The sequence below is a fragment of the Dryobates pubescens genome, chromosome 31 (assembly GCF_014839835.1).
Source record: "Dryobates pubescens isolate bDryPub1 chromosome 31, bDryPub1.pri, whole genome shotgun sequence".
NCBI classification, from domain to species: Eukaryota; Metazoa; Chordata; class Aves; order Piciformes; family Picidae; genus Dryobates; species Dryobates pubescens.
In genome coordinates, this window is record NC_071642.1 from 1,474,147 (window position 1) to 1,579,147 (window position 105,001).

A 105,001-nucleotide genomic window follows, 5' to 3' on the forward strand; every position below is an offset into this window, starting at 1 on the left:
CCCCACCGCAGCACTGCCAAACCTCTCTTCCCCAAGAGCTGGAGACAAAGGGAAGACCTCCCAGGGCCATGGCTCTGCCCTTGCAATCCAAATTCCTGCCCTCCTGATGGAGAAACCAAGTGACAGAAGCACATCTGCCCTGGGGCTGCCCTTGCTGGCAGGTTAGGGCTCTGACCTCAGCAGAGAGCCTTGGTTCAGAGAGCCACAGGACCTGCAGGGCTGTGGAGCAAGAGAACATGAGGAAAGAGCAGACCCTGTTCAGGGACCTTCTCCCCAGGTGCCACAGCTCTGGTGTACTGCATCACGTTCCAGACAGGCCATGGCACAGGGAACAGCCTCCCAGGTACCTGCTGGCTGGCTAAGGGCAGTAGTCTGCTGGCAAACCCATCAGAGGGATGAGGACACCAGTGCTGAGGTGGACAAAAGGGTCCCTGCACAGCTGGGGCTGGAGCATGAGCCCTTGGGGCACCAAGCCAAGCCTGGTTTGCATGGAGGATGAAGAGAGAGAGAAGATGGAGGGGTGGGCATGCTGGAGGCACCACACAATACCAGGTTGGAAAGGAGAGCTCCTGAGCTGGGACAGGCAGACAAGCATGAGAGGCCATGGAGAGGAGGAGGATGCAGGGTCCAAAGCCTCTGTGGAGGGGGTGGGGGCCAGTGGAGGCATCCAGGAGACCCCTCACAGCCCCAGCTGTGGACACACCTTGGGACCAGCACAGCACAGCCCAGAGTGGGCACCAGCAACTGAACCTACAGGCTGCCCATGCTGGGCAGGGGCCAGATCCTGAGTCACACCAGGGCAGGTCCTCAGCCATTCCCCAGAGATGCTCTGCCCCAAGCCAGTCCATCCTGAGAGACAAAGCCCTTTCTGCTTCTCCTGGGGGTCAGGAGCAGAGCCAAGGGGCAGAGCCCAGAGGGAAGCTGGGCACCAGCCCTTGCCATGAGGTGCTGAGCAGAGAAGGAGCCCACAGCCACCCCTGGAGCAGCTTCATCTGAGTCCTCACAACCATGCTGGGGCTGAGATGCTCCAGACACTGAGTGTGCAGCCCTGGGCAAGGGGTGCAGAGCCTGGCACACCACAGACCTCCCCCCTAGAGTCACTGGTGGTACCCTGGGGGGGGCCAGCTGGGGCTGAGGGTGCCAAGGTGGGTGCCAGGAGCCGGCAGGGCTGTGGGGCCAGGGGTGGGAGCACAGGGAGGCTCTGGGCAAGCCTGAGGAGAAACGGATGGTGAAGGAATGTGCTCCACAGGCTGTGCCCCCTTCTCCTGCTCCCTCCTCTGCCTCCCTCCAGCCCCTTCATCTCCCCCTTCCCTCACGGCTCTCCTCTCTGCCTGGCAAAAGGGGGCTGGGGAAGCCCTTTGCAGGGTCAGAAGGCAGCAGCTCTCCCCTCAACACCCCAAAAGTGGATTCCTGCAGGGAGGACTCCTCTCAGGTCTCCCCTTCCCACCTCCAGAGTGGAAATCATCTGCAGCTTCTGGGCTGAGCCTCCCCTAACTGTCCCCCACAGCTTTCCCACAGCAGCACTTTCCAGTCCCAGCCTGGCCCCAGAGCAGGCAGGAAAAAAAAAGAGGGGAGGGTGGGGGGGAAGATAAAAATCAGCCCAGACAAGGAAATATCTGAAAGGGGAGGGGGGGGAAAGAGCTAAACAAATACACTGTGAAATAAACTCAAAAAGAAATAGGGGCTCAGTGAAACAAAAAAAGGTGAATCGATTAAAATGAAATCAATTGAAAGTCAATGAAAGAGTTAAATCAATCAGAGAGTTAAGGAAGAAGAAGTTAACTCGATGTGAAAAGTAAATCACTTTAAAGTTCAATGGGGAAAAGCATGTAAAAATAAATGAATTAAGTACAAATGTGACCAAAAAATGACCAAAATGCTACCAACAAATTTAAAAGTCCATTTCAAAAGGAAATAAATGAGAAAGAAATGTGAGAAAGAAAGAAATGCATTAAAGGAAAGGCATTAAAGGAAAGGCATTGAAAGTACATTAAAATAAATAACATACACTAAAATAAATACATTAAAAATAAATAAACGAAAATAAATGCATTAAATAAATGCAAAGAAATGAAAAGAAATAAAATAAAAGAAATAAAATCAATTTTAAAACTAAAATTAAAAATAAATGCATTAAAGTACCTAAAAATAAATACACTAAAAATAAGAAATCCATTAAAAAGAAGAAATACTTTAAAAAGAAGAAATACATTAAAAAGAAGAAATACATTAAAAATAATAAATACATTAAAAAGAAGAAATACATTAAAAATAAGAAATACTTAAAAAGAAGAAATACTTAAAAATAAGAAATACTTAAAAATAAGAAATACATTAAAAATAAGAAATACTTAAAAAGAAGAAATACATTAAAAATAAGAAATACTTTAAAATAATACTTAAAAATAAGAAATACCTTCCAAAAAATAAATACCTTCAAAATAAAACTGAAAATCAATAAATTCGAATTGAAAGAAATTTAAAAGTTAAAGAAATGTGCAAAAAAAAGGAAATAAATAAAGAGCTGAAAAGTTGACCTGAATGAAACAGTGACATTAAAAAAAAAACCCACCCTTAAATACAAGCCCCAAACTCCCTCCCAGTGCTCTCAGGGTCCCAGCTGGGAGGCTCGGCAGGGCAGAGATTTTTTTTTTCCAGGCTCTACCATTCCAGCTGCAGAGAATGAGAGAGAGAAGAGAAGAGAGGGAAGGGGAAAAGGCAGAGGGCTGGGAGCAGAGACAAAGAAAGTGCCCTGCCGGCAGCCCTGGAGCTGGGCTCCGCTCGCACGCCGCGGGCTGGGGTAAGGTTATCCTCAGGCAGACAAAAGGGAGACAGGGAAGAGATGAAGGTGAGGGGGGGGGAGGGGGAGGTGGAAAAAAAGTCCAAAAGTAGTGAAATGCGCAAAGGTTGGGGTTGGTTTTTTTTTTGCACTTGAGGAGATCCGCAGCCCGGGTGCCGCGGAGGGGAATCCAGATGCATTCCTTCCCCTTTCGGAGGAGCCTGACAAATGATCGATACCCAGGCACGGACCCTGGGAAGCCTTCACACGAGAGCGTGGAAAAAGTCATTTACGGCGGGGGGGGGGGTGGGGGTTGGAAAGACTTCCCAAAAGTGTTTAAAAAATTAAAAACTAAAAAAAAAAAAAAAGCAAGAGAGAAAGGCTCAGAAATCTTTTTGCAGCTCTGAGAAATCAAACCCCACACCCACCCCCCCTGCCCCCCCACCCCCAGCAAAGAGACACAGAGAGAGAGAGAGAGAGAGGATCGATCGCTCCCCTTCCAATCCCGTTTGAAAGAGATTTTCTTCAGCGGAAAAAAAAAAGTTTGGAAGGCAAAGAGGTTTCCAAACGAACTCAGGGCTTGGAGTGGGCGAGTTGGAAAGGGGAAATAAATAAATAAATGAAATGATAAAAGGAAATCGGTTCAGGCAAGAAAGATAGATAGATAAATAAATAAATAAATACATAAAACCAAACCACGAACCGGGCAAGAGAGAAACAAAATCAGGCAGAGGAGAATAAAAGAGAGAAATCAGCTCGCAGCTATCTGCAGCTCTGCAGGGCAGTCGCCGGGGTTGTTTAGGTTTGTTTGTTTGCTTTTAAATACCTTCAGGTCCTGGAGCTGGTGATGTGCCCCAGAGCTCCTTTGTTTAGTGGAGAGCTGGGTCAGAAAAGAAGGGAATAAACCCCCTCACTCCTGAAGGAGGGAAGAAAAGGTACAGCCTCATCCAAATTGGACAGGGGGAGGGCCTGAAAAGGGGTGCAAGGAGGAGTGGGAGCAGAGAGGACAACCCTACCGCATTCTTCAGCCAAGAGTTTTCCAACTCCGAGGAGGGGCTGGGGGGGAGAGGTTGGGTTTAGCCAGAGCCCGGCTGGCTGCAGACACCATTATCACCTTCCCAGCCCTGGGCTCGCTGGGGTGGCTTCATTAGGGACCTAATGTGGGGGGGGGGGGCTGCTTGTCCCAAAGGCAGGCTGGAGCCGCAGGAGGACATTAGGAACAGTCACTGCACATCAAAGGGGCTGGGGGCGAGGGGGGGAGAGGGGGGGTGGAAATAATGAAATAATTCAGTTTCAATTTGGGACTTAATTTCCTTTTTCTGGGGTGGGTGGGTGTGGGGTTTGGGGCTTTTTTTTAATGCTGGTGTGCTAGCAGCAAAAAAAAAAAGGGGGGGGGGGAGGAATCAAGCAAAAAGGGACAGATTTTAAGTTAAAAAAAAATAGAGTTCAAGTAAAAAGGATTTCAAGTGAAAAGAAAAGAGTTCAAGTGAAAAGAAAAAATATTTTGAGGCAAAAAAAGAAGGATTTTGAGGCAAAAAATGGAGGATTTTGAAGCAAAAAAATTGAGGGTTTTAAGGCAAAAAAATGAGGATTTTGAGGCAAAAAATAGAGGATTTTGGGGCAAAAAAAGAGAAGGATTTTGAGGCAAAAAATAGAGGATTTCGAGGCAAAAAAAGAAGGATTTCAGGTAAAAATCACTTTTCTTGCTGATCATTTCCTCCACCTAAACGATTAAGGAAAGAGATGGCTTGAGGGAAAGGTGACCCAGCTCAGGACTTTCATCCTCAGGAGTTACCTCAGCTGCAGCCAAGGATAAAATCCTGGCAGTTTCAAGCATTTGCTCCTAAAAAAAGTAAGGAAAAAAGAAACAAAAGAGCAACTGTTGATGATGTTGAAGTCTTTTTCCCAAGGCAGAAGTTGAACTCTCAGCTCCCAATCCCATCCCACTCTGGCTCCATGCAAAAAAAAAACCACCCACCCTTCATATTTCTTCTGTCTCTTGCTTTAGGACTCATTGCTGAGGGCTTTACTTTAAATAGCAGACAATAAAACACACATGGCCTCCTCCTCCTCTTCTTCCTCCTCCTCCCCCCTGAGCTCCCTCTGCTCTGTGCCACCACACAGCCACCACTTTCCCAGCAGATGAAGTCCTCCAGCTCCCACAGATGGCTGAAGTCTGCTGGAATCCTCCCCAGCCAGCCCAAGCCCAGCTGCTTTTCCAGGTCATGGAGGTTCAGAGATGTTTCTGCCCCACATGCCCAGCACCTCCTCCCCGTCCCACCGCCCTGCTGCTCAGCTCCCACTTTACCACCCCCAGGGATGAGGGTTCAAATGCGCCGTGGGATCGGTTCACAGAGGTGCAGGAATTCCAGGGCAAGCCCCAAGCTGACAGGGAGGCTCATCCCTGCTCCTCCTGCCTCCCTTTGAAACCTCCTGGCTGCCTTCTTTGTTCTTTTCCCTCTTGCTCATCAGCCCCCTGCCAGCTTTAGAGGAGTCAGGATGATGCTCAGCCTAATTAACAGCCAATTTGTGAGGACTAACGGGGAAAAGGCAGAGCTGGCTCCCATGGGCAGCCAGTGATGGAGCACTGCAAGGAATGCAGCTCTGTCAACACTCTGCAGGGCTCTGCAGAGCTCAACCAGCTCCTCCCCAGGCCTGATCCTGCAAGGACCCATTGCAGTTTAACAGTCGATGTGAGCTGCACCTGGGTGAGAAGCACAGAACGGTTCAGGTAGGAAGGGAGCTCAGAGCTCAGCTGCTCCAACCCCCCAGCCATGGGCAGGGACAGCTCTCAGCTTGGCTGCTCAAGGTCTCGTCCAGCCTGGCTTTCAACACCCCCAGAGAGGAGGCAGCCACAGCCTCCCTGGGCAGCCTGTGCCAGACTCTCACCACCCTCACACTGCAGAACTCAGCTCCACTCTAACCCTGCTCTGCCTCAGCTTCAAACTATTCAAACCTTGTCCTGTCTCCAGACCCCCTCAGCAAAAGTCTCTCTGCAGCCTTCCTGCAGGATCCCTTCAGGTCCTGGCAGGCAGCTCTGAGGTCCCCCTGGAACCTTCTCCAGGCTGCACAGCCCCAGCTCCCTCAGCCTGTGCTCAGGGCAGAGCTGCTCCAGCGCTTGGAGCATCTTTGTGACCTCCTCTGGCCTCACTCCAACAGCTCTGTGTCCCTCTCACGCTGGGAACACCAGAGCTGGAGGCAGGATGGGAGGTGAGGTCCCTTCCAACCCAAACCATTCCATGAACCTATGAATCTTTCTTCAGGGACAACCTCAGCTCTCCGTGCTTCAGCTTCTCTGCCCCAAGCCAGGGCCCTGGTGCCACCTTCCTTCCAGACAAGGCTTCTGCAGGGAACAGGAGGCAAAACCAGACACGGGGAATTTCCAGAACCTTCTCCTCCAATTTCACAACTTTATTGAAGCTCAGAAGTGGAAGCCAAGCAGCACCACGTGAAGCCTTTAAAGAGAGTCAGGAACAAATTCAGACAAAGGTTTCCTCAGGGAGATTGTTCTACAACATTAACTCCTTCCCTTGCTCTCCAGCCTGGCCTGACCAGAAGGTTTTTAACATCAAACCAGACTTTTATCACCTCCTCTGACACTCTAAAGAACACAGCCCAGACTCTTTTTTGCTGCCTCACCTTCAGCTGAGCCCAGCAACATCTCTTTGCCTAAAACACAGAGTGAGAACCATCCTGAGTGGACACCAAGGCACTGGGGATGATTAGAGCCAGGGAAGGGAAGGGATGAGGACCTGGCAGTGGTGGGGTGGACTTGATGATCTGAAAGGCCTTCTCCAACCTAAATAATGCCAATTCTCTACAGTTCCTTGTAAGGAGGTTGCAGTGAGGTGAGGGTTGGTCTCCTCTCCCTCCTCTCCCTCCTCTCCCTCCTCTCCCTCCTCTCCCTCCTCTCCCTCCTCTCCCTCCTCTCCCTCCTCTCCCTCCTCTCCCTCCTCTCCCTCCTCTCCTTCCTCTCCTTCCTCTCCTTCCTCTCCTTCCTCTCCTTCCTCTCCTTCCTCTCCTTCCTCTCCCTCCCCCATCAGGTGATAGGAGAAGAAACGCCCTGAAATTGTACCAGGGGAGAGTTAGGTTGGAGATGAGGAACAATTTCCTTGCTGCCAGAGTGGTCAGGGCTTGGCACAGGCTGCCCAGGGAGGTGGTGGAGTCCCCAGCCCTGGAGGTGTGCAAGAAACCTGTGGCCATGGCACTTGGGGCCAGGGTTTGGTCACCCATGGCAGGGGGTTGAAGTGGATGATCTTTAAGATCCCTTCCAACCCAAACTATTCCACGATTCCTATGGGAAGTGGGATCCACAGTGAGCCCAACAGCCCCTGCTGCTTGGCTGGAGCCAACGGCAAGGACCAAGCTCCAGGTGCCCTCCCCCTGAGGTGCTGTCAGTGTCCTGCTGAAGCCGCAGCTCCTGGCTGTGTGTGAGCTCTGCAGCCTCCAGCCTGCGCCCACAGTTGCAACATTCCTTTTGTTTTCTAGGAATTTGACTCCACCAAGGAGGGAAACCACAGGGAAATTGTTTCAGTGTGAGCTGGGGCTGCTGGGGCCGAGGCATGGTGTAGAACACAGAGCCCAGCAGCCAGGCTGCTTAAAAAAACCACACTGCAGTCAAACCTAAGCAAAGTCACTGCCTCATGGCCTCTCCTTTAGTTCTTTTCTCTTTCTCTTTCTCCTTTTTCTTTTATTTTTATTTTTTATCTTTTCTCCTTTTCCTTTTCCCCTCTTTTTCTTCTTTTATCCCCTCCTTTTTTTTTCCTCTCCCCTCCTTTTCTTTTCCTCTCCCCTCCTTTTCTTTTCCTCTCCCCTCTTTTTCTTTTTCTCTCCCCTCTTTTTCTTTCTCTCATTCCTCTTTTTCTTTTTCTTTTTTATTCTTTTTCTTTTTATCTCTTTCTTCCCTCCTTTCCTTCTTTGTGTTTTTCCCTCTTTTTCTTCTTTTTTCTCTTTCTCTCTTTTTACCCTCTTTTTCTTGTCTTTTTCTCTCTTTTCCCTCTTTTTCTTCTCTTTTTCTTTTTTTTTCTTATCACCCCTTTTCTTTTCTCTTTCCCCTCTTTCCCCTCTTTATTCCTCTTTTTTCCTCTTTTTCCCCCCTTTTTCCCCTTTTTTCTCCTTTTTTCCTCTTTCCCCCTCTTTTATCCTCTTTTTTCCTCTTTCCCCCCTCTTTCCCCCCTCTTTCCCCCCTCTTTCCCCCCTCTTTCCCCCTCCTTCCCCCCTCCTTCCCCCCTCTTTTTTCCCCTTTTTCCCTCTTTTCCCCTTTTTCCCTCTTTTTTCCTCTTTTACTTTTTTCCCCCTTCTTTTCCTCTCCTCTCTTTATTTTTTGTCTCTCTTTTTCTTTTCCTTTTCTTTTTTCTCTCTTTAGCTTGGCAGGCAGCAGCAGCCGTGCTGAGCCCAGGCAAATGGAGATCAAAGCCAGGCAAAGTCTGCTGCAAGAACTCCAGGGCTGGCCATTTATGAAGATTTTTATTCATAAAAAGCCCTGCAGTGAGTGCAGTTGGGAATTCAGGGTGGAACTTCTGACATGGGAGCTGCCTTCTTTAGAGTGAAAATTGCCTCTCTCTGCTGCCAGGGGTAAGGTGATCCTCCCCCTCCTCCTCCCTTTCCTGTGCAGTTCCAACCAGGGGTACAAACACCTTTCTGCTTGCCCTCAGGTGGGGCTGGGGTCTGCATCCAGCCCTTGCTGCTGGAGGCAGGGAGTCTCACAGCCATGGAGTGGTCATCTTCAGGCTCCCCCACTTCAGCTGTCAGCTCCAGCCCCAAAGAGGTCCACGCTGCTGTCTCTTCCCTTGGTTGAATTCAAAGCCCCCCCCCCCCAACTTCCTAACCTTTTTTCAGTCGTTTTTGGGTTGGGGTTTGTTGGGGTCTGGTTGTTGTTTTTTTCTTCTTCATTTGTAGCTCTTTTCTTCCCTTTGTGCAATCTGCAGCGCAGAAGTTTAACTTGGCAGTGGTGCTGGAACAGATGGAGAACACTGGAGCAGCTCCCCAGATCCCAGGAACTTCTGCTCGATGCTGTGTGCAGGATTTCCAGCCACTTACTGCTTGGATCTGCCAAGGCAAAGCCTAGAAACAGTTTTCAGATCGAGAGGAGCTGGAATTTTCTTCAGGACATCAGCAATCCACGAGTCACCACAGGAGCATGCTTCCTGCTGGGCAAGGTCCAGGCTGCAGATTCCATGTGAGCTGATTTGGAGTGCAAACAAGAGGACAGTTTTAGGGCAAGCTGCACTGTCCCCTCCTGCAGCTCACTTGGGACAAGTGCTGCTGTGGAGAAATCCAGAGGAGTGTGGGCAGCAGGGCAGCAGAGGGGATTCTGCCCCTTGGCTCTGCTCAGACCTCACCTCCAATCCTGCCTCCAGCTCTGGTGTCCCCAGCAGGAGAAGGACACAGAGCTGCTGGAGTGAGCCCAGAGGAGGCCACAAAGATGCTCCAAGGGCTGGGGCAGCTCTGCTGTGAGCACAGGCTGAGGGAGCTGGGGCTGTGCAGCCTGGAGAAGACTCCAGACCTCAGCTGCTCCTTGTAAGCTTTTGCACTTGAGACCTTTCCCCACCTTGGTGACTCTCCTCTGATGCCAGATGTCCACAGAGAATGCTGTAGTGGGATGGAAGATGTGCTGGGAAGGTTTCACACAGGGCTTCCCAGATGCTCACATGTGGAGGAGATCCTTCATGTGCCTCTGCTCTGCCTTGGCTTGTCTGCAGCCCTGCTCTAGGAGAGAAGACAGGAAATCCTCCTGTGTGTTTTCATTCAACCCTTCCCATCTCCCAGCAAATTATTGGTACCAGAGACTTCAGCTCCCTGCCTGTGGCAAGCTAAATAAAACCCCCCACTCCCAAACTTCTGCTGCACATGTGGCCAGCAGGCTGCCACATTCCACTGAGGCTGTCAAAACATCTCAGCAGTCTTTCTCCTGCACCCAACGAGCTGTTGGTCTTCAGCAGCAGAAGGGAGAGAAGAGACCAACCCCCACCAGGCTCCAACCTCCTCTCAGGGAGCTGCAGAGAGCAATGAGGTCTCCCTCAGCCTCCTCTTCTCCAGGCTGAACACCCCCAGCTCCCTCAGCTGCTCCTCACCAGCCTTGCTGTTCAAGGCCCTTTCACTTTGCTGCTCTTCTTTGGGCAGACTCCAGCACCTCCATGGCCATCTCAGTGGCTACCAGCTTGTGAGGGGTCTGGAGCACAGCCCTGTGAGGAGAGGCTGAGGGAGCTGGGGTTGCTTAGCCTGGAGAAGAGGAGGCTCAAAGGAGACCTTCCTCTCTACAACTACCTGAAGGGAGGTTGTGGCCAGGTGGGGATTGGTCTCTTCTCCTGGGCAACCAGCACCAGAACAAGAGGACACAGTCTCAAGCTGTGCCAGGGGAGGTTTAGGTTGGATGTTAGGAAGAAGTTCTTCCCAGAAAGAGAGATTGGCCATGGGAATGTGCTGCCCAGGGAGGTGGTGGAGTCACCATGCCTGGAGGTGTTTAGGAAGAGCCTGGATGGGGTGCTTGGGGCCATGGTTTAGTTGATTAGATGGTGTTGGGTGATAGGTTGGACTTGATGATCTCAAAGGTCTCTTCCAACTTGGTTAATTCTATTCTATTCTATTCTATTCTATTCTATTCTATTCTATTCTATTCTACTCTACTCTACTCTACTCTTTGGCCCCAGGGCTGTGGTGTGGCACTGCTGGCTTGGGTTGAGAACTCTGGTGCCAAAACCTGTGTGGCTGCAGCCCAGGGGCCTGCTGGGAAGGCTGATGGACAACCATGATGGACAGTCATGGCAGGGGGGTTGGAACTAGATGATCCTTGAGGTCCCTTCCAACCCTAACAATTCTGTGTTTCTGTGATGTGTTCCTTCAGGTGGAGCCCAAAGGGTCACTTGGCTTCCTGTATCTAGCCAGGGCCAGGACAAGGGGAGATGGTTTGAAACTCAAAGAGGGAGATTCAGACTGGAGAGAAGGGAGAAATGTTTGACACTGAGGATAGGGAGAGCCTGGCCCAGGCTGCCCCATCCCTGGAAGCATCCCAGGTCAGGCTGTTCGGGGCTCTCAGCAACCTGCTCTGGTTGGGGATGTCCCTGCTGGACTGGACTGGGCTGGATGAGCTTTCTAAAGGTCCCTTGAACCCAAAGCATTCCATGAGCCTAAGGCAGAGCAGCTCATCCATGGCCCTGGATGGATCCTCTTCAGTCTCCAGTGCCATGTGGTTGCTTTGTGCTGTTCAAAGGAGGTCCACAGGACTGGATCCATTTGCCTCTTCAGAACCACTTGGGAACTGCAAACTCCTTCAGGTTTCACCCTGCCTGGATCTTCTTTTCTTCATTTCTTGTCCCAGGCTTTGCCTCCACAGAAGGTGCTGCACAAAACCTCCTCTGCATGGTGAACCTTGCCAGACCACACAGGCAAGGCTGGAGCTGGAACAGTACAGCCTGTGCTGGAACAGCCTCCCCAGCGTGGAACTGGAGTCCAGTGCCACAGACAACAAAACCACCCCAGGCAGCAGCTCCAGCTCTGCCTTCCCCCTGCACCAAGCTTTCAGGGCCTGAGCAAAGCTCCTCTCTGCCACCCACACACCAGGTTACACCAGGAGAGGGGGGAAGCAGCTCCCCTCAGGTGAGTATAGCAGGGACAGCTCTGCCCTGAACACAACCAGAGCACAGCATGGACCACAGCCAGACCCCGAGACTCTCCTCCTGCCCCACAACAAAGCAGTGGCAAGGCCAAGCTGGATGAGGTCTTGAGCAGCCTGGGCTAGTGGAAGGTGTCCCTGGCCACGGCAGGGGGTTGGAACTGGATGATCTTGAAGGTCCCTTCCAACCCAAACCATTCCATGATTCTGTGAGACCTAAACTGGACCATGGCCTCTCTCACCCCCTGAGCAGCACGTGGCAGCTGGCTGGAAGACTGCAGCAGCTTGCTCCAAATGGTAATGGTGGTTTACCAGCTTGGAGTACCTCAGGCCACTGGCCAGCCCCACACAAGGGTATCTTTGGTTCCTGATCTACCTCTGCTGTCTAAGAAGAATCCAAAATCTTCAGGATACATTCTTCACCCCCATCAGGGTGGTGAGACACTGGAAGGGGTTGCCCAGGGAAGTTATGGAGGTTCCAAGCCTAGAAGTGTTCAAAGCCAGGCTGGAAGGAGCCTTGAGCAGCCTGGGCTAGGTAGGAGATGTCCCTGCCCGCGGCAGAGGGGCTGCAAGTAAGGTTCCTTCCATCTTTAAGGTTCCTTCCAACCCAAACCATTCTGTGTTTCTGGGATACATTTGAAATGAATCCCTGAAAGGCAGAGACAGCCCCAGAGTGGTGGTGCACAAGAGAAATGGGGCTCTGCTCCAAAGGCCCTTCCCAAAGGGCCAGAGGATCCCTGCCTCACACCATGAGCTCACTGCAGCCTGCAGCATCCTCGTGTGAAACACACTGCAGACGTCTCTGTGTCTTGGGCTGTCTGGCAGAAGATCCTTCTGGGCCTCCTGGGACTTGCATCATTATTTTGTCCTCTTGTGAGCATTAGTTAACATTTTCAGGCTCTGTGGAAATAGATTTCCCTTTTTCTTCTCTTGGCTCAGCACCAGGCTGTGCTTGTCAGGGTCGTGTGCGAGTCACCAGCACCCTCTGTTCCGAGTTAGGCTATCAGCTGATGTCATTCTTTGGCCACAGGAACCTGAATGTCTTCAGCCCATTGCCTGCAGGCTCTCTCTTCCAGCTCAGTGTAATGAGAGAATGAACCAAGAGCCAGCAGCAAATCTGTTTCCTTTTAACACAGAGAGCTCTGAGCTCTCACTTCTCTGCCTTCCCTGGGAGGTGCAAAACACCCTGGGTCCTGGTCCTGCTCGGCCCTCCCTGCCTGCTGCCAGCTGGGAACTAACAGCAGAAGCAAATTTCCCTCAGTGCCAACACCTCCAGGAGCTCCTCCCTTGCAGAAGGCTGTTGGTGGCTGATGTCTGACATGATGCAGGTGGTGGATGTTGGCCTCAGAGGGCCAGGGATGCCGCCAGGAGAGGTGCTGGGGTGTGCTGACACCACCCCCACCAGCCCTCCTTGCTGGGGCATGGGCAAGACTTCACTGAGAGGTGGAATGAAAAGCCTGAAGGAAAAGAATGATGCTCAGATGTGACTTCCTGGGTAACAAAGGGTTAAGTGCATGCCAGGTGCTGCTGGGAAGGACACTGAGGAGCTGGAGCAGGTCCAGAGAAGGGCAACCAAGCTGGGGAAGGGTCTGGGGAAGAGGGCTGGGGAGGAGCAGCTGAGGCAGCTAGGGGTGTTCAACCTGGAGGGGAGGAGGCTGAGGGAGACCTCATTGCTCTCTGCAGCTCCCTGGAAGGAGGCTGGAGCCAGGTTGGGACACCTCCAACTAGATCAGGTTGCTCAGGACCACATCAAGTTTGACCTCAACCACCCCTCTGGGCAACCTGTTCCAGTGTCTCCTCACCCTCCCAGTGCAGAACTTCCTCCTGATGTCCAGCCTGAGCCTCCCCTGCTCCAGTTCCAAACCATTGCCTCTCACCCTACCACCACAGTCCCTTCTCAGCAGGTCCTCCCCAGCCTTCCTGCCATGGGATGAGCCCACACTGGCCAGGCCTTCACAGGAGCCTTAGGGGACGTCTCCAGGGGAGAATCTCAGCCCAGAACTGAAGTCACACTTTCTGCAAGGAGCCACAGGACAAATTTGTCCTCTCTTTTTTCACCCTGGGATCTTCTGTTTCCTTGCTCCCTCCCAGCCCAGCCTCTGGTGTTTCCATGGCTGTTCCTGCAGGGACACAAGCAAGGGCACTCAGCAGGAAGCTCCATATCACCCAGCATGTGCAGGCTTTCCTGGTCCTGCTCACAGGAGACATGAGTTCATTCAGGCTCCCTTTGGCTAATCACTACCAGGCATGGAAAAAAAACCCTCACACACCAGAGGAGAACATAAACATCACTGTGATGTGCACCAGCTTATGGAGACAGGACTCTGGGAAACACATGGTTCCAGTTTAATGAATTCTCTGACATTTCCAGCCCTTTTTACATTATTATTATTTAGTATCTTTTTTCCCCTCTCCTCTCCTCTCTTCCTCTCCTCTCCTCTCTTCCTCTCCTCTCCTCTCTTCCTCTCCTCTCCTCTCTTCCTCTCCTCTCCTCCTCCCCTCTCCTCTCCTCTCTTCCTCTCCTCTCTTCCTCTCCTCTCCTCTCTTCCTCTCCTCTCCTCTCTTCCTCTCCTCTCCTCCTCTCCTCTCCTCCTCTCCTCTCCTCTCCTCTCTTCCTCTCCTCTCCTTTCCTGGCTGGTTCCTGAGCTGTGAATCCTGGGGGCTTGTTTGGTTGTTATTGTTGTGTTTTATGAGGACAATACCACTGGGCAGAGCTGTAGACATCAGATCTCTTCTTGCTGGAGAAGATAAGCTTCCTGCAAGAGCTCTTGGCTCCTGCCCAGCTCTCTGTTAACTCCTTCTGGGATTGCTCAGGCTCTGACAGCTGGGGATGGGTAACAATGGAGCCAGTGGTCAAGAAGCCTCCAGATGCTCTGAACTATTTTATCTAATCTTCTGGGCTAAAACAATCTCAGCCCCTGCACTTGGACTCTTCAAAGGCCTTCATGCCTGCTTTGTGCTCACAAGCAATTTCCTGGTGGGGAGCAGGGAGGAGCTGCGCTGCCCGGCGGCACAGCAGGAGCTGGACGTGTGCAGCATTCAGAGCCTCAGCCAGCCTGCAGGCAGCACCAAAGGGAGGCTCTGCAGAGGGACAGGCTGCATCCATGGGCTGAGGTCACAGGGATGAGCTCCAACAAGGCCAAGGGCTGAGTCCTGCACCTGGGTCACAGGATCGGAGGATGTTAGGGGTTGGAAGGGACCTCTGGAGCTCATCGAGTCCAACCACCCTGCAAGAGCAGGGCCATGGGATCCAGCACAGGGCACACAGGAACACATCCAGATGGGGCTTGAAAGTCTCCAGAGAAGGAGGCTCCACAACCTCTCTGGGCAGCCTGCTCCAGGGCTCTGTGACCCTCCCAGTGAAGAAGTTCCTCCTCCTGTTGAGGTGGAGCCTCCTGTGCTGGAGTTTATATCCATTGCACCTTGTCCTGCCACAGGGTGCAGCTGAGCAGAGCCTGTCCCTGTCCCCTCTCTCTTGACACCCAGCCCCAACAACAACCCCATGAAGGTTCCAGGCTTGGGGCAGAGTGGCTGGAAACTGCCTGGTGGGAAAGGACCTGGGGGTGCTGGTCAGCAGTGGCTGCAGATGAGCCAGCCCAGAAAGCCACCAGCACCCTGGCCTGGATCAGCAATGGTGTGGCCAGCAGGAGTGGGGGAGTGATGGTGCCCCTGTGCTGGGCACTGCTGAGGCCACACCTTGAGTGCTGGATTAATTTGGGGGGCCCTCGCTCCAAGGAGGACATTGAGAGGCTGCAGCAGGTCCAGAGAAGGGCAACAGAGCTGGGGAAGGGTCTGGAGAACAGGGCTGGGGAGGAGCAGCTGCGGGAGCTGGAGAAAAGATGATGACATAGACCTAGGGGTTGCTGTTTGGGGGAGAGGAGCTCAACACCCTGCAGCTCAGGGTGGCTGTCTGGGCACACAGCCATGGGACTGGGCTGCTCCTCCTGCCACACCTCTGCCCACTCTATGTTTGCAGCCTCCTCCACCACAGCATCATCGTTTCCACTTCACAAGCCCCACCAAGCACCCCCAGCCTGCCTGGGCCCTGCTCTGCAGCAGGGCAGGAGAGGCAGATCCAGGGTGCAGAGAGCCTCACATATGCCTGAGCAGAGATTCCTGAGCATCCCTCCTTGCCATTTCTTCCTCAGCAACCAACCTCCTGCTGTGCACCCTGGATTCCAGCTGCTTGCTGAAGTGGATGAGCATGGGGCAAGCAACAGGAAGAAAGAAGGAAGGAAGGAAGGTAAAATTCAGGCTAAGACCTAATCCCACCACCCAGGGCTGACTGCACCAGCCCTCAGCCAGGGGCTTGTGGATGACCCTGGGTTGCCTCTTTGTAGGCAGAGGCTGAATCCACTTTCAAAACATTTCTTCATGTGCCTGTACTGCCTGGGGAAAGGAATCAAAGCAGGCACAGAGCAAACAGAGCAGCAGGCTCTGCTTCTTCACACTTCTTCAGATCCTCAGTAGATGCAGCAGGACCAAGATGTGTCCTCCTCCTGTGGATTCTTTATATATATATATGGGTTGGAAGGGACCTCAGAGGTCATCTACTGCAACCTCCCCACCATGCCCAGGGACAGCTCTCACCTAGACTCAGCTGCCCAAGGACTCATCCAGCCTGGCCTGGAACACCCCCAGAGAGGAGGCAGCCACAGCCTCCCTGGGCAGCCTGTGCCAGACTCTCACCACCCTCACACTGAAGAACTTCTTCCTCAGCTCCACTCTAACCCTGCTCCACCTCAGCTTCAAACCATTCAAACCTTGTCCTGTCTCCAGACCCCCTCAGCAAAAGTCTCTCTGCTGCCTTCCTGCAGGATCCCTTCAGGCCCTGGCAGCAGCTCTGAGGTCCCCCTGGAGCCTTCTCCAGGCTGCACAGCCCCAGCTCCCTCAGCCTGTGCTCACAGCAGAGCTGCTCCAGCCCTTGGAGCATCTTTGACCTGGCAATGTTGGCTCTAAGGTTGGACTTGATGATCTCCAAGGTCTGTTCCATGCAAAACACTTCTCTGTGTAGCAGCAATACCTGCAGCTGCTGCTCCTTCTGCCCCCGCAGGCTGCTCTCCACCTGAGCTGAGCAGGGACTTGCAGCTTGCCGTGGAGAAAGAGCAGCCCTGGTGAGTTCCCTCCCTAGCACCGAGGGAGAGGCGCCCAGGCTGGCTCCAGCAGCTCCAAATGTGTGGAGTGGGGCAGTGGCCAAGAGCTTGGAAGCAGTCCTGGGCTGTGAGTGGAGCTGAGCCCTGAGCTCAGCACCGTGGCAGCTCTCCACGTGGAACGTGAGGGCTTTGGAGAGCTGCACCTCTGCAAGCCTCTCTTCCAGGAATGTTCTAGGAAGTGGGCAGAAAACTCCTGGTGTTGGTGGAAGCTGGAGCAGCCTGGTGTCCCCCTGGGGGTGCCAGCAGCCTCTCAGGATGCCAGAGGCCCGGGATGGCTGGGTGGTGGTGAGGGCTGGGGCTCCCAGCGCCCCCCGCCTCACCTGTCTGCTTGCCTCTCGTCCTCCCCTTCCCTCTCATTCAACCAAAGCTTTTTCCCCGCAGCCGGCAGAAAACGAGATCTGGAGCTGCTACCAAAATAAACAGAGGGCTGTCCAGGATGGGAGGGAAGAGGGAAGGGAGAGAGCCTGGGGCTGGGTTGTGAGAGGAGCACGGTAGGAGAGGGTTGGATCTCCCAGCCCAGCCGGCGCTGGAGGAGATGCAGCACCGTGAAACACCAAAGGAGTCAGCAGAGTCGGGGGGGACCCCAGGCCTGTTGTAGCTCCTGCAGCTTCAGGGCTGCTTATTGAGGGAGTTCTCTGCCTTTTCCCTTGGGCACACAGAGCTGGGCATGTGGGGTTGGTTCTTTCCAGCGATGGGGAAAGCAGAAGGAATGAGAGCAGCTTCATTGCCCTCCCTGCAAACAAGACACCCAACCAAGAGGCAGTGGAAGGTCTTGCAGAAGAGGCAGGCAGCCTGCAGAGCTCTCCCAGAGACCTGCAAGGTTCCAGCACAGCCTGAAGCAGTCTGTGATGCTGTGACGTTTGGAAGAGCTCTGATGACTTTAACAAACCTCCTCCAGCAGCTGCTGTGTCCTCAGGTGCAAGCAACCACTTCCATCCCCTGTCCCTGGGCTGCCGGGCTGGCGGTGCCTCTCTACCCATTGCCTTTCCTGACCTCCAGCCCCGCTCGGAGTTGCTTCTAATTAAGCCGAGTCGTGTTTAATTCAGCAATTGCTCAGCACCTGACAGAGCTGCTCCCTTCCCCAGCTCTGCTCCAGCTCATCTTCATCACGTTTCATGGGTCACTTCCCCCCCTAACGACCTGCTCCCGGCCGGCCGGGCGGCTCCTGCTCTCCCCCACGGCCAGCTGCGAGGCTGGGAGGCTGCAGGGCTCCTGCCCGGCCGGCCCGGCAAGATGAGGAAATGGTGCTCCCAAGAGGCTCGGCTGAGACCTTCAGACCTGTGCATGAGCAAGAGGAAGGTCCCCAGGGGTCGCCCAGCTCGGCCAGAGGCTGGGGAAGGGAATTCTTGGCTCACACTGAGGGCACTTTTTCCACCGCGTTTGTCACTGGCACTGCCCTCAGCTCGGGGTGGAAAAAAATCTGCCCAGCATCTAAACCCAGCACTGCAACCCCAGGCTGGGCTGGGCTGGGCTGGGCTGGGCTGCTGGGGGCTAAGCCTTAGGTAATCTCCTCCAGTGGGAGCAGCTTTTCTGTAGCTTCTCTTACAGAGGCAGACCTCTGCTCCGAGTGCAGTCCAGACCTTGCAGGAGGGAGGATTTGCATCTTGACTACCTTGTGCTGCACAAAAAGACTCAAAGGAAGGGACCTTGAAGATCCTCCAGTTCCAGACAGCATCACAGAATGGGAGGGGTTGGAAGGGACCTCCAGAGATCATCCAGTCCAAGCCCCCTGCCAGAGAGGGTCACCCAGGACAGGTCACACAGCAGCACCTCCAGGAGGGTTTGGATGTCTCCAGAGCAGGAGACTCCACAACCTCTCTGGGCAGCCTGCTCCAGGCTCTGCCACCCTCACAGGGACAAAGTTTTCCCTCCTCTTCCCCTGGCCCCTCCTCTGCTCCAGCTTGCCCCCAGTGCCCCTTGAGCTGTCCTTGGCCATCCCTGAGCAGAGCCTGGCTCCAGCCCTGCACATCTTTATCAAGAGGAATGAGGGCAGCCCTCAGGCTGCTCTGCTCCAAGATAGAGCCCCAGCTCCCTCAGCCTGTGCTCACAGGCAGATGTTCCACTGCCTGCCACGGGCAGGGACACCTCCACCAGCCCAGGCTGCTCCAGGCCTCATCCAGCCTGGCCTTGAACACCTCCAGGGTGGAGGCAGCCACAGCCTCCCTGGGCAACCTGTCCCTAAGTGCCTCCCCACCCTCACAGTCAAGAATTTCCCTCCAGCTTCAATCTCCCCTCAAGATGCCCACCCCCCCACACCCCTGGGCACCTCCACCTCATGCTTCCATCTGCAGGCTCGAATTCCACAAGGAAAATATCTGCTCAAGCCCCCACAGCCCTTTGGCTCCTTTTGGGATTTGAAACCTCCTCCCCCCCCCCAAAAAAGAAAAGTGTCCCTCCCTTCCTCCCCTTTGCATTTCCCTACTCCCCCCCCTCCCCAAGCACACCTTTCCTTCCCCTGGAACAGAACCCCAAAGATGTTGGCCTGAGATGAAAGCAAAATGTATAAATATTTTCGACAGGAGAAGAATTCCACCAGTTTGCTCCAGCTAATAGGTTTCAGATGTCTCACATACTTCATTCATTCAGCCCCATTCAGTCTCCTAGGAGCCCCTGCTCTATTTATTAAACACAGCAATTGTGGAATGTTCAGCACTTACAGGATAAAACACACCAGGCTGGGCTGGGTTTGGGCCTTTTTCTCCTTTCCCTAGTTTTCAGGGGGTTGGTTTGGTTGGGGTTTGGTTGGGGTTTGGTTGGGGTTTGGTTGGGCCCCCCCCCCCCCAAGCATAATTAGAAAGCTTGGTGATTTGCCCCAAAAGTGCCACCCTGCTGCCAGGCTCAGTGCCTGCTCCAGCATCCTGCAGCTGGCCCAAAGTGCTGGGCCACAGCTTAAGCCTTTGGGGGTTGTGCAAGCCTCCCCCCCCCCCCCCCCAGAATGAGAGCATCACAGAATGGTTGGGGTTGGAAAGGACCTCCAGAGGTCATCCAGTCCAAGCTCCCTGCCAGGGCAGATCCACCTAAAGAAGGTCAAACAGGAAGGCATCCAGGGAGGGTTGGAAGCTCCCCAGGGAAAGAGAACTCCACAACCTCTCTGGGCAGCCTGCTCCAGGCTCTGCCACCCTCACAGGGACAAAGTTTTCCCTCCTGTTCCCATGGCTCCTCCTCTGCTCCAGCTGGCACCCAGTGCCCTTTGTGCTGTGTTTGGACATCCCTGAGCAGAGCCTGGCTCCAGCCCTGCACATCTTTATCAAGAGGAATGAGGGCAGCCCTCAGGCTGCTCTGCTCCAAGCTCCAAGCCCCAGCTCCTTCTGCCTGTGCTCACAGGGAGATGTTGCACTGCCTGCAGCAGCTCTGTGCCTCTGGGCTGGACTCTCTCAAGCAGTTCCCTGAGGTCCTTCTTGAACTGAGGGCCCCAGATCTGGACACAGGATTGCAGATCTGGCCTCACCAGGGCAGAGCAGAGGGGGAGGAAAGCCTCTCTCACCAACCCCTTTCTGGTAGCCCCCAGGATGCCCTTGGCCGCCGGGGCCGCAGGGGCACCTTGGCCATGGGTTGGGTTGGGGTTTTCTTGACCTTTACTGGGAGCATTTTGCTGCCTCCCCAGCACAGCTCCTCTCTCTGGGTCGTTGCTGAGCTGTGCTGTTGGACACTTGGCTCTCACTCAGGTCTTGTCTCTGCAGCCTCAGGAACTCTTCCCAGCACCAGACGAGAGTCAAGCCCTCGAGTGCTGCAGGATGCCAGTGCTAATTTCAGCAGCAAGGCGCTGGAGAACACGAGATCTTTCCTAGAGGGATTCAGATGGAAGCAGACATAATAGAGGAGCCATTTCTCATCCCAGTGCTGGCAGCGAGAGCAGAGGAGGATGTCTGGACTAGGAGCACTGGAGAGAGGCAAGAGAAGGAGGAGTTTGTTCCAGCAAAAAGGAACCTGCCAGCACTGGGTGACTGGTCAGAATGGTTCATTGGAGCCTGGCACTGGCCCAGCCCTTCTGTGGGGAGAGAAGGATGAAAAGCAGATTTTAAAGGGGATGTGAGGCCCTGAGGCTGGGCTGGGAAGAGCTGCTGGGAGCCAGCAGCTGAGAAGTGTCCTTTTTGCTTCAGGCCACCTCCAGTCTGTGTGACCAAGGAGCTTCTGTCGGGGTCCTGAGTGAACTAAGAGGACTTAATGGCCCCCAGCCAGCCTGGCCTGGGAGCCCTGAGTTATGTCCACAGTGAGCCCACCCCCAGCTCTGCCACTGGGGGTCTGGACTCTGGTGACCATCCACATCTGGGCCCTGGTGGCTGCAGACCCTACCTGGAGAGCTTTGTTGCCCCTCTCAGCCAGCAGCTCTCTGTACCTCAGGGAGCAGCCAAGCCTCTCCCAGGCAGCCTGGAGGTGCAGAGCTCACAGCCTGAGCAGGCTCTGCAAGAACCAGGGGATGGGAAAGCTGCTGCCTAGGAGTGAGCAGAGCCTCAGGTTGCCCCAGGGGAGGTTTAGGTTGGACATTAGAAGAAACTTCTTCACTGGAAGGGTTCTCAAAGCCTGGCCCAGGCTGCCCAGGGAGGTGGCTGAATCCCCAGCCCTGGAGGGGTTTCAGAGCTGCAGAGCAGTGGTGCTGAGGGCCATGGTTCAGCCCCAGCCTGGGCAGAGTCAGAGACTGGTTGGGCTGGAGGGTCTGAAAGGGCTTTTCCAACCCAAACCATTCTGAGCAAGACCTGGGGAAGGCAACAGCTACAGAAGGCTTCAGGAGAGCTGTGATCTGCAAGCACTGCCTATGGATGTCCTCTCAGATCTGTGGGCAGTGCCTCTGTGCTGTCCTTTGTGTGGCTGGAGCAGACTTCTCCAGCCCCTCCAGCCCCGCTTTGCCGAGCTCTGGTGACCACATTCTGTGTCCCTCCTCTGGGCTTTGTCTTCCCGCAGTGGCAGAGGGTTTGCAGGAAGAGCCAAGCCCTAACCAAAGACATCATGGCAAGAGTGACCTCCCCCCAGGGTGGGATGAGTCATCTGGGGCCCTTCCTTGGCTGAGCAGCTCCACAGCCATACCCACAGGGGAAGACCCCCCAGGGAACTGCCCTGCTGTCACTCTTTCCACACCACCTCCCACCTCAAAGCCTGCTCCCAGACAGGTTCCCAAGGGAGTCTCTGCTTCAGGCAGGATCCCTGCCCATGAATCCCAGTGCAGGAGGTTTTACAGGAAGGGCTGAGTGCTGCTGTGCCTTGGAATGCACCAAGAGTGCTGGGACTCACTCAGAGCAACCTCAGCACAGCTGGGACAGCTTTCTGCTGGGGCACAAGGGCAGCCCTGCTGCCACTGCAGAGCCTAAGCACAGAGGGACAGCACTGGGGAGGCCACTCCTCAACCCTGGAGCCCCTTGCTCCAAGAAGGACATTGGGAGGCTGGAGTGGATCCAGAGAAAGGCAACCAAGCTGGGGAAGGGGCTGGAGAACAGGGCTGGGGAGGAGCAGCTGAGGGAGCTGGGGGGGTTCAGTTTGGAGAAGAAGAGGCTGAGGGAGAGCTCATTGCTCCCTGCAGCTCCCTGAGAGGAGGCTGGAGCCAGGTGGGGGTTGGGCTCTTCTCCCAAGGAACAAGCAATAGAACAAAAGGCCTCAAGTTGCCCCAGAGAAGGTTTAGGTTGAACATGAGGAACACTTTCTTCCCCTTGAGGGCTGCCAAGCACTGGCCCAAGCTGCCCAGGGAAGTGGTGCAGTCCCCATCCCTTGAGGGGTTTCAAAGCTGTGATGTGCTGCTGCCTTCCCCACAGAGAGAGGATGGAAACATGAAGCTTGTGACCTGTTGCATGCTGCTGGGAAGAAGCAGCAGGAGTCAGGGGGGAGAGAGGTGGCCTGAAGATCCACCAGAGTCATGGGGCTCAGAAATATTTGCCTCTGGAGAGCAGATGAGGCAAGAGAGGTTGAAGGTTTTGCTCTTAGCAGCTCAAGCCAGAGCAGAAAGGATGCTGCAGGCAGGATCCTGTTTTGAAGTCACCTCTCCAAGGGCCCTTCAGCAGTCTCTCCTCCATGCTGACAACGGTGTGTGGCAAGAGGGTGGTGGAGTTCCTCAGGCACTTGGTTCACAGATGGCTGAGATGCACAGGCAGGAGTGGGAGCAGCTCCCAGCCTCCTGCAGCCTTGCATTTTCCCTTCCCCGCTGCCCCTCAGCTCTGCCTCGCTGCCACCAGGACTTGGGAGTCCAGCCCTGGCCACCACAAAGGGCTGGAAAACAGCAAATCCCTCCAGCCAAAGGCTCCCACGTTCAGTTCACACAACACAGCTCCCCAGGGACCTCCTGGGCTTGCCACTGAAATCAGGGCCTCCTCAGCTTCCCAGAAGTGCACTTGGCAGGCAGCTCTGAGGCTGGGTTGCCACAGAGGCATCCCTCAGAGCCTCCACCCCTGCAGCTCCAGAGCTTTCAGGGAACTGCAGAGCAGCTCAGGGCTCTGAGAGCCTAGATTCAAGGAGCTGGGGCAGGAACCTGTGGAGCAAGCCCACCTTCCAGCTCCCCATTTCACAGCTGTGCCGTGCAGTGTCCCTCAGCGTGCTCACTGCCTGCAGCTCTGCTGGGGAGGTGCCCACCCCGGGAGCCTCAGCCGGCCCCAGCCCAAGCAGCTGACCCTGTATTGGAAAAAGCCCTGGAGAGGATTCCTGCCCATTCCTGACACTTGGTGCCTCAGGGCCACTCCCCAGCCCGTGGTGGCTTTCCAGCCTTTCTTGTGAGGCTGGCTGAGCATCTGCTGGCCATTAAGCTTTCTGTCGTTAGGAAAATGCTGACAATTGCCCCTGATCATTCCAATTAGGTCAAGCTCCTCGGCACAAGCTCCTGCCACGGCTCCTGCCTGGGAATTTGCCCTTCCTGACTGCCCAGGCTCTGCACCACCTGCCCAGGTGCTGAGAGCAAGGCTGCTCTTTGGTCCTCCCTTGGGTCCTGCTGCCTGGGCTCTCTTCTCGGCAGTCACTCCACAGGAAACCCCAAAACATCTGCACCGAAGGCTGGTTGGTAACTCAGCTCAGGAGGTCAGGGACACACAGAGGTGGCAGAACCAGAGAATCACAGAAGAAAATCGGTTGGACAAGACCTTGGTTGGACAACTCTGCCAAGGCTGGGGCTAAACCACGGCCCCCAGCACCACAGCTCTGCCTCTTTGAAACCCCTCTGAGGATGGGGCCTCAACTACCTCCCTGGGCAGCCCTTTGCAGTGTTCCACCCCCCTCATGGTGCAGAACTTGTTCCTAACACCCAACCTGAATGTCCTTTTCTAATTCCAAGCCATTGCCCCTCGTGCTGTCACTGCAGGCCTTTGGGAGCAGTCCCTCTGCAGCCCTCCTGTAGCCCCTTTCAGGTACTGCCCTGTCCCTTGTTCCTAGGGAGAAGAGACCAACCCCCAGCTGGCCCCAACCTCCTTCCAGGGAGCTGTAGAGTGCCAGAAGGTCTTCCCTAATCCTCCTCTTCTCCAGGCTGAACAACCCCAGTTCCTTCAGCCACTCCTCAGCAGAGCCTCTTCTCCAGACCCTTCCCCAGGAGCAAGCCCCAGGCAGCCCAGCCCAGAGCTCCAGCCCAGTTCCTGAGCTGCAAACTGGTACCAGCACAACTGGAAAGTATGCAGCACTGGAGGGCCCTGGGATCCCAACCCCTTCTCCCTAATTCCAACTGATTGCTTCTTGGCAGGCTGCTGGCCTGCCCCAGAGTGAGGTTGGACAAACATTCACACAGGCATTAGGTCATTGTTTGAGTGAGTTCCTGGCAGCCCAAGCCTGAAGTAAAAACACAGTTGAAAGAAGACCACATTGGACAGGGTGAAGTTGGCTGCTTTCAGGTCTCCTGATGGGCTCTGGACACCTCCTGCTAGCTGCAAGTCACTCACATCCTGACAGCTCTCGTGGCAGGGCTGTCCTGACCTAGAGCTGTCACTCAGGAAGCAGCTCAGAAGTGGATTCCTCTGCCTGGCTGTGGAGTGCAAATGGCAGGTCTGAAATGCCTGTGGTGCTGAGGGTGGACACTGAGCACCCAGCTCCCGGGAGGTCTCCACAGCTACCTGAAAGGAGCCAGGTGGGGGTTGGTCTCTTCTCCCAAGGAACAAGAGATAGGACAAGAGGAAATGGCTTCCAGTTGCCCCAGGGGAGGTTTAGGTTGGACATGAGGAACAATTTCTACCCCAAAAGGTTTGTCAAGGCCTGGCCCAGGCTGCCCAGGGCAGTGGTGGAGTCTCCGTCCCTGGAGACATTGAAGAACTCTGTAGATGTAGTGCTGGGGTCATGGTTTGGTGTGACCTGCTCCTCCCCAGCCCTGCTCTCCAGACCCTTCAGCACCTTCACTGCCCTGCTCTGGGCATGCCCCAGCCCCTCAATGTCCTTCTAGGAGTGAGGAGTCCACTAGTGAGGTTCTTCTGCCTAATCACGAGGGGCAAAGCAAGGGCTAAGCTGAGCCTGGCACCAGCAGAGCTTTGCAGCACAAGGCTTGGGCTCCAGCCTCTCTGTTTGCAGTGCCCACCCTGCCCCACTGCCTGCTGCCCTCAGGGAGTCCCTGCAGCACTCAGGAAGGCTGCTGAGGAGGAGAGGTCGCCCTCCACAGCACTCAGGTGCTGAGGAGCTTGAGGAGAGCCCCTGCCAGCCTGGGCAGTGCATAAAACTGCTCTGAGCTCTGGCATCCAACCAGCCTGGAGCGCTCCACGGTGTGGCTTCCACCTCAGAGGCCCTTGCAGGACACCTTTGCCTTCCATGTGCTTCCTAAATGAGATCTCCTGGGACCGCCGCTGCCTTTTTAAGAGGGAGGTGAGCTTGTTAGTGACCAACATTATCCATGACATGGGAATCAGCAGCTTTTATTAGCCTTGGAGGTGCTGTAAAAGGCAGAGAGGGAGGGTACAGCATGGTGAAGCTGCTCCCCACCCTGCTGGAGCCCCTTGGGCTGGCACAGAGGGGTTGTGCTCAGGCATTCCTGCAGGTTACTGTAATTGGTGCCTTACCTAACGCTGCTAAGCTACACCAAGCCCCAGACTAAACACAGCAGCCTTGTGGAGGTGCAAGGAGGTAGAGGAGAAGGTTTGTAAAGGGCAGCTCCCCCGTGGGCCCCCTTCTCCTGAGGCCAAAGAGAAAAAGCCAAGCTGGAAAGGAATGACCTGAGATCTGCCAGTGCCTCCACCCAGGGCAGCCCAGGTGTGCAGGCTCTGCTCTCACCAAACCACAGCTCCATTTGCAAGCTCCCTGCCTCTCACCACCTGGGCTGCTGGCTGCCAAAACCCAGCTGAAGCATGACAAAAAAAGGCCCAGGACTTGTCACAGTGCTTCCCTACACACAGGCCCCTTCCACAAGGGCAATTCCAATCCTGTTGGAAAAGGATCTTGTGACAATTTGCTCCCTGGTTTCACTGAGGGCTCTGCAGCTCTCCTGTCTCCAGAGAGCTCCCAGCCCAGCTATGGAGATTCAACAACTGAGCACACAACCAACTGCAGCTGGGCAGGAACAACCCCCTGCATCTGCACAGGGTTGGAAGGGACCTTCAAGATCATCCAGTTCCAACCCTCCCTGCCATGGGCAGGGACACCTCCACCAGCCCAGGATGCTCAAGGCCTCATCCAGCCTGGCCTTGAACACCTCCAGGCTTGGAGCCTCCACAGCTTCTCTGGGCAGCCTGTCCCAGTGCCTCACCACCCTCATGGGGAAGAATTTCTTCCTCAAGTCTCATCTCAGTCCAACTTCTTCCAGCTCACAGCCATTGCCCCTTGTCCTGTCACTCCCAGCCCTTGTCACAAGTCCCTCCCCAGCTCTCCTGCAGCCCCCTTCAGGCACTGGAAGGCTGCTCTAAGGTCTCCCTGGAGCCTTCTCTTCTCCAGGCTGAACAGCACCAACTCCCTCACCCTGTCCTCACAGCAGAGCTGCTCCAGCCCTCTGACCACCTCCACGGCCTCCTCTAGACCTGCACTGACAGGTCCAGGTCCTCCTTGTGATGGGGGCTCCAGAGCTGGCAGAGCACTGCAGGTAAGGGTCTCTGAATCAGCAAAACGAAAAAAAGCAAGTTCCACCCCAGGATCCTGAGAGGTTTGAAGTTCTGCTAAAGGCAAGGAAGCTCTGCAGCAGAGCTGCTGTCCTTCCTAAGGTCACACTCTGGTGCAAGTGACAGAGCCAGGAAGACAAATAATTGGTCCTGGCTTTTAAGTAATAGGGAACACTGCCTCCTGAACTAAGTCAGGGAAATCATTCCTTTTCTTGCTCAAACAGCAAAATGCAAATCAAATCAGGAGGTGGACTTCTGTACCCCATATGTTCAATCAATTTTTGCCACTGCAAGTCCTTGCAAAGGCACATTCCTAACCTCCACACTTCCCTGAGCCATCAGCTGCTCTGAGCTGCACAGAATTCCCATCCCACCGCCCTGACTTCACTCTGCACACCACAGCCCTGGCTCCAAGGCTCTTTGGCTTCTAGCACTCACTGACTGCATCAAGTTGGAAGGGACCCTCAAAGGGACCTTTAAAGGGCATCTTGTCCAACCCACCCCCTGCAGGCAGCAGGGACACTTCCAATCTGATCAGGCTGCCCAGGGCCACATCAAGTCTGGTCTTAAATGTTTCCAGGGTTGGAGCCTCGACCACCTCTCTGGGCCAGCCTCTTCCAGGGTCTCACCACCCTCACTGCAGAACTTCCTCCTGATGTCCAACCTACTTCTGCCCTGCTCCAGTTCCAAACCATTGCCCCTGGTCCTATCCCCACAGACCCTTCTGAATAGTCCCTGCCCAGCATCCCTGTAGGCTCCCTTCAGATATTGAAATGCAGCTCTAAGGTCTCCCTGGAGCCTTCTCTTCTCCAGTATGAACACCCCCAGCTCTCCCAGCCTGGCCCTATGGCAGAGGTGCTCCATCCCTCCAATCATCTCTGTGGCCCTGGACCATCTCCAGCGTGTCCATGTCTTTGTGTTGGCTGTCCCAGAGCTGGACACCGAGCTGGACTGCCCCAGCAGAGCCCAGGTGTTCAGCCCCAGCCAGCCTGGAGCCCCTTCCAGCACGCTCTGGGTCGCCGAATGGCCACACAATGGCCGATTGTCAGCGTGAGGCCGAAGGGAGCTGACACTTTCCCAGGGAAAAATGCCTTTGCTGTGTGTTTGGAAGGTTACACAGCTGTAAGTGAGACACAGAAGGAGCTGAAACCCTGGAGGGCTTATTGCCTCAAACACACATGTGCTCTGGGAGGAAGCTCTCCTGTGGACTGCCACGCCATTAACTCCTGCCGGTGGGAGTCCATCCCGACGGCTGGGAGCCCCTTTACAACCACAAACTGCTGGTTGCTCGTCCTGCAGATAGCTCTTTGTCTCATCTCTGACCTGAGGACTTGGCCTGGCTGCTATTTATTTTCTCATTTGATCAGAAACAGGCTCTTCTCTGAGCCCTTTCTTGCTGGGAACACTGGCGTGGTGCGAGGCTGAGACCCACGCTGGACACCAGCAAACGCTCAGAGCAGGAGAGCTGGGACCTTGCCCAGCAGCCTGTCTGGGGCAGATCTGGGCTCCACAGGCTCCCAATCGTGCCATCAGCTGGAGCAAGATGGAATTTCACTGAAGTCCTCCTCCCAAATGCTCTTCATGGGCAGCAAGAACTACCTGGGGGAAAGTAAAGCCTGGCAAAGACCCTGGGGGCTCTCTGGAGTGCAGCATGGTCATGTCCCTGGTTTGGCAAAGCCTGGCAAAAGCCCTGTGGAACACTGGAGGTCAGCAGGGTCTCTAGAGGACCCTGTTCCAGGGCTTGACAATTCTCAAGAGGAAGAAATTGTTCCTCATGCTCAACCTGAACTTCCCCTGGCAGAGTTTCAGGCCATGACCTGATACTGGGGAGAAGAGACCAACCCCACCTGGCTGCAGCCTCCTCTCAGGGAGCTGCAGAGAGCAATGAGGTCTCCCTCAGCCTCCTCTTCTCCAGGCTGCACACCCCCAGCTCCCTCAGCTGCTCCTCCCCAGCCCTGTTCTCCAGACCCTTCCCCAGCTTTCTTGCACACACTCCAGCCCCTCAGTGTCCTTCTTGGAGTGAGGGTGCAGCCTCCCCAGGGGCACAGTCCCTGCCCCGCTCCTGCTGCCCACACCACTGCTGCTCCAGGCCAGGATGCTGGGCACGCACTGGCTCCTATTTAGCTGGCTGATAACCAACACCCCCAGGTCTTTCTGGCCGCGGGCTGCCAGCAGTGCCCCGCAGCCCAGCGCAGCACTTCGGGAGCTGCAGTCCTTGGACTCTCCGAGCTCCTCTGGTTCTCAGATTCCCTCTCCAGGTCTTCACTGGGACCGCCTGGACAAGAGTTGAGATGCGGTGCTGAGGACCACGGCTTAGCCCCAGCCCTGGCAGCGTTAGAGAATGGTTGGAGGTGTTGGATCTGAAAGTTCTTTTCCAACCCAAGCGATTCCTTGGCTCCCTGACCCCAGCTCCTCCCTTGCCAAGTCCATCCCCGTCCCGGTCCGCGCCCGGCGGCTCATTGCGCAGGCGCCGTGCAGGACACTGCGGTGCCAACCGACACCGCGCGGGGGCGACACGCCGCAGGCATGGCTCAGCCCCAACACTTCCTGGGCCCGCCCCGCTCGGCTGCTCATTGGTGAGGAGAGCCGCAGCCTGGCACGCCCTTGCCTGCTACTGGCTGTCTCTGCTGCCCGTCAGCGGACTGCACCGCCCGCCGGAGCCCGCCCGCCCTCCCCAGCCCGAAACGATGTTCCGGGGCTGGGGGCCGCGTGTCGGGAGGTCGCCGTGGGGCCTGTCCGGGTCCTGGAGACCACCTCAGATGATGGAGAGGGGTCACGGGGACCATGAAGGCCAGGAGGAGAGAGCAGGCTGGGCCGTGGCAGGGTCACAAGGACCAGCTGAAGCCGCAGAGAATAGCCAAGGCCTTGGGAGGGGGCAAAGAGATCAGTCTGGGACCTCGGCAGGGACCATTCCGGGCCGGACGGAGCAGCTGAAGTGTTGGCGTCCGGTTGTAGCCTGTGCCCTCCCCTCTGCCCATCGCCATGGCCCTGTCCGGCCTCGCAGCCAGCCCCAGGGCAGCTCAGCAGCATGGTGAACGCCAGCAGAGCAGGACAGGGATCGGAGCCTCACAGTGCTTTATTGCCCTCCAGCACTGGTGGCTGCACGCTGCTGGGGGACATGGGGACAGGCAGGGGTTGGGGCATTGTGGGGGTCCCGGGTGGGACAAGGGAGAGGAGCAGGATGGGGTAGGGGACGCCGGTGCTGCTCTGCCCATCAGGGCTCCATCCAGGGCGTCCCCGAGGTCGGCAGGCTCCAGGCGCTGAGCTCCCCGGAGTCTGTGAAGGCCTTGGAGGCCACCTGGATGTGGTGCAGGGTCCCAGGTCGCAGCCCCGTCAGGGTGTAAGATGTCTGCTCGTTTGCCTCCAGCTGCGGGTAGAGCAGGGTTAGGGGCACCCATGGGCAGGGGGCTAGGACACAGCCTTGCCTGGGGGTGCTACCCTCTGCTGTGCCTCAGCTCACCCCGCCTGGGGGTGCAGGGGGTGCAGTACCATGGTGACAGAGCCATCCTCCCCGGCACAGCGGATGTGGTACTTCAGTGGGAAGTAATCTGGGAAGGGCCAGGACCCTGGTGGGCTCCACTCCAGCAGCAGCTTCTTGGTCTCCCCGGGGATGGGTGAGACCCTCAGGTCCTCAGGGGGGTCTGGCTTTACTGATGAAGCAGGGAGACAGTGACGGTGTGAGGTGCTGGCTGGGGGACGCAGCACAGGGACAGTGCAATCCAGGCTGCAGAGGTGGCCTGAGACCCAGCCAATCATTGCACTGATGCTTCCTCTTCCCAAGTAAGGAAGTAAACAAGAGGGGAAAGGCCCAAAGGATGCCCCAGGGATGGATTATAGAGTTGTTTTGGATGGAAAAGCCCTTTGAGATCATCAAGTCTAACCACTGACCCAACACCACCATGGCCACTGAACCACTTCCCCAAGTGCCATAGCCACACATTTCTTGGTCACCTCCAGGGATGGTGACTCCACCACCGCCCTGGATGACCCAGAGAGGTGCTGAGACCCAGGCACACTGCTTGGGGTGTGGGGGCTAAGTGTGGGGGGTCTGCAGGGCACCCTGGCACTCACTGATGTTCTCCAGGAGGAAGGGCAGGAGTGTGGAGGCAGTGCCCAGGGGGTTCGTGGCCGTCACATTCACCACGTAGGGGGTGAGGGAGAACATCTGCACGTCCCCAAAGGAGCAGCTCCGTGGCCCCGTGAGGATGCACTCACCCACCTCTGTGCCATGCCTGGGGGGCAGAGGCAGAGCTGGGCAAGGGGCCAGCTGCCCTGCCCTGCCTGCAGCTCCATGTGGATGCAGGCAGACAGTAGAGGGGCTCAGTCAGGGCTCGGGGCCCCCCCACTGACCTGTACGTGGCCACGAATTGGGTGTCCAGCAGCGGCTCGGGGGCCAGGACCCAGGAGCAGTTCACAGCCTGCGGGTAGCTGATGGCCCAGCACTCGATGTCAGGCAGTGCAGGGGGGTCTGGGGCAGGGGACAGTCATCACCCTACTGCCAGCCTGCCCAGGGGGACCCCCGGCCGGCAGCGGGGGCCATGGAGGGGGCCAGGGTCACTCACAGCCCAGCCGCAGGCAGATGGTGGCCCAGGTCTCACCGGTGCCAGGCTGGTGGCAGCTGTAGTGGCCCTCGTGGGCCAGGCTGGCATTGGGGAGGGCCAGCCCCGGTGCAGGATGTGTGCCCAGGACAGCGTCACCCCGGCGCCACTCAGCTGCCCCCCCTGCTGCCGCCGGGCACTGCAGCAGCACCTGGGTGCCCAGGGCGCCGTGCTGCAGGGTGCAGAGCCCTGGGGGACATGGCCGTGGGGGACAAGGGCACACACCATGGCAGGGACAAGGAAAGGTAGGGGGTGACAGGGTCAGGAAGAGTCTGTGACTCCCTCAAGCCCCCCAACTCCACTCCCAGCCCAGTGGTGCCCCTCCCTCCCCAGTGCCTCCAGCCCCCATGTCCCCAGACCCTCATGTTCCCTCATGTCCCCAGACCCTCACTGTCTCTGTTCCTCCAGCACCAGTCCCACCCCAGCTCTGTCCTCAGTCCCCCCATGTCCCCAGTCCCTCCAGTGTCCCTTTACCTCTGTCCTTACATGCCCTGTCCTTCTGTCCTTGATCCCCTCAGTGTCCCCAGTGCCCTCACTGCCCCTGTACCTCCATCCCTGCTCCCTCCATCTCCATCCCCAGTCTGTCCCCAGCCCCACCAGATGCTCCCAGACCTCATTCCAGACCTCTGGTCTGTCACCAGTCTTCCAGTTCCCCACCTCTGCCCACAGCCCTCCTGTCCCCCTAGGCCCCCTCACACCTCCATCCCATCTGACCCAGTCCCTTCATCCCCTCTGTGCCCCTACCTCTGTCCCCACTGTCCCCCTCCTTGGTGCCATTGCAGGGAGCAGTGCAGGCAGGTGCCACAAAAGCCACCACCCAGAGCCACTTCATGTCCTGGGGACTCAGCAGAGCTGCCCAGTTCCAGGGACCTGTGGAGACAGGGAGGGTGCTCAAACCCCAGGGCAGGGGACATCAGGGACACCACAGCCACAGGTCCCCAGGAGCTGCAGGGGCATCACTAAAGGCAGGGGTTCAGACCCACCCACAGGCTACCCCCCAGAGCTGTGCCTCAGTTTCCCCTTTGGCCTTGCCACACGCCCTGGGGCCGGGGACCAGTTTCTGGCTGCAGTGGGCAGATCCTGCTCCCAGGAAGGAGGAGAGGGCAGAGGTGGGAGAGAAAGTCCCTGTGGCTGGGGACCTACTGCCACCTCTGCCTGGCGCCAGGCGTCCAGGTCACTGTGGGCCTGGAGCAGGGAAGGGATCAGCGCACTCAGCTGGCCCCCACCTCCCCGGGCATCTAGGGAGGGACTGCCCCTCACAGAGACCCCCCAGAACCCAGCTAGCCCCGCTGGGACCAAGCCCAGCACCACAGGGACAGATCCTGCCCTCGGTGCCCACCCTGGCTGCGGGGCTCAGCCCCACGGCAGGACATTCCCAACTTGCCCCTCAGCCTGGGCTCCCCGCAGCGTCCCCCCAGCCCCGCGCTGTGCCCCCAGCCCCGCGGGCAGCGCAGTCCCCGCTTCTCGCTCACCGCCGCAGGGCCGGACCGGTGGGACCCGAGGCTGTGTCACCGGGAAGCGGCGGCCCCGGCCGGCCTCAGCCCAACTTCCTCGCTCAGGAAGCGCCGTCCCGGGGGGGATCCGCGCCCAGCCGCGCTCCGCACGGAGCTCCGCACCCGCCCGCGGGGAAGCGGCGCCGGCTCCGGCCAGGCGGGTCCCAGCCCTTCCCACGCCGCCAGCCCACTGCCTTGCGCCCAGCTGGGGACGCCAGGGCTGGAGGAAGCCCAGAATCTGCTGTGCCCTGCTGAGACCCCACCTGCAGCACTGCACCCAGCCCTGGTGCCACCAGCACAAGAAGGACCTGGAACCTCCTTCCCTCCCCTGCCCCCCAGCTCTCTGTGCCCACCCCGGTGCCCCCCAGAGATGAACCACCCCGCTGGCATGAGTATAAATACTTTATTGCTGCTGTGCTGGGGTGTGGGGGGCAGCAGGGCTGGGGGGTGGGGGAGTGCATATGTGCCAGTGCCGGGGTGCAGCCCGGAGAAGCAGAGGGGCACAGAGGTAGCTGTCACGGGCCTGGCCCCTCAGGCGTGTCGCCCAGCTGTGCCACCACCTCTGTGCTGGCAGGGGCTCACCGGCCCTGCTCCTGCAGCCGCTGCATCTTCAGGATCTGGCACAGGAGCCTCTGCACATCCTCATCCATGTGGCCCTGGGGTGGAAGGGACGTTGGTGTGGACAGCAGAGGGGACGCAGGCTCACAGAGCACTTTGGGTTGGAAGGGACCTTCAAGATCACCCAGTTCCAAACCCCCTCAGCACTGAGCACCCCGGGGCTGGGAGGAGGATCCAGCCCCCTGCTGCCCCCCACATGCATGCAGGCAGCAACATGTGGCTGGCTGCTGCCCCAGTGTCTCCTGCTGGTGTCCCCCAGTTCCCCCACGCTCACATCCCCATCTCACCTGCACTGCATAGAGCAGGTGGCTCCTGTACAGCGTCACCACCTTGCTGTGCCGCTTCTCTGTCTCCTGCAAGAGAGCCCATCAGGTTTGGGCATGGGGCTGGGGGCTTGTGGAGGTCCAGAACCCATCAGGCAATAGCCACAAGCCCCCACCCCCCCAGTACCCACCACCAGCTTCTCCTCCAGTGCCTGGATCCTGGCCTGGAGTGCAGCACTGTCTGAGGGTGACTGCGGCGGTCCCCGGGACTCAGGGAGGGTGTTCAGGGCTTCCTTCAGCCTGAAGACCTCCTTGGAGAGCTCAGTGATCTGCACAGCACCCAGAGCTTACAGGAGCCCCTCAGCCTCAGCTCCCCAAGGGTGCCCCATGGCCATGCCCACTGCGATACCAGGGAGGCCCCTGTGCCCGGGCAGGGGCAGAGCTGGAGCTTTCCCACCCCACTCCCTTTGCCCCTGTGTTGGAGCTCAGCTTGGGGAAGGAAAAAGAGGGAAGGATGCAGGAGATCAGCAAAGCCTCACCCAGCCTGGCCTTGAACACCTCCAGGGCCTCCCTGGGCACCCTGTGCCAGTGCCTCCCCACCCTCACCGCCCAGAATTCCTCCCTCCTCTCCCGCCTCCATCTCCTCCCTTCCTCCGCTCCCCAGCACCCCTTTTTCCCCGGCCCCCTACCTTCCTGTCCCTCTCCCTGACCAGCCGTGCCGAGTCCTCGGCGTGGCCGTGGAGCTCCCGCAGCCTGCGCGCCTCCGCCTGCGCCTGCGCCAGCTGCTGCTGGGCGTCCGCCAGCCGCTGCTCGGCCGCCTGCCGCTCGCTCTTCATGAAGAGCGCCTGGCGCTGGACGCGGAACACCTCCTCGCAGGTCTTCTCGTGGCGCCTCGACAGCTCGCTCAGCCTCTGGGCCAGCGCCGCCGCCTCGGCGCGCAGCCCTTCCTGCGCCGCCTCGTGCTGCGCCCGCGGCACGGCCGACGCCAGCTCGGCCTCCAGCCGGGCGGCCTCGCGCCCCTTGGCCTCCGCCGCCGCCTCCAGCCTGGCCGCCCGCTCCCGCAGCTCCCGCGCCTGCTCCTCCAGCGCCGCCGTGGCCCTGGCGTGCTCCGCCCGCGGCACTCTGCCCTCCGCCTCCGCCCGCGCCAGCCGCAGCCGCTCCAGGGCCTCCTCGTGCTGCTGCCGCGCCACCGGCCGCGCCGCCAGCTGCTCCCGCAGCCCGCCCAGCTCGGCCTCCCTGCGGCGCAGCGCCTCCCGCAGCTGCGCCAGCTGGGCCGTCGCCTCCTCGTGCTGCCGTGCCAGCTCCGCCACCCTCCGCTCCAGCGCCCCTGGCTCCGGCTGGGTGCCGACGGCCGCTCGACGCTCCCTGGCCGTGGCCTCCGCCTCCCGCCGCAGCGCCTCGGCCTCGGCCTCGGCCCGGCTGCAGCGCTCCAGCAAAGCCTCCTTCTCCCTTGACGCCTCTTCCGGGGAGGCCGTCGGCTCCACAGCCTCCAAACGGGCCTGCAGCTCCTTCACCTGCTGCTCCCTCTCCTTCAGCGCTGCCTGCGCCTGCTGCAGGGCTGCCCGGGCCTCTGCCAGCTCGGCACCAGCCTCCCGCTCACAGGAGGAGGAGGAGGTCTTGGGCACCCGCAGCTCGCCCGGTGCCGCCTTGCCCTCGCCCCTGGCTGGCTCCTTGGCCGCGCTCCCCTCCGCGGTTTGCTGCGGGGCTTGCTCGGAGGCTCGGCTCTGCCCCTCCCGCTGCCCCCCGGCCTCCTCCCTGGCCCCTGTGCCCCGCAGCGGCTCCGAGCGCTGCGCCCGCAGCTGCTCCAGCTCCTGCTGCAGAGCCTTGTAGAGGCTGGCTGGCACCACGTCCCCCGGCGCCGCCAGGTTGCTCTCGTCCCGCTCGAAGTTCTCCAGCACCTGCCGAGGCGAGGGTGAGGACAGCAGAGGGGCCAGGGGCCGGCGGCAGCAGGCAGGGACGGACAGACGGACGCTCACCTGGATCTTCTCCCGCAGCTCCTGGTTCTGCACGGTGAGGGACTGCACCTGCCCCTGCAGCGTGGCCAGCAGCTCCTCGGCCGAGGGGCTCAGCGTCTTCTTGGACAGCAGCAGCTCTGCCCCTGTGGGGTGCAGGGACTCCAGCGCCGTGCCCACCCCTGCCCCTGCGCCCTGCCCTGCAGTGCCACCTCCCCGGGGGCCGCTCTAACCTCCTGGGGACCTTGGGCTCTACCTGCAAACTCGAGCGGGTCTCCCTCCTCGTCCTGCAGCGTCTCGATGTCGTAGCTTGTGTTCTCCTTCTCGTTCTGGGGGTGCAGAGTCAGGGTCAGCCCCCCCTCCACACACACCCCCACCATCCCCTGGCACTGCCAGCTGCTACCCACACCTAGCCTACCTCCAGGGAGGACAAGCGGCTCCGCAGAGCCTTCACCTCCTTGCCCAGCCTCTCCTTCTCACCATCCCTCGCTGCCAGCCGCTCCTTCAGCTCCTTGATCTGTGGGGCAGGACGCAGCCGTGGGGGTCCTTTGGCTCCCCCCAGAGAGACCAGGTGACACCCCCCAGCAGCAGGACCCCTCAGGGAGCCCAGGCCACCCCTGAGCTCTTCCCCGGCCTCACCTGCTTCTCCATGGAGCGCAGGGAGCCCTCATCCAGCTCTGCTCGCTAGCAGGACACGGAGGGAGAACAGGGAGAGATAAATGCTGGCCCCATCCCTCCTGTGCCCTGCACTGCCAAGGGCCATGGTGGCATCTCCCTGGCACCTCAGGTACCTCTCGTCTCTGCTTCTCCTGCTGCTCCAGGCCCCGGATCTTCTGCAGGAACTGGGCTCGCTCCTGCCGCAGCCGCACGATCTCCTCATAGGCATCCCGGTCCTCCTGCAATGAGTGCCCCCTCTCCAATCTCTGCCCCCTCCCCAGTCTCTGCCCCCTCCCCACTCTCAGCCCCCTCCTGCCCATCCTCCCCCTGGGGGCTACAACAGCTCTCCAGCACCATGTGCCCCCCGCGGGCCAGCCGTGCTCTGGGGTGCCCAGGGTGATTTTTGACAGCAGAGACAGAAGGAAAGGCTCAGGCAGGGCATGGACCCCACCAGTGCCAGCACAGCTCCCACAGACAAGGGTGTTTGGGGCCCACAGGGTGGAAACAAAGAGGCTGACAGGCAGGGACTCGGGGCCCAGGGTGCTGTGTGCCCCCCAGGAGTGAGGACAAAGCTTCTGCCACAGCTCAGGCCAGCCCAGGAGCATCACCTCCACTGCAGGGAGGGTGAAGGTTGCCTGAGCCAGCCATGGTTTGGCTACCCCACACCTGCCAGGTGGGGTGGGGTTGTGGGGACCCCCTCTCACCTGGCTGGAGGTGCCCATGGGAGGCAGAGGAGCCTTCCTCTTCCTCGGGGTGCTGCTCTGCTTGTCCCTGACAGATGACTGGCTGGGAGAAGATGCCTGCAGGCACACCAGGCCAGAAGGGACATCACACACAGTGACCTTCCTCCTCTTTGGCCACCCTGGAGAGTCCCCTTGCCCAGGGGCTGAGGCCAGGCCAGCCCTGAGGAGAGGTGGATGGCCAGGCAGGCCCTTACCTGGGATGTCTGCCCAACTGACTCCTCTTCTGTGGGGCACAGAGCAGGGAAAGAGAAATTGGGGAGGTTTAGGGGGTCCTGGGGTGGGCAAAGCAGGCAGAGCCTGCAGGATTACCTCTGAACATGCCTGTAAACATGCATGGACACACGTGTGCAAAGCACATGCAGCCACTGAGCAGCACCACCTCCCTGGCACCCCCAGCACCCAGGAAAAGGAGACTCGTGTCCCCCAGCCTGGCTCACCCCCTCCAGCCTCGGGTTAGAGACAGCCCTGCCCCACAGCACCCTGAAAACCTCCCTGTGGATCCCTCCCTGGGGCAGGGGGTGGCTCAGCTGCCTCACCAGTGGCCCAGGAGCGGCGCTGGGCAGCCTCCTGCAGGAAGTGCTGGATGAGAGCATTGCCTGTGGCCAGGCTGTAGTGAGCAGCATCGTGGCCTGTGGAGTCCACCAAGGCCACCCTGGCACCGGCGCTGACCAGCACCTCCACGGTCTCCACACTGCCATTCTCACAGGCCAGCATCAAGGCTGTCCTGAGCAGAGAGGGGAGAGCAGAGGTGAGGGAGCCCATTCCCTCCACCTCCCCATAATCCCAGTCCCCACCGCTGCAGACACAGCTCCCCTCCTGCTCCCAGTCCCCACCTGGGCAGCCTCTCCTCCGCTCCTGCTCCCAGTCCCCACCGGGGCAGCCTCTCCTCCCCTCCTGCTCCCAGTCCCCACCGGGGCAGCCTCTCCTCCGCTGCTGCTCCCAGTCCCCACCGGGGCAGCCTCTCCTCCCCTCCTGCTCCCAGTCCCCACCGGGGCAGCCTCTCCTCCCCTGCTGCTCCCAGTCCCCACCGGTGCAGACACAGCTCCCCTGCTGCTCCCAGTCCCCACCGGGGCAGCCTCACCTCCCCTGCTGGTCGCGGCTGTTGACGGCGGCTCCGCGGTGCAGCAGGTACCGGCACAGCTCCGGGTGGTTCATCTTGGCAGCAAGGATCAGCGGCGTGAAGCCATCCTGGGCAGGGGCAGTTCGGGTGAGGAGGCTCAGATCTCCCCACGGGGCACCTCACTCCTGTTACCTCCCAGACTCCCACCTCCCACCCTCTGTTCCACCTCCCCCCAGCCTGCTCCACCGCAGAAGCTGCTGCATGCTAGAGGCAGCCCCAGGCTGGCCCCCGGCAGGGCGAGGAGCAGAGGGGCCTCACCTTGTCCTTGATGTTCAGAGGAGCCTTGAAGTCGCAGAGGATCTCCGAGCAGGAGATGCAGCCGCTGGCCGCTGAGGAGGGGCACAGAGTGGCAGGGGTTGGAAGGCACCACCAAAGGTCATGCAGCCCAACCCCCCTGCCCGAGCAGGGTCACCTCGAGAAGGACAGAGGCTGAGCACTCTGCTTCCCACGGCTTCACCAGCAGGACAGGGCTGGCACTGTCCCCTCTCACCTGCGTGGTGCAGAGCTGTTTTGCCACTGCTGTCAGCCAGGTCCACAGGGCAGGAGGCCTGAGGGAGAGGGCAGGGTTACAGGAGAACAGCAGACAGACAGACAGACTGCTCCAGTGGATGTGGCTCTTGGGCATGGTGGAGGGCTGGGCAGAGCTGAGAACCACCGTGGCAGGCTACAGCACTGCTGAGGGAAGGGAATCAGAATCCCAGCATGGGCTGGGAAGGGACCTTTGGAGGTCATCCAGACCCAGCCCCTGCAGTCAGCAGGGACAGCTGCAACCAGAGCAGGCTGCTCAGAGCTCCAAACACCTGACCTGGAATGGTTCCAGGGCTGGGGCAGCTCCCAGCTCTCTGGGCAACCTGGGCCAGGGTCTCACCATGCTCAGTGTAAAGAGTCCTGAAGGATAGAGGGGACCCCTGGCTGGCTCAGCACCCTCCCTGCTGGTACCTGCAGCAGTTTGCTGACACACTGTGGGTGGCCATGCTTGGATGCCAGGTGCAGGGCAGTGTAACCTGGGGAGAGGGACAGACAGACAGGTCAGAGAGCAGGCAGTGGGGCAGTGGCAGAGGGGACTGCTTGGCATGGGCACAGGAGCTGCTGGGCTGGGGCTGAATAGAATCACAGAATGGGTTGGGTTGGAAGGGATCTTTTTTAAAGCTCATCTGGAAGGGACATCCCCAACCAGAGCAGGTTGCTCACAGCCCCAAACAACCTGAGCTGGGATGGTGCCAGGGATGGGGCAGCTCCCAGCCTCTCTGGGCAACCTGGGACAGGTTTTCACCACCCCCAGCATCAACAATTCCTTCTTCTCTCCAGTCTGAATCTCCCTCTTTGAGTTTCTAACCATCCCATCTCATCCTGTCCCAGCAGGCCCTGCTCAAAAGCCTCTTCCCAGCTTTCTTATTGGTCCCTGTAAGTACTGAAAGGCCACCAGAAGGTCTCCCCCAGGGACATCCCCAGGAGCATCACCAGCCAGGGTTCAGGTCCCCCCAGGAAGCTGGGACAATTTACAGCCCAGCGAGGTATGGCTGTGCCCTCAGCCTCAACACCTGTCCAGCAGGGTAGGAACAAGCAGGGAGTGCCAGTAGCCCCATGGCATCAGCTGGGCACGTGTGGTGGCCGTGCCCTCACCCGAGCTGTCCTTGGTCATGGCATCCACGCCGTGGGCCAGCATAGCTTCCAGGCAGTCCACGTTCCCCCGCATGGCAGCCAGGTGGAACCTGCAGGGAGAGCAGGGCCTGGGGCCTCCTGTCCCTTTGTCCCAGCCTTGTCCCCAGCCCCGTGACCCTGCTGTGCCAGGGATGTGGGTCAGGCACTTACGCAGATTTGCCCTCTGAGTCCAGCTTGGTGGCCACCAGGCCCTTGCGGAGCAGCAGCGACGTCACCCTCCCAGCGTCGTTGTAGTCCACAGCTTGCAGGAGCTTCTCATCGTTCTTGGTCCAGTCCTGGCTCTGCAACGAAGCCAAGAGGAGGCTGTGATGGCTGTGCCATCCCTGGGGACATGTGGGGTGCCAGGCTGGGCTCAAGGACCTCTCCTCATCCCCATCCCTGCGATCTTCCACCCATCTCTGTCCCTCGGGGTGACCACCTCTAGGACAACCCCTGTCAGGGTGCTGTGGTGTGTGGCTCCCAGGCATGGGAGGTTTAGCTGGGACAGCTGAGTGGGCTGAGGATCTGCTTCAGCCTCTCCCCAGCTCACAGACCAGGAGATTTACACAGCTGGTCCAGTTTGGCTGGGGAGGGGCCAGGCTGTGAGCAGCTAGGATCTGGGGGTGAGCCAACACTGCTCTCCCAGTGCCCCCAGTGCTAGCACAGCCAGCACCCAGGAGGTGCCTGAGCCCCATCCCTGCCGTGGGCTCCCCAGGGAGCCCATTCCCAGCCCTTCTCCCTGTCGAGGAAGGGACTAAGCCAGGACGAGAGCAGCTGGCAGTGGGAGCGGATCCCCTGGGATGTCTCCAGCACCCCCCAGGATTAGGGGGCACAAGGCTGTCCCCACGCTGTGCAGGATTTGGGCTGGGTGGGGACTTGCTGCCCCGGTGGTGCCACTTGTCCCCATCCCGAGACAGGAGCGGCTGGAGAAGTCCTGGGCTCACCCCGCAGCCGGTGACGACAAAGGCGAGCTCGCTGCGGTGGCAGCGGCAGGAAATGGATGTCACCTTTTGGGAGCTGCTGGCATCCTGCCCCTCGCCAGCCTGCTGCCCAGCGCCGGGCACAGGACCCGTGCCGCTCTGCCCGCCCGGTGCCCTTGCCAACCCCTCCAGCCCTGCCAGGCTAGGGGACCCCATCCCTCCACCAGCCTCGCAGGGCTCCTGGGCAAACAGAGGGTGGAGCCCGCTCCCCCCCACCCCCTTGGTCATGCAAGTACAAAGCAGGTTGGAGAGGATGCAGCCGAGCCCCGGCGCGGGGCTGGAGGGGGTCCGGGGGGTAGGGGGGGACACGGCTTAGCCCGGAGGACGTGACCGGAGGGGACAGGAGATGGAGGGCAGGGACGTACCGCGAAGGAGGCAGCGGCACAGAGGCAGATCTGCTTCATGGTGCTGAGCAGGAGGCGGCGGGCAGCCATGCACCCCTCGTCCCCCGCCTGGCCGAGGGCAAACTGGGGCTCCAGGCCGTGGACCCCAGACCCCAGCTCGGTCCAGCATCGCTGCCGGGGCGGGGGCCAGGTCCTGCCGCAGTGGGAGCCAGGATCCGCCTCCATCCCTCCCGTCCCTCCTTCTTTCTCTTCTTCCCTCCCTCCTCCGCATCCAGAGCTCCAGCCGTCCCCACACCCCTGCCACGGAGCGGCTGCCACGGTCCCAGTCCGGGACCAGCACCCAGCCTGGTCCCAGTTAAACTGGGAGGCGTTGAGGAGGGGGCAGCTTTCCCACCCCATGCTCCAGGCGAGGCAGAATGCACCCCAAAAACCAAGGGGTCGAGCATCCTCCTGGCAGCCAGAGGAGGGACAGGTGGGAGCCCTGTGCCCTGGGGGGCACAAACTTGCCTCCCACCTCAGCCCCGGAGCCCATCTCGGGGTCTTGGCAAACCCAAGATGGGAACCCCAAAACGCAAAGTGTCCCCAGACAGCTGTCCTTGAAGCACCCCAGGGCTGCAGGAGCCTCTCTCCCCACTCCCCACTCACAGAAGTGCCCAGGGCAGTGTGGGGAAACTGAGGCACGGAGCACCTTGAGCAGGGCAGACCTGCAGCCTCCCCATGGGGGCCATCAACCTGTGTCCCCAGCAGTGTGTCCCCCGTGCCTGTGTGGTGCCCAGTGCTGCCATGGGCACCGGGGACAGCACCCTCACCCTCTGCCCCCCGTGCAGGACGGTGAGAGCCTGCGGCCCCGTGCCAGCCTGCTGCTGAATAATTGAGCAGTATCAGCATGCTGGTTCCACTGGCTGTAGCAGCTGGAAAGCTGGCAGCCACCCCCAGGAAGGGGACAGGGAGGGGACCTGGGGTCCGCTTCCCTCTCCCTGCTGCTGTCCTTTTTGCCTTTGCTCTGCCCCGCTCCCGGTGATGGCCCTGGGACCCCCCTTGGGGGCACTGGCAGCCAGGGTGGCAATGACAACCTCCAGGGGGCTGCTGCCCCCATGGTGAGCAGCCACCCCATGTCCCAGGGCACATTGCCACGTCCCTGTGACACTGGGGACGTCCTGTGGAAGATTCCCATGTCCTCAAGTTCCTGTGAAGCTTGGGTCACCCCCGGGCAAGTTCCCACGTCTCTGGGAAGCGTGGGTCATGCCAGGGCAGGTCCCTATGTCCCTATGAAGCTTGGGTCACCCCAGGCCAGAGCCCCCATGCCCCCTTGGACATCCTGAGGCATGTCCCCATGGACATCCTGGGAGCAGTCCCCATGTCCCCAAGTCCCTGGGGGTGGCACTCACGTCTGCCTTCTTGAACCTGGCCTTCAGGCTCTTCATGGTGGCTCCAGCCTCAGCCCCGTAGCACCCAGACAGGGCACAGCCACACTCGAGGGTCTCTCTGCCACCAGTATTGGCTCTGCCACCCCCGGCCCTGCTGCTCCCAGGGCCCTGTCCTCGCCTGTCGTGTCCCCACAGCCCTGGCACCTGCAGAGGGGGGGACCCGAGGCGAGGGAGTTGGGTTACAGCCCGGCTGCGGTTACAGCTGGCAGCACTGGGCAGCCGCGGGGGCTGCGAGGGGACGGACCCTGTGTGGGCAGGGGGTGCTGCTTGCACCCCTGAAATGCCCAGGGACAGGGAGGTGAGGGGACATGGCAGAGCATGACCTGGAGAGAGAGCTGGGGTGGGGGGCAGACCCAGTTCCCTCTCCGCAGTGTGGGGCTGCAGGTGGTGTGGGGCATGGCTGGCCCCTGACCAGCTGGCATCCACAGACCTTGCCTGGCACCTCCTGCCCTGGCTGGCAGCCCCCCGCCCTTCCCTGGCACATCCTAACCTTTCCCTGCACCTCTTGCCATTGCTTGTCCTTCCCTGGCACCCGCAGCCCTTCCCTGCCCCCTCATGCCACTGGCTCATATCCCTGCTCTTACCCGTGCCCCTTGCCCTCCCCTGGCACCCTCTGCCCTTGCCTGGCACCGACAGTCCTTCCCCGGCACCCTTTGCCCTTTCCAGCACCCACTGATCTTCCCTGGCGCCCCCTGCCCTTGTCTGCACCCCCTGCCCTTCCCTGGTACCCCCGGCCCCTATGCCATCCCGGGGGGGATGCCGCCGCGCCCCGGCAGGGTGAGGGCAGCCGGCTCTGCCCGAGCCCTCTCTTGCCCGGCACAAAGATGGCGGCTGCGGCGTCCCGCCCCGGCAGGGTGAGGGCAGCTGGCTCCCTCCCAGCCCTTTCTCTCCCGGCACAAAGATGGCGGCTGCGGCGTCCCGCCCCGGCAGGGTGAGGGCAGCTGGCTCCCTCCCAACCCTTTCCTGCCCGGCACAAAGATGGCGGCTCCGGCGTCCCGCCCCGGCCGCGGCCGCCCCGCCCCGCCGCGGCCTCCCCTCGGCTTCCGGCCGCCGGGGGCCGGTAACAATGCGCGGGCCGGCGGCCGGGACCGGCCATGGCGGTGAATTACGCGGCCGGGCTCTCCCCCTACTCAGACAAGGGCAAGTGCGGCCTCCCCGAGGTGAGAGCGGCGCAGGGCCCGGCGGGCGGGGCGGGGGGAGGCGGCGGCGGGGAGCCAGGCACCGGGGAGCCCTTTGTGTGGCCCCGGCTACAGCCCGTGGCTCCTTCATGGACCCCCAGCCCCATGGCTTCCTTTCCTGTCCTTCGAGACCCACCCTCTGGCTCCTTCCATGGCACCCCCATCCGAGTGCCTCCCTCCAGGAGCCTCCAGCCCCGCGGGCTCTCTCCATGGTCCCCCCCAGGCCTATCCTATGGCTCCCTGCATGTTCCCCCCAGCTCCACGGCCCCCTCCACGGCCCCCCAGCACCATGGGCTCTCTCCATGTCACCCCCAGGCCCTGCCCCAGCCTCATGCCTCCCTCCTGGGTGGCCCCTAGGCCTACCCCATAACTCCTTTGCTGCAGGAGGGGTCAGGGACTGGCACAGGCTGCCCAGGGAGGTGGTGGAGTCCCCAGCCCTGGAAGTGTTCAAGAAACTTGTGGCCGTGGCACTTGGGTCCACAGTTTGATGGCCATGGTGGTGCTGGGTTGCTGGTTGGACTGGATGATCTCAGAGGGCTTTCCCAACCTTTCTGATCCTGTGCTCTATCCATGCATCTCTTCTGCTCAGATTTTTGACCCCCCCGAGGAGCTGGAGCGGAAGGTGCAGGAGCTGGCAGACTTGATCAGGAGTTCCTCCAATGTGGTGTTCCACACTGGGGCTGGCATCAGCACTGCCTCAGGGATTCCTGACTTCAGGTAAGGCTGCTGGGCAGGGGCTGGAAGCATGGCAGCTCCTCCCAGGCCAGCTTGAGAAGCTCTGGGCTGTCCTTCCCATTACCCTAGCCAGACCTGCTCCATCCCTCCTGGATCCAGCTGAAAATCCCTTTTCCCACTCATTTGAGGTCAGGTTGTGCCCCACAGAAACCTTGCACGTGCTCTGCTTCCACCCACTGCTGATCCATGACCTTCCTTTAGCAGTGTTTTGGTCATCCCACCCACAGGACCTGTGGTGCCTTTCCATTGCCTTCTTGGAGCCTGCGCTCCCAGTTCTCACTCTCTGTCCCCACTGCTGCAGGGGGCCCAATGGTGTCTGGACAATGGAAGAGAAGGGGCTGTCCCCCAAATTTGACACCACCTTTGAGAATGCCAGGCCCTCCAAGACTCACATGGCACTGCTGGGGCTGCAGAGAGTTGGCATCCTGAAGTTCCTGGTCAGCCAGAACGTGGATGGGCTTCACGTGCGCTCCGGATTCCCACGGTACTGCCTCGGGGTCCCTCCAGCCCTTCCCAGCCTCTGCCACAGGGCTGCTCTGGTCAGCATGGCTTGGAATCTGTCTGGGAGTGGAAACTGGGATGTGCTGGTTTGGAAATGGGTACAGAGAGCATAGAATCACAGAACTGTTACGCTTGGGAGAGACCTTTAAGGTCATCCAGTCCAACCCTTAACCAGGCTCTGCCAGGTCACCACTAAACCATGGCCCTCAGCACCACAAGGAACAAGAACTTCCTCCTTGTTCCACCCTGATCCAATTTCAAACCACTGTCTGTGGTCCTCTCCACCAGACCAGCTGCCTCCCCACAGCAATGGCAGGTCATTGGTGACACCCAGTGCCCCCAGAGCCTGCCTGTGACCAGAGTCTTGCTCTGACACAGCCATAGCTGTCCAGAACATCATCCCCCTGGGTGCTGACCCTGTGCTGGGACACTGTCCCCAGGCCACAGCAGAGGGTCCCTGCCACCCACCATCACCTGGCAAGTCTTATCCAGCAGAGCTGCCAAGTGGGGAAGCCCTTGAGGTGTGGGGTGAGGAGGGGGTTGCCCTCTTGCCCCAGGGTTCTCCATGCTTCCCCAGCTCACCTTTGCTGTCTCCCACAGGGACAAGCTGGCCGAGCTCCATGGGAACATGTTTGTGGAGGAGTGTGTGAAGTGTGGCAAGTATGTGAGGGCCTGGGGGGTGTCAGTGGGAGGGGGCTTCATGGCTGGCCCTGACCCATCTCCATGGCTTTGAAACCTCTCCCAGATGGAGACTCCACCTCTGCCCTGGGCTGCCTGGGCCAGGCCTGGACAGCCCTTTTGGAGAAGAAATTGTTCCTCTTGTCCAGCTTAAACCTCTACTGGGGCAACCTGAGGACATTTCCTCTCCTCCAATCTGTTGTTCCTTGGGAGCAGAGCCCAACCCCCACCTGGCTCCAGCCTCCTGCCAGGGAGCTGCAGAGAGCAATGAGGTCTCCCCTCAGCCTCCTCCTCTCCAGGCTGAACACCCCCAGCTCCCTCAGCTGCTCCTCCCCAGCCCTGTTCTCCAGACCCTTCCCCAGCTTCGTTGCCCTTCTCAGGCCAGGCTCCAGCCTCTCATTGTCCTTGGGGTGAGATTTCAGAGGGGGTGGCAGCTCCCTGGTGCCCGCCCCTGGTGCCACCATCTCTTGCAGGCAGTACGTGCGGGACGCCGTGGTGGGCAGCATGGGGCTGAAGCCCACGGGCAGGCTGTGCAGCGTCACCAAGGCCCGAGGCCTGAGGGCATGCAGGTACTGAGGGCTGCTGGCTCCCAGGGGTGGCTTGGGCTGGCAGGGACCCACTCACCAAGCAGGTGGCTCTGGTGTGCAAGACTGGGCGTTGCAGGGCCGGGCTGGTGATGCTTCTGGCTTGGGCAGAGGCAGAGGAGGTCTGGGAGAGCTCCAGGTGTCCAGCTTGGAAGATCTCCAGAGGTCCACATGTCCAAGGAGCCCCAGTGCCCTGGGGGTGTCTCCTCATGCCAAGAATCTGAGCATGTTCCAGTGCTGGGCAATGTCCTGCTGTGGGATGATGGCTCCAGAGAGCCCTTTCTGCAGCAGGATGCAGCTACTGCTGCCCTGCTGCTGCTGGCCTTTGGCAGGGAAGCTGAGAGAGTCCCCAGCTCTGCAGCTGGAGGTACCCCGAGGTGCTCTGGCACATGCCCCTCCTCCTTCCTCACCAGGCTCAGCCCAGCTGCTGTTCCCATCCAGACTGGCTGCAGAACTTGGGAGCTCTAGGCTGCTCTGCTGGCCCAGCTCTGATGCTGGGGAGGGAAAGGCACATCCCAGCTCAGAACTGGGACAGCAAAAACCAGCTGAGGCTTGAGTGGCACTGCAGCAGCAGCCACCAAATCCCTCGTGCTGGTGAATTCTGTGCCTTGCCTCACCTCCTGGTGTGCTCTCTCTGTGCCTTTGCTGGGCTAGGGAGGGTGGGACAGGATCTGGGTCTCTGTCCCCTCAGCCAGGGCAGCTCTGCTGCCTGTTCCTGCTGTGTGTGTTTGCAGAGGGAAGCTAAGGGACACCATTCTGGACTGGGAGGACGCCCTGCCCGACCGCGACCTGACGCTGGCAGACGAAGCCTGCAGGTACCAGCCCTGGGCTTTTCACCCCACCGAGGCTGCTGCCAGCTGCAAACAGCCACAGCTGCATCTCTGCCCCTGGGTGTTTTGTCTCCTCCCTGCAGGAAAGCTGATCTCTCTGTCACCCTGGGCACCTCCCTGCAGATCAAACCCAGCGGCAACCTGCCGCTGATCACCAAGAAGCGAGGGGGGAAGCTGGTCATAGTCAACCTGCAGGCAACCAAACACGTGAGTGTGGGCATCCCTGCTGGCATCAGCCGGGCCCTGGGGGGGAGCAGCTGTGCCCACAGGCAGCGATTGTCCCCTGACACGGCGCTTGCCCCCAGGACAGGCAGGCTGACCTGCGCATCCACGCCTACGTGGACGACGTCATGACGAAGCTGATGAAGCTGCTGGGGCTGGAGGTGCCGGAGTGGGCAGGGCCGGTGGTGGTGGAACGTGCTGAGCTCATCAGACCTGAGCAGCTCTTCAAATGGGACCCCGGGGCGCAGGGGCTGCTGAAAGAGGAACCCCCCCTCCCCCAGCACAACGGCACGGGGGGGCTGTGCCCTGGCCTCGGGACCGCGCTGGGGGAGCGCCGCGAGAGCCTGAAGCAGGAATGCCCCAGCCCGGACACGGGGCCAGCGGCGGTGAAGAAGATGAAGGTGGAGCCTCTCCTCACCTGACCCAGACTGTTCCCTCTCTCTCTGTGCCACTTTTCCTACCGACTGTTTTTTATGTCCTCAACCATTGTCCTGTTTTTTTATGTGAGTATCAAACACACCTGAGCCGCCCAGGGCCTGGCAAGAGCCTTCTTGGGCATGGCTCAGCTGGATGAAGGATCCCCCACAGGAGATGGCTGTGGGGCCCAGCAGACCCCAGAGGGGCAGAGCCTGGTGCTGGGGCAGTGGTGCTTAGGGGTCAGTGGGGCAGCTGATGCCATCTCAGATGAAGCTGGGGCTGGGTGGTGGTTGGGATGAGCTGATGTGATCTGGCTGGGAGCTGCCTGCAGAGCCCATCCTGGTTGTGATCTGGTGCCATGGGAGAACGTTGCTGGGTGGTGGAGAGGACAGGGACTGGTGCTGGCTGACTCCTGGCTGGGAGCTGTGGGATGGTGCCCCAGTCCCACTGCTCCTCCCTCTGCCTCCTCCTGTGCCTACTGCTCTGGGGCAACCCCAGGCTGGGTCTGGCCCCCTGTCCCAGCTCAGCTCGTGGCAGCTGGGCCCAAGGTGTTCCTGGCCCAAGGGTCCTTGCAAGCTTGTGGCTCTCCCCCTGTCACACCACAGCAGGTGGCTTTTCTCCAAAACACCTTGTATTTCCAGATCAAAATAAAGCTTAAAAAAACCCAAACCAAAACAAAGGAACAAAACCAAACAGTTACAACCTCAAGAGATCAACACCCAACCAGCCCAGGGCTCCTCCACTCCCTTCATCCCCACCCTGAGCGTCCCCACGTCCCTGCTGCAGCTCCTGCTGCAGCCAGCAGGCAGGGGCAGCCCCTTCCCTCCCAGTAAGGCCAACTGGAACTGGTTTCATCTTCAGTTCACAGATAGAAGCAAAGCCAAGGGGGGGTCCAGCATCTCCCTACACCTGGATGCAGACCCTGTGGGGGTCACCCTGAGGACTTGTCCCATAGCGGCTGAGGTGCTGAGCCGCTGAGCCACCCATCGCGTCCCCTGCGGTCCCTGGCGGCTGCTCAAAGCTCCTCGGCCGTCTCCAGCCCTTTGGAACTGCCGCGGGCAGCCTCGGTCCAGGCCAGCGATGCCAGGCCGTGGTGCGGGGCGGTGCTGCCATCCTCTGACGCGGCGCTAGGAGGGTCTCGGTCCGCATGGCTCAGCCCCTCCGAGGCGAGTGGCTGCGTGGTGTTGCGGGGGGAGGCTTTGTCCAGGTGCGGGGCGAACGTGTGGCCGCCGAAGGCTCCGTGCAGGGTCTCGGGGGCTTTGCCCAGGCGCTCCGGCCACCGCGGCTCCGACGGCTTCTCCTCCCTGGCCTGGGGGTGCGTCTGAACCACGCGGGACGCGGCCGCGTTGTGCAGGGACCTGGAGAACACTGAGAGCCAGGGCAGGGTCAGGGCAGCTCCAGCGCCCCCGGCACCCACCCCGGCCCGGCCCCGCTCCTCACCTCGCACGGGTCTGAAGTCGCCGTCTGCCTCGGCCTTGCTGGGGGCGAAGGGGCTGATGGAGGGAAAGACGATGAGGGCAAAGGAGAGCAGCAGGACCTGGGGGCAGAGGGGACGTGTCACTGCCTGCAGTGAAGGAGGGGAACCAGGGTCTGGGACACAGGGACCAGGGAGGGGGATGGGGGCAGAAGCAGGACTGTGACCCTGAGTTCGTACTGACTCATGTGTCCCTGGCAGCATCCATCTCTCCATCCCTCCCTCCCTCACTCCCTTTGTCTATATGTCCATCCCTCCCTCCCTCACTCCCTTTGTCTATATGTCCATCCCTCCCCTCACTCCCTTCTTCCCTCCATCCTTCCATCCCTCCCTCGACACCAGGAGGCTGTGGTGTGGGGCTGGGGAGGGGCTGGGGGCTCCACACACCGCGATGCAGGTTCCCGTCTGTGCTGCCTTGTTGCTTGACTGCACCACCAGAGCCTGGAGCTTCTTCAGCTGCTCCAGGAGGGACCTGGGGACAGCAAGAGTCTGTTGGCACCTCCAGGACCCTCCTGTCCCCTAGGAGGTCTGTATGGGGTGGGGAGAGCCCCAGCACCGTCCCACCCCACTTTGTCCCCACCCTGCCCCAGGAGCACCTACGAGTTCTGCTTCTCCAGGTGCAGGACTTTCCTCTGCAGCTCCTGGTTCTGGGCTGTGCACGCCGACATCCTGGGGGACAGGGAGAAGGAGATGGGACCGGGGGGGGGCTGGCAAGGAGCAGTGTCCCCATCGCCAGCCAACTGGGTGCCCCCAGGCTGCCACCTCCGTGGCTGGGTGGGGGAGGGTCCTACCTGCTCTCCAGCCCATCGATGTATTCCTTCTTCTTCTTGCGGCTCTCCTGAGCCGATTGCTTGTTCCGGATCTTCCGCCGGATCTTCTTCAGCACCCGCTCCTCGTACTGGGGGGGACACGGCGAGGGGGCGTCAGGGCTGGCACCTCCCTGGGGCTGCGACGCCCCCACGCTCCGTGTCCTTCCCAGGCACGGAGGGACCCACCTTGGTGAGGGGCAGCTGCGTGGGCAGGGACACCCCCTCCTTGGCCAGCAGCTTCTTCTCGTCCTCCGTCAGCACCAGCTCCTGGAACTGGCCCTGGCTCTGCCTCAGCAGGGAGCTGGGCACCGGCGGCTGCTGCGGGGCCACAGAGGGGAGATGGCTCTGGGTGCTGGGCTCACCCCATGCCAGCCCCCAGGGACCACGGAGCGGGTATGAGGACGGGATCTTGGTCCGGGATGGGACAGGGTTGGGGCCGTGGTGTGGGGAAGGGTGAGAAGTGTGGAGATGGAAGAGGGAAGGGATCGTGGTCCAGGAAAGGACAAGGCTCGGGACAAGGAGGAACGGGGACAGGAGTAAGGAGGGAAACGTGGCTGCCCAGGGCACTGCTGGAGTCGCCATGCACAGCCCTGGAGACGTGGTGCTGAGGGCCATGGTTTGGTGGTGACCTGGCAGTGCTGGGTTAAGAGATGGACTTAAGAGATCCCTTCCCACCAAAACGATTCTGTGATTCTGTGGTCCAGGAAAGGGACAAGGCTGGGGACAAGGAGGGATGGGGACACAGGGCAGGGGACTCACAGCATCAGAGCCGCCAGAGAGCAGCAGGTCCTTCACGGTGAGGCTGCAGGATGTGGGTGGAGAGACCACGGACAGGTCCTGGCTCTCCTCCAGGAAGAACCCAGGGTGCCACATATCTGGGTGAGAGGATCGCTGTCAGCAGTCCTGTGTCCCTCTGTCCCGTGTCCCCAGAGCAGAGCCCTCACCCTGCCATGTTCCCAGAGCTACTCGAGGTGACCCACTGCCACTCACCAGCATGGTGGGCCTGGATTCTGTCCCCCCAGACTGTCCCTCTGGTCCTGCCCCAGCCCCTCCTGGAACACCCTGCACTGTTCAGCACCCCCAAACCTCCCTTCTCTTCCAGTCTCCCCCAGCAAGGCATCTGCCCAGTTCACCCCAGTTCCCAAGCTCTCCCCAGTCCCTCCAGTCCCCCAGCCCCCCTGTTTCCTCATTATCCCAGAGAGACCCCCAGCTCCTCTGTCCCACTCAGCTCCCCAACATCTCCAGTCCCTCCAGTGCCCCCAGCATGGTCCTTTGCCCAGTTTCTCCCCCATGGCTCACCCAGGTCGATGGAGACCTCAGACTGCTGGACCCCAGCTGCCCCTGGGAGGGGCAGAGCTTGGCAGGGGTTGGTAAAGTGGTACAGGACCTCACTGGGACGCCCATCACAGCTCCTGGGGGAGCTGTCGAGCTGGTCAGAGGGGGGGTCCTCGGAGACCCCACTGTCGCTGGTGGCCGGGGACCAGCTGGGAGAGTCCAGTGCTGAGTCCCTGGGGCCCAGGATGGATGTGATGAAGTCGTCACTGTCCTGGGCAAGCTGTGAGCACAGGGATGCCTGTCACCACGGGGTGCCCATCACCATGGGGTGCCCATCACCACGGGGTGCCCATCACCATGGGGTGCCCATCACCACGGGGTGCCCATCACCACGGGGTGCCCATCACCACGAGCTGCTGCCTTGGGTGGTCTCAGTTCCCAGGCAAGGTGCTGGGATGGGTCCCTCCTGCCAGGCCCAGGGATGGGATGGAGATGTGTCCCCCCAGTGTGGGGGACTCACCCTGTCCTCATGCCAGGTGCTTGATGGTGTCCCCAGCTCCATGCCACGCAGGATCCCATCTTGGCGGTCAAAAAGGAGGTCCAGCAGGTCCAGGCTGTCCAGGCTGCCCACGCTGGAGGCCATGGCTGAGAGGTGGCACAGGCAGGTTGTGAACCCAGACCTCATGACTTCCACCCTCCCTTTAAGCTGCATGACCCCAGAGACCCCCCGGGTCAGGGGGTGGGTATGGGGCTGGTGAGAGGGAGCATGTCTGGGCATGGGCACAGGTGTGGGGGACCAGGTGGAGATGCAGCTGCACGTGTGGGTCCGTGGGGGGTGTGTGGCCATGGTGGCACACGTGTGTGAGCAGCTGTGTCTCTGCACAACCACATGCACATGGCTGTGTGAGCACATCTGGGCACAGCTGGCAAAGCCTGGCTCCCACACAGAGGGAGAGCACAGCCTGTGGTGGCCTCACCACCTCCTTCCAGCAGCTGAAACTCCCAAATCTTCTGCTTTTTTCCCCAAAGAAGAACTGCACAGCCAGGGCTTCCCTGCAGGCACCCAGCCCCACTGTGCCCTCCGAGATCAGGAGCAGGATGAGCACCAGACCTAAGGGCTGGGTCAGCTCTGTGGTCCAGCCCTGTCCTGTGTGTGACCACAGGAAGCTCAGGTTAATCATTTTGGTTGGCAAGCAGAGGGGGAGGAGTCTGCTGCCACCGGCCAGCCCCAAGGAGGGGACCCAGCCCTGTTCCACCACTGCCACCCCAGCACTGTTTGAGACCCCAGACTCAGAGGAAAGCAGTGGGCCAGCTGACCAAGCTGTCCGAGCAGCCAGGGAGCTAACTAACAACCCAACCCAGCAGCTGGCCAAGCACCTGACCAAGTGACCTGCCCTGGCAACGAGCCAGCCAGGAAAGGGATCAAATGGTCAACCTGTGGCCAACTGACCAATGGATTGACTGAGCACAGATCCAACCCACTGACCAACTGACTGACCACTCAGCCATCTGATTGACCAAGCAACCCAACCCCCCAACTACCCTACCCAAACCCCCCAACTACCCAACCACCCAGCTACCCAACCCAACCACTCAACTACCCAACCATGCAACTACCCAAACACACAACTACTCAACCCCCCAGCTACTCAACCCCCCAACTACCCAACCCCCCAACTGCCCAACCCCTCAACTACCCAACCCACACCAGGCTACCACTCAAGCCAACACCCAGCTGTCCTTCTCAACTTATCAAGCACTGATTCCAGTGACTTCCAAGCCATCTTTGGGGCTGTTTGGCATCACCAGGACATTTGGCTGACCAACCCAGGGCAGGGGCTTTACTGCCCCCTGTCCTTCATCCTCAGCCCTTCCAGTGAGCCCTGATTACCCCACGGGACCACCAGACAGAGGGAGCCAGGATGTACCTGTGTGAGATCCAGCTCCCACGGGTCTGTCCTGCCTCTCGGTGCACAGGGGGAGCAGGGCAAGGCACCAAGCCCAGCCACCTCCTCCTCCTCCTCCTCTGTGGTGATGGCCTGACCCAAGTGGCAAAGTTTAAATTCCAACTGCACAGAAATAGTGTCCTGGATTGCAAAACCCCTGAGTGGGGACGGGGCTGGGTGACGGCAGGGGACGGACTCCCCGCGCTCCGTCACTCATTAGCCAAATGTTTTTGTCATCTCCCGTGGAGGGGACAGGAGGGGCCAGGAGCTGGTGAGCGAAGTCCGAGTGCTGAGATCGCCCATGAACCTTCACCCACTTTTGGGGTCAATTTCCTCTCTTCTGTTTCTTTTTTTTTTTCCTCCAGACAAGCTTACTGACATTAATCACAGGTCATAGGTGTCGAGGAGAACAGCTGATTAAGACCTTGGGGTGGACTCTACCAGTTATGGCCTCCTCCACACAACCCTTGGTCCCTTCTGCTCCCTGCAGCCAGGGCTGTCCTGGATGGCCTGAGTGCTGCTGCCTGCTGGCAGGGCTGCCTGCCCCCTCCCCACCCCCCATCCCCAGGGGTGTTTAAAGGAGGCAGAGCTGTGGTGCTGAGGGCCATGGTTTAGCTCCAGCCTTGGTAGAGCTAGAGGATGGTTGGAGTGGGTGAGCTGAAAGGGCTTTTCCAACCAAAATAATTCTGTGATTCTGCTGGGTCCAGTCCTGGGCTCCCCAGTTCAATGGAGACAGAGAACTACTGGAGAGAGCCCAGCAGATGCTATGAAGATGCTGAGGGGCCTGGAGCATCTCTGTGAGGAGCAAAGGCTGAGAGCCCTGGGGCTGAGAGCCTGCAGAAGAGCAGCCCCAGAGGGGATCTGAGCAATGCTTAGCAAGAGCTGAAGGAGCTGTAGGCAGGAAAGAGGCTGGGGCCAGGCTCTTGTCAGTGGTGCCCAGGGACAGGACAAGGAGCAAGGGGCACAAACTAGAACCCAGGAGGTTCCATCAGAATGGGAGGAGAAACTTCTTTGGTGTGATGATGCTGGAGGTCTGGAGCAGGCTGCCCAGAGAGGCTGTGGAGTCTCCTCCTCTGCAGATCTTCCAACACCCCCTGGCCATTGTGCCCCTGGGCAAGCTGCGGTGGGTGCCCTGCTGAAGCAGGGGGATTGGACTGGATGATCTCCAAAGGTCGCTTCCAACCCTCACCACGCTGGGATTCAGAGATTCATTCTCTACATCACCCTGAGCTGATGGTATCACCCAATGCACATCACCCATGTCACCCTCCCCACCAGATCCCGCAGGATCCCTGCGGATCACTTTCACTCAGGGAGGGGACGGGTGAGTAATGCCACGTATGCCCGCAGTGTGACACAGGGACAAGGCTGTGCCCCGTTGTTGCACTCTGACCGGGTGGGGACAAGGATGGCAGCTCCCTGCTTTATGGCCCCGTCTTGGCGATGGGAGCCCCTGGAACCGAGCAAAGGGCACCCCTTCAAAGGGCACCCACCCAAAGGGCACCGACCCATCGCCCTGCCCAGCTCCATGTTCCCCCGGGGGCTGCTAATTGCTCTGCTTCCTTAGGGCCTAGAGTGTCCTAGGGGCAGAACGAGCAGGGACTGGGGGAGACTGCTGCTAACGACCACGGCGCTAACCGGCACCAAGGCCGCCCGCGGCGGCACCCCCAGCACGACCCCGCCCCGGGCCTGGCCCCGCCCACCCCTCCTGGCCCCTCCCCTCAGCGAGCCCTCGCGATGCCTCCACCGCCCCTCCCCTTCGTTCGTCACCGCCCCCCGCCCTTTGGCCCCGCCCCTTACGCGCGTCCCTGCGCCGCGCGGCCGCGCCCCCGGCACGCCCCGCCCCCTCTCCCCCCGGGCGCGCGGCCGCGCCCCCGCTAGGCCCCGCAGGCGCGGCCCGGCCCGGCCATGCCGGCCAAGAGGAAGCCGGTGCTGCCCGCCCTCAACATCGCCCCCAGCGCGGCCGAGGGGCCGAGCCCCGACGGCTCCGCAGAGTGAGTGAGTGGCGGCGGGGACCGCCCGGCCCGAGCCGCGACCGGGGGAGCCGGGCCCGGGGGAGGGGACCCGGCCCGGGGAGAGGGGACCCGGGCCCGTGCTGGGCCCGAGGGGAAACTGCGCCCGAGAGCGTACCGGGCCCAGGTGCGGAACAGCACCCGCGGAGGCGACCGGGCCCCTGCAGGGTACTCGGCCGGGTCGCTGCCGGGCCTGGAGCGGGGTCGGACTTGGGGAGCACCGGGCCGGGAGTGGGAACCGGGCCTGGAGCGGCACAGCCTCTGGAGGGGCTGGGGCAGGGACGTGGGGGCCCCGGGCATGGGGGGGCTGGGACGGGCCTCGGGGGGCAGAGCAGGTGTGGGGAAGCTGGGGCAGGGTGGGCACGGGGGCTGGGGGCCGCAGTCGGCCGGGCATGGGGCGTGGGGTGACTGGGGATGGAGACAGGAACCGGCCTGTGGGAGCTGGGACAGGCTACGGCTGGGGGCCTGGGAGGCATGGGGTGGGGACAGGCCTGGAGAGGGGCAGGACAGGCTGGGGCGAGGATGAGGGTGGGTGAAGGACTGGAGCTTGGTGGGGGCTAGAGGGGCTGGGGCAGGGGTGGAGGCTGCTCTGATCCCCAGGTTTGCTGAGGGGGTGGCAGAGAAGGCCAAGGAGGCTGGGGACAGCTAAGGACTAGAACATGTGGGGATCAGGCCTGGGGACACAGGTTGTGGCTTGGGGGCCAAAGGTTATGGGGCAGTAAGCACAGAATCAGAAAGGCTGGGAGAGATCTGTCAGATAATGAGAGCTGGAAGGGCAGGACCTGTGGAGGGGGTGGCATGAACAGTGCTAGGTGTGGGCAGAGCATTGCATGGGGGTGCTGGCTGGAAGGAGTGGGGTGACACCTACCCAAACCATCGCTGTAGGTGTTGGAGGGGGGGATAGGAGGGTGGGCAGCAAATGGGAGAGAGCAGCTGGTCCCTGGTGGGCAGTGAGAGCTCAGCAGCAGGTGCTGGGGCAGCACAGGCTCCCCTTTGTGCTCTGGGGGGTGTCAGGGAGCAGGGGGCTGCTGGACACCATGGGAAGTCCCTCTCATGTTTCACAGTGAAACCCAAGCTTGGCAGGGGGGTTGGACTCGATGATCTTTTGAGGGCCTTTCTAACCCCTACCATGCTCTGATTCCCATGGAGGGAGAGGCTGCTGCCACTTTAAGGGCTGGAGTTTTTTCCCTTCCTCCTTGGCTGTCCCAAAGCAGCTGACTGCACTGAAGCTCCCCTCCAGAGGGGATGTGCATGCTGGGCAGGTACTGCACCACAGCTCTGTGTGACCCTGCCTGGCAGCCTGAGCCCTGCCCCTCTCCAGAGCTTTGCTCTTTCAGGGGCTGAGCCCCTGTCAGAGGAGGAGTTTCAGTTACTTCCCTCCATGGTGCAGTCCCCATCCCTGGAGGTGTTCAACCAAGGCTTGGATGTGGCACTTGGAGCCAGGGCTTAGTTATCAGGAGGTGTTGGATGACAGGTTGGACCTGATGAGCTCTGAGGTCTTTTCCAACCTGGTTGACTCTTATGATTTCCCCCCCAAAAAACCCCAATCCCTCTTTCTCTGGCACTGCCCTCAGACTCTCCTGACCTCTCCTCCCCTCTCCAGGGCCAACTTGGTGGACCTGCAGAAGAAGCTTGAGGAGCTGGAGCTGGATGAGCAGCAGAAGAAGCGCCTGGAGGCCTTCCTCACGCAGAAAGCCAAAGTGGGAGAGCTGAAGGATGATGACTTTGAGAGGATCTCTGAGCTGGGAGCTGGCAATGGTGGTGTGGTCACCAAAGTGCAGCACAAACCCTCAGGGCTCATTATGGCACGGAAGGTAACTGGGGGCAGGAGGGGCAGGAGGCTGTGGGGCCGTGCTGGGGGCTCCAGCACTCACCCTGGCCTCCCACTGGGTAGCCAGGTTTGGGTTGGGTAGGGCCTTTAAAGGTCACCCAGTCCAAGTCCCCTGCAGTCAGCAGGGACATCTGCAAGCAGGGCAGGTTGCTCAGAGCCCCAAACAACCTGACCTGGAATGGCTCTCACCTCCCTGGACAACCTGGGCCAGGGTCTCACCACCCTCAGGGGAAACAATTTCTTCCATGTATGAGGTCTAAATCTCCCACTTGTTGTTTCAAATCATCAGCCCCTGGCCTGTCCCAGCAGGCCCTGCTCAAAAGTCTGTCCCCAGCTTTCTGCTCAGCCCCTTCAAGCACTGCAAGGCCACCAGAAGGTCTCCCTGGAGCCTTCTCATCTCCAGACTGAACCCCAACTCTCTCAGCAGAGGGCTTCCAGCCCTGCCAGCGTTGCTGTGGCCTCCTCTGGCCCTGCTCCAGCAGGTCTGCTGTGCTGTTTTCTTGTGCTCATCTCAGAGCTGCTCTGCCTGTCTCTGGGTCCTCCCCTGGGTGAGGCTGTGCTCTCTGTGACTCCTCCCTGGGGGCTGGAGGGCTTTTTTCCAGTGAAGCTGGTTGTGATGAACTCAGTTGAACTGGGTAGAAGCAGTAGGAAGCAGATCTCTGCAGAGTCCTGGGCTGTGGCTAACAAGGACTGGAAATGGCAGGTGCAGGAGTGGCTTTGGTGCATGTTCCTTGCCACCCTCTTAACCAATCCCCAAGGCAGTCCCAGGGGGCCAGGAGGGTGGCTCCTCTCAGCTGTGTTTCTGGGCCACATGGCATCACAGAATCAGTTTGGCTGGAAAAGATCTGTGAGATCACCCAGCCCAGCATTGCCTAGCTGCCAGGGCTGGTACTCAACCATGTCCCCCAGCACCTCTTCTGCTCTAGGCCCCCAGCAGATGCTGCATCTGCCTGTTGGAAGAGAGCTCTCAGTGCTCAGAGAGCAGCACAGCTGCTCAGCTGTGGGAGTGCTTCCAAGTCTCTGCTCTCACCTTCTCTTGGGATGCTTCTGTGGGTCTCCAGGAGCAACTCCACTGCCCTGGGTGGCTTCACTCAGAGGGAAGAGAGCTTCCCTTGCAGACTGTGTTGCTTTCCAGCACTCAGGGCTTCCTCTCTTAGAATCACAGAATGGGTTGGGCTGGAAGGGACCTTCAAGATCAGCCAGTTCCAACCCCCTGCCCTGGGCAGGGAGCTCTTGGAGCCTTCCAGGGTGTTGGCTGTCACTGGGTGGTTGTGAGGTTGTGAGGGCTGCTGCCCTCTGCCCTGCAGAGCCCTGTGGGAAGGACAAACACCCCTGGGGCTGGGCTGTCCTAGAGCTTATGGCAAGAGCAGCTCTCTCTTCTGCCCTGCCATTTATCTTCTGCCCTCTGGCTGCTTGTGAAGAGCCTCTGGGGAGCCCAGGGAGTGAAGCTGCAGCTGCTCCCTCACCTGCACAACCTCCATGGCTTTGTTTTACTTTCTGTGGTTTCCTTGCTACCTGAGCCCCTCCTCTGCCAGCACCTCCCACACCTTGGGAAGATGTTCCCAGCTGCTGAGTCAGATCTGCAGCAAACTCCTGACCTGTCTTTCTGCCCTGTCCTGTGTGATCTCCACGTGGCCAGCAGCTGCTTGGTCACTGACAGCCTGCTCAGGGCTCTGCCTCTCCCATTACCCTTCACATTTATCTGCAAGTGGTAAAAAGGCTGTGCCAGAAGAGAGCTTCCCTTGGAGACTGTGTTGCTTTCCAGCACTCAGGGCTTCCTCTCTCAGAATCACAGAATGGGTTGGGCTGGAAGGGACCTTCAAGATCAGCCAGTTCCAACCCCCTGCCATGGACACCTCCCACCAGCTCAGGTTGCTCAAGGCCTCATGCAGCCTGCCCTTGAACACCTCCAGGCAGGAGGCAGCCACAGCCTCCCTGGGCAGCCTGTGCCAGTGTCTCCCCACCCTCACTGGAAAGAATTTCTTCCTAATGTCTCATTTAAATCCAGCCTCTTCCACTCTGAAGCCATTTTCCCTCATCCTGTCACTCCTGACATCCTCTCCAGGCCTCCCCAGCCCTCCTCTATCCCCTCTCAGGTACTGGAAGGCTGCCCTAAGCTTTCCTTGGAGCCTTCCCTTCTCCAGGCTGAACAGCCCCAACTCTCTCAGCCTGGCCTTGCAGCAGAAGGCTTCCAGCCCTCCCAGCATTGCTGTGGCCTCCTCTGGCCCTGCTCCAGCAGGTCCCTGGCTGGGCTGGGGCTGGGCTGGAGCTCATGGTTCCAGCTCCTGTTGACCTTCTCCCAAGTCCTCCTCCTCAGCACTGCTCTCTATCTGTTCTCTGCCCAGCCTGGATCTGTGCTGGGCATTGCTCTGGAAGCCTTCCATGCTTCCTGTCCTTTCCCCCCAGGTGTTTAAAGCTTGGCTGTTTGGTTTTCTCCCTTTCTTGGCAGCTGATTCACTTGGAAATCAAACCAGCCATCCGGAACCAGATCATCCGGGAGCTGCAGGTGCTGCACGAGTGCAATTCCCCCTACATTGTGGGCTTCTATGGAGCCTTCTACAGTGATGGAGAGATCTCCATTTGCATGGAGCACATGGTGAGTCCCCTCCTCCCTCTGCAAGCTCCATCACGTCCCCCTGAGACTTGAAGCTGGGGCTGAAGCTTGCTGCGGGGTGCTGCAGCCACCGTGGCTCCACACTGGCTGCAGCGAGGCTGCTGCGCTCCTGGTGGGAGCCACAAGGCTGCTGTGAAGGCTGCAGGATGCCACAGGACAGACTTTTTGGGAAGTGGCAGCAGAGGTTTGGGGGTTGGTCAAACAGAAATGTTGCAAGCCCAGGAAGTCTCCAGAGCTGGCTGTGGAGCAGGGCCTGCGTTGTCTGTTGTCGACCAGAGCGTTGTCACTGCTCTGCATCAGCTCTGACTGCATCAGCTGGGCCTTCACCACTGGTGGAAAGGAAGCTAAGAACAAGTAGCCAGAAGCAGAGCTGATAGAAGATAGCAGGGGAATAATTTCCAGTGAGAAGCTTCAGCTCAGATCAGCAGATACCAATTTCTTCTTGAGCTGTACAAGGAGTTTGCTCAGCACTGAGTCACTGCAGGTAGCTGAGCTCTGTGCTGCTCACAGAACGCTCAGGTTGGGAGGGAGCCTCATAGCTCATCTTGTCCAACCCCCCCTGCAGTCAGCAGGGACATCTCCAGCTGGATCAGGATGCCCAGGGCTCCATCAAGTTTGGCCTTGAATGCCTCCAGGGCTGGGGCCTCAACCACGTCTCTGGGAAACCAGTTCCAGTGTCTCACCACCCACACTGGGAAGAGCTTTCTCCTGGAGTCCAACCTCGTCCTCCCTGCTCTGTTTCCCTGCTGGCCATCAGCAAGGTGGTCACTTGGCTGTTGTTTGGTTTAGGATGGTGGCTCTCTGGATCAGGTGTTGAAAGAAGCCAAAAGGATTCCTGAGGAGATCCTGGGGAAGGTCAGCATAGCGGTGAGTTGTGGCAGCTCCCAGCCAGGCTTTGCTGGCTGTGGTCTGGGAAGCAGCTGTGTGGCCTTGGGAAGCTTCTTCATTCCCCACATGCCCTTTCCTCTCCTGAGCTGGGGCAAGAGGCAGTGCTGTGTGCCAGAGGGGAGGGGGAACACAGAACCATTTGGGTTAGGAAAGACCTCTCAGATGAGCCAGTCCAGCTGCTCCCTAGCTCCACCAAGGCTGGGGCTGAACCATGGCCCTCAGCACCACAGCTCTGCAGCTTTTCACCACCCCCAGGGATGGGGATTCAGCCACCTCCCTGGGCAGCCTGTGCCAGGCTTTGAGAACCCTTTCAGTGAAGAAGTTTCTTCTGGTGTCCTACCTAAACCTCTCCTGGGGCAGCTTGAGGCTGTTTTGTCTCAACCTATCACTTGCTGCTAGGGAGCAGAGTCCAACCCCCACCTGGCTCCAACCTCCTTCCTGGGAGCTGTGGAGAGCCAGAGGAATATATTCCAAAGCTGTCCATAGCTCCCAGCCTTTGTGGTGCACTGGCTGGTGGTGACTTCTCCTGGGGTAGACTGAGGAGCAGCTTTTTCAGGCAGCAGCCCCCAGATCTGTGACTGACTTGGTGATAAACTGCAGCCCCTGAAGCATGTGGAGGCCACAGATGGATTCCCTCAGCAAGCTGCAGCCTGGCAGCACCCCGAGTTTGTGCAGTGTGCCCTGCTGAAGGGGAAGCACTTCCCTGCCCAGCTCTGATCTCATCCTGCCTTTGGTTTCCCCCTAGGTTCTGAGAGGCTTGGCATATCTGAGAGAGAAGCACCAAATCATGCACAGAGGTGAGAGGAGGAACCTAAAAATAGCTGCCTGCAGCAGCAGAGCCCTGTGCTTCACCCAGAGCCGTGCTTGATGCTCTTCTCCCTTGCTGTTGGCAGATGTGAAGCCCTCCAACATCCTGGTGAACTCCCGGGGGGAGATCAAGCTCTGTGACTTTGGGGTCAGTGGGCAGCTCATTGACTCCATGGCAAACTCCTTCGTGGGCACTCGGTCCTACATGTCTGTAAGTTGCCTTCACCTTCTGCCTGGCTCTCCTCTGCAGCTTGGCCTCCTCTCTGCTCCTCCAGGGTCAGTGTCTGGTGCCTGACCTGTGGTGCTGCTGGGTGTTGCCCTCCTCCTCAAATCCCCCCCCACCCCGTTCCTGGCTCACCCAGGGGTGAGCTCAGTGCTCCAAGCACTGTGCAGTGCCAGAGAAGCAGACAGCTCCATGTCCTCCTGAGGAGCTGGGGAGCTGTCAGCTCCAGCCTGTGCTCAGCTGGCAGTGGTGCAGGTGGCAGTGCAGAGACTTGCAGGGAAAGATGTTGTGGATCCTGCAAAGAGTTCCATGGTTTGTTTTGGTGACAATTTGTGGGCTCAGAAACACAGAGCCACAGAACTGTCAGGGTTGGAAGGGACCTCAGGGCTCAGCCAGTCCCAACCCCCTGCCATGGGCAGGGACACCTCACACCACAGCAGGCTGCTCACAGCCACCTCCAGCCTGGCTGCAAACACCTCCAGGGATGAGGCTTCCACCACCTCCCTGGGCAACCTGTGCCAGGCTCTCACTTCCTGTCCATGAAACTGAGTGTGGAGGGGACACAGGCACAGAATGCATTGGGTTAGAAGGGACCCTCCAAGGTCATCTTGTCCAACCCCCCTGCAGGCAGCAGGGACACCTCCAGCCAGAGCAGGCTGCCAAGGCCACATCAAGTTTGGCCTTGAATGTCTCCAGGGATGGAACCTCAACCACCTCCCTGGGCAACCTGTGCCAGTATCTCCCCAGCCTCACTGTGCAGAGCTTCTTCCTGATGTCCAACCCAGATCTGCCCTGCTCCAGTTCCAAACCATTGCCCCTGGTCCTGTTAGTAGAAGCCCTTCTGCACAGTCCCTCTCCAGCCTTCCTGTGGGTGCCCTGCAGATGCTGGTGCACCTCCTGCGTTGCTCTGGCTGACAGAAACCAGTTCAGTGGAGGCTAATGGGAACTGAAAGCCAAGCTGGAGCCAGCCAACATGAGTCACCTGCAGGAGGAGCTGATTCTGCCTCTGCTTTAAAGGAGGCTCCTCACCAGCCTTGGCTCAGCTGCAGATAATGTGCTGCCCATGACCAGAAAGTTGCCTCCTGGCTGGCTGCATGTCCCCAGCTCCCTGCCTTGGGGGTGGGTGGGGGTCTTGTGCTCACTGCCTGTGTGGCTGGGGCCAGGCAGTAGGTTGTCAGAGCCCAGGTCTGGGCTGAGCTGCTCTCATATTTTGGGAATGGTTATCCAAGCACAGTTATAGTTAGACAGGGGCTATTTAAAAGTGGCAGCTCCTGTGTGCCCAGCCCCTCTCCCTGCAGCTGCCAGTGAGGATGACTTGCATGGGGGGGGGTTATTTTTAATTTTTCTTTCGATGCTAAGAGCCTGCAGAAGGTTTGGGTTTGGGTTTGTTTTCTCTCTGCTCCTCAGTGTTCCTCTGGGGGATGAACAGCAGTGAGCAGGGAGGGGGGGAGGAAAAAAACCACCCAACTAATAAATTGTTAATAACTGGAGCTCGTTAGATCTGAGCACAGAGAGAGCCCTGCTGGCTGCCCTGAGTGCTGCCCAGCTGTAGCTGTTGGCTCAGCTGCATCCCAGTGCCTCCTGTGTGCTCAGGAGCTTCCTGCTGCATCCCTTGGGGGCATGGAGTGGAGCTCGTGGAGGCAGATTGAGGCTGGAGGTGAGGAAGAAATTCTTGAGAGTGAGGGTGGGGAGGCTCTGGCACAGGCTGCCCAGGGAGGCTGTGGCTGCCTCCTGCCTGGAGGTGCTCAAGGCCAGGCTGGGTGAGGCCTGGAGCAAGCTGTGCTGGTGGAGGTGTCCCTGCCCATGGCAGGGGGTTGGAGCTGGATGATCTTGAAGGTCCCTCCCAACCCAACCTGTTCTATGAATCTGTGACCACCCTGGGACAGTCTTTTCCCTGGAGGAGTGGAGAGCTGAGCAGGAGAGGCTGGCAGGATACTGAGTCTCATCTGTTTGATTTCCCTCTGTGATACTTACTGCAGAATCCCAGCAGGGAGGGGCTGGAAGGGACCTCTGGAGCTCACCCAGTCCAACCCCCCTGCTCCAGCAGGGCACCCACAGCAGCTTGCCCAGGGGCACAATGCCCAGGGGGGGTTGGAAGCTCTGCAGAGAAGGAGACTCCACAACCTCTCTGGGCAGCCTGCTGCAGGCCTCCAGCAGCCTCACACCAAAGGAGTTTCTCCTCCTGTTCAGATGGAACCTCCTGGGTGCCAGTTTGTGCCTCTTGTGCTGTCTCTGGGCACCACTGAGCAGAGCCTGGCCCCAGCCTCTTGCCCCCCAGCCTTTATCTCCTGCTGAGCATTGCTCAGCTCCCCTCTGGGGCTGCTCTGCTCCAGGCTCTCAGCCTTTGCTCCCCCAGAGCCGCCCCAGGCCGCGGGGCAGCCGCTGCTGACCTCCCCCCGCGCCTCTGCTCTTCCCTTCCAGCCCGAGCGGTTGCAGGGCACCCACTACTCGGTGCAGTCGGACATCTGGAGCATGGGGCTGTCCCTGGTGGAGCTGTCAATCGGAAGGTATCCAATCCCCCCGCCAGACTCCAAGGAACTGGAAGCAATATTTGGCCGTCCTGTGGTGGACGGGGCCGAGGGAGAGCCTCACAGCATCTCGCCGCGGGCCAGGCCCCCAGGCCGCCCCATCAGCGGTAGGGGCTGTACGCGGTGCACACGAGGCACGGAGCTGGGGGAGAAGGGGCTGGGGGCTTCTCTTTGCTGTGCCTGGGGGAGCCCAAGGCTGCCTTTGGACCAGCTTGTGGCGGGGAGCTGAGCGCTGCCGGGCAGGCCCTCCTCTGCGGGGCGCCCCGGTGCCGCCTCTGAGGGGAGCACCTTGGTGCCTCCTCTGCAGGGCATCTTGGTGCCTCCTCTGCAGGGCATCTTGGTGCCTTCTCTGCAGGGTACCTCATGCCACCTCTGTGGGGCACCTTGGTGCCATCTGTGCAGGGCACCTTGGTGCCTCCTCTGCAGGGCATCTTGGTGCCTTCTCTGCAGGGTACCTCATGCCACCTCTGTGGGACACCTTGGTGCCATCTGTGCAGGGCACCTCACACCACCTCTGTGGAGTGCCTTGGTGCCATCTCTGCAGGGCACCTTGGTGCCATCTTGATGCTTCCACAAATCCACTCTGCCATGGAGCAGTGCAGCTCCTGGGGTGTGCAGCTCCTGGGGTGTGCAGCTCCTGGGGTGTGCAGACAGCAGCCTGGGCCTGCCCAGGGAGGTGGAGCTTGCTCTCAGGATGCTGTGAGGGAACGGTGTTGCCAGCTGGGCTCTCCTAGGGCTGTGAGGAGCTCAGCTGATGTGGTTTCATCAGACCCTGCTGTGGCCCACCAGAAGGATCAAGCCACACAGCAGTGCACCTGGTGCTGGGGACCGTGCAGGCTGTGGCCCCCTTGGAGGACAAGCTTTGAGGGACTCTCTCAAGCCCTTTTGCTCCTCAGGCTTTGTCTGTGCTGCCAACAGGTTTCTTTCAAACTGTTTGGGGAGGGCTTTGCTGGGAGCTCTGCTGGGAGCACCAAACCAGCATGGGGCTTTGAAGGAGGCTCTGCTTGAGCCATTTGCTTGGAAGCAGAAGGCTCTGGAAGTGCTGCCAGCCTGCCACAGCAGATGGTCTGGTACTCTCCAAATGCTCCAAGCTAGGGAAGGAGTCTGGCCCCTGGGCACAGTGAAATTTCAGGATGTCTTCTGCCTTTCTCTGGTACCTTTATTTTTAACCACAAAGCAGTTCCCAAGTGGGTTGCCTCTGCCTCTCCCAGCCAGAGCCCCACAGCTCTGGTGCTGTGCACACCAGGTGAAGCCCCTGGCTGTCCCTGCACAGCCTCTCACTGCTGGTCTTGTGCTCTTCCCCACACAGGTCATGGGATGGACAGCAGGCCTGCCATGGCCATCTTTGAACTGCTGGATTATATAGTGAATGAGGTGGGTGAAGCATGGAGTGGGTTGGGTTGGGACCTTCAGGATCATCCAGCTCCAACCCCCTGCCACGGGCAGGGACACCTCCCACCAGCACAGGTTGCTCAAGGCCTCATCCAGCCTGGCCTTGAACATTTTAAGGGGTGAGATGTCCACAACTCTGAGCAATCCATTCCAGTGCCCCCCACCCTCCCTGGCAAGAATTTCTTCCTCCAGTCTCAGTCTGTCCTCCTCCAGCTCCAAGCCATTGTCCCTCGTCCTGGCACTCCCAGCCCTTGTCAAAAGCCCCTGCCCAGCTCTCCTGGAGCCCCTTCAGGTCCTGGAAGGCTGCTCCAAGGTCTCCCTGGAACCTTCTCTTCTCCAGGCTGAGCAGCCCCAGTTGTCATTTCTGGAGTGGCTTTGTCCACCTCAGGCATTGCCAGGGGTGGGATTTGCAGGAGTAGATCCAGAGCTGCCATGCTGCAGTTTGGGTTTCCCAGCCCTGGCAGTGATTCAGCATCGTGCAGGGGCAGCAGTCTGCTGCCAGCCAGGGTAAGAAATGGCAGAGAGCAGGTCCCTGGTGGTGGGAGGGCAGTGAGGAGGAGGAGAGCTGCAGAGCACAGCTTTTCCACAGCTCAGCAGAGACTGGAGCTGACAGCTCCCTGAGCCAGCCATGCACAAAACCTTTCTCCTTCTCTCTGCAGCCTCCTCCCAAGCTGCCCAACGGAGTTTTCACACAAGATTTCCAGGAGTTTGTAAATAAATGGTAAGGATTTCATCCTGGGGCTGGAGGGGGAGGCCTGGATGTCCTCCTCCCTGATTGCTCTGCAGGCTTCTGCTCCTGCCAGAACATTCAGTGGAAGGCAGCATCCTCCCTGCTCCGTCTGATCTCTCCCTGGCTGCAGTGTGAGCCCACAGGGAGCTCCTGCCTGGGGAAGGGTTGGAATAAAAGTGGTTTATTTGTGGTGATACTTAGCAATGTCCCAGCACCTCCTGAATCTGAGCCTGGCACAGGGCATGGTGGAGCAGATTGCTGGGGCTGAGTCACCCCCAGCCTGGCTGGCACCAGGCACATGCCAGCGACTCCCAGGCCTTCTGATGTGGTGGTGGGACACACACACACACAACCCCCCTCTGAAGGTGCTTGCACAGCTCCTGGTAAGTCACAGAGGTTGGATGTGACACAAATCACTCAGCCCTGGAAGTGCTGGGCCCTGCTCTCCATCTGCAGGGTGTGGTTCATCTGCACCATCCAGAAGAGATCCTGCAGCTCTCCCTGGGAGCTGGGCCGGGGGAGGTGTCTCCTGCTGGAGCCATTTCCACTCTGCTGCTGTGCTTCTGGGGGAAGCAGCCAGGAGGCCACCGGTGGAAGCTGGAGACCTCTCCAGCCCTGCTAACCAACCTGCCACAAGAGAGGTCTCAGTGTTGGTTTTGCTTCTCCTTCTCCTTCTCGTTGCAGCTTAATTAAGAACCCAGCAGAGCGAGCAGACCTGAAGATGCTGATGGTAAGTGGGGAGAGCAATGTTCTCCACTGGGATGGCAGCAGAGCTGCAAAGTGCTGCCCTGACCCTCTCAGGCCTCTCCTGCTGGGAACTCCCAGGCTGAGCTTGAGAGGAGCCACAGAGAGCCTGGGAGAGGGAGTGACTCACCTTGGGTTCAAAGGCAGTGATGGTATCTGGGCTGTGTGGAGCCAGGGATGGGAACCACCCTGCTCTTCCGTGTCTGCAGAGCTGCCTGGCACAAACCTTTGCCTGCTGAGCAGATGAATATGGATACATGGGACCAAAAGGGCCCAGAAATGTGAGCTGCCAGCCCAGCCCCAGCCTGCCCTGGGCTGATCCCCAGCAGTGTGGGCAGCAGGGGCAGAGAGGGGATTCTGCCCCTCTGCTGAGACCCTCCCTGCAGTGTTGGGGCAGCTCTGGAGCCCTCATCACAGACAGGGACCTGCTGGAGTGGGGCCAGGGGAGGCCACAGCAGTGCTGTCAGGGCTGGAAGCCCTCTGCTGTGAAGCCAGGCTGAGAGAGTTGGGCTTGGTCAGCCTGGAGGAGAGAAGGCTCCGGGGAGACCTTCTGGTGGCCTTTCAGTGCTTAAAGGGAGCTGCAGGAGAGCTGGGGAGGGACTTTATCAGGGACTGCAGCAACAGGACGAGGGGGGATGGTTTGAAACCGAAAGGGGAGATGTAGATTAGATACTAGGAGGAAACTCTTCACTCTGAGGGTGCTGAGACCCTGTCCCGGGCTGCCCAGAGAGCTGGGAGCTGTCCCATCTCTGGAACCATTCCCTGCAGAGCTTCCAACCCCACCTGGCCTTGGTGACCCTGGGCAAGCTGCTGTGCTTTTAGCAGGGTTGGATCGATCTTCAGAGCTCCCTTCCAAGCCCTCCCCCGCCCCTCCCCCCCCGTTCTACGACCGTGTGGTGCTGCCGCTCAGCCTGCTGCCCCTTCCCTTGCAGAGTCACACCTTCATCAAGCGCTCCGAGGTGGAGGAGGTGGATTTCGCCGGCTGGCTGTGCCGAACGCTGCGGCTGCACCAGCCCAGCACCCCCACCCGCGCCGCCGTCTGAGCGCCGGGCCGCCGCCGCCTGGTGTCAGCACCTCCGCCGCTGTCACCGCTTCCTCCCCTCCCGTGGGTGACAGAGCTGTGTCCTCCTCCCCCTCCCCCTCCTTCCTTCTCCTGCCCATCCCCTCCCAACCCCTCCCCTCCCCCCAGCTCGCCTCGCAAAGCAGCGTCCCCCCCCCGGCAGCGGCTTCTGTCGGCCCAGCCCCAGCCGGACCGGGCTGAGGTTCTTCGGAGGGGTTGGGGAGGGGGTTCCGGGGCCTCTGCTGCAGCTCGGGAGCTCCTCTGACACTTGGGAACTGTGGTGCTGCTTCTGTTCACTTCTCTCTCTCTTTTTTTTTTTTTATTTTCTTGGGTTTGGTTTGGTTTGGTTTGGTTTGGTTCTTCTTTGAGGGAGGGGCCGGGGGGGGTCTGGTTGGGGGTTTTGGTTTGGTTTTGCTGGAGTCGGGGGTTTTGTTATTATTATTATTATGGGGTTTGTTTCTTTTTGTTGTTGTTTTGGGTTGGGTTTTTGGGGGGGGAGGGGTTGGGGTTTTGTTTGTTTTGTTTTGAAATGTGTTCACTTGGGTTTAAAGAAGAAAAACAACAACAACAAAACAAAGCCAACGAACGGCAGAGAGCTAAAGTGCTGCTTGTGTGCACGCTGGGCAGGTGTGGCTGAGGGGCCCCCAGGGGCTGCACAGCTCACACTTCACCTCCCCCCTTGCTTGTCATGTGGCCCTCCCCCACCACCACCCCCGGGGTCAGCAATGGACAAACCCCATCGAGGGGGGCCCAGAAATGTTCCCCCCTCCCCCCCCGGGCTGGGTTGGGGGCGAGGTGAGTGCCCTGCCAGGGCAGGCAGCTCTGGGGGGTGGTTTCCTGGCTGAGCTGGAGAGGAGCAGGGCACTGAGCTGCCTCCTGGGCTGGAGGAGAGCAGAGATCTGGGGGTGCTTGGGGTTGGTTTTTCAAAGGCTCTGTGTGTGGGGAGGGATCTGGCTGGGCTGAGCCTGGGCCAGGCTCTGCTGGCAGCAGGAGGGAGCTGGGTGGGAGCTGTGGGGTGGGTGTGTGAGTTCCGCCCCCCCCACCCCGGGACTGTGGCTCCCTATGAGCTGTGACTGGCACCTTTGGGTGCTGAGGAGAGGGCAGAGCATGAGCTCCCCTCCTCTGAGCTCCTGGCAGAGCTGATTGCCCACCAGGGACCAGCGTGGCAAGGGCAGAGCCAGGCTGGCCCAAGAGTGAGGTCTCCCTTCTTGACCTACAGGGGCTGGGGAGGGCTGAGACCCCTCCAGGCTTTGGGGCTTTCCCCTCTCCTGCTGCCTCTTGCCCACCCTTCAAGTGGCCTTGGCCATCAGGGCTGTAGCAGAGCCCTCAGCTGCTCCTTCCCCAAGCCCCTGACTCCCCTTGCTCAGGAGGTGCAGGGTGCCCAGGCTGAGCACTGCAGGGAGGGGATGAACCCCCCCTGGCCAGATCTGCCCTGTCCCAACCTTTATAAAGGCCCCCTGGGGCTGGCCATGGCTGGAGGTCCCTCCCTGTGCTGGTGGAGCTGCCAGCTCCAGCCCAGCAGCACTGTGGGGATGGCAGCTCCCTGCTGGGCCCCCACTTCCCACCACACAAATGACTCCTCTGCTCCCCCCAAGTGGGGCTCTGCCATCCCCAAGCCCTTCCCCATCCTGAGGAGATGATTGTTTGGATTTGGGGTGTGTTTTCCTCCTTTTGGGGCTGACAGTTGTCACTCTGGGCTGGTGAGTGACACCCCCTCTGCCAGCACTGGGGTCCCACCATCACAGCACCCCAAAACCCCAAATCCTCCTGCCCTGTTCTTCCTGGGTAAAGAGCAAAGGAGCTGCCCTGTGCCCCTGAAGGACACCACAGGCTGGGGGGGGGCTGTGGAGGGGTTCTGTGCTTGCTGGCTCAGCTCCTACCTGGCCAAGCCACCCTGGAGCCCTGGGGATGCTCCTCAGGGTTAATTGAAGTGGGAGGTGGGGAAGGGGATGGCTCCTAAAGCTTTGGGATGCTTTCAGTTGGGTTTGGTGCTGGGTGGAGGAGGAGGAGGACAAGGGGGGAGAAGCAGCACCTTGAGCATTTTGTTGGTGCAATTCCTTCTTGGTTTTATTTTGGTTGTCAAACTCGGTTATTTTCATCATGGGAAAGAATGAAACAAATAAAGGACACTTTACATTTAGAGGTGGTGGCCTCGAGTGACTTTTAACCGCTCTGCAGAGCTTGGAGCCCTGAGAGGTCCTCCCCGGCCAGGTTGTCCCTTGGACGGCAGGGACGGCACCGGGCGCGCCCGGGGCCGTCGGAGGTGCCGGCGGCTCTCGGCGGCGCTGCCCATCGGCTGCCTCCAGCGGGAACGGAATGGGATCGCCGGGAGCGGCCGCGACGGGTGCGGGATCCGAGCCTGCTGGGGGGCCTGGAATCCTGCCCAGGTCAACTGGGAAACGCTTGGGGGAGGAGGGGGTGAAAGATTTGGGAGCCTGCAGGATTTAGGGGTGAAAGGTACCAGGGGGCTGCGAGATTTGGGGGTGAAAGGTTTGGAAGTGAAAGATTTGAGGAGGAAACATTAATGGCTCTGAAAGGAGAAGATTTGGGGTGGAGCATTCAGGGCTGAGGAGTATTTAGAGGTGGAATATTTAGGGGGGGGTTGCAAGATTTGGGGTGGAACATTTAGGGCTCAGAAATATTCTGGGGGTGAAAAATTTGGGGGTCTGCAGGATTTGGAGGTGAAAGGTTTGGGGGGTCTGAATGATTTGGAAGTGAAAGGTTTGAGGATGAAACATTTATGGCTCAGAAACGATGAGGGGGAGAGGATGAGGGGCTCAGGAAGATTTGGGGGTGAAGGATTTAGGGGTCTGAAATGTTTGGGGTGAAAGATTTGAGGGTCTGAAAGACTCTGGAGGTGAAGTATCTGAAGGTTAAATATTTAGGGCTGAAATATTTACGGCTCTGAAATATTGGGGGGAGAAATATTTGGGGGTCTGAAAGGTTTGGGAGGTGAAATATTTTTTTGGGGGGGGTTCTGAAATCTTTGGGGGTCTGAAATGCTGAAGGGGGGAAAATATTTGCACCTCTTAAATATTGGAGGTGAAAGATTTGGGGGTGAAATGCTCTTCAGTATTGGTGGGGGTGAAATATTTAGGGGGGGGGGGTCTGAAATATTTGGGGTGAAAGAGACTCAGGGGGAGGTGAAGCTGAGCTCTGCCAGCCCAGGGCAGTGCTGGCAAAACCAAACCCAGGCCCAGAATTGACAAAGGATTTGCTTGTGCCCCACTTCTCGTGGCAGGGCTGGGCAGGGGGTGCCACTGGGTGCCCACCTTAGTGCTGTCCCAGGTGGTGGCACTTTGGGGGGGTGTGTCCTGGTTTTGCCTGTCCTGGTAATTTGGGGTCCCACAGGGTTTTGAGGTGTCTTGAGACCAGGCTAACCTCACTGTACCCATGGGAGCTGCAGCAGGAGCTGGGAATCAGAGAGGGTCCCATGGGGGGCCCTGGCTGGGGGTGGGGCACAGCAGGGGTTTGGGGGTGCAGGGGGAGGTGGGGGGCAGCACTCCCATCCTACTGCTTGTGTGGGACAGGGCTGGGGGCATTTGGGGTCCTGTCCCCCCTCCCCAGATGTACTTGGATGCTCTTCATGTCTGTGCTGTGGGTGGTTTTGGGGTGTCCCTGGCATGGGGATGGCTGTTGGGGAGTCGGGGGGGGCACGCTGGGGCTCCACCTCTAGGCAGGGGGCTCTGGGCATGACCCCAGCCGCGGCAGGGGGAAGTGAAAGCAGGCAGCGAGCCCTGGCCGGCAGTGAGCCCTGGCCGGCAGCGTGGGGCTGGGCCCTGCTTGAGGTGCAACCGGGGGGGGGGGTGCAGACCCCCCCCCAAATCTCCCTGCACCCCACCCTTCTCCCCCACATTGTGTTTGGGCCTGGGGTCCCCTCTGTCCCCGCTCACAGCAGGGGTTCTCCAGCCTGCCTCAGTTTCCCCACCTGCAGGATGGGGTTAACACCAGTTCCCCTCCCCTCCCCCACCCCGATCCATCCGGGGTCCTCCCAGGGCTCCCCCAGCGGGGGGGGGGGGATGTGGGGTGCGGGTGAAGCCCTCGGTGCCCCCCAAGGAGCTGAGTGGGATTTAAGGGGAAAAAAAAGGAAAACCCAGGAAAATCCGGGGGGGGTGGTGTGGATTTTGGGGTGGGAGCAGACGGCCCTGGGAGCCCCCCCCCGCCAAGGGGTGAGGCGGGGGGGGGAGGGGTCGGTCAAAGCGGTTTTAGTTTGTTTTTGTTTTCCCCTTTACTTAACATTTTTAACTTTGTATTGTTCACGATCTGCCCCAAAATGGTGCAGGGGGTGGGATCCGCCACCCCCCACCCCACCCCCCCCGCCCCCAGCCGCTGTTCCGTGTGGATGAACCTGGTCACCTGCAGGGACGCAGCCCCCGGGAGCTGTTCGCTCTGGAGCCGAATGGTGGCAAGAGGAGAGCTGGAGCTCTGGGCAGGGCTGGGGGCTGCTGTTGCTCCGTGTTCCCCCCACCCCCAACGCGCACATCCCCCTCCCCACCCCCCCAAGGCAGCCCTGGGGGTGGTGGCTCCGGCGGGTTTGTCCTGTCCCCTGTCCGTGCTGGGCTGGCTTCCAGCCCACCGCTGACCTTGGGTGTCAGTGTCCCTTCATGTCCCCTTCCCAGCGAGGGTGGGGGTCAGGGGACAGCGGGGGGGTACTGAGGGACGGGGGAGGGGTCAGCAGAAGGGTGACAGTAGGGGGGACTGGGGTGACACAGAGTGAGGGGAAGCTGGGAGTATGGAGAGGTGACCCGGGGGGGACACACGGAGTGGAGGGGGACAGGGAAGGGGGGGGACAGGGACAGCCCCGCAGCGTGGGGGGAGTGAAATGGAGGTGCCCCGGGAGGTGGTAGGTGCGGGGGGGGGGACACCGAGGGACTCTGTGAGGTGACAGGGGAGGAAGGGACACAGAGAGGGGCTCAGGGAGGTGGCAGGCTGGGGGTCTAGGGAGGGACCTTAAGGGGTGGCACACGGGGGGGGCTACGCTGAGGTGCTCCATAGGCTGACACGTGGGGGGGGGTGACACATGGGGGGCTTGGGGGGGAGCGGTATGGGTGGGTTCAGGATCATGAGGATATGTCCTGTGGGGTGACACCAAGCGAGTGGTGACATGGGGGGGGGGGGCGATGAGGAGGTGCCCTGTGAGGTGACACGCTGGGGAGGGGGTTGGGGGGGGGGCATGGGAGGATTTGGGATGGTGGGGACAGGCCCTGTAGGGTGACACGCAGTGTGTCTAGGGGGGACACGAAGGGGTCAGGGGTGCGGGGAGTTGCCCTATGGGGTGACACGAGGTGGGGGGAGCTGGAAGTACCTTGTGGGGTGACACACGGGGGGGTGGGGGGTGTGTGTGTGACACGCGTGGAGGGGGGGCGTGACACGCAGAGGTACCTGATGGGGTGACAAGCGCTGCGTGGGGGACACACGAAGGTGCTCCATAGGGTGACACGGGGTGGGGCTGGAAGTGCCTCGTGGGGTGACATGGCGGGGGGCTGGGGGGGGGCACGGAGGTGCCCCATGGAGTGACACGCGTGGGGCGTCGGGGGGGGCACGAGCGCTGCGCGTGGGGACACAGGAAGGTGCTCCGTGGGGTGACGCGGGGGGGGGGGGGGGAGGGGGGGCAGGGGGACACTCCAGGGTGTCAGGCGGGGGTCTGGGGCTGTGACACAGGGGAGCTGGGGGGCTCTTAAAGGGGCCCTGCCCAGCGCCGGGCGCTACGGGGCCGCCTCCCCCCGCCTTCCCCGGCTGTGAGGCTGCGCCCCGGGGCGGCGGGCGCGGGGGGGGGCGGCGGGGGGGCGGTGCGCGGCCCCTTTAAGAGCGGGGCGGCCCCGGCCGGAGCAGGAAGGAGCCGCATACGGGCCTCGGCGAGCAGCTCCCGCGGGGCGGCCAGAGCCTGCTCCGCCTGCCCGCTCGGCCCGGCTCGGCACGGCGCGGCCCAGCTCCGCTCGCTTGGCCCGCTCGGCCCCCGCCCGGTAGGTGAGGGGAGGGAGGCGGCGGTTTGGGGGGTAAGGGGGAGGAGGTCAGGCCTTGACGGGTCGAGGGGGGTGAAGGCCCGACCCCCGGGGGCAGCACCGGGGCTGGGGGGGGCCGTGTGAAGACGGGGGTCGTGGGGGGTCCGCGGGGCCGGGGGGGTGGCCCCCGCTGTCCCCTCCCGGTGGGCCCCCCCCCGCGGGCTGCATACGTTGTACTTGGCCGGGCCGTGCTGGGGGGGGTCGCGGAGGGGGGCTGGGGGGGGCGGGGGAAGGCCCCGGGGTGGGGGGGGCGGCGCGGGGGCTTCTGGGAGTTGTAGTGCCGCGGCCGCGCGGCCCTGCAGGTGCGAGGGGGGTGCGGGGACTCGGTTTCCCGGCGTGCCCCGTGGGGAGGCGTGTTGATGGGCAGCGGGCGGGGCCAATCGGGGCGCGCCCCTCCGCCCCGCGCACCCGCCCGCTCCTCGCTGCCCGGCCCAATGGCGGGCGGCGCGCGGGGTGGCCGAGGACAGGCGCGGCGGGGCCTGCGCCCCCCGACCCGGCCCGCCCTGGCCCCAGGCTTTGGCTCCCCCCTCCGCGGGTCCTGCCCGCCCAGACCTGCGCTGCCCGCAGGGGGAGACTCAGGCTCTCGCCTCTGCGCCCCCCGCCCGGCCTCCATTAGCGGTGGCCCGCCCGGGGGAAGGGGTGGGGTCGTGGCGCCCGGCCAAGGCTCCCTGTGGGCCCCCGCTGCGGGGGGGGGGGGCGGCTCGGCCCGGCCCGGCTCGGCTCGACGAGGCGGGGGTGAGGCGGGGGGGGCCTGGCTACTGGGTGGGGTCCCCCGGGGCGTGCGGCCTTGCCAGCCCGGCCTGCGCTGGGCCGACCCGTGCGGGGGCGCCGGGCAGGGCCGCTCCCTCCTTCCCCTCCCCTCCGGGCCCCCCCCTTCCTGTCCCCGAGCACCCCAAGGTCGTCCCCGCGAGGAGCCGACCCGGCCTGCCCCTGCCTTCGCTCGCTGGGGGGTTTGGTGGTTTTTGATGGTTGTTTTTTTTTTGCCACCTCTTCCTTATCTCCCCCCGGCCGGCTCCGCACCCACCCCCGTGCGCAGAGACGGGGGGGGAGAGGGAGGTCGGGCAGCCGGCGGCGGTTCGCAGTGATAATCCCCCACCCCCCCCCTCCGCCCCTTCCTCGGTGGTTGGGGCCCTGAAAGCCGTCGGCTGGGCCCTGCGTAGAGAGAGGGCTGCCCTGGGAGAGCCGTGCAGGATAAGCCTCTCTCCCCCGGGGTTGGAGCTGCGCAGCAGCGAAGGCCGGCGAGTTGCTGCGGGGGCTGTCATGAGGGGCAGCATCCCTAGCTCGCAGCGAAGGGGAGGCCTCGCTGCTCGGCTTCCTCCTCTTCACCAGCCCCCATCTCAGAGCTCTTGAGTTCAAGGTGCTGGGTCGGGAATCGCGCTGGCGCTTCAGGTACCCCAAGACCCTGTGCTAAGCGACCCCCTCACCCCGAGAGAGAGCGGAAGGTTACTGCCAGGGGAGCTGGCAGCAGTGCCTTTGTGAGGCTGGTGGCAGGAGACGCGGGCAGGGGCAGATTGCTGCGGTGACCGCGGGCTGGAAGCGGAGGCAAGCTGGTTGCTGCCCAAGGAAAGGGCTCTGTTGCTTGTGTGGTTTGAGTGGTGCGGGAAAAGCCCGTGGAGCGGGGCTCTGGCACCTGGGGCTTCCTCTCTAACCGGAGCTTTTAAATCCCGGCGTTCCGATGTTGAAAGCAACAGTTCCTGTTGTGCACCCGCGATCGACGTGACTGCTTGTGCCTCGCCTGCCTCTCCCATGTTCTCAGCTCCTGGAGACCCTCTGGCTCGCAGGGCGGCAGGAGGTTGGCCAGCACAAGTTTCTCTCAGCTCAAGGACTCTTGGTAAGAGTTTGCTGCTGCTCCAAGTTCAAGATTAGCTGTGCTCCCCGGGCTGCTAATTGACTTGGCTATCGAAACCATAACTTATATAATAAGGACTTTATGGACATGGGTAGAGAAGGTCTCTCTGCCTGGAAGAATTTTACAACCTAATGAGGGTTGAAGTTGTGCAGCAGAGCTAAAAGGTCATCCTGTTGTGTGCTGAGAAGCGTTGGGCTTTGGGGTCTGGGGGGTGTTGGGGGTTTTCTTTGCTTGCTTGGTGGTTTGTTTGGTGTTTGGTTTTTTTCAAGGAAAGGTTTGAGTTTTGAGTGTTTCTATTTCTGAACGTTTCTGCTGGTTCTGGTTGGAAGCTGCAGTGGTGTGGCCACTTCTGGAGGCTGGTCAGGAGGAGATGGTGCTGGCTGAGCTCTAGTGGTTTGCCGGAGATGTTGGATTTAAAGGACTTGGGAGGGGGGTGGGGAGGGGGCAGGAAGAAAGAGAGAGACTGGGAGAAAGAAACTGAGCAGTTTATTAGAGAGGAGCCTTTTCGTGTTTAATATTCATTCTGGCCCCTGTTCTGGCTTGTTCTGGTGGAAGAGGGAGTGAAGAGGCACAACCCAAACATGGGTGAGAGCTGGTGGGATTTTTCCACCAAGCCTTAATTGCGTTAGCAGCTCAGGGGAGGGTTTTGCAAGGCACAAGCTCTCCATAAACTCGGTGGTGAACGAAACTCCTTCTTTGCTTTCTGCTGATCTGCAGCTCTGCTTAGCTCTTGATGTTCTTTTTCTTTTGTAGCCTCTTTCCTTTCGGGTTTTTGCTCCCCTCTGCGTGGTGGCAGCAGGGTCTGCCGATGCTCTTTAGCCGTACCGTGGGCTAAATGAGGAGCTCTGCTCGCTGGAGGTGCTGGGTGGAATTAATGCGGTGTGTGCTGAGGGCGGTGGGGTTTGCTTTGTGTTTTGTGACTTTTAAAGCAGAATTGACAGTCGGGGTGGTTTTCCCGGCGTGAGAACGTGGATGGCAGCATGGGAGGAATTCAGAGCTCCTGTCGGGAGGCTGCCGCCGCGGAGCGGTTGTGCTTCCTTGGCTCCCTCAAGACCTCGTTTGGTGCCGGGCTTTAACTCTGCAGAATCGGCTCCCCCCTGGGTGTCCGACCTGAAACCTGTGTGAAATTCCTGGGCTGCCTTTGAGAGGGAGCCCGAACGTGTGAGAACTGTGGTTGCATCTTGATTAAAACTGACACTCGAGGGTTTTTTTTTCCCCAGTCGCAGGATGCTGCCTTTTGCTGGGTGAGAAGACTTCTGTGGCGAACAATTAGAGCCCTCCTCCTTATCTTGCGTAGTCAAAGCAGCAAATACTTGCTCTTAACTCTGCTCTCGACCAGCCTTAACCTCAAAGTTGAGGAGACTGGTTTCAAGCTGTAATTAAAAAGCCTTTTGACGAGCAAAAACTCAGGGAAAGGGAGAAAGCCAGGCAGCCTCTGGGATGAAGGGAAGCGTTTGTTGCCCGGTCCCATGACCCTTTGATCCCGACTGGTGCGTGTTTGTGTTCGGAGCTGCCTCCCCATCAGCCTTCTCCGCGTGTCCGTCCCCGTACCTGTGCCGGGAGCATCCCGCCGGGCCCGGAGGAGCTCTGCCGGGACGTCAGAGCAGGAGCAAACGAGGTCAGGCGAGCGGCGGGATCCTCCGCGAGTATCCAGGGAGGATTGTTGCTCGCCCAGCCTTCCGGGCCGTATCGGCTTCCCTCCGCCTTCATTCTCAGTTTCCCTGCCCCCCGCTCCCAGTGCTGGCTCCTGTGGCAGAGGCTGCAGAGGGAGCAAAATTCATTCTGTGCCCTGAATCCTGGTGAGGCTCCTTTATTTTGCCCTCCCCCCTCCCCGGGACACCCGGCCAGCTGAGGGACTTGTAAATCTCGCTGCGAGCTCGCTGGCCGCGGCGCCTGGCCGCAGGTGGAGCCGGGCGGGGGGGATCAGTGTCCCCTCGTAATGTGACAAGGTGCGAGAAACTGGAAACTGGTGCGAGCTGCCCCGTGGTTGCAGGTGGGAGCCAAGGCCGCGTTGGTGAGATGAGCTGCAGATCCCCTGGCAATCAGCGGCTTCCCGGCGCCGCCGCTTCGCCCATCCCCTAAGCAATGCCCCCGGCCGGAGCGCCGGCAGCGGCAGGACCTCCCCCGGCCGCAGCTTCCAGCGCTTCAGACTCGCCGCTCCCTGCGGGGAAGCTGCTGAGTGGTTTCTTTGCTGGCCCTTCACAGGGTCAGCACCTTCCCGACCCTTCTCCTCCCGCTTTGCACCCACCCGAGCTGCTGTGAGATCCTCTCCCTGCTGCGGGAAGGACTCTTGCCCTGCTTTCTTTTCCCCCCACAGCAGAGGATGCTCCCAAGTGTCCCAGCGCTGCGTTTTAACTCCCTCTTACCTGCTGTGCTCCCTATTTCCTTCCTGGTTCGTGCAGCTACGTATTTCCCACCGGCAGACTGGAAACCAGTAAGTAGTTGGCTTTTTGTTGTTGTTTGCCTGAGTGCCTGCCCAGCTCCGGTGCTGGGCAAGCATCGAGGGCAGGCTTGTAGCTACAGGTTGCTGCTCTCTAGTTACTGGGAGCCTCTTGCCCCGACAGGCAGGGTACACGCGGTACCGGTTCAGCCTTCCCTCCCTTCATCCCTCTGCTGCCAGCTCCTGCACCGAGGAGGGAAGGCAAAGAGCTCCATGGCAGGACAGGGAACCCTTCTTGCACCTTGCATGGAGCCCAGGATGCCAGGAGAAGCGGCCACAAACTAGGAATTGCCTAAGGGACTGCCCTGCTGGTATGCTCTGCTTGGTCACTAAACTCCAATCTTTGGCTTTACTTACCACCCCCCTCTTTTTTTGCCCCCCCCTCCCCCTTCCTGATATGGAAGAGGCTCCTGGAGGTGCCATTTGAGGCAGTGAGGTTAATGCTTGACCTCTGAGGTGGAACGTGGTGGGAGTGGGGCAGGAAATGCCAAGCTGGTTGCAGGGGGAGGACTTGGAGGCTGTGAAGGGGAACTTGTGACATGGCTGCAGGGTGGGAGAGAGGGACAGGTTGGTCTGGGGGCTTGGGGAGAGCTGGGTGTCAGGAAATGGACAGGCACTGGTGGGAGGCTGTGGGAATGGGGAGATTTTGAGCAGCTCTTGTGGTTCTCCTGGTTTTGGAGGTGGAAAGAAGCTGTGGCAGGGGAGGAGGAGTGTGGTGCACAGTGGGCAGCTCCTGTCAGCCTTCCTCGGGGCAGTGCTGCTGGGCACCTGGGGGAGACTTTGGCTGGAGTGGGGAGTGCAGGATTTGGCTTCTTGCTGGTCTGTGCCCTCCCTGGTCTGTGAAGAGGAGAAGGGGCTGAAAACACAACCTGTTGCAGCCCTTATTTTCATCCAGCCTTGGTTGGCTGGGGTGTGCCATGGGCCCACGGTCCCCACTCAGCCCTCACGCTGTGTGTTAATGCTGCTGGCAGCTTCATTCCTTCAGGAGGAGCCTTCATGGTAGGGGGATATCAGGCCCACCAGGGCCTTCAAGCTGAAAAAGAAACCTTCCCCTTCCATCCCCAGTGTCCTCCTAGGCAAGGGCTGGTCCTTCAGCCAGCTTTGAAACACAGCTTCACATTTTGTGTTGTGTTTTGTCTTCTCCCTTTTGCTTCTGAGGTTCTCCTGAAGCGTTGAGGAGAACCGAAGGGCTGAGTGGGGAGGGCTTCGTGTTCTGCAGTGTGGGAGCTCCTGCAGACCCCAGGGTGGTTTCCCAGGGAGCAGCTCTGTGGGAGCAGAGCCATCAGAGGGCTGTTGGCAGCAGGAGTGTGGGCACACTTGGGCTTGGCTTTGGCTGGGGTTTGTTTCAGCAGGCAGAACAAGCAGCTCCCAGCGGCGCTGAGGTGGCCCCGAAAAACCACGCTGGGACGCTGAGCAGGCTGAGGACTGCCTGTGTAGGCTGAGGGGAGGAAGGAGGCCTGGGAGCAGCTTGAATGTAGCTTTTTCTGGAGCAGAGGTGGGTTTGTAGCAGGGTCTGAAGGTCACTTCTGTCCTCCTTGGTGGTTGGTTTCTTCGCAGTGCAGAGAGCTGCCTGGAGGCTGGTGGTCACTCTCGGCCTCCTTGGTGGACAGTAGCTCACTTCTGCTCAGTGACAGCGCAGCACAAAGACCTCATGTGGTGGACCTGGAGCAACCACATGGAGAAACACCGATGCAGAGCCACAGTGCTGCTGCTGGAGGTCTTGAGGCACCAAACTAAGCCCCCTGCACGCCCCCAGGTCCAAGGGACGTGCGCTGGCCTCGGGTCCGTGACTCCGCAGGCTCGAACCAAGGCACATTCCTGCTGGATTAAATGCGGCCTCTGATGACAAAGGAGAAAATTGGCAAGGAGGGCTGGGTGGAGTAACCAGTTCAAGCTAACCTTGCAACACAAGAGGAGTTTTAGTCTGTCCTGGGTGTTGCTGTCAGTGGCAGAAAGGGTCGTGTGGGAGCCGCAGAGTCATGGAATCGCTCTGGTTGGAAGAGGCCTTTCCGATCCTGGAGCCCAACCATTCACACAGCACTGGCCCTCAGCACCACATCTACACAAAGCCTTCCAGGAATGGTGTTGATCCAGTGCAGCCTGGCTTTGGAGGGGTGACAGGTTTGGGAGGCTGGTTGGCTCTTGCTTTGGTTCTGGCTTGGCTTGAGCAGCTGCTGTCGTGCCACTGAGGTGTCCTGAAGTTCTCCTTCAGGGGACAAGGAGGAGGGCTGATGGTTTTAAACTGGAAGAGGGGGAGAAATTAAGCTAGGTTTAGAGTGTGCTGGTCCAGGGTGGCTTTGAGGGGGCAGCAGGTTGAGGAGGCTTTGTGAGGAGGCTGTGCTGATCCAGTGCAGGGGGGACAGGTTTGGGAGGTTCTGCACTCTGTTGATCCAATGCAGGATGACTTCGGAGGGTAGGGCAAGTTTGAGAGGCTTTGTGCCCTGTGTTGATCTGATGTGGGATGGTTTTGGAGGGGTGGCAGGTAGGGGGAGGTTCTGTAGTGTGTGTTGATGTAGTATGGGGTGATTTTGGAGGGCTGATGGGTTGAGGAGACTCTGCCCTGGGTTGTTGATCTGATGTGGGATGGTTGAGGAGTCTCTGTGCCTTGAGTTGATCTGGTACTGGACAGTTCTGGAGGGCTGGCAGCTTGGGGAGGCTCTGTGCCGTGGCCTCCTCTTTTGGGTGAGCTGTAGCAGGTCTGGCAGAGGCTGTGCTGTGGTGCTTGCCCTGGGACATGGTGGCAGGAGCAGCCAGCTGCCATCTCTTGGGGTCAAAGCCAGCTTCTGTTTTTTGCCAGTGGTTGATGCTGTGGTGGAAACTGAAGTGCCTGGTGAGGCTGTGCCATGCCCTGGAAGGGAGCCCTGTCCTTGGTGGGGATCCACAGCAGCACAGAGCCTCCCTGGTGTTTGCTCATCCCTCTCCTGCTTGCTTCATTGTGGAAGTTACCCAGAAGTGTCTTCAGAGACGTGCTTGGCCTCTTGTCTGGGTGGTGAACACCATTAGGCTTCCATCAAAGCCACAGAGCTTGTGGTGGGAGGTGCAGGGGACTTCCCCTTGGCCCCAGGCACTTGGGATGTGTTGGGAGTGGGCCCTGTGCACTGCCTGTGCTTTGCCTTCACTGGGCTTGGGTTCATTCTCCTGGTCAGCAGCAGGAATGCTCTCTGGTGTGGTTGTGTTTAGAGGTTGGAGTTCTGAGGGAATTATGGAGCCTGGATGGGAAGGAGGGGAACAGGGATGGGATTGAAGGGTCAGGTGGTTGGTCAGACCTTGGATCTGGTGTTAAAGCTGCTTGTCATGAGCCCTTTCCTCAGCAGCCCTTCTCCTTTCACTGTCCATGCAACTAGAGAAAGGACACACCTGGCCTGTCCCTCCTCTCCTGGACCAGCATGTGAGCAGCACTTCCATGCAGGCAGCTTTGGAGAAGGAAGAGCAGCAACCCCTCCTCTTCCTGGTATCCCTAACGATTTCCTCTGGCATCTCCTGAGCAGCACCACAGAGAGCAGCTCATAACCTCCCTGCTCCATCCCTGCTGCTGCTTGCTTTGCAACCCAGTGCTGCTGGAGGACTCTGGGAGCCTGGTTCCAGTTGCTCTTGCTGTGGTTCTGGCTTGGCACAAGTGGTCACTGTTCCACCTCTGAGGTGTCTTGGTGCACTTGTTCTTCACCTCAGGGGGCAAGGATTGGTGATGGCTTTAAACTAGCAAAAGGCACACTTAGAATGGAGAGAAGGAAGCCATTTGGTGAGAGCCTGGCCCAGGTTGCCCAGAGGTGGGAGATGTCCCAGGTCAGAGTGTTTGTGGCTCTGGCTGGGGATGTCCCTCTGAGTGCAGCTTGGACTGGATGAGCTTTCAAGGTCCCTTCAGCCCAAACCATTCCAGGTTTCTTCCCACAGTAGCAAGGGCTGGGAGGGGGCAGCTGTTGATGCTGGAATGATTCATAAATGGGTTGAGGTGTCAGATCTAAATTGGTCTCTTGGGGCTACCTGCCAGGGTTTGCCTGAGGATGCAGGCAGATGACTGAGTCCCAAACCTGTCTGTCCAGGAGCTGCTGGGCAATGTGTCACCATGAGAGGCTTGGTGGCCATCCCTCCACGGCCTGCTGTAAGGTGGCCTTGGGACTTCTTCATCAGAGTTCCTCAGTGCAGCTCTTCCAGCCTGATTTGGATGCTCTGCCAAACCTCTCAGACCTCTGCAGGCTCCTCTGGGCACAGGATGCAGCCTTCCCCAGTGAGGAAATGGCTGGAGCCTGGGGGAGGTTGTCTGTGCTCTGATCAGCCTCTGTGGCCAGCCCCAGAAGAAGAGAGGAGAGAGAGCACCACAGCAAAGCCACCTCAGCAGTGTTCCTGGCTCTGAGGGGCTGGGAGGGCATCTCACAGAGTGGTAGGGATTGGAAGGGAGGTCTGGAGATGGAGTCCAACCCAGAGTGACCTGGAGAAGGTCACACAGGAACAGGTCCCAGGTGGGTTTTTGGATTGCTCCAGAGGTGGAGACTCCACCACCTCTGTGGGCAGCCTGCTCCAGGGCTCCAGCACCCTTAAAGAAGTTCCTGCTCATGCTTAGATGGAGCTTTGGGTCGAGTTGTGCCTCTGCTGCCCCTTGTGCTGTCACTGGGCACCACTGAGCAAAGCCTGGTCCCACCCTGCTGCCCCCCACCCTTGAAGCATTGCCCAGCAGTGATGAGATCCCCCTCAGGCTCTTCTCCTCCAGACTCAAAGCCCCAGTGATGGTTGCTGCTTCCTTTGAACACCATGGGAAAGCAAAGCTCTTTATCACTTGTCCTGTGATGCTTGTGGAGGGTGTGAGGGGTGTTCAGTTCCAGTGCTCCCTCCAGACATCAATGAGAGCAATTCCCAGATACTTCTCCTGCCAGAGTTCCCTTGACAGCAGCAGCAGGATGTGGGATTCTGCTTTCCTGGCTGCCCCTCTGCACTGCTGAGGCACAGCAGATCTCTCTCTGGTGGTTGAGATGTTTCTTCCCTGGAGTGCTTTGGCCCCTCTAAGGTTCACAGATTGCATTGAGTTTGAAGGGACCCTCAAAGGTCATCTTGTCCAACTCCCCCTGCAGTCAGCAGGGGCATCTCCAGCTGGAGCAGGCTGCCCAGGGCCACACTGAGTCTGATCTTGAATGTCCCCAGGGATGGAGCCTCAATCATCTCTCTGGGCAACCCATTTCAGGGTCTCCCCAGCCTCACTGTGCAGAGCTTCCTCCTGATGTCCAACCTGAGCCTGCCCTGCTCCAGTTCCAAACCATTGCCCCCCAGCCTCTCCCTACAGGCCCTTCTGAAAGCCCTGCCCAGCCTTCCTGTAGGCTCCCTTCAGATACTGAAATGCAGCTCTAAGCCCTCCCTGGAGCCTCCTCTGCTGCAGGCTGAACAATCCCAGTTCCTGAGGGATGTGCTGTGGATCCCTGCTGAAGGATTGCTTTATGGGGTGGATTTCCTTTTACCTTGGGCAGCTGCTTGGTATGAAAGTGTCCTAGAATGAGGGTTGGCTTTGTGCTGGAGCTTCCTATGCTGCCCAGGCACAGATTTCTAGACAGCAGGGAGAGGCAAACCTCCCTGGCAGGTTGGACCTGGCAGCAGCGTGGAAAGCCCCAGCTGGTTTGCTTACCTGATAGTGGTGCGGGTTCATCGGGTTGGACTGAAACTGAGGAGCTCAGGCTCCCTTCTCAGCTGTTGTCACAGCAGCTTGGTTGTTCTTCCACTTCACCTTCAGCTGGAAACACAGAAGCAGAAAGCTCTGATCTTTGGAAGGATCAGAACAAAACAGCTGCCCTGCTTTGAGGAACCGGTGGAGCAGTGGCTTGGTCTGAGCGTGTGACCCTGGTGCCTGGTTAGAAACCAACCTGCCTGGATGTGTTCCTGTGTGACCTTGTCTAGGTGAACCTGCCCTGGCAGGGGAGGTTGGACTTGATCTGCAGAGGTTCCTTCCAACCCCCACCCTGCTGGGGCTCTCTGAGTCCTCATGATGTGGTCAGCTCCGGTGCCGTGGATCCGGCGATCAGAGCTGGGTAACAGAGTCCCTGCCTTCAGCTGGGGGGCTTGGAGGGGGCTGGAGGGGATGCTCCTTTGCAGAAGACAGAGCCATATTGTCCACAGAGAGGCCACAGATATTTGCAGGATGCTGCCTCTGCTCTGATCTCTTCCCTTCAATAGCTGCATGATCCTGGTCAGGCCCCGGGAGTCCTCTGGTGGTTCACCCCCGCTGCGAGGGGCACTCCAGACAGAAGAATGCCTGAATTCACTCCTTGCCATTGATGACTCAGTTACCTGCTGGACACAAGAGATTCCTTCCCATGCTATTAGCACAATGTAGATGTAGTCAAAAACAAAAGTCAACCTGCAGGGGCTTCCTCTCCACAGCCTACTTCTGCTTCTCAGGTCCACATAATTGGGATAGTTTGGCCCTAAACTGCCCAGCAGCACATTCCTTTCAGAGAGCAGTTGAATTTTAACAGCACTGGAGAGTGGTTGAAGGCCTTCAAGATCCCCTTTGCTTCTCCTGAGCTAGGCAAAGCCCCCTCCTCCATTTCCTCCTGCCTACCATCTTCCCACCTTCTTTCTCCGGCTTCGTGCTGCTGCGTGCGAGGTGTTTCCTGATGCCTCCACATAGTTTAGGGTGGATCCTGGGCAGAGAGAGACCTGCTCAGGCTTGTCCTTGGGATGTTGCTGAGCTTGGTGTCAGCAGAGATGATGGCTCAGGCTCCATCTGCGTGGCCTGAGAGCTGCCTTTTAGAATGGGAGAATTGTTTGGGCTGGCAAAGGCCTCTGAGATCAGCCAGTGCAGCCATTGCCCTGGCACCACCATGGCCACTAAACCCTGGCCCCAAGTGCCATGGCCACACATTTCTTGAGCACCTCCAGGCATGGGGACTCCACCACCACCCTGGGCAGCCTCTGCCAATCCCTGACCACTCTGGCAGCAAAGAAGTTTTTTCCTCATCTCCAACCTAGCCTTCCCCTGGGGCAATTCCAGGCCATTTCCTCCCCTTCTCTCACTGATCCTAGGGAGAAGAGACCAACCCCAAACTCATTCTGACTCAGGGAGTTGTAGAGAGTGGGAGCAACTCAATTTCTCGGCAATAATCACCTTGTGGGCTCCACCAGGTGGGTGTTTGGCCTTCTGCAGCTCAAGGTGCCCAAGGCAAGGAGATCACAAGGTGTTAGGCTGAGTTCTGTAGAGGAAAGGCACAGGGGCAGGGCAGGCTGCTGGGAGAGAGTTCTGGCTTGATGGCCACGATGGTCTTGGGTCAGTGGTTGGTCCTGATGATCTTAGAAGGCTTTTCCAACCCAAACAATTCCATGATCCTGTGACACCTCTCACTGGAGTGGTGCCCTGCAGCCCTTTTTGGGTGGAAGAGGTGATGACAGTTTTGCCTTGCAGCCCTGAGCAGGTGCTTGGTGTTGCTCAAGCTTCTGCTGCGAGCTGCTGGAGTGGGTGGCAGCTCTGTGGGGAGAGCAGAGCCCTGCCTGTGTCAAACCATTCAGGATCTCCTCTGGCTGGAGAGCAGGTAGAAAACCTCCTCTGTTACCTGACCAACCAGATGTGACTTAGCTCTCCTACACCTGATACCTGCACGCTGCAGAGCCCTGGGAGCTGCTCAGGTTCCTCTCTTCCCCCAGACGTGCACAGAGGAGAACAAAAATCAACCCAAAAGCCAACCCCAGCGAGGGTCTGTGGAAAACTTGTACTGAAGGAGTGTCCTGTCAGCACCTGGGGTTGTGATCCCATCTCCCTGTGGTCCTCATTTGAATGTGAATGTTGAATTCCAGAGCTCCAGTAGGGGTTGGGTGACATCCTGCTGGACTCAGGGGAGTGAAGTGCAAGCTCAGGGGTTTCGGTTACCTCTTGGCTCTGCTCTTCTGCAGCTCCACCGCTGGGGCTGGAAGGTGTCAGGTGATGGCCTGAGCATCAGAAAATAACCCAGCAGCAAACTGCAGTGATGGTCCTGGTGCTGCACCAGCTGGGTGTGGAACAGCTGAGCTTGCTGTGAGTGGTCCTCACAGAATCCCAGTGTGGTGTGGGCTGGGAGGGACCTCTGGAGATCATCCACTCCAAGCCCCCTGCCAAAGCAGGGCTCCCACAGCAGCTTGCCCAGGAGCTCATTGCCCAGGGGGGGGTGGAAGCTCTGCAGAGCAGGAGACTCCACAGCCTCTCTGGGCAGCCTGCTGCAGGCCTCCAGCAGCCTCACACCAAAGAAGTTTCTCCTCCTGTTCAGGTGGAACCTCCTGGGGTCCAGTTTGTGTCCCCTGCCCCGTGTCCTGTCCCTGGGCTCCAGTAAGCAGAGTCTGGCCCCAGCCTCTTGCCCCCCACCCTTCAGGTCTTGCTGAAGGATCCCCTCTGGGGCTGCTCTTCTCCAGGCTCTCAGCCCCAGGGCTCTCAGCCTTGGCTCCTCACAGCTGCTTCAGGCTCCTCAGCAGCTTTGTAACCTCTGTTGGGCTCTCTCCAGTAGTTCCCTGTCTCTTCTGAACTGTGGGAGCCCAGAACTGGACCCAGTACTCCAGATGTGGCCTCCATAAGAGTAAAGACAGAGGGGAACCTCTCAGCCTTCTGGCCCCACTCTTCTCTGTGCACCCAGGGACACCTTGGTGCCTTCTTAGCCAGGAGGGCACAGGGGGAGCTCCTGAATCATCGTCCCCCAGCACTCAGAGCTCTGCAGAGCTGCTCCCCAGCAGCTCCCTCCTCACCTGTGCTGCTGCAGGAGCTTCTTCCTCCCTCGGTGCAGGTCCCTTTGCTGCTTCTCCACGAGGTGAGGAGCTTCCCACCTCACCCAAGCCTTCAAGAAAAGGACCAAGTAACATTTTTCCTGCCTGGAACTGGGGCTGCACTGGGGCAGAGGTGGGGAGCTTGGAGTTGGCCCAGGCTGGTGATGGTTGGGAGCACACCAAGTCAGCTCTGGGTGTCAGTGCCAGGTCTGTAAATAAATGTGAGAGCTCTGGGCCTGCTTTGGAGCTTCCTCTTTTCAGCTGCAGCATATTTCAAGTTGATGGCATCCCCTTGGTTGCTCCGGGTTCCTTGTGAGGGCTGCAAAGATGTCACATTTCACCTCCAAAGCAGCCTGGGGTGGCATCTTTGCAGCCCTGCAGAGCCAGCCAGTCTGGGACGACGAGTGGCTGATGCCCTCCTTGGTGGGGTGAGGGCTGTGGAGAGAGGAAAGAGCTGCCTGGGGAAATCCAGGTCAGTAGTTGAAGCTCCCCCTTGGTGGCCCTCTCCTCGTCAAGGAGGGGTGGCCTTGCTGCAGGCCCTGCTGGTGGTTTTTTGTCACTCATCACCTGGCTCTTAGGACCTGTCCAAGGGGATTGCTGCCATGATTTGTCTGCTCCAGGTGGGGTTTTCATGTGGCACCTTGGTGGACGGCTCCAGCTCTGGTCCCTAAGTCCCCGGGTGCAGGTTTTTAACTCTCAGACTGCTTAGCCCCCTTAAAAGAGTCTTTGAAGGGCTGAGGGGAGGAACCTGGTGGTCTCTGGCTGTGGCCATCTTGGGGGGGGGTGGGGGAGGCTCAAGGCAGCCTGGCCAGCCCCTGACCATCCTCTGCCACCACAGCTGAGGGACACAAAGGCCACGTTGTGCGAGGAGAATGGGTTGCGAAGTTGTACAACTTTCCATGCCAGCCCTCGGCAGTCTCATGACCCTGCAGCCGTTCCCACACTGTCCTGCTGATTGTCCTGGCCCCCTGCTTGGGGAGGGGAGGGGGGGATGGGGAGGTGACCTTGCCTGCGTGGCCTGACTCGCCCCCCCTGCCCTCCCCCAGGCCCCCTTGGTGCCTGCAGTTGGGCACTGCAGCCGACAGAGCCTGGCTGTGTGGGGCGCGAAGCTTGGGCTGCGCAGGAGGCTCTGGCGTGAAGCTTCCAAAGGCTTCAGGTGTGGGGAGGGGGGAGGGGAAGCTTAGTGAAGCATCTGCTGGGGAGGGGCTGGGGGAGGGGACCTGATGTCAGAGCTGGGGTGGGCAGAGGGATCAGAGCCCCTTTGGGGAGCAGTGTGCTGTGGTGGCTCAGGCTGGGGGGCACTGGGGAGCTGTGAGGCTGTCCTGGTGGGAATGGGACAGGCAGTGGTGAGGCAGCAGAGGCCCCCCTGGTGCGCCCCAGTGATTTGGGATGCCAGGGATGCCCTTGGCCCCCATGTGGCTGTGGTGACCTTGCCCAAGGTCACACCTGGAGCTGGTGGCTGAATTTGGAGCAGTGTTTGGTCACCTGGTCCTCAGCCATCAAAGAGCCTTTTCCTCCCTACCAAGGACCTCGTTTTAAGAGAAGGCATGAAGTGACTTCGGGTTTAAATCCTGCTGCTGTGGGGGGCCAGGAGCTGGCTCTGGGGTTGGTGCCCTTGCTCTGGGCAGCTTGGGAAGCCACCTTGCTTCAGTGCTTGGTCTTGGTGGCAGTGTTGAGTGATAGAAGGAGAGGAGGTGGCCTGAAATTGTGCCAGGGGAGGGTTAGGTTGGACATGAGGAACAATTTCCTGCCTGCAAGAGTGGTCAGGGATTGGCACAGGCTGCCCAGGGAGGTGGTGGAGTCCCCAGCCCTGGAGGTGTGCAAGAAACCTGTGGCCATGGCACTTGGGGCCAGGGTTTGGTGGCCATGGTGGGGTTGGGTTGCTGGTTGGACTGGGTGATCTCAGAGGGCTTCTCCAACTGAAACCGTTCCAGGATTCTATGACCTCTGGCAGCTCAGGAAGCTACCTTGCTTTGGTGCTTGGTCTTGGTGGCAGGACTCCCACTGGCTGCCCTGTGCATCCATCCCAGCTCCTCTGTGCCTTCCCCAGCCTCGTGCTGGCTGTGCTGAGTCTGAGGCTGGTTTGTGCATGAATGTTTAATGCTGAGGGCTTCCCCTCAAATCGATGTTCCACAGCCTCAGCCCCACCTCAGAACCACCTTCTCCTGCGTTTTCATTGGGTGCAACACAAAGGTGCAGAGGTTTTGTTCACGTTCCTTCCACTAAGGAGGCTTTTGAAAAGAAAGAAAGAGGCAGGGCTGGTGGGAGAGCTGCAGCTGAGGCCACAAGCAGGGTGGGTGCCTGTGCTGGGAAGCCAGCCTTGTGTTGCAGCCTGCTCGCTGGCTGCCTGTGCTGCTTTGCTCTGCTGGGAGCTGCTTCCTCCACAATCACTTCTGGTCTGGAGCAGCTCCTGACTCATCCAACCTCCCCCCTGCCACTGCATGGAGCAGGCCACTTCCTGCTGTGCCTCAGTTTCCCTGGGGACTTGGATACTTTCCCCTTGTGCTGAGGGTGTTGTGATCTGCATCATCTGCGTGTGGATGTCTTGGCTCCTGCTGATGCCAGTGTTAGAACCATGAAGGTTGGAAAAGACCTCCAAGATGGTCAGGAAGGGTGTGGGCATGACTCTTCAGGACATGGTTGGATGGCTGTGGGGGTCTTAGGTTGAAGGTTGGATTTGATGATCTTAAAGGTCTCTTCCAACTGGAACAGCTCTGTGAATCTACCCAACACCTCCACGGCCACTAGACCCTGTTCCAGAGTGCCACATCTACCTCCAGGGATGGTGACTCCACCACCTCCCTGGCTCCACTCCCTGACCATTCTGGCAGCAAAGAATAGCTAATATCTAACCTAATATTCTAATATCTAACCTAACCTCCCCTTGCACAGCTGGAGGCCAATCAATCCCCTATTGATTGGCAGGCAGACAGTGCCTCTGTGGTAAGGAGCAGATGGGTTTGCTGCTTGAGACAGGAGGGAAAAAGGATTCCTGATTTGGAGCATCTGAAGGCTGGGCCTGGGAGGCCTTGTTTGGCCCTGGTGCCCTCCCTGCTCCTGGGGAAGGTGCAGTGGTTGCTGTGGGTTGAAGTGTTTAAGCTCAGCTCTCTGTAAACTGCCCTTGGCAGCAGGCTGGGGGGGGGGGGTGTCACAGCTCCCTTTTTCCTACCCCTCGGTGCCCTTGAGTGCTGAGCTCACTGCTGTGCCCTTTCCAAAGGACACTCCCTGGCAGCACCCTGCCTGCTTCTCTCCCAGGAGTCCTGGGAGCCCAGCGGAGCGGTGGGAAGGTTCCCCAGCACTGACTTGAGTGTGTCAGGAGCTCAGCTGGGCAGAGCAGGGACCTTCCCAGTACAAGTGGGATTGGGAAATACTCCCAGAGGTGGACTAGGGTCTGCTGGTGAGGCTCCAGCCTCTCTAACCCAACCCCGGGCATGCCTGCCAGCTTGGTCCAGATGCCGTCTGGCTGCGTTAACCCTGGGCCTTGCCAAGGCTTGCCAGCTCTGGCCCAGATCCTTGCTAATTCAGCTGTTCTTCCAGCCTCTAGCTCGAGAGCTCCTAGGCTGTGTCCCTTCTCCTTCCCAGCGTGAAGGTAAGCATGGGGCAGGCAGGATGGTGGTGAGGAGAGGCATGGAGCACAGTGGAGCTGCCAGCACTCAGCGTGGCACTGCCTGGCGGTGGCAGCCAGGTGCCTGCTCAGTACCTTGGGAGCTCTGCTGAGCACCTTGATGCCATCCAACAGCCCAGGCCCCCTGTGACTCACTCTCACTGTTCTCACCTTCTCTCCCCCCAGCCTTTTGCATCAGCAATGGTGGAGCACGTTGGAGCTGCCAGCGCTCAGTGTGGCCCTGGCTGGTAGTGGCAGTCAGGTACCTGCTCGGTACCCTGGGAGCTCTGCTGAGCACCTCGATGCTTTCTGGCAGCCCAGGCCCCCTGTGACTCACTCTGACTGCTCTGCCCTTCTCCCTCCCCAGCCTTTTGGATTGGTGATGGTGGAGCACATGGGAGCTGGCAGCGCTCAGTGTGGCCTTAGCCGGTGGTGGCAGTCAGGTGCCTGCTCGGTACCTCGGGAGCCCTGCTGAGCACCTCGATGCCTTCTGGCAGCCCAGGTCCCCTGTGGCCCGCTCTGACTGCTCTCCCTTTCTCCCCCCCCCAGCCTTTTGCATCGAGGATGGCGGGTGGCGTGGACGGCCCCATCGGGATCCCGTTCCCCGATCACAGCAGCGACATCCTCAGCAGCCTGAACGAGCAGAGGAACAACGGGCTGCTGTGCGACGTGGTCATCTTGGTGGAAGGCCAGGAGTTCCCCACCCACCGCTCCGTCCTGGCGGCCTGCAGCCAGTACTTCAAGAAGCTCTTCACCTCAGGGTTAGTGGTGGACCAGCAGAACGTGTATGAGATAGACTTTGTGAGCGCGGACGCCCTGTCGGCCCTGCTGGAGTTCGCCTACACCGCGACCCTGACCGTCAGCACTTCCAACGTCAACGACATCCTCAACGCCGCCACCCTGCTGGAGATCCCGGCGGTGAGGGATGTTTGCACGGATCTCCTGGACAGGAAGATTCTGGCCAAAAATGACCAGATGGATACAGTAGATCAAATTGATCAAAGGAACCATCTCAGAGCAAAAGAGTACCTGGAGTTCTTCCAGAGCAACCCCGTCAACGGCCACCAAGGCAGCTTCCCGTGGACCAACCCAGAGTTGAGAGACCTTCAGAGACTGAACTTCCGAGGCCAAGAGGAGGAGGAGGAGCCGGACTGCAACGGCTTAGACTTCTACTCTCAAACCCCTCTGAACGAAAGACCAAAGGCGAATGACTGTGATCCTGACAGCAACCCGGCCATGTGGCTGGACAGAGAGGAGGAGGAGGCGGCCTCCGGCTCCTTGTTTTCACCCTCTCAGAACGGACATTACAGCGGCCGGAGCCTGCCCACACCGGGAGAGGAGGAGGGGACCCTGGGGGGACCTCTGGACCAGCAGGAAGCCGGCGACTCCCCCAGCTTCGGCGCGGCCGGGGCGGAGGCGGAGGATGACGTGCGGGAGGTGGACGGGTTGGCTGCCAGCGCCCTGCTGCAGCAGATGATGAATTCCATGGGCAGGCAGCAGCTCGGGGAGGACGAGCGCAAGGACGACGACGGGGTCATGGATTATTACTTGAAATACTTCGGCAGTTCGAGCGAGGGCGACGTCTACCCGTCCTGGTCCCAGAAGGTGGAGAAGAAGATCAGGGCAAAAGCATTCCAGAAGTGCCCCATCTGCGAGAAGGTGATCCAGGGGGCTGGCAAGCTGCCGCGCCACATCCGCACCCACACCGGGGAGAAGCCCTACGAGTGCAACATCTGCAAAGTCCGATTCACCAGGTGAGCTCTGCCGCACCGAGCCGCCTCCTGCCTTCCCCAGGGGCTCTGGCCGGGCTGGGCTGGGCTGCTGACATTTTTATCTTCCCTTGCATGACTAATTTCCATCCCAGCAGGCGAGCTGGAGATGCAGGCCAGAGTTTTCCAGGGAGGTGAAGCCTTTGGGTGTTGTGTCTCTTGAGGTGGTGTCTCAAGGGGCCTGCCTCGATGGCCAGTGCCACACCGTCCCCCTGTCCTGAGCTGATGAGCTCTACTGCACCTCTGGCCTGACCCAGGCTTCTGCAGAGGCCAAATAATGTGGCTGGTGGAACAGAGCTGTGGCTCGTGGTGTTTCCATCGTGGTTGAGGAGCCCAGGGTGGAGGTGAGAGTCTGGGGGCCATTTAGAAATGGCCTCCCGGGGTGACCCAAGCGCTGGTGGCCACCAGTTGGGTTGGGAAGAGGCTGAAGCCCCATCAGTCGTGAGCCAGGGTGGGCTGAGCGCTGGCTGTCCCCAGCACCACACACAGCCTGGTGCCTGGGCTCAGCTCCCTGGGGGCGGTCGCCTGGGCGCTGTTTCTAATCAGGGTTCCTCCATCCTTCCCTGTGCCACGGGGACGCCGAAGAAAGGAGACATTGTTTGGCTTCCTCCAGTTCAGCCTCGCAGCAGCGCCGCCTCCTCGGCCTGCAGCCTCCAGGGCCGAGCCAGGGTGGGGGTCTCACCCTGCCGAGGGGCTGCAGGGGCTCCCTGCCTGCCTGCCTGCTGACACATCCTGGCCTCTGCTGCCTTTGCTTCCCAGAAGCCTCTTCCCTGGGGGACCACGGGGCTGATCCCCACCACAGGCAGCCCCTGGCCGTGGCAGGTGGCTGCGGTGGGAAGCTGCCGGAGCCCGGCCGTGGGCAGGAGGCCGGATCCTGCCCCACGGCGCCGCCGGCCCCCTCCCCATGGCGGTGGCCGCACCCAGCCCCACGTTGGGTAGCTGAGGAATGCAGATAATGGCTGGGGGCAGGATGCCAGCCTCCGCCGCTCCCCCAGCAGCGCCCGGGCCCTGCCACGCGGCACCTCCCTGCCCCACACCGGATCTGCCCCACGGCTGCCGGGGGGGCCCCCGGGTGCTGCACCCACTGCCCTCAGCAGGTCCAAGGTCCTCGCTGGGAGCGGGAGGATGAGGAAGCGCTGCCAGGCCCTGGCAGCCATCGGCACCCGGGGTGGGTGGTGGTGCTGAGGGGCAGAGAAAGCGTGGGGCGTTTGTGGGACGAGGGCAGTGTGGCGGTGCCAGCTCATTGCTTTTCCATCTCACCCTCCTCTGGTGGGTTTCAGATGCAGACCTGTCTCAAGGGAGGTTCTTCTCCCCCTCTGCTCTGTCCTGGTGAGGTCACCTCTGGAGTCTTGGGTCCAGTTCTGGGCTCTCCAGTTCAAGGACAGGGAACTGTTGGAGAGGATGATGAAGGGCCTGGAAGATTGTGTGATGGGGAAGGGCTGAGAGCCCTGGGGAAGAGCAGCCCCAAAGGGGATCTGATCAATGTTTATATATCTCTGGAGGGGGGAGAGGGGGCAAGAAGAAGGGGTCAGGCTCTTCTTGGTGCTGCCCAGTGACAACACAAGGGGCAATGGGCACAAACTGGAGCCTAGGAGGCTCCACCTCAACATGAGGAAAATCTTTGCTGGAGGCCTGGGGCCGGCTGCCCAGAGAGGTTGTGGAGTCTCCTTCTGTGGAGACTTTCAAACACCCTCTGGGATGTGTTCCTGTGTGACCTGCCCTGGGTGCCCCTGCTTCAGCAGGGGAGTTGGACTGGATGATCTCCTGAGGTCCCTCTCAACCCCCTCCCCTCTCTGTGACTCTAACAAACCTCCTGTGCCACCAAAAAAGCCCAGGCCCCTCAGGGGAGCGGTGCCTGCTCTCGAGGGAGGTTTTGGGGGGGAAGGCAGGAGGACAAGCTAGGCCTGTTCGGCTCGGGGTGGTTCCCTGCCACCCCCTCTCTGGGTGGGGACCCTGGAGCCGCTTTTTGCTCTCCTGTGCTTCCTGGTTGCTCTGCCTTGGCAGGGGGAGGAGCAGCAGCTGCGCTCTGATCCTTTGCTGGCTGAAAGGCCGAGAGCTGAGGTCCAAACTCAACGTTTCTAACCTTGGAGCAATGAGAAGAATTCAGTTTTCAAAGCTGTGTTGTGGATGTGCTGCTGCCTTGCTCTGAGTGAGCCACCCCCTGCCCAGCCCCTCGGGAGCTGTGTTAGGAGCAGAGGTGGACACATACTTGGTGTTTGGTCCCTTTAAGGTTTAGGACTTCCTGGAGCCTCCTGCTGCTGGAATTTCCCCCACGTGGGAAGGAGAAGGTGCCTGGGCCCAGCCATTTACAGAACCAACGAATCATTTGGGCTGGAAAAGACCTTTATGATCATCAAGCCCAAGTGTTAACCCAGCACTGCCAGGGCACCACTAAGCCATGGCCCTCAGCACCACCTCTCAACAGCTTTTAAACCCCTCCAGGGATGGAGACTCCACCACTGCCCTGGGCAGCCTGGGCCAGGGCTTGACAACCCTTTTGGGGAGGAAATTGTCCCTCATGGCCAACCTAAACCTCCCCTGGTGCAGCTTGAGGCCATTTCCTTTCGTTCTGTGGTTCCTTGAGAGAGGAGACCGATGCCCATCTGGCTCCAACCTCCTCTCAGGGGGCTGTAGAGAGCAATGAGGTTCTCCCCTCAGCCCCTTTTTCTGCAGCCTAGACACCCCCAGGTCCTTCAGCTGCTCTTCACCAGCTCTGTTCTCCGTACCCTTCCCCAGCTTCAGGCCACTGCTGAGGTACCAGGAGGAGCATTTTCTGTGCAGGAGAGCTGAGAGGGATGGGACCTGACCCCTCACCCCCACCCCAGCCTGGGATGCTGCTCCTTCCTGCTCCTCACTGCCTGGCCACGCACTTGGGGCCTGGTGTTTCTCCTCCAGGAAGCAGCAGAGGCTGTGGCTCACGTGGCCACGCTGGCCCCCAGCCCAGCTCCTGTGCCTGCCTCCCCCACGCTGCAGCTGCGCAGGGCCTGCCAGCAGCATCCTGGGACTGGGAGATGCTTGCCCCTGTCCTGGGCAGCGTTCAGCCTTGTGCCAGGCACTGCTCAGCCCCATACTGGCTGATGCTCAGCCCTGTACCAGGTGATGCTCAGCCTGTACCAATTCTCAGCCCCATACTGGGCAATTCTCAGCCTGGTACCAGTGGTCAGTTCCATACTGGGCGATGCTTCACCCTGTACTGGATGAGGCTTAGTCCCATACCAGGCCATGCTTGGCCCCATACTGATGCTCAGCCCTGTCCTGGGTGATCCTTGACCCTATACAGGGCCATTCTCCACCCCATATCTGTACCTGACCCCACACCAGTCAGTGCCCAGCCCTTTACCAATACCTGACCCTGCAGCAGTCAGTGCCAGGCCCATACCAATACCTGCCCCACAGCAAGCACTCCACGCCCAGCCCTGCACCACTACCTACCCCTGCCCCAGCCAACACCCAGCTGCTGCCGAGCCCTGCGTTTGCCTCGGTGCCAGTCAGGGTGTGATGCCCCTGGGTGTGCCATGCCCCTGTGCGCATGTGCTGCCCCTGTGTGTGTGCTGTCCCTGTGTGTGCCATGCCCCTGTGCATGCCATGCCCCTGTGTGTGTGTGTGATACCCCTGTGCATGTGATGCAACTGTGCGTGGGCTGTGCCCCTTCATGTGTGCCATGCCCCTGTGTGCCATGCCCTTGTGCATGTGATGCAACTGTGCGTGGGCCATGCCCCTCTGTGTGTGTGCCATGCCCCTGTGTGTGCGCCATGCCCGTGTGTGTGAAGCCCCTCTGTGCTCCATGCCTGTGTGTATGAAGCCCCTCTGTGTGTGTGCCATGCCCCTGTGTGCCATGCCCCCCGTGTGCGTGTGCCATGCCCCTGGGTGTGTGTGCCATGCCCCTCTGTGTGCCATGCCCCCCTCTGCGCGTGTGCCGTGCCCCTGTGTGCCATGCCTCTGTGTGTGCCATACCCATGTGTGTGTGCCATGCCCCCTGTGTGTGTGCCGTGCCCCCGTGTGTGTGCCGTGCCCGTGTGTGCCATACCCCTGTGTGTGTGCCGTGCCCTTGTGTGTGTGCCATTGCCTCTGTGTGTGCCGTGCCCCTGTGTGTGTGTGTGCCATACCCCTGTGTGTGTGTGTGCCATACCCCTGTGTGTGTGTGTGCCGTGCCCCTGTGTGTGTGTGTGCCGTACCTCTGTGTGTGTGTGTGCCATACCCCTGCGTGTGTGCCGTGCCCCTGCGTGTGTGCCGTACCCCTGTGTGTGTGCCATACCCCTGCGTGTGTGCCGTGCCCCTGCGTGTGTGCCGTACCCCTGTGTGTGTGCCGTACCCCTGCGTGTGTGTGTGCCATGCCCCTCTGTGTGCGCGCCGTGCCCCCGGCTGTGCGCGCCCTGCCCCCGTGCCCCCGTGCCCCGCGCGTGTGCCGAGGCGTGACGTGCGGGCGGCTGTGCTCTGTCGCAGGCAGGACAAGCTGAAGGTGCACATGCGGAAGCACACCGGGGAGAAGCCCTACCTGTGCCAGCAGTGCGGCGCCGCCTTCGCCCACAACTACGACTTGAAGAACCACATGAGAGTCCACACCGGGCTGCGGCCCTACCAGTGCGAGAGCTGCTTCAAGACTTTCGTCCGCTCCGACCACTTGCACAGGCACCTTAAAAAAGATGGATGCAACGGGATTCCATCCCGGAGGGGGCGGAAACCCCGGGTGAGGGATGCCGGAGCTCTGCCGCCCACCCCGACGGGGAGCGCCGAGGATGGAAGTTTTCAAGCCGGAGGAGAGAGTCAGGAATCAGAGGACACCACCCTGCAGGGGACCGGGCAGGAGGAGCAGCAGCAGCACTTTGAGGAGAATTCAAACAACGCAGAGTCAGGATTGAATGTAGCAGCAGCAGCAGGAGGAGGAGGAGGAGGCGGCGGAGGCGGAGGAGGAGGAGGGGCTGTGGAGGGTAACACGCAAGGACTCTCCTAAACCAAAAAAAACAAACAAACAAAACAAATATATATATATATATATAAGAGAAAAACAAAACAACCAACCAACAAAACCCCAACCAACCAACAAAACAAAAACAAACCCCAAGTGTCACAAAATCTGCTTAGGAACTTCGGGTTGGGTTTTATTTCCCCCCCCCCCCCCCAAATTTTCTCTTCCTTTTTTTTTTCTGGGGGGGGGCTGTGGTTTATTTGGTTTATTTTTCTCTCTCTTTTCTTATTATTTTGTTTGTTTTGGAGATTTATTATTTTTTTTTCCTCTCTCTCTCTTTCTCTCTCTTTTTGGAGATTTATTTTATTCTCTTTGGAGTTTTATTTGGTTTGTTTTTTTTTTTCCTCTCCCCCTCCCTCTTTTTTTTTTTTTTTTATGAAAAAGCAAAAAAAAAAAACCATAAAAAACACAAAGAAAAAAATTGACAAAAAAAAAAGAAGAAGAAGAAGAAGAGAATTTAATTATATATATATAAATATATATATATATGATGTTTCCAATCCTCTCCCCTCATCAGCAGGGCTCCCCCCCACCCCCTCCCCTCCCCCCACACTCATCCCTAAGGACTTCTCCTCCCTCCCCCCTCCTCCCCTTGCAGCAGCCAAGGAACCTTTTGGTTGGTTTTTTAGGTTTTCTTTTGTTGTTTTGGGGTTGGGTTTTTTGTTTTTTTTTGGTTGTTGTTTTCTTTTAATTCCTGGAAAGGAAAAAAAAAAAAAAATAATTCCTTTTTTTTTTTTTGCTAAGGAAGCACACAGACAAAAAAAAAAAAACAAATCAATGGGGGAGGGGGAGAGGGGAAATGTGGGGGAGGGATGGGGGGGGGGGAGGGGGGGGGATGGAAAAGTGGCTCTGTGGCATGGAAAAGAGCTTCCATGTAAATCCAAAGCTTTATTTTGTGGCTGAACACACGTTAAAACAGAGAGAAAGAAAAAAAAAAAGCAAACCACAAATCCTATGGCAGAGAGAGGTCTATTTAAGGAGAAAAAGAGAAAAAATAGAGTAAAAAAAAAAAGTAACTAAAAAGGGTTGGGGGGGGGAGGATAGGAGCTGGAAGGGCTGGGACAGGGCAGGTGGGGTTGGGAGGGGTGCAGGAGTGGGGCCAGTCCCTACCCCTTCCCACCCCACAGTCTGTTGTTTCGGGGGAGCCTGAGCTGCTCTGGTCCCAGCGTGGACCTGGCCCTGTCCAGGGAGACCAGGGTGGAGTTTTGGGGTGAGGGGCAGGGTCCTGCCCAGCAGTCCCCCCCCCCACCTTCTCTGAGCAAAGCCCAGTGTGGCAGAGAGAGGCCAAGGGCAGCTCGGTGTAGAGAACAGCCCAAACCTGCCTGAAAGCAGAGCGAGAGGAGCAGCAGGCAGGGGGCTGGGGGCAGCAGGGCTTGGGCAGCCGGAGCTGGGGACACTCAGGGATGGGGGCACCCGGAGCTGGGGACACCCAGGCTTGGGGATACCCAGGACTTGGGACACCCAGATCTGGGGATACCCAGGACGGGGAACGCTCAGAGCTGAGGAAACCCGGATTTGGGGACACTCAGAGCTGGGGGACACCCAGAGCCGGAGCCACCCAGAGGACTTTGGGACACGCAGGCTTGGGAAGACCCAGAGCCAGGGACACCCGGAGCTGGGGACATGCAGAGCTGGGGACACCCGGAGCTGGGGACATGCAGAGCTGGGGCCACCTGAGGCTGGTGCCACCATCAGTGGGGTGAAGGCAGTGTCCCTCCCAGTGTCCCCACCTCAAGGTGCCCAACTCGCCCCCGGGAACGCGGCTGGGACCACCCTCCCCACACTGCCCCAGCACAATTAGGGGCAGGGGGTGAAGTGGAGGTGGGGAAAGGGGATACCAACCCCCCCTCCCCCCCCCCCCAGTCTACTTAGGCACTGGGGCCAGCGCTGCGGCATCCCCACCCCCCCAGACCAAAACCCACCTGGAAAGGGCAAATTCCTTTTGCTAAAGGTTCTTTGAGGTCTCCCTTAAAGGGGCAGAGGAAGCCTTTGGGTGGTGATGGGGGTGGGGGGGGTGGGAGGGGCGAGCTGCTGTGTCCCCAGATTCCCTTCCCCCCCCCCCCCCCCCCCCCCCCCCCCCCCCAAATCTCTTATATCTATTTTTGGGTAACTGTATCTGATGTCTATAGATTCTATATGGCGCTAGAGGCGGGTAAATAACCCTGGGGGTTAGCGAGGAGGAGGAGGAGCAAAGGCACCTTTCAGCTGGTCACCTGTTTTCTAAATGCACATTTTTAACTGAAAAAAAAAAATAGAAAAAGAAAAAAAAAAAAAAAGAAAAAATATTTTAAAGCCCTTTTATTTTGAAAGAAAGAAAAACAAAAAAAAGCACTTTTTAGAGGTCTTTTTCTTCCTTTCCCTTTTGGTTTCTTTTTGGGTTTGTTGTTTGTTTGCTCTAAATTTTTCTTTTGTTTTGTTTGTTTAAATTATTTGAAATGTTTGGGGGAAATTTTTTAATGTTTCAGGTTTTCTTTCTTTTTTTTTCTTTCATTTTCTTTTTTTCTTTCATTTTCTTCTTTTTTCTTTCATTTTCTTTTTCATTTTTTTCTTTTTTTTTATTTTTTAAAAAAATTATATTCACTTTTTTCCTTTTATTTTGTATTTTAATTTTTTATATTTTTTGTTTGATTTTTCTTTTAATTTTTATATTTACTTTTTCAGTTTGTTTTATTTTTTCATTTAAATTTTATGTTTACCTTTTGTTTTATTTTTCTTTATTTTTTATATTTACTTTTTAATTTTGTTTTATTTATTTTTTTAATGTTTAATTTTCATTGGTTTATTTTTCTTCTATTTTTGAATTTTTTATATTTATTTTAATTGCTTTCTTTTTTAATTTTACTTTTCCTTTTATTTCCTTTTTTTCTTTTACTGTTTTAATGTTTTCATTTTTTCATTTAATTTTTTCTTTCATTTCTTTTTATTTCCATTTTTTATTTTCATTTTAAAATAATATTTTTTTATTATTATTTTCTCTTTTTTCTTTCTTTTTTTCCCTTTGTTTTTCCTTTCTTTTTCCTCTTTTTTCCTTTTTTTTCCTTTTTCCTATTTTTTTCTTTTTTCTCTTTTTTATCTTTTTTCTTTCTTTTTTCTTTTTTTCTCTTTTTTCTTTTTTCTTTTTTTCTCTTTTTTATCTGTTTTTTCTTTTTTTTTTCCTCTTTTTTTTTCCTTTCTATTTTTTCTTTCTATTTTTTTCTTTCTATTTTTTCCTCTTTTTTTTTTTTCTTTTCCCCCTCCCTCGTTCTTTTAGTTTTTAACTCTCAGAGCAAGAGCAGGTATGGCCGAATGTACTTTGGAGAGAGAGAGAGAGAGCGAGCGAGCGAGCGATGCGTGCTGAGGGGGTGGGGGGCGGGAGGGTTGAGTGGTGGGGGTTGGGGCAGCGGGGGAGGGGAAGAGCTGGATGTTTATTTAATGCAGAAAAAAAAAAAAGAAAAAGCAATAAAAAATCTCTATAAAATTAAAAAAAAAAAGAAACGACAAAAAAAAAGAGGTAATAAAGACAAGAAAACAAAGAAGTCTTAGCACTTTGCGATGGAACGGGTACTTTGAGCTCACTTTATCTTAATTTAAGGAGAAAAACAAAACAAAAAAAAAAAATTATTTAAAAAATTATAAATAAAAACACCTAAATAAAAGCAGCAATGTTTACAGAGTTCGAAACCAACTTCGACCGGGGGGGGGGGGGGGAAATAAAATAAAACCACAAAAAAAAATAAAAAGGACAAAAACGAGGAGAAAAAAAGAAAAAAAGGATAAAAAAATAAACTAAAAAGAGAGAGACAGAGCCTAAATTTATTTTTGTAAGAGAAAGGTGTATAAATATATATCTAGAGATATATTTAAAGAGAAAAAAAAACAAAACAAAACAAAAAACACACAAAAAAATACCCTAAAAAAAAAAGAAAGAACCCAAACAGACCTACAACCCAGGGGCAGGAGCCAGGCTCCAGTCGATGGGGTGAGAATGGCTGCAAGGTGTCTGAAGGCAGGAAGGAGGCTAATTAGGTTCCGTGACACTGCCCCGACGCCCTCCCCCCACCCCCTAACCCTCCCACCCTCCCACCCCCACCCCCGCGAGCAGGCAGCGGGGGGCAGGGGGGGGGGAAAAGGGCAATATTCGACCCAAAAAACATCCCTGAACTGGCAAAGAGTAAAGGGGGAAAACATGGCAAAGATTGGCAAAGATCGGCACCAAAGGGAAAGATTGGCACAAAATTGGCTAAGATCGGCACAAAAGGGCAAAGATTGGCACAAAATTGGCTAAGATCGGCACAAAAGGGCAAAGATTGGCACAAAATTGGCTAAGATCGGCACAAAAGGGCAAAGATTGGCACAAAAAAAGGCAAAAAAGGATCGGTAAAGGTTGGCCAAAAGTGGCAAAGATTTGAGAAAGAAAAAGCAAATGTTTGACGAAAATGGCAAAGATTTGGCCCAAAAGGGCAAAGATTGGATAAAAATGGCAAAGATTTGACCAAAGAAAGCAAAGATTCGGTTAAAATGGCAAAGATTTGGTCAAAAAAAGCGCAAAGATTGGATAAAAATGGCAAAGATTTCACCAAAAAAAAAAACCACCCCAAAAAAGGACAAAATTTGCAAGGATTTGACAAAAAGGCAAAGATTGGATAAAAAGTGATAAAGATTTGGCAAAGTAAAAAGGCAAAGCTGCAACAAAACTGGCAAAGATTTGAGAAAAATGGCAAAAGTTTGGCAAAGCAAAGGAAAAGCTTTGACCAAAAACGTCAAAGATTTGACTCAAAAAGCTAAGGTTTGACCCAAAAAAAGGGGTCAAACAGTCAATTAAAAAAATCAAACAGGCAAGAAGGAAGTTGAATAGCCAACAAAAAAAAGTTGAATATCCAACAAAAAAAGTTGAATATCCAACAAAAAAAGTTGAATATCCAATAAAAAAGTTGAATGGTCAGCCCCCCAAAAAATTGACTATTCCACCCCCAAAAATTGACTATTCAACCCCCAAAAAATTGACTATTCAACCCCCCAAAAATGGACTACTCAACCCAAAAAAGAATATTCAACAAAAGAAGTTGGATGCTCAAAAAAGTTGAAGATGCAACAAAGAAGTCAAACATGCAAGCAAAAAAAAAAAAGGTGGAATATTCAGCCCAACAAAAAAATCAAATATTCAATAAAATTGTCAAATACTCAAATTAAGTCAAATATTCAACCCAAAAGGTCAAATATTCAACCCAAAAGGTCAAATATTCAACCCCAAAAGGTCAAATGTTTAATGAAAAAAAAAAAAGTTGAATGTTTGTCAAAAGGTTGAATATTCACCCCCAAAAGTTGAGTATTTGATGCAAAAGTCGAATATTCAGTCCAAAAGTTGAATATTCAGCCACGACAGAAAAGTGGATTGGTCCACCAAAAAGCCGAACATTTGACCCAAAAGTCAAATACTCAACCCAAAAGTTGGATGCTCAACGTAAAAAGTTGAATTTCCAAGCCCCGAAAGGTGAAATATTGGGCAGCAAATTCGGCTATTCCGCCAAGAGTTGGATATTCAACAAGGCAAAAAAAAGGAGTTGAATTTTCGACCAAAAAGTCAAACATTCAACCCAAAAAGTCGAATATTAACCGACACCCCCCCCCTCCCCCCCCCCCAAAAAAATGGAATTTTCACCACCAAAATGTCAAACATTCACCAAAACATCCAAATATTCACCCAAAAAGTGTCGAATATGCAACCGAAGAGCATTAAGCAACCTCCCCTCCAGCAGCTGGAATGTTAGGGTGGAACCAGGGCGAAGGAGGGCTTGGGGGGGGGGTCCCGGGGGGGAGGTGCGGGGTGGGGTTGTGTCTTGCTCCTTTCTCCTCCCCCCTCCTCCCCCTTTGTTTTTGGGGCTGATTTCTTTCTTTTCATTACTTTCCCATTTCTTTTACTGTTTCTTAGCCAGTGCTACCCCCAGGCAGCTCCTCAATCCCTACCCTCTGGGGAGGATCCAGAGCAAGGTTTTGGGGTGGGGGGCACTGATCCACCTAAGACCTCCCCTCATACCCCCCCCACTCCCCCCCCCCCCCCCCCCCCCCCCGGCACTTGGCTACATTTTGGGATATGCAAAAAAAAAGGAAAAAAAAAAAATCACAAAAAAAAGCAAACCTCCAAAGTGTGGATTTTGTAAAGAGAGATTGCTGGAGTCGCCTCTCCAGGTCGTGGTTGGGTTTCTGACCCCCCCCTGCCCCCCAGCTCCTCCCCTCCGAGCTCCTCCTCGCTGCTTTTTGTTCCTCCCCACCCCCAGCTCCCTCTTCTGCCACCCCCACACACACCCTGAGCCCCCACGAAGCCTTTGGGAGGTTTGGGTCTGGGTTTGGGGTTAGATTTGAACTTGGGTCTGGATTTGGGTTTGGGTCTGGATTTGGTTTGGGTTTGGATTTGGGTTTCAGTCTGGGTTTGGATTTGAGTTTGGGTTTTGATCTGGGTCTGGGGGTCTGGATTTGAATTGGGTTTGGATTTAGGTTTTGGGTTGGGTTTGGGTCTGGATTTAAATTGGGTTTGGATTTGGGTTTTAGTCAGGGTTTGGATTTGGGTTGGGTCTGGATTTAGATTGGGTTTGGATTTAGGTTTTGGGTTGGGTTTGGGTCTGGATTTAAATTGGGTTTGGATTTGGGTTTTAGTCAGGGTTTGGATTTGGGTTGGGTCTGGGTCTGTATTTGGATTGGGTTTGGATTTGGGTTTTAGTCTGGGTTTGGATTGGGTTTGAGTTCGGGTTTTGATCTGGGTCTGGGGGTCTGGATTTGAATTGGGTTTGGATTTGGGGTTTAATCTGGGTTTGGATTTGGGTTTGGGTCTGGGTTTGGATTGGGTTTGGGTTTTGATCTGGGTCTGGGGGTCTGGATTTAGGTTTTGTTTTGGGTTTGGGTCTGGATTTAAATTGGGTTTGAGCTTGGGTTTGGGTTTTAGTCTGGGTCTGGGGGGGAGGGCTCTGGGTGATTGGTGCTTAGGGAGGGAAGAGGAAACTGGGAGGAAAAAAGAGGAAAAGGAAAAAGGAGAAAAAAGGATGGGAGGGGAAAGAGTGGAGCAGGAAAAAAGCTGGGGAAAGGATGGGGAAAGAAAGGGATGGAAAAAGAAAAGGATTGGGAAAAAGGAAGAAAAAAAACATCAATGGGGGAAAGGGAAAAGAGAACTAGAAGGGAAATGAGGGGGAAAGGGGAAAAACTAAAAGGGGGAAATGAGAAGGAGGAAATGAAAAAAGGGGAATGAGGAAAAAAAAAGGGGAAATGAGGAAAAAAAGCAGAAAAGGTGGGGGGGGGACCCAGAAACAGAAGAAGGGGGAAGGGAAGGTGAGAAAATGGGGGGGGGGGGAGGGGGGAGAGAGAAAATGGCACAAGAGCAGCAGGAGGGAGAGAAACAGTCTCAGGATTCCCCGTGGCGAGAGCAGCCCTGTGTGTCCTGCCCCCCGCCCCCCACCCCCGCCCCAAAACCAAACCAAACCAAACCACCCTCAAGCCCCCCCCCAGCCCCCCCCCCCCCGCCACACTTCAGCACAAATTTAAGTTGCACTATAACAGAGGAAAAAAAAAAGGCAAAAGCTGCCCCCAAATCCTCTCGGTTTGGCCCCAGCCTGCAGCCAGCACCTGCCTTAAATTCCGCCGCCCCCCCCCCGCCCGCCCCCGACTCACTTCCAGCCCTGCAGCAGCGATGAGCGCCGCCCCCCCGCCCCCCGCCCCCCCCCCCCCCCCCCCCCCCCCCGAATCGTAGCTGGGCTTCTAGTATATTTTTTGGTTGTTTTTGTGTTCTTTCGATGATTTCTTTCCTTTTCCTCCGGGTTGTGACAAAGTGGTGCCAAAGATACTGCAGAGATAGAGGGCTGGGGGAGGGGGGTGCGGG

The 105,001-nt window shown here is 58.5% G+C and overlaps 6 protein-coding genes across 8 annotated transcripts; 3 read left to right on the plus strand and 3 right to left on the minus strand.

The window, feature by feature from the left end:
* Positions 1-29,584: 29,584 nt before the first annotated feature.
* Positions 29,585-31,555, minus strand: EBI3 (Epstein-Barr virus induced 3). The gene is made up of 6 exons (XM_054175433.1): positions 31,501-31,555; positions 31,074-31,298; positions 30,862-30,979; positions 30,583-30,743; positions 30,001-30,161; positions 29,585-29,878 (listed from the first exon to the last, which is right to left on the minus strand). The coding sequence occupies exons 1-6, from the start codon at positions 31,553-31,555 to the stop codon at positions 29,726-29,728; spliced, it is 873 nt and encodes a 290-aa protein (XP_054031408.1). The 3' UTR covers positions 29,585-29,725.
* A 1,462-nt stretch (positions 31,556-33,017) lies between these two features.
* Positions 33,018-41,119, minus strand: ANKRD24 (ankyrin repeat domain 24). Its single transcript, XM_054175331.1, has 19 exons — positions 40,942-41,119; positions 39,768-39,898; positions 39,579-39,667; positions 38,895-38,959; positions 38,446-38,503; positions 38,214-38,284; positions 37,917-38,023; positions 37,372-37,559; positions 37,030-37,058; positions 36,797-36,892; positions 36,227-36,331; positions 36,075-36,119; positions 35,854-35,952; positions 35,692-35,764; positions 35,460-35,581; positions 34,173-35,381; positions 33,675-33,812; positions 33,508-33,573; positions 33,018-33,258 (listed from the first exon to the last, which is right to left on the minus strand). Exons 1-19 carry the CDS (start codon positions 41,008-41,010, stop codon positions 33,181-33,183), a joined length of 2,838 nt encoding a protein of 945 aa, XP_054031306.1. The 5' UTR covers positions 41,011-41,119; the 3' UTR covers positions 33,018-33,180.
* Positions 41,120-43,335: 2,216 nt separating this feature from the next.
* SIRT6 (sirtuin 6) lies at positions 43,336-48,168 on the plus strand. Its single transcript, XM_054175339.1, has 8 exons — positions 43,336-43,507; positions 44,115-44,242; positions 44,562-44,744; positions 45,362-45,421; positions 45,913-46,008; positions 46,758-46,838; positions 46,937-47,060; positions 47,159-48,168. The coding sequence occupies exons 1-8, from the start codon at positions 43,442-43,444 to the stop codon at positions 47,495-47,497; spliced, it is 1,077 nt and encodes a 358-aa protein (XP_054031314.1). The 5' UTR covers positions 43,336-43,441; the 3' UTR covers positions 47,498-48,168.
* Positions 48,169-48,471: 303 nt separating this feature from the next.
* Positions 48,472-53,012, minus strand: CREB3L3 (cAMP responsive element binding protein 3 like 3). The gene is made up of 10 exons (XM_054175152.1): positions 52,979-53,012; positions 51,571-51,695; positions 51,075-51,330; positions 50,535-50,650; positions 49,962-50,093; positions 49,758-49,864; positions 49,567-49,635; positions 49,354-49,438; positions 48,933-49,029; positions 48,472-48,860 (listed from the first exon to the last, which is right to left on the minus strand). Exons 2-10 carry the CDS (start codon positions 51,691-51,693, stop codon positions 48,508-48,510), a joined length of 1,338 nt encoding a protein of 445 aa, XP_054031127.1. The 5' UTR covers positions 51,694-51,695; positions 52,979-53,012; the 3' UTR covers positions 48,472-48,507.
* Positions 53,013-54,831: 1,819 nt separating this feature from the next.
* On the plus strand, positions 54,832-68,138 carry MAP2K2 (mitogen-activated protein kinase kinase 2). Its single transcript, XM_054175325.1, has 11 exons — positions 54,832-54,990; positions 56,612-56,822; positions 59,289-59,435; positions 60,243-60,320; positions 61,087-61,138; positions 61,235-61,359; positions 63,793-64,006; positions 65,209-65,273; positions 65,951-66,012; positions 66,706-66,751; positions 67,698-68,138. The coding sequence occupies exons 1-11, from the start codon at positions 54,905-54,907 to the stop codon at positions 67,806-67,808; spliced, it is 1,197 nt and encodes a 398-aa protein (XP_054031300.1). The 5' UTR covers positions 54,832-54,904; the 3' UTR covers positions 67,809-68,138.
* Positions 68,139-73,705: 5,567 nt separating this feature from the next.
* ZBTB7A (zinc finger and BTB domain containing 7A) lies at positions 73,706-97,143 on the plus strand. Of its 3 annotated transcripts, XM_054175264.1 has the most exons (4): positions 77,889-78,110; positions 78,241-78,427; positions 90,973-92,177; positions 96,636-97,143. In XM_054175264.1, the coding sequence occupies exons 3-4, from the start codon at positions 90,988-90,990 to the stop codon at positions 97,141-97,143; spliced, it is 1,698 nt and encodes a 565-aa protein (XP_054031239.1). In that variant the 5' UTR covers positions 77,889-78,110; positions 78,241-78,427; positions 90,973-90,987. The 3 variants fall into 3 exon arrangements, with proteins under 3 accessions (XP_054031240.1, XP_054031242.1, XP_054031239.1); XM_054175265.1 differs by lacking the exons at positions 77,889-78,110; positions 78,241-78,427 and adding an exon at positions 73,706-73,788; XM_054175267.1 differs by lacking the exons at positions 77,889-78,110; positions 78,241-78,427 and adding an exon at positions 75,355-75,658.
* The last annotated feature ends 7,858 nt before the right edge of the window (positions 97,144-105,001 follow it).

Excerpts from the sequence above, each read along its gene's own strand:
- SIRT6 (XM_054175339.1), top strand. The coding sequence starts at position 43,442 with ATGGCGGTGAATTACGCGGCCGGGCTCTCCCCCTACTCAGACAAGGGC. Across the intron at positions 43,508-44,114 it reads GCAAGTGCGGCCTCCCCGAG|ATTTTTGACCCCCCCGAGGA; the intron begins GTGAGAGCGGCG and ends TCTTCTGCTCAG. Across the intron at positions 47,061-47,158 it reads ACCTGCAGGCAACCAAACAC|GACAGGCAGGCTGACCTGCG; the intron begins GTGAGTGTGGGC and ends GCTTGCCCCCAG.
- CREB3L3 (XM_054175152.1), bottom strand. The coding sequence starts at position 51,693 with ATGGCCTCCAGCGTGGGCAGCCTGGACAGCCTGGACCTGCTGGACCTC. Across the intron at positions 49,865-49,961 it reads CGCAGCTGCCCCTCACCAAG|TACGAGGAGCGGGTGCTGAA; the intron begins GTGGGTCCCTCC and ends TGTCCCCCCCAG. Across the intron at positions 49,636-49,757 it reads ATCGATGGGCTGGAGAGCAG|GATGTCGGCGTGCACAGCCC; the intron begins GTAGGACCCTCC and ends CCTGTCCCCCAG.
- ANKRD24 (XM_054175331.1), bottom strand. The coding sequence starts at position 41,010 with ATGGCTGCCCGCCGCCTCCTGCTCAGCACCATGAAGCAGATCTGCCTC. Across the intron at positions 39,668-39,767 it reads GACTCAGAGGGCAAATCTGC|GTTCCACCTGGCTGCCATGC; the intron begins GTAAGTGCCTGA and ends CTCTCCCTGCAG. Across the intron at positions 36,332-36,796 it reads CCATGGGCACCTCCAGCCAG|GAGGACCGGGATGCCTATGA; the intron begins GTGAGAGGGGGT and ends CACTCATTGCAG.
- EBI3 (XM_054175433.1), bottom strand. The coding sequence starts at position 31,555 with ATGGGGGGACTGAGGACAGAGCTGGGGTGGGACTGGTGCTGGAGGAAC. Across the intron at positions 30,980-31,073 it reads CATCTGCCTGCGGCTGGGCT|ACCCCCCTGCACTGCCTGAC; the intron begins GTGAGTGACCCT and ends CCCCTGCCCCAG. Across the intron at positions 30,744-30,861 it reads CAATTCGTGGCCACGTACAG|GCATGGCACAGAGGTGGGTG; the intron begins GTCAGTGGGGGG and ends TCTGCCCCCCAG.
- MAP2K2 (XM_054175325.1), top strand. The coding sequence starts at position 54,905 with ATGCCGGCCAAGAGGAAGCCGGTGCTGCCCGCCCTCAACATCGCCCCC. Across the intron at positions 66,013-66,705 it reads CAGGAGTTTGTAAATAAATG|CTTAATTAAGAACCCAGCAG; the intron begins GTAAGGATTTCA and ends TTCTCGTTGCAG. Across the intron at positions 66,752-67,697 it reads CAGACCTGAAGATGCTGATG|AGTCACACCTTCATCAAGCG; the intron begins GTAAGTGGGGAG and ends CTTCCCTTGCAG.
- ZBTB7A (XM_054175265.1), top strand. The coding sequence starts at position 90,988 with ATGGCGGGTGGCGTGGACGGCCCCATCGGGATCCCGTTCCCCGATCAC. Across the intron at positions 92,178-96,635 it reads TGCAAAGTCCGATTCACCAG|GCAGGACAAGCTGAAGGTGC; the intron begins GTGAGCTCTGCC and ends GCTCTGTCGCAG.